The sequence below is a fragment of the Toxotes jaculatrix genome, chromosome 13 (genome assembly GCF_017976425.1).
Source record: "Toxotes jaculatrix isolate fToxJac2 chromosome 13, fToxJac2.pri, whole genome shotgun sequence".
NCBI classification, from domain to species: domain Eukaryota; kingdom Metazoa; phylum Chordata; class Actinopteri; family Toxotidae; genus Toxotes; species Toxotes jaculatrix.
Window position 1 is genome coordinate 24520419 of NC_054406.1, and position 135774 is coordinate 24656192.

Genomic DNA, 135774 nt, shown 5'->3' on the forward strand with positions numbered 1-135774 from the left:
TCATGGGTGTTTTCATCTGTAATGTCTTCTTCATACTCTCCTCTTCTCCGTTTGTTTGGTCTTTGGACGTCTGTTGCTTTCCTAGAAGAGACAGGGACTGCTTTAAAGTCCAATCTAGGACATACACAGGGGTAAAAAGACCTGGTCCTGGCTTTGCTCAACAAAGCATATAAGCTAATAATTAAGCATTTTCCAAATGGACTTCATGTGTCTTCATCTTGCTTTTATTAAACACCTGCAATGACTTATGGCAAGTACCTGCCCCAAGGACAACGTCCCATCATCTCAAACACTTGAAGAAGAGGTAAATTTGGATAAGCCTGATTCTCTACCCACTGAGGGACTGCTGCTACTCACAGCTTTTCTTCAAAGAAAATCAAAGTGTACCTGTCTCTGCAGTAGGAGCTTCTCTTTATCCTCCTGGTCCTGCATCTTCCCCTGTCCTTCTGTTTTGTCCAACACCAGCATGGTCTCCTCCTTCTTGGCCTGGCTGTGACTGAGAGGACTCTCCTCTTTCTTATCGTCCTCACTCTCTGCGGTCACTGCTCCTATGGCTGGGCTGTTTGAGGAGGAGTCTGCAGGGGCAGCTTCAGGTGGGTTACCTGATGCTGCAGGGGCAGGCACGGACAGGTGTTGGAGCTCTGGGGGTGGAGTCCAGGGTGGGCAGTGGTGTGATTTCTAAACATAAAGACAGATTTCAGGCCAAATTTATAATTTGAAACCAAAAAAAATAAAGAAAAATATCTAGGAAAGACTGTGTTTCCTTGTGTTGGTGGTAGAAGTGAAATCAGTGTGAGGCTGTACCAGTCTCAGGTGTTTGGCTGAGAGAGGACTCAGCCTGTGGAGCTGGTAAGGTGGATGCTGCAGCGGTGAGGACAGGACCGGGTGTTAAACCTCCTAGAAGCAGAAACCCAGAAAAGGACTGATGTAGTGTCCTGAGGGACAGATGTGGGAGCATCCTCCTCCTCCTCCCTGTCTGTGGTTTCCATGGGAACAATAGCAGGAGAACACGGAAGGTCGGTAACATCTCCTACTTCATCTAATGTCACAAAGTCACTCATGTTGAATGGGAAGTGGTCCTCGTCCTCCACCTGATTTCATGACAGGACAAAGAAACGGGGTTGTGGGTTAGGACACAACGGAGACATTTAAGTGTCCAGGTTTTGACCCAGCAGCACCTCCTCACCATTCTGTTCTCAGCCTGTGAGCTGTTACGCTGTGCGTCCGTCCAGGAGCTCTGCTTGTATCCCTCCGACCGGCAAGACCACCTGGATCCGGACAAACCTTCACCGTGTGCTCTCTTTCTCTCCCTCCTCTTTCCCTCCTCTGCCACTCCCTCCTTTCCTCCTCCCTCTTCTCCCTCTCTCTCCTGGCTCTTTCATCCCACTCCCTCTCCCTCTTAGCCCTCTCCTCCTTCCCTCCCATTTCTTGAGTGACCTGGTGAAACAGGGATGAAAAAGAGACATGAAAGCTCACAGGCTGAGCTACACAGAAGAACAACCCGACTCCAACAACAGGCTGACGAGCGCAGAGACACATTTCTGCTGTATGTTACCTTAGGTAGCTCTGGCATGGCCGTCTTCATGGAAGACAGATGCCTTTGTCTCTTGGGCACCTGCAGCCTTGTCCTTTTCTGCTTCAGATGGATTGACTCCTTTATTGTCTCCTGTCTCTGTGTGGCAGTTTTATCAGCAGATGCTTCCCTCATGTCTGTATCCATGACTGCTTCTGCTTTGGCGTCTTGTGCAGCTGAAGAGTGGGAAACAGCAGCGCTAGGCTCATGGCTTCTGATGCTGTCTTTGCTGGCGTTTTCACACAAAGCTTGGACTTCACCAGCCGTCTTCTCTGTGCTCTTCATCTTCTGTTCTGTCCCAGAAGCATCTTTTTCCACCTCCTCCAAAGGAGGTTCAGACTTCTCTATATGGACAGCCTCCTCTTCCTCTGCAGCTGCTGCTGTTTGGCTGCTTTTGCCGTTAGCAGGTGCATCCTATGACCAGACACAAGGAGCTATTGAGCAGTGTGACATCAAACACGTGCACATGGAGCTGACGCTGCAGGACATCATGCCAGTAGTAGATAAGAAATATGTCTAACTGAATAATGAGCAAGCACTGCCAATCAATTACCGACCTCAGACGACTCAAGGTATGTAGTGATGACTTTTGTCTGTGTGTTGGCCTTGGGGTCCGGCTTGCGGGAGAAGACCAGGGGGATGATGCACGGAAACGTCTGGAAGCGTTTGTAAACAGAGAATGCCATGGCTGCAGTCGCCATCTCACAAATGACCTAAGCAGGAAGAGGCACAACATCACATCAACAGCATGTTACATGTCTTTACAGATAAAGAGCAAGATGTGATTTGGAGAAAATGTGATTTGGATTTCCTGCCCAGGACAGAGCTGTGTGTGAGGACATGGATATTCAGGACAGGGGTGGCTGAGGATCTCATGGATTAGCATGTCTGCAGCTGCACAGACAAACAGCACTCACCATGTTGTTGAGCATGAGGGTCTTGATGACGGTACCAAAGCGTGGCACCAATTTTTGGAGCTCAGAGGGCATGCTGGGGACATTACTGATCACCAAGAGCCTGCTCCAGCCCACTGGAACAGAACTCTCCTGGAGGACACAAAAGGACATACAATCACTGATTATCCAGCGGATAATTAGTGGATCAAGGTTGACAGAAGACTAAAGCAGAAGATATACAGAAGACATATTCATTATCATCAGTAAATGAGGGTTTCTGCAAGATTACTATACCCATGAAAAATACTGTTTCCTTACTTTAATGTACTTTTTCTAAGAAAAACTAGTTGTAAAGTTACAGCAGACGTCACGTTTTACAGGACTGTCCCTGTTTATCTACATCTACAATGTAGGACAGAGACAACTGAACACTTACTGCTACAGTTTGACAGTAAGACCCTTCAGCCTGATTTAGGTTTATTACTTTAAAGAGCTTAGTGTAAATGTACATTTGGATCATCTACACTTGTCCCTGGTGTATTTACAGCAAAGTTTATTAACGTGCACTGTCCTTGTTACATCAAGCAATAAATAAGATGTGCATAGAAATATCTAATGGTAGAAATACTCACTAATGGCTCCACTGATCCCATCAGCAGATTGTAGAGAGCCACTTGTGTAAAGAGGTTTTTTAGTGTTAATCAGCAGTTACTGCTCAAGGTTCACAAACAACTAGAAATGCTGCACTAAGCACAAGATGAAAGAAGCAAGCACACAAAAGGAAGATATTTAATATAGAAGATCAGAGCAGAGGAGGAGAAAAAGGACAGATTGAGTGTGTAGACTGTCCACAAAGCAGTCCCACTGAGCCTGTGATAGTAGTTTAAGCTATGACAGAAGCAGCTTGCATGGCTACATGTATTACTGGTGTCCAGGTGTTTTCTCCTCTCCTCCTGGTGTGATCACACCAACCTTTCCCATTTGTTTTGCCAGGATGAGGTCCGAGGGCGTGTCAAAGGGCTGGATCAGCTTGATGATGTCACTCTCTGAGCAGCTGCTCTCAGGAAGTCCTGTGATCAACACCATGCCTTTCTGTAGGAGACATTACAGAACAAGTGAATTTAACAGACATTTAGCTGAACTCAGGTTTTCCTTTTTAATACATTTCCAAACATAAAATTCTGTTTTCAGACTGATGAGGGGGAAAATGACCTGAAAGGATTTTAGTATCAGGCTGAAACAAGAAAATGTGATGGAAGTGAAGGAAACTGTACCTCATCAGACGTCTTGTGTTCAGCCTCAGCTCCTGCAGTGGGGAGTAGGAGGGGAAGATGCTACACTCAGTATGTTTTCATACACATCACAACTACAAGCCAGCAAAAGCAAGACATCACAAACCAGACTACATGTGACTAAGCTACAGTTTATTCCATGTGATCAGGTATAGTTAACAGACTGTGATTTTAACTAGATATACTGAGTATTTCTTGACAGTGATAGATGTGGATATATTAGCACTGACTGCCTGCAGACTAGCAGTGGTGGTTTGTTGTTGTCCTACCTGAGTCTTCCCCGGCAGGACCCTTCTCCTGTCCTGAAGCAGGTCTGCTGTGAAGTCAGAAATAATCATATCTGAGTGCAGGTTTGAAATGGGCAGGTTGAGTGAACAACATACACTACTCACAATAAGTTAGGGAAATTGTTATTTACATGAGTGCTTTTCCTATTTGGTCTTAATTTTAACGAAATAAGTAAAAGTTCCCTTTGATATTACTAATAATGAATGAGAAGAAACACCCTTTTCATTAGTTTAATATTTATTAGCCCAAAAATTTCGACAATAACAAGGGTAGCCCCAAATAACAAAAATTGACAATGTCAGTAGCGGGTGTTTCCACCATTTGCCGCAATGACAGCTTGACAGCGACGTCTCATGCTCCTCACTAGCCTCATGATGTTGTTCTGAGGCAATGCGTTCCACTCTTCCACAAGTGCTACACGCAGTTCTGCCAGGTGACGTGGGGGTGGGGTACGATCATCCAGTCTCTGCTTCAGCTGGTCCCAGACGTGCTATATGGGGTTCAGGTCAGGGGACATTGCTGTCCATAACATATGAGGCACTCCGACTTCCTGAAGTGGAGCTGTGACAATTCTGGCGCGATGTGGTGGAGCATTATCATCCATGAACAGAAAGTTGGGGGTGTGCTGGCGGAATTGGGGGATGATGATTCTATGATGTCTCTGAGGTAAGAACGTGCAGTGACTGAGCCATCTACAAAAACTGAGCCATCTATCTGTTTTGCGCTGACTGGTGATGCCTGCCCAGACTGTTGCACCTCCTCCACCAAAGCGAACCTGTGTCTGTGTCTTGATGCAAGTCTGCTGATGACACACCAAGTTCACGAGCAACATCTGACTGCCTGCCACCGAACCGAAGGTGCGCTATGGCCAGGTGGCGCTGCTCGTCCGTGAGGTGTCAGCCTTTTATACACACAGAATGTTGAAATTGATGCCACATTGAAAAGGGTTGTCTTCTAGTATTACTTGGTATTGGCCCCAATATGTAAGGCACACTGTACACAGTGAGACCATTACGTGGAAAACACAAAATGAAGTGTGTCTATCACCCCAATACAATTGCCTCCCTATCCCAAAAATCTCTGAAGTGAAACAAACACCGTATGTATGACATCCACTGAGTCTCTCACAATATCCCTAACTTATTGTGAGTAGTGTGTATGTATATATATATACATTTTTTTCTCTCCTCCACAGGATCCTACTCTTCATCCCTCCATCACTATGTAAATTTGTATATTGCCAGGTATTTTGTCTTTAGATTGTAAATACTATGTTTTGCACGTTGTTTCCTAGACTTGAATCGCATACACACTACTGCACTTTATCCTTTTTCTTTTCTCCTGTTTTTGCTTGTGAGATGCCTAACAAATGAATTTCCCTGCTGCTGTGGGATCAATAAAGTGCTATCTATCTAGCTATCTATCTATCTAAGAAAATAAGCATCCTCTGTTTTCAAGAAATGGACTGATTACTGAAACATGTTCTTTCTTTTTGCCTGTAATATTCACAACATGAGCAAACTGCAACACTGACTACACTTTGTTTTTCTTCTTTTTTTTTTTTTTTTTTACTATCATCTGTTTGAAACTGCTCTGGAACATCAAATCTCAAAGAGAAATTTCTTGTAAAACACATGAACATGTAGATACTCTTAGACGTACCTTCTGTCCTTGGCTCTTCTCGCTCTCTTCTTCTGAGCATGGCATGAGGATCACGTTGTTGATCTTGCCAAAGGACCCGACCAAGTGCGTAACTTCCTGCTCCGAGGCGTGGTTTGGAATGCCTGTCAGATAAAGCAGACCATCTGAAACAGACGAGCCCAGAGAGGCTGGAGTGGCTGTTTTCTTCTTCTTCTTGGCTGGAGGAGGCCTGGCAGACAACAAAGCAACAGCATTAGTCTTTGGTTAGTTTTAGGCTGAAAGAAGTGTGTAGACATAGTTAGCTGTGGCTGAGCTTGGTCCAAAACAGTGGAATTCTGTGACAAGCTTTACACAACTAAAGAGAAAAACAGCCACTGTGTCAGCCGCCTTGTTACTTGCTGTCTCAGCCATCTTAGTTCCAGTCTTCATCCCGCTCTTGACAGTTGTGATGTTGGACTGTCCACGTTTGGAGCTGTGAGCCGCCTTAGAGGAGGGTGGATGTTTGCTGGTGTCAGTGGAGTCATGGTGTGGATGCTTCCCACCGATGCCAGAGGAACCCCCTGTGCAAAGGGAGGAGGGAAAGCAAAGAAAGCTCCACATCACTCTTGTGTAAGGCTCCAAAACTAGAAGTGATGTCAGAAATCTCAGGTAAACAACAGGTAAAGTGTGATTTTAGCTGAGCACAGACAAACTTTCTTCCCCGTTAGCAGATGACTTTAAAAGAGCTTTCAGAGTCAGACTCTGAACATACATCAGTCTGTAAAGAACAAAGCTACACACTGAGTAACCTGATGATTCCTTGTCCTTCCTCTCAGGCCGCTGCTCTCTGGAGGAGGAGGAGGTTGGGTGTGAGTGAGAGGGACTGTGTGAGCCGGAGTGGCGGCCCTCCAAGCGATGGCCATGTTCTTAGGATAGTGAATGGATGGATGAGGTTAGAAGTGAGTAAACTATCATACAGACATTTCCCCTGATCTGAGTCATTTATTGGTGAAAAGATAATTGTGTATTAAGAACCTGCAGCACCACTGAACAGTCCAGTAGCACTTTAGCAAATGAGCTCACTACATATTTGTATTATTTGTAAGTTTGCAGATGAATATTTAACAGAGTTGTACACTGTTCCACTTTGTAGATGCTGTGCCTGCTCTCTAGTCTGTGGTCTACCTGTGCAGTGGTGGAAGCGAGGGAGATGGTGAGGGGAGTAGAGCTTCCTGTGTGGCCTGTGGGGATGGGGGCCCACCCTGTGTTTGGCCTTAAATTTGTCAATTTTGATTTATCAGCTTTTAATACTTTTTCAAACCCTGCGGACACCCTGGATGAGTAAACTAGCAACTTAGATGGGAAAGTTGAGAACAATGTGTTTAAGTACGTGTTAAACTTTATTTGGTCATAGGAAATATTAGCACAAGAAATAAAGGTGTAAAGGTGAACAAATACTAGAAATGTCTGAGTAAGTGAAATTTGTGTTTTTTTTCCTTGAAGGAATTTGAGTTTCATTTGGGGTAACTATAGTTGCAACTGAACCAAAGCATATAAAGATGAAAAGGTCCTGCTCAGGAATAGACAATCAGTGTATGAAGTAATGTAAATGAATACTTGATGATGTAAATTATGTACAGTAACAGTCAGAAGTTTGGACACACCTTATGATTCAGTGGTTTTTCTTTATTTTTCTGACTTTGTACATTGTAGATTGATACTGAAGACGTGAAAACTATGAAGGAACAAAGATGGAATTATATAGTTAAGAAAAAGTGTGAAACCAAGCAGAATATGTTTTGTATTTTGGATTGTGGGAAGTAGCCACCTTTTGCTTTGATGACAGCTCTGCACACTGTTGGCATTGTGTCAATGAGTTTGATGAGGTAGTCACCTGGAATGGTTTTCCAACAGTCTTGAAGGAGTTCCCAGAGGTGCTGAGCACTTGTTGGCTGTTTTCCCTTCAGTCTGCGCTCCAAGTGATCCCAAAGCATCTGAATTGGGTGTAGGTGAGGTGACTGTGGAGGTCAGGTGGTCTGATGCAGCACTCAATCACTCTCCTTCTTGGTGAAATAGCCCTCACACAGCCTGGAGGTGTGTTTGGGGTCATTGTCCTGTTGAAAAACAAATGATGGTCCAACTAAGCACAAAGCAGATGGGATGGCACGTGGCTGCAGAATGCTGTGGTAGCTATGCTGGTTAAGTGTGCCTTGAATTTGGAATAAATGAGCAAGAGTGTGAGCAGCAAAGCACCCCCACACCATCACACCTCCTCACATAAAGAAAAAACAGTGAAGGAGAAGGTGTGTCCAAACTATTGACTGGTACTGTAAATAAAGCAGCAATGATTGAGGCTAAGTGGAAGAGACACAATACTGTGGTGCTGAATTGAATAATAGGGACTACAGACAAGTTCCAAAGCATGTGTTTAAAGTGTGCATTGTCATCTCCAAGGATGACAGGAAGCCCACGGAGGACTGCTGTTGGCTTTACAGTAACATGTGTACTGTGAAAAAAAAGGGAAATAAAGATGAGTCCAAAAAGGTGAAGGGGAGACAATTAACAGCTGTGTATACAGTTGCGCAAGTTTACTGTCCAAATAATTTAAATGTTTTTGTACTGTGTGTGTGAGAAAGCTACCTGAGGTGCGACTTGCTGCAGATGCTCCTGAAGTTTGTGGCCGGCATGTCCCCCTTTGGACTTGAAATGTCAAAGAAGCGAGGAGTGTATACCATCCTGACCAGCTGCATCACTGTGTGGTATGGCACCTGCACCGTGTCCTGTCAAAGGAAAACTACATCAGGTAGTGAGAGCAGCTGAGAGGATAGTGGGTGTCTCTCTCTCCCCTCCCTCCAGGACATCTAGCACACTTGCCTCACCTGCAAAGCCCTCTGCATTGCAGGCGATCCCACCCACCCGTCCAACAGCTTCTTCAGTCTGCTGCCATCCAGAGGGAGACTGAAGAGCCTCCAAGCCAGGACCAGCAGAATGAGAGACAGCTTGGTCCACCAAGCTCTGGTGTTGGTTTGGACATTGTTACATGCAAGAGATCATGTCTTAAGCCTGAAAGAGTTGACCAGCTTGTCTTCCTATTTCTCAACCTGAAAGAAAAGTTTGATGCTGAGGTTTAATTTTATGTCAGAACAAGTCTCTTCTACCTCTGAAACAGTTCATTTAATAGCACTAGGCCTATTACTTTACTTGAAAACTGAATACTGTATCTGAGTGGGTCTGTTACTGTACTTTATTTCTTTACACTTTATTGCATTACTTGAAAACTGATTACACCATCAGATATTTCTGAATGGTATTTGTTCATTTAATATATTACATTTTAATTTATTTTATTATAGTTTTTTTAATTGACCAGTAAGAAAACAGTAACAAAAAGACTTCATTGTTTCAATCTTTAAAATTGTTTAATAAAACAAAAGGAGAAAAGATAAGATAAATTTGCATTCTTGTGTGGATATATATAATTTTAAGAAGAAATTCTATATCGGGATACAATTTTTTTCCCATATCGCACAGCACTAGGATGCTGAACTCTCTCCCCGTCCTGCCGTCCCTCTCCCTGCTGACCCCCGCACACACCAACTCTGGACCCTGACCCACCCACCCCCTCTGACCCCCACCACCAGAACTATGGACTCACACACACCACCAGTCTGATCTGAACTCACACCTGCACTTTAACTCAACTGCTGCTATGTGCCCTGCTGCTGCTCAAATGACATATTGGAGCTAAAATCACACACAAATTCTGTGACACACCTATTTGTATTATTGGTATTATATACAAGATTATCTGTATTACCATATATACCAGTTCATCTGTATTATATAAAAGCCCTTTCTTTCTCTACTAAGTTCTCTTTCTCTATCTGATAGTGTTATGTTTATATAACACACAGTGGACAGCACAGTGCCGACCCTGCTAAAAGCCTGGGATGCAGCCTATAGGTCAGGAGATAGGCTGGCTTACAGCAGGGCCCGGAAAGGAGTGAAAAAGGGCATCCAGGTGGCAAAACACAGCTACAAGCAGCACATTGAGGAGCACTTGAATGATAACAACCCACGTCAGGTAACATGTGGAAAGGCATCAGGACCATCACGGATTACAAGAGCAGCGACCAGCAGGTCGGCTATGATCACATCTTAAATAGCTTCTTGGCACGCTTGGACTCTCCAAGCAGCAGAAGGACTGTACATCTTCCTCAGCCAGAGGTGCAGCATCAGCCTCTCGTCCTGCAGCTGCACCAAGTGACCTCCGCCATGAGGAGGTTCAACATCAACAAGGCTATAGGTCCAGACAAGGTGTCAGGTCGTACCCTGAAGTCATGCGCTGAGCATCTGGCAGGAGTTTTTCTGGACATTTTCAAGCTGTCCATGCAGCTTTCCACGGTCCCTGTATGCCTGAAGTCCTCCATCATTGTGCCTGTGTCCAAGAAAGCAACCATCACCTGCCTCAATGATTACCAACCTGTCGCTCTGACTCCAGTCATCATGAAGTGCTTGGAGAGGATCCTCCTAAAGTACATCAAGGACGCCATCCCTGCTGGCCTGGAGAGCATCCAGTTTGCCTACAGGGAAAAGCGTTCTACGGAGGATGCAGTCTGGTTAGCACTTGACACAGCCCTGACTCACCTGCAGCATCTTAACACCTATGTTACAGGGCCACAATCAAAACTTTTACAGGTCCACAATCAAAAGCGTCCTATGCCTCAGTGTGACAGTGTGCTATGGTAGCTGCACAGAACAGGGGATTGTCGGCCATCGGCTAGCAGATCTGGACTCAGTTTACGCTGCTCGAGTGCAGAAAAGGGCCAGACGCATTGCGCATTGCAACAGATCCCACCCACCCGGGCAACGCCAAATCACCAACAGACTCAGGGACTCCCCAGCACTGTAAAAGCAACTGCCCCACTGCAGTGAAAACACTCAAATCCCATCCCCATACAAGACCCTCAAACATGCCCCCAACCGCACCCCCACCCCTGCTGATGCTGACAACCACATAGAACACAAACACTCACAGCATTCCATACACTGGACTTGCACTAAGCAGCACTTTATTACTTATTTACTATACTTTGTGTTTATATTTTCACAAGTGTTCTTTTTTAAGGATTTGTGTTATTTATTTATATGTGTGCCTTAAAGCCAGGAGTCTCTGCAAAATTTTGTTATGTTCGCATAATAACAATAAAGACTCTTGAATATGTTATTTTTGTATAGCTATTTTTCTAATGTATCTAGTGTAACACTGTGGGCCTAGGGAGCACTGCAATTTCAAAACCTGTGTATGACCTGTACATATGGTTTTGACAATAAAACTGACTTATAACGTCGTTAGCGCTAGCTTACAAGTGCTCATTACACCAACGTGTGTAAGCTAGCGCTAGCCCTTCCCATAGATCTTGTAAAACTACTCCTTCATTCTAACTTTTAGGATAACTCAAAGAATTTCAGCAAACGTATTGTGCTTCTTAACAGTTGCTAAATCAAGTGCTACAGCCATTGATGCTGCAGTAAATCTTTAATGTTAAGTGGGACACTTAGAGAAAGCGCTAACGACGTTAGCGCTAGCTAACGCGCTATCTACACATGCTGTGGTGTCTGATGGGACCGACTCCCAGCAAAATAAATAAATAAATAAAAAGGCTGTGTCATTTCAGCTTGCTTAGGAGTATCTGAATTGGCAATCTGAAGACATACGGTTAACCTGAAACCTTTCGCCGACAGATGAGGCATAAGACCTAAAGAACTTACTAAATAAAAAGCCGATAAAATCTTCCAGTTTGCAGCAACTTATCTTAACATGACAGAGACAGAAGCTTTCTTCCCGCTTTCAACGTGCTTGCGTACATTACCGAGCACGTCTTCACGGGGAAATGCGCGTGTCACACAGCCAAGTGCTGCCACCTAGTGTCGGGCATAGGTGTCAGGTTGTGAGGACGGCTCTTCATCGCTCATACTTTCTCAGGCTGATGACTTTCTTCACTAAAAAGTTTTATTAACTAAGTTTAACATCGCAGAGTTAGCAAAGTAAGCACACATCAGTTAAGATCGCTTCTTATTTTAAGTTATATTAGCAATTCCATTTTACAGTGTTCATACCTACGCTCTTTGCTCAATATTCAAAACTCTAGTCTCAGTCTTTGCTCGAGCAACTTCATTAACCTCGTCATTCCAAAAGCCTGCACCTCCTTTGGTTGCTTCTCTTTTCAATTTTCTGCCGCAAACGACTGAAATCTCTTACAACAGACTCTAAAACTCAGCTCTTTAATACCATTCTCTTCTTTTAAGATTACATTACAAACCATAATCCAAGATCCTTGTACTTGTTTTTAGTAATTTGCCATGAACCTCACTGTATATATATGCACATATTACACTGTCATTTTGATTGATATGTAATGAATTTGTACTGTGATCCTTTGTCTTAGCTACTGGATTGTGTCTGTGGCCAGGTTGTCACTGCAAATGAGAATTTGTTCTCAATGGACTTACCTGGTTAAATGAAGCTGAAATAAAATCCTACTATATATGCTACTGTATATATGTATGTGTGTGTATTTTTAACACTTGTGGCCATTCATCAGTTTATTCCATTCTTTCATACACCTTTCTGCTGATATTGATGGTTAACACAATTCTTGAAATGAATCCACTTTTTAATGTGCAATAAAGGTATTTATGAAGCTCTTGCTCTGAGTTTGTTGCTGTTTCTTTTTCATACCTTATCTGGTTTGCACTCTATTGTAACCATCCAAGAACACACTGATAGAGGTTTTTCCCACAATTTGTAATTAATTACGAGTCCATTTCTGTATTATCTTTAATCAGCTACATAAATAATAGAAATGTTGATTTAATATTGCTGTCTATATTGGAATGTCTGCTTTCCTCATGTGTCTTTTGTACTTGTACCAATTTTAATGACGCTGAAAACATTAATTCACCAAAGCATCCTGTTAGATTCATTATGAGCTTTATGGTAAATCTGGAAAAACCTGACGAGTAGTTCATAGAAAATGAACTCAGTGCCATTACTGTTGGGGGTTACAGTAGGTTTATTTGAAATTCAATATAACTGTGACCACAAATGAATAAGGCACATTATGTCTTCATTTACAATAACTAGTTGGGAAAAATAAAACTGATATTGACAGTTGATACAATTGTTGAAATGGATACAGTTTTTAATGTGCAATAAAGGTATTTATGAAGCTCTTGCTCTGAGTTTGTTGATGGTTTTTTTCATAACTTATCTTCATTCTGTTGGCACAGATGGTTGAGTTTTCAGAGTCACATTTTGAATAAGACTCAAGGAAAAACATTTTAGCTGAGACATGATGGATCACTATGAATCACATGCAACATCTTGTCCGGACAGGTGCATGAATGTGAGCTTGAGCTGTGGATGATCATGTATGAACCTACAGTATTAAATGAAGTCATACATGACAAATGTTCAAATCAAAGTGTAGAGCTGCACTTGATCATTTTTATTCTTTACACTGCCTTTGGAATGCTTTTGAATTTTTCAACAATCTGACTGATGTATCAGAACACCCCTACACTTGCTGGGATTTTCACTCGCAACAGTTTGTAGAGTTTAACTGTGAATGTAGTCAAAAGCAAAAAGCATCCAGTGAGCAGCAGCTCAGAGGAGGTGTGGCTCGTGACGTCACCATCTCACCTGCCTTTGATCCCCAGGCAACGGCTCTGGCGTCACTACGGCGGCAGCCAGATGATATAAATGAGGAGCCTTCCTTCACTGACTCAACGTTTCTGAGGAGGTAGGGACAGCTCTGGTGGCGGTGCGTCGCCGGTGTCTCAGGCTACCAACGTCTTTGCTGGGGGCATTCAGTCGCTTTCGATCCGCTCATGCTGCGGATCCTTACTGATAACGGTTCATTTTGAGCGTCTGTGAGGTTAATATCCAGGAGAACTGAATACAGATGTGACCCGGGCCACCAGACTCTGTCCTTCTCTCTCGCTCCCTGAGAGAGAAACAGAGAGTTTTTGCTCTCTCTTTCTCTCTCAGGGAGCGAGAGAGAGAAACACAGAGAGAGATGCTTATTTAAATTTCCATGTATTGAAATGGAAATAATGTATATACATTATTAGAGTTTTTGCCTCTCTGTTTTCTCTCTGGGTTCCTCCTCTCTCTCAGGCAGAGAGAAAGGGAAGAGCAAGAGATCTCTCTCTTATCTCTCTCAGGCAGAGAGAGCGAGTTACACCAGAGAGCTTGCCCTCTCTCTCCTTGAGACAGATAGAGATCGAGATGTTTTTCCTCTCTCTTTCTGTCGATGGAGAGGGAGGGAGCGAGAAGGAGAGCGTTTTCCGTAACGCCAGTGGCGGTTTTTGGCACAAGCTACTACTCACTGGCCTTGCTGTCATCAGTATCAATCATTCAATAGAGAAGCAGATTTCGTATAATGACGTTATTGATGATTTTGCATCAAGGAAGGCCAGAAAGCTCAGGTTTTAGTTTTAGTTTTAGTTTTTTCTTTGCTGTTCTTAGTGCAATAGTGTTAGAATTAGATTTCCTGTAGTGTGATTTCATTTGTGTGATGAAGGATTTGTGCTATTCAGAATATTTCTTCTATATTTTATTTTTATATTATTCTTTTATTTTTTTAATTATTCTAAAATAATGAAATTAAATTGTTTTTTATCTTATATCATTATCTGCTGTTGTTATGTATGATTGTGTATATTTTTGCCACTTTTATGTATATAGAGTATATTTATTTAATTTCTGATAACTTTAATTTCGAGTAATTCAATGTAGAACCGCCACTGCGTAACGCTAACCCTGTTTCTCCACCGAAAGAGGGTTAGTTCTATTCTACAGCATTCTGTTCTGTGTTCTCTGCGTTCTCTGCTTCTTTCTTTCTCTGCTTCTCTCTATCTCAACTTCTCTGCTGTTGTCTTTCTCTTCCCTCCGCAGACAGTTCTTCTCTCCTTCTCTTTCGCCACGAAAGAGGAGAGAAGAACTTTCTCTTTCTCTGCTTGTCTTTCTCTGCTTCTCTGCTCTTCTCTCTTTCTTATCTTCTCTCTTTCTCTTCCCTCCACAGAGAGAAAAAACTCTCTACAGTGTTACTACAATATAAGGAATGCTGTAGAAGAGAACATAGAACAGAATATTGTAGAATAGAACGTAGAACGGAATGCTGTAGAAGAAAACGTAGAACAGAATATTGTAGAATAGAACGAAGAACAGACTGCTGTAGAAAAGAACATAGAACGGAATGCTGTAGAAGAGAGCGTAGAACGGAATGCTGTAGAAGAGAACACAGATCAGAATGCTATAGAATAGAACGCAGAATACTGTAAAATATAACTTAGAAGAGAATACTGTACAATAGAACATAGAATACTGTAGAAGAGAACGCAGAACAGAATGCTGTAGAATAGAACGCAGAACAGAATACTGTAGAATAGAATGTAGAACGGAATGCTGTAGAAGAGAACGCATAACGGAATGCTGTAGAAGAGAACGCAGAACAGAATGCTGTAGAATAGAACGCAAAACAGAATGCTGTAGAAGAGAACGCAGAACAGAATGCTGTAGAATAGAACGTAGAACGGAATGCGGTGGAAAATAACGTAAAACGGAATGCTGTAGAATAGAACGTAGAACAGAATACTGTAGAATAGAACGTAGAACGGAACACTGTAGAATATAACGCAGAACGGAATGCTGCAAAATAGAACGTAGAACAGAATACTGTAGAATAGAACACAGAACAGAATACTGTAGAACCGAACGTAGAACAGAAAACAATGCTGTAGAATAGAATGTAGAACGGAATGCTGTGGAATAGAACGTAAAACAGAATGCTGTAGAATAGAATGTAGAACAGAATACTGTAGAATAGAACGTAGAACGGAATTCTGTAGGAGAGAACGCAGAACAGAATGCTATAGAATAGAACGCAGAACAGAATACTGTGGAATAGAACGCAGAATGGAATGCTGTAGAAGAGAACGTAGAACGGAATGCTGTAGAAGAGAACACAGAACGGAATACTGCAGAAGAGAACGTAGAACAGAATACTGTAGAACAGAACGTAGAACGGAATACTGTAGAATAGAACGTAGAACGGGATGCTGTAGAATAGAACGTAGAACGGAATGCTGTAGAAGAGAAGGTAGAACGGAATACTGTAGAATAGAACGTAGAATGGAATACTGTAGAATAGAACGCAGAACGGAATACTGTAGAATAGAACGCAGAACGGAATTCGGTAGAATAGAACGTAGAACGGAATGCTGTAGAATAGAACGTAGAATGGAATGCTGTAGAAGAGAACGTAGAACGGAATGCTGTAGAAGAGAACACAGAACAGAATACTGCAGAAGAGAACGTAGAACAGAATACTGTACGTAGAACAGAAAACAGAATGCTGTAGAATAGAACGTAGAACGGAATGCTGTAGAACAAAACGTAGAACGGAATGCTGTAGAAGAGAACACAGAACAGAATGCTATAGAATAGAACGCAGAACAGAATTCTGTAGAATAGAACGTAGAACGGAATGCTGTAGAAGAGAACTTAGAACGGAATGCTATAGAATAGAACGTAGAACAGAATACTGTAGAATAGAACGCAGAACAGAATACTGTAGAATAGAACGTAGAACGGAATGCTGTAGAATAGAACGTAGAACGGAATGCTGTAGAAGAGAATGCAGAACAGAATGCTGTAGAATAGAACGCAGAACAGAATACTGTAGAATAGAACGTCGAACGGAATGCTGTAGAATAGAACGTAGAACTGAATGCTGTAGAAGAGAACATAGATTAGAATTCTGTAGAGTAGAACGTAGAACACTGTAAAATATAACTTAGAAGGGAATACTGTGTATTCCTTGCAGAGAAAGAGAGTTTGTTTTCTCTTTCTTTCTCTCAAAGTTCTTCTCTCTCTGAGAGAAAGAGAGAGTTTTCTCTCTCTTTCTCTGTAAGGCACTGTATAATTAATGAATAAATTGAATTGAACTGATGGCAATAAAATAAGAGTTAGAATGATATCCTCCATCATCTCTGCCCTTCATTTTCATACAGTAGATAAGATAAGATAAGATAAGATAAGATAAGATAAGATAAGATAAGATAAGATAAACCTTTAATAGTCCCACAATGGGGAAATTCCACTGTTACAGCAGCAAAGAGCAGATGCAATAGGGTACAAGCACTCAGAATATACAGAATATACAGATAATACAGATAGAATGTAAAGACTCCAAGAAAAAAAATGACTTATTAGAGGAAACAATAATAATAAATACTATAAACAGTATGACCAAAGTGACCATGTGCACTGTTTGAACAGTAAGAGAAATAAAAAGAAGAAAGGCTGCACATATAGCAGCAATTTTAAGTCCAGGAGTGAGTATGTATGTGTTTTGTGTGCATGTGGTTTGCTCAGCACAGTTGGTTGTAGTTCTTTAAGTGGAAGAAGAAAATATCTTCTTGAATCCACATCAGCAACTTGCCATTGAGGAAATATCCAAATTACAAGTAGGCACGTTACAGGCCATGAATGAGGCAAAGTGGTAAATGCAGTTCCAAAAGTCACAATTGGAAGAATCCAGATGGCTCAAATTACAAAGTGTGGAAACATTACAGATAGCTGTTACTGTAGTATGACTGAGGTGTACCATGTTGGAAATAAAGCTCTTTATACTGTATACAGACAGTATTAGATGACAGTATTAGTAACAATCAGTGTGGAATTCAGCCCAGCACAGAGTACCATTGTGCCTTCAAGGAAACTTTGCCGGAAAGTTTTCAGAAAGACGGAAAAAAGAAGCAAAGAAGGAAAAAAAGAAAAGAAAACATAAGCTCAACAAAATATATGTGTAGTTTTTTGCAGCCTGGTTTAAAAAAAAATCACATCAACACACACACATGCACACACACACATACAGTTGTGCTCATAAGTTTACATACCCTGGCAAAATTTGTGAAATATTGTCCATTTTTCAGAAAATATGTTTGATCATGCAAAAGCGTTTCTTTCATTCAGAGTTAGTGGTCAGGCAAAGTTATTTATTATCACATAATTATATTTGCTCTTTTTAAATCATAAAGACAAGTTGAAACACCCAAATGGCCCTGATCAAAAGTATACATACCCTTGAAGTTTTGGCCTGATACTATGCACACAAGTTGACACAAACAGCTTTAAATGGCTTTTAAGGGTCACTGTCCACACCTGTCACTTGTTTGGCTGTAATTAGTGTGTGTGTATAAAGAGTCAGTGAGTCTATGGGCTCCTGGCAGACGCCTGCACATTTCATCTAGTGCTGCACTGACTTTGCTGGATTCTGAGCCATGGGGAAAGCAAATGAACTATGAAAAGACCTACAAGAGAAGGTATTTGAACTTTAGAAAGCAGGAAAAGGATAGAAAAACATATCCAAACATTTGACAATGTCAATCAGTAGTGTTCAAACTCTGATGAAGAAGTGGAAAATATGGGCTTCTGTTGATACCAAGCTACGCTCAGGTAGAGCAAGAAAAACTTCAGCCACAAGTGCCAGGAAAATTGTTGGGGATGCAAAGAAAAAAGCCAGAAATAACTTGAGCTGACATATAGGCTTCTCTACAGAAAAGTGCTGTGGCTGTTTGAAGATGCACAGTGGAGGTAGAAAGCGGATGTTTGGGCAAGATAATGTCCCTTGCCACGCATCCAGGTCAAGTAGAACTTGGCTGCAGGAGCACAATATCCAGGAATTAGAGAGACCAGCTCAATCCCTGGACATGAGCCCCATTGAAAATCTTTGCTGGATTATCAAAAGGTCTGTTTTAAGCAAAAAATTTGGAAGAATTAAAAACAGTAATTGAAGAAGAATGGGAGAAGATTACCCCTCAACAGTGTGAAAGGCTCGTGGAGAACATGCCAGCCAGGATTAAAGCGCTACTGCGTCCTAATGGCAGTAACGCTAAATATGAATTTTGTTATGTGATGGTTTCTTCATATTTTGTTCAGTTTTGAAGACATTCTTTGCTATTTGTTAACTTTGATACCGACTATGTTGAAAACTGACATGTTGACACCATGAAGAATTTACTTTTGCTTTTTTTGTCTTGATAACAATAAAGAAATGATTTTTGTTTGTGTCTGTCTGATGCAGCCACACCTTGTGAAATCCCAAAAAAGATTTTGGGATGTCATACCTTGTTGTTGTTGGACAGTTATGAAGACTGGCCCGTCTAGATGCCACTGTCCCCAGCAGATATCTGTCTATCTATCTACTATATCTGTAAGAAAAGATCTTTGACTCACAGAAAAGCTAATCTAAGTGATGATATGAAGCCTTGTGAGGTATGAAAGGATTTGTAAGACTGTGTCAGAAACAGGTTGATGCTCTGAGCTTAGAACAGAGTGTACTGCCATCTTGTGCTGAAATAAATGTCCTGCTAATAAGCTGGGACTTGACAAGTGCCATACAAAGGATCCCTGGTTTGAGTGTTTACCCCACAGTCACTGAGGCGTGGACGTCACTGGCTGTAGTCATGCCAAGGTTGTCTAAGGCGTGTGGCCAGTGGCTCTCACTGCGGGAGGAGCTGCTGGAACTGGGCTGGCAATTTGATCCTCAGCTCCTCCTGTCCACGTGCAGAAGTGGCAAGCACTGCCATCAGTGTGTGAGTGTGTATTTGAATGGGTAAACAAGAGCCAAATATAAAACCCTTTGGATACAAGCACTATGTAAATGACAGGCAACATATAGAATAGCAAATAGTGTGAGTAGCAGACAGTCTAAAATAGTGTATTAGCAATTTACTGTACATGTCAATGAAAATAAGTGCAGGTGTAAAGATACAAGTTGATGCAGTGAGATTTTCATCTTTGCTTTAAGGTTATTGTGATAACAGTGTGTGGTTTTATGATGCTATAAATCATTGATAACAGACTTCTATCAAATATTATCAGACACTGAGATTGTGAATGAGCGACAAGCCACAATTTAGTAAATACATTTTATTGATATCGTATTTATTTAAATGGAGACATGAGACTAATCTATACCAGTGTGAGAATCTGGACCTTGAGTGAGAAATAAAGAGACGATACAAAAGGAGTGGAATGGCAAAACTGAGTCAAAAGCTTCACAGCCACATTCAGCTGGGGTCTGGTTTGTCCGTCACATTCACCGTCTTCTCAGTCTGTAGGTATTTCTACAAGAGGAGGAAAAAAGGAAAAACACTCTTTGTGAACACACGTGGACGTTTTATCACCTGTATGACAGTAAGTGTGAAAATGGAGCAGAATAAAAGAGGAAGAAACTGCAACAAATAACCATGAGCTGCCTACCTTTAGGTTCTCGTAGTGTTTGATGGTTTTGCAGTGGTTGATCTCAGCTTCTTTGGTTCCGCTGAAGAATGGATTACATACTGTACAGAAGAAAGCGGTCTTTGGGACTAAGAACTCCATACCTGAGGACACACACACACACACACACACGAGAGTGACTGTGGAAATGCACATGTAGAGAAATCAGTGATGAACAGTCACGGTGAATAAATAGTGTCATACCAACTGGATTGCTGGGGTCAAAAGGGGGGAGGGAGTAGTCCGTGCTCATGGGTGTTTTCATCTGTAATGTCTTCTTCATACTCTCCTCTTCTCCGTTTGTTTGGTCTTTGGACGTCTGTTGCTTTCCTAGAAGAGACAGGGACTGCTTTAAAGTCCAATCTAGGACATACACAGGGGTAAAAAGACCTGGTCCTGGCTTTGCTCAACAAAGCAGATAAGCTAATAATTAAGCATTTTCCAAATGGACTCCATGTGTCTTCATCTGGGTGCTGTTATTAAACACCTGCAATGACTTATGGCAAGTACCTGCCCCAAGGACAACGTCCCATCATCTCAAACACTTGAAGAAGAGGTCAATTTGGACAAGCCTGATTCTCTACCCACTGAGGAACTGCTGCTACTCACAGTTCTACTTCAAAGAAAATCAAAGCGTACCTGTCTCTGCAGTAGGAGCTCCTGTGTCTTTGTCCTCCTGGTCCTGCATCTTCTCCTGTCCTTCTGTTTTGTCCAACACCAGCATGGTCTCCTCCTCCTTGGCCTGGCTGTGACTGAGAGGATTCTCCTCTTTCTTATCGTCCTCACTCTCTGCGGTCACTGCTCCTATGGCTGGGCTGTTTGAGGAGGAGTCTGCAGGGGCAGCTTCAGGTGGGTTACCTGATGCTGCAGGGGCAGGCACGGACAGGTGTTGGACCTCTGGGGTGGAGTCCAGGATGGGCAGTGGTGTGATTTCTAAACATAAAGACAGATTTCAGGCCAAATTTATAATTTGAAACCAAAAAAAAAAAATAAAGAAAAATATCTAGGAAAGACTGTGTTTCCTTGTGTTGATGGTAGAAGTGAAATCAGTGCGAGGCTGTACCCATCTCAGGTGTTTGGCTGAGAGAGGACTCAGCCTGTGGAGCTGGTAAGGTGGATGCTGCAGCGGTGAGGACCGGACCGGGTGTTAAACCTGACGACCTGTCTGAGGAGTCAGCTGTTTGTGCTCTCACGGGTTCGGACTCCGATACTTGTTGATCAGACTTGAGCAGAGTCGCTGTGGCATCCGATACTGCTGTTTCTATGGCAACCTCCATGGGTGTGTCCTAGAAGCAGAAACCCAGAAAAGGACATTTAAGTCTGGGACACACCCCATCAAACATGTAGAGAAAAGCTTGATGGGATATACACAAGCTAAAATGTACCCCTGTAGTGTCCTGAGGGACAGATGTGAGAGAATCCTCCTCCTCCCTGTCTGTGGTTTCCATGGGAACAACAGCAGGAGAACACAGAAGGTCGCTAACATCTCCTACTTCATCTAATGTCACAAAGTCACTCATGTTGAATGGGAAGTGGTCCTCATCCTCCACTTGAATTCATGACAGGACAAAGAAACGGGGTTGTGGGTTAGGACACAACGGAGACATTTAAGTGTCCAGGTTTTGACCCAGCAGCCCCTCCTCACCATTCTGGTCTCAGCCTGTGAGCTGTTATGCTGTGCGTCCGTCCAGGAGCTTGCATCCCTCCGACCGGCAAGACCACCTGGATCCGGACAAACCTTCACCGTGTGCTCTCTTTCTCTCCCTCCTCCTTCCCTCCTCTGCCACTCCCTCCTTTCCTCCTCCCTCTCCCTTCTGGCTCTTTCATCCCACTCCCTCTCCCTCTTAGCCCTCTCCTCCTTCCCTCCCATTTCTTGAGTGACCTGGTGAAACAGGGATGAAAAAGAGACATGAAAGCTCACAGGCTGAGCTACACAGAAGAACAACCCGACTCCAACAACAGGCTGACGAGCGCAGAGACACATTTCTGTTGTATGTTACCTTAGGTAGCTCTGGCATGGCCATCTCCATGGAAGCTGCTCTGCCATTAGAGACAGATGCCTTTGTCTCTTGGGCACCTGCAGCCTTGTCCTTTCCTGCTTCAGATGGATTGACTCCTTTATTGTCTCCTACTGTCTCTGTGACAGTTTTATCAGCAGATGCTTCCCTCATGTCTGTATCCATGACTGCTTCTGCTTTGGCGTCTTGTGCAGCTGAAGAGTGAGAAACAGCAGCGCTAGGCTCATGGCTTCTGATGCTGTCTTTGCTGGCGTTTTCTCCCAAAGCTTGGACTTCACCAGCCGTCTTCTCTGTGCTCTTCATTTTCTGTTCTGTCCCAGAAGCATCTTTTTCCACCTCCTCCAAAGGAGGTTCAGACTTCTCTATATGGACAGCCTCCTCTTCCTCAGCAGCTGCTGCTGTTTGGCTGATTTTGCCATTAGCAGGTGCATCCTATGACCAGACACAAGGAGCTATTGAGCAGTGCGACTTCAAACACGTGCACATGGAGCTGACGCTGCAGGACATCATGCCAATAGTAGATAACAAATACAGTCAAGCCCGAAATTATTCATACCCCTGGCAAATTTTGACTTAAAGTTACTTTTATTCAAGCAGCAAGTGTTTTCTTGATTGGAAATGGCACAGGTGTCTCCCAGAAGATAATCAGACAATGTACAAGAGGCATCATTGTGGAAAAAAATATTTCTCACCTTTTATTTACATTTAAAAGTAACTAAGTCAAAATTTGCCAGGGGTATGAATAATTTCGGGCTTGACTGTATGTCTAACTGAATAATGAGCAAGCACTGCCAATCAATTACCGACCTCAGACGACTCAAGGTATGCAGTGATGACTTCTGTCTGTGTGTTGGCCTTGGGGTCCGGCTTGTGGGAGAACAACAGGGGGTTGTTCTGGATGATGCACGGAAACATCTGGAAGCGTTTGTAAACAGAGAATGCCATGGCTGCAGTCGCCATCTCACAAATGACCTAAGCAGGAAGAGGCACAACATCACATCAACAGCATGTTACATGTCTTTACAGATAAAGAGCAAGATGTGATTTGGAGAAAATGTGATTTGGATTTTCAGCCCAGGACAGAGCTGTGTGTGAGGACATGGATATTCAGGACAGGGGTGGTTGAGGATCTCATGGATTAGCATGTCTGCAGCTGCACAGACAAACAGCCCTCACCATGTTGTTGAGCACGAGGGTCTTGATGACAGTACCAAAGCGTGGCACCAGTTTTTGGAGCTCAGAGGAGCCAGAGGGCATGTTGAGGACATTACTGATCACCAAGAGCCTGCTCCAGCCCACTGGAACAGTACTCTCCTGGAGGACACAAAAGGACATACAGTCACTGATTAGCCAGCGGATAATTAGTGGATCAAGGTTCACAGAAGACTAAAGCAGAAGATATACAGAAGACATATTCATTATCATCAGTAAATGAGGGTTTCTGCAATATTACTATACCCATGAAAAATACTGTTTCCTTACTTTAATGTACTTTACAACAAAAACCAATTTTAAAGTTAAAGCAGACGTCACGTTTTACAGGACTGTCCCTGTTTATCTACATCTAAAATGTAGGACAGGGACAACTGAACACTTACTGCTGCAGTTTGACAGTAAGACCCTTCAGCCTGATTTAGGTTTATTACTTTAAAGAGCTTAGTGTAAATGTACATTTGGATCATCTACACTTGTCCCTGGTGTATTTACAGCAAAGTTTATTAACGTGCACTGTCCTTGTTACATCAAGCAATAAATAAGATGAAGTGCATAGAAATATCTAATGGTAGAAATACTCACTAATGGCTCCACTGATCCCATCAGCAGATTGTAGAGAGCCACCTGTGTAAAGAGGTTTTTTAGTGTGGACTGTCCACAAAGCAGTCCCACTGAGCTTGTGATAGTAGTTTAAGCTATGACAGAAGCAGCTTGCATGGCTACATGTATTACTGGTGTCCAGGTGTTTTCTCCTCTCCTCCTGGTGTGATCACACCAACCTTTCCCATTTGTTTTGCCAGGATGAGGTCCGAGGGCGTGTCAAAGGGCTGGATCAGCTTGATGATGTCACTCTCTGAGCAGCTGCTCTCAGGAAGTCCTGTGATCAACACCATGCCTTTCTGTAGGAGACATTACAGAACAAGTGAATTTAACAGACATTTAGCTGAACTTAGGTTTTCCTTTTTAATACATTTCCAAACATAAATTTCTGTTTTCAGACTGATGAGGGGGGAAATGACCTGAAAGGATTTTAGTATCAGGCTGAAACAAGAAAATGTGATGGAAGTGAAGGAAACTGTACCTCATCAGACGTCTTGTGTTCAGCCTCAGCTCCTGCAGTGGGGAGTAGGAGGGGAAGATGCTACACTCAGTATGTTTTCATACACATCACAACTACAAGCCAGCAAAAGCAAGACATCACAAACCAGACTACATGTGACTAAGCTACAGTTTATTCCATGTGATCAGGTATAGTTAACATACTGTGATTTTAACTAGATATACAGTGGGGATCTAAAGTTTGGGCACCCCAGGTAAAAACATGTATTAATGTGCATAAAGAAGCCAAGGAAAGTAATATAAAGTAATAATATGTCAAAAAAAGTAGATTTTATTTCCATCATTTACACTTTCAAAATAACAGAAAATGCAGAGTTACACAGCTTGTAAACACTTTTTGTAGCCAGTCTTTCAGTTCATGTTTGAGGTATCTTCGCCCATTCTTCCTTACAAAACTCTTCCAGTTCTTTGAGATTTCTGGGCTGTCTGTCACACACTGCTCTTTTAAGGTCTATCCATAGATTTTCAATTATGTTGAGGTCAGGAGATTGTGAAGGCCATGGCAAAACCTTCAGTTTCCGCCTCTTAATGTAATCCACCGTGGATTTTGAGGTGTGTTTAGGATCATTATCCATTTGTAGAAGCCATCCTCTCTTTAACTTCAGCTTTTTCACAGATGGCATCAAGTTAATTTTTGCTGAAATTTTATTGAATCCATTTTTCCTTCTACTGGTGAAATGTTCCCTGTGCCACTGGCTGCAATACAACCCCAAGGCATGATTGATCCACCCCCATGCTTAACAGTTGGGCAGAGGTTCTTTTCATTAAATTCTGTGCCCTTTCTTCTCCAAACTTACCTTTGTTCATTCCAGGCAAAAAGTTCTATTTTAACCTCATCGGTCCACAGAACTTGTTTCCAAAATGCATCAGGCTTGTCTATATGTTCATTTGCAAACTTCAAATTCTGGTTTTTGTGGTGAGGACGTAGAAGAGGTTTTCTTCTGATGACTCTTCCATGAAGACCATATTTGTACAAGTATCTCTTTATAGTGGAATAGTGTACCACAACTCCAGTGTCTGCCAGATCTTTCTGGAGGGATCGTGTAGTCAATCGTGGGTTTTGACTTGCTTTTCTCACAATCCTGTGAGCTGTTCTGTCTGATATTTTTCTTGGTCTTCCAAATCTTGCTTTAACTTCCACTGTTCCTCATGACTGCCATTTCTTAATTATATTCCGAACAGAGGATATTGGCATCTGAAAATGCTTTTCTATCTTCTTATAGCCTTCTCCTGCTTTGTGAGCGTCAACTATTTTCAGTTTTCTAGACAACTGCTTAGAAGAACCCATGGTGCTGATTGTTGGGGTCAGATGAGTCTGGGCATTTAAAACCTTTGAGATTGACATCACCTGGTCTTTCCAGACGATGATTGAGAACAATCCATGACACTGTCAGGTCTCAGATTTCCAAAGGGGGCGGTGCATGCTATAAACTCTGCAGGGTGCCCAAACTTTTGCAGAGGCCATTTTTTTTCTGTTATTTTGAAAGTGTAAATGATGGAAATAAAATCTAACTTTTTTTTTGTCATATTATAAGAATGTCTAATCTGTAATTTGATGCCTTTTGCAGATTTTTCCATCTTTCCTTGACTTCTTTATGCACATTAGTACAAATTTTTACATGGGGTGCCCAAACTTTGGATCCCCTGGGCCCAAACTTTGGATCCCCACTGTACTGAGTATTTCTTGACAGTGATAGATGTGGATATATTAGCACTGACTGCCTGCAGACTAGCAGTGGCGTTTTTTTGTTGTCCTACCTGAGTCTTCCCCGGCAGGGCCCTTCTCCTGTCCTGAAGCAGGTTTGCTGTGAAGTCAGAAATAATCATATCTGAGTGCAGGTTTGAAATGGGCAGGTTGAGTGAACAACATATGGGGTTAAAGGGGAGGAACGGTGATGATAACTGTGGCAGACCTGTTGTTGGCATCAGGAGACTGCACTCCTTCAGGTTTCTAAAGGAAATCAAACAGAAATGAGACTTCAAACATCAAAAAATAATTAAAAAAAAAAGGAACCGAAACTAATTTTGTGTATGAAATGGTTTCGGAATCAGCAACTGCATTTAGACAGAAAACAAACTCCACTCAGCATTTTTGTGGAAGCTTTATGTTTTCTATGATTGAAAGGGTTTAAAGTGAACATGCCTTCAGTGCCACGTGTGTGTGTGTTTTCCACATGGTACCTTGGCTGTTGAAGAAGTGATTTTCTGGTCTCTGATGGAGAGATTTGTGCCTGAGCGTCTTCAGCCTTCACCATGCATACAGATGCCTGCAGCAAGGGAGGGAGACAAAGTGATGACGTGGGACAGACAGAAACCACGATGACGTTGTGCAAAGTAGAAGCAGGAAACCTGCACAGGCTAAAACATCCACAGCCACTGTTTTGTTGACTGAAGAATGACAGATGAACAGGCCAATGCTATTCTTTCTTGTAAAACACACTTAGAGAAAATGTTAATTCTGCACATTTTAATACAACAAAACAGGAAATAAGCATCCTCTGTTTTCAAGAAATGGACTGATTACTGAAACATGTTCTTTCTTTTTGCCTGTAATATTCACAACATGAGCAAACTGCAACACTGACTACACTTTGTTTTTCTTCTGTTTTTTTTTCTACCATCTGTTTGAAACTGCTCTGGAACATCAAATCTCAAAGTGAAATTTCTTGTACAACACATGAACATGTAGATACTCTTAGACGTACCTTCTGTCATTGGCTCTTCTCGCTCTCTTCTTCTGAGCATGGCATGAGGATCACGTTGTTGATCTTGCCAAAGGACCCGACCAAGTGCGTAACTTCCTGCTCCGAGGCGTAGTTTGGAATGCCTGTCAGATAAAGCAGACCATCTGAAACAGACGAGCCCAGAGAGGCTGGAGTGGCTGTTTTCTTCTTCTTCTTGGCTGGAGGAGGCCTGGCAGACTACAAAGCAACAGCATTAGTCTTTGGTTAGTTTTAGGCTGAAAGAAGTGTGTAGACATAGTTAGCTGTGGCTGAGCTTGGTCCAAAACAGTGGAATTCTGTGACAAGCTTTACACAACTAAAGAGAAAAACAACCACTGTGTCAGCCGCCTTGTTACTTGCTGTCTCAGCCATCTTAGTTCCAGTCTTCATGACACTTGACAGTTGTGATGTTGGACTGTCCACGTTGGATGGTGGATGTTGGCTGGTGTCAGTGGAGTCATGGTGTGGACGCTTCCCACCGATGCCAGAGGAACCCCCTGTAGGCACAGCACGAAGCAAAGGGAGGAGGGAAAGCAAAGAAAGCTCCACATCACTCTTGTGTAAGGCTCCAAAACTAGAAGTGATGTCAGAAATCTCAGGTAAACAACAGGTAAAGTGTGATTTTAGCTGAGCACAGACAAACTCTCTTACCTGTTAGCAGATGACTTTAAAAGAGTTTACAGAGTCAGACTCTGAACATACATCAGTCTGTAAAGAACAAAGCTACACACTGACTAACCTGATGATTCCTTGTCCTTCCTCTCAGGCCGCTGCTCTCTGGAGGAGGAGGAGGTTGGGTGTGAGTGAGAGGGACTGTGTGAGCCGGAGTGGCGGCCCTCCAAGCGATGGCCGTGTTCTTAGGATAGTGAATGGATGGATGAGGTTAGAAGTGAGTAAACAGTATCATACAGACATTTCCCCTGATCTGAGTCATTTATTGATGAAAAGATAATTGTGTATTAAGAACCTGCAGCACCACTGAACAGTCCAGTAGCACTTTAACAAATGAGCTCACTATTTATATATATATTATTTATATATATTTATATAAATTTGTATTATTTGTAAGTTTGCAGATGAATATTTAACAGAGTTGTACACTGTCCCACTTTGTAGACGCTGTGCCTGCTCTCTAGCCTGTGGTCTACCTGTGCAGTGGTGGAAGCGAGGGAGATGGTGAGGGGAGTAGAGCTTCCCATGTGGCCTGTGGGGATGGGGGCCCACCCTGTGTTTGTTGTGAGGAGGACTTGGGGTGGGAGAACCTGAGAGGCTCCGAGACACGGAATGGGATGGAGAGCGATCCTTGGGATCCCACAGAGCTCGGCTGCCGTATGGTCTGCTCTGACTGGATAACACATTGAGTGACAGACATAACCAGTGAAATGACAGAGAAAAGTTGCGTCAAGTGGCAGCTTAAACAGCAGCATTTGAATGGATGTGCATTTTTCTTGTGTGGCCTCATTTGAAATGTTTTGGAGCAGCCTACTGACAGGAGTGATTCCTCCCCAGCTCATGCTCACAGCTAAAAACAGATTATTGGAAATAGAAGAACAAGAGTCCAGCTGACCTTGGTAGACTTGGTTTCCAGTCAGGGTACCTTCAGAGACACACAAACATCTGTTAGCATGTCATCAAACATCTGACTCCTAAACCTGTATTTAGAAGGAATTAGAAAATTCAACTGTACGTATCAATACAAAGCTGCACTTTTCAAAATGTGCAATAAACAGTGAGTTAAATAATATTCAATGCAATGTGAAATGATCACTTGTAGCATGAGGGCCACTCAGAATGAGCTCCTTACTCTGCAGCTCCACTCACATTTAGCCTTTTTCTACAGCCTGCACATCAGTGACATGTTTGACTCTCAGCAATTACACCAGTTTCCCTGGTCCAGATCTTTGCTCACTCACTGATTCCTCTGCCAACAAGCTAAATGTTCTGATGTACATTTATTAGCGTTTGACTGATTTTGTAATGGCAAAAGCCTTGGTTTAATGCATTTAAACATACTATTCTGCCCTCACAAGAATGCAGCTGACTTCATAACATGGAGAATCCCATTGACAGGTTAGTGCATTAGCATGGGTCGCACACATATGTAGCCTCCTCCCAAAAGTTGCTGCACTGACTGCAAATCCTGAGATTTAAGTCATCTCTGAGTCTTGGCTTAAGAAATCCAGCCCCAACTCTGCTGTTTCCATCCCTGGCTACAATATTTTTGGTCAGGACAGAAGTTCCAAGGGTGTGGGGGTCGCTGTCTATTGTAGGGATAACTTGCAGTGCGCTGTGATTTCCTCTAAATCTGTGGCCAAACAGTTGGAGATGATTGTTGTAAAAATCTCTCACTGTTGCTGGTTGTTACAGGCCGCCCTCTGCCTGCTCCAAGTGAGCTGATTGCCCCTCACACCTCCTCTGTATTTCTCCTGCTAGGGGACTTGAATTGGGATGTGCTTGACCCTCCATCTTCCGTGCAGTTACAGCTGGATGCACTAAACCTGTCCCAGACTGTGCAGGCCCCTACCAGATACAATACCAAGACTATGGAATGTGGCACATTAATTGATGTTATACTCACCAACAGGCCAGATAGGTATACATGTGGAGTTTTTTGCCAAAGCTTCAGTGACCATTATAATGGAGCTTGATTGTTTTCAAACGCCTCCAGAAAACCTTTAATGAAAAGACTTTTTTATATGACCTGACACAAGTTGAATGGCACAGAATTGGTCTTCTCCCTGATGTGGAAGTCGCCTGGACATACTTTAAAACTTTGTTGGGTGCCATCTTGAACAAACATGCTCCTCTCAAAAGAATGAGTATAAAAAAGCGTCTCAGTCCCTGGTTCAGTTCTGTTCTGTCTGAGCTTACTGACCATAAACAGCACTATGGCATAAAGCAAATTCTTCTAATGAAACATCAGGCTGGAAGACATACAGGGCAATAAGAAACAGATGTACTCAGTCAGTCAGACACGCAAAATCCAGCTTTTTCAAACAGCAACTCGTTTGTAATCGCTCTGACCCCCAAAATTTCTGGAACACTGTCAAATCAATAGAAAAGAAAAATATGTCTTCCCATTTGCCCACTGTTATTATACTCGGTAAAATTGAGTTAAGCATTGACATTACTAGTAAAATCTATGGAAAGTGATTGGCTGAAAATCTTGAAGTCAGCTGAACTAAAAGTGTTAAGTTGTTGTAAGTAAAAGAAACATTTTGAAGCCCCTGCCCCTGCCTGTGCTCGGCCTGCTCCAAGTGAGCTGATTGCCCCTCACACCTCCTCTGAATTTACCCTGCTAGGGGACTTGAATTGGGATGTGCTTGACCCTCCATCTTCTGTGCAGTTACAGCTGGATGCACTAAACCTGTCCCAGATTGTGCAGGCCCCTACCAGATACAATACTAAGACTATGGAATGTGGCACATTAATTGATGTTACACTCACCAACAGGCCAGATAGGTATACATGTGGAGTTTTTTTGTCAAAGCTTCAGTAACCATTGTAATGGAGCTTGTGTGCGCAAGGGCACCATCTCAAGAAGCCCTCCCTTGATTGTTTTCAAACGCCTCCAGAAAAACTTTAATGAAGAGACTTTTCTAAATAACCTGACACAAGTTGAATGGCACTGAATTGGTCTTATCCCTGATGTAGAAGTCGCCTGGACATACTTTAAAACTTTGTTGGGTGCCATCTTGAACAACCATGCTCCTCTCAAAAGAATGAGGATAAAAAAGCGTCTCAGTCCCTGGTTCAGTTCTGATCTGTCTGAGCTTATTGGCCATAAACAGCACCTTTGGCATAAAGCAAATTCTTCTAATGAAACATCAGGCTGGCAGACATACAGGGCAATAAGAAACTAGTGCTGCACGATTTGATGAAAACGTGTGATTGTGATTGTGATTGCGAATACGATATTATAAATGAATGGTGTCATGAGTCCACTTGCTTGAATATCAGGGACAACACAGAATAATGATAGTTTGTGTATTTCTCAACTCAAAACATACACATGACACACAAAAAAATACAAAACCTGAAGATTACACTGTTTGTTCCAAACGTAATATAAAAAAATAAATAAAAGTTTGAAAATAAAGATATTTTCAAAATGTATCCATGATTGTTCTTTGTGGTTCTTTCAGGCAGTTTTCAGTTTTATCTTTCGTTACTTGGTTGGGCTTTTATTTGCATGCACTCGTCGAATTTGTGTTGTCTCAAATGTTGATAGCGATTGGTCGTATTACCTCGGGACGTAGTGACTTTAGCTTTGCAGGTTTTACACAGCACGTCTTGCTGTTCAGGGTTGTCATACCTGAATCCAAAGTCTCGCCATACAACAGAAGTGGAATTTTTTTTCGCCACCAACTCTGCTTGTCCCTCATGTTCCTCCTCAGCGTCCATGTCGGTCACTGCTGTTTGCTGAAAGCCAGATAGTCACGTGACCATACCTGCGGCTGCCCACAGCGTGTGGATGTGCCGTCAATTACTCCACATTGGTTTACATTAAATCGCAATCGTCTTTTAAGCGGTTACGTAATCGCACAGCGTGACATCGCGATTGTGATTAGATTAATCGTGCAGCACTACCCTGAAGTCATGCGCTGAGCAACTGGCAGGAGTTTTTCTGGACATTTTCAAGCTGTCCACGCAGCTTTCCACAATCCCTGTATACCTGAAGTCCTCCATCATTGTGCCTGTGCCCAAGAAAGCAACCATCACCTGCCTCAATGATTACCGACCTGTAGCTCTGACTCCAGTCATCATGAAGTGCTTGGAGAGGATCCTCCTAAAGTACATCAAGGACGCCATCCCTGCTGGCCTGGACAGCCTCCAGTTTGCCTACAGGGAAAAGCGTTCTACGGAGGATGCAGTCTGGTTAGCACTTGAAACAGCCCTGACTCAACTGCAGCATCCTAACACCTATGTTACAGGGCCACAATCAAAACTTTTACAGGGCCACAGTCAAAAGCCTCCTGTGCCTCAGTGTGACAGTGTGCTATGGTAGCTGCACAGCACAGGGGATTGTCGGCCGTCGGCTAGCAGATCTGGACTCAGTTTACGCTGCTTGAGTGCAGAAAAGGGTCAGACACATTGCAACAGATCCCGCCCACCCGGGTAACGCACTGTTTGTACCGCTTCCATCAGGAACGTGGTACAGGAACATTAAAACAATCAACAACAGACTCAGCAACAGACTGTTGCTTTTACAGCTTCTTCCCCAGAGCTGTAAAAGCAACAGCCCCACCGCAGTGAAAACACTCAAATCCCATCCCCATACAGGACCCTCAAACATGCCCCCAACCGCACCCCCACCCCTGCTGATGCTGACAACCACACAGAACACAATCACTCACAGCATTCCATACACTGGACTTACACTAAGCTGCACTTTATTATTTACTTACTTTACTTTACTTACTATACTTTGTGTTTATATTTTCATAAGTGTTCTTTTTTAAGGATTTGTGTTATTTATTTTTATGTGTGCCTTAAAGCCCGGAGTCTCTGCAAAATTTCGTTATGTTCGCATAATGACAATAAAGACTTGAATCTTGAATATGTTTTTATTTTTGTATAGCTACTTATAACTTAATGTATCTAGTGTAACACTGTGGGCCTAGGGAGCACTGCAATTTCAAAACCTGTGTATGACCTGTACATATGGTTTTGACAATGAAGCTGACTTTGACTTTGAAGGGCTAACGTCGTTAGCGCTAGCTTACAAGTGCTCATTACATCAACGTGTGTAAGCTAGCGCTAGCGACGTTTGCCCTTCACATAGGCCTTGTAAAACTACTCCTTCATTCTAACTTTTAGGATAACTCAAAGAATTTCAGCACACGTATTGTGCTACTTAACAGTTGCTAAATCAAGTGCTACAGCCATCGATGCTGCAGTAAATCTTTAATGTTAAGTGGGACATTTAGAGAAAGCGCTAACGCGCTATCTACACATGCTAACCTCTGTGGTGTCTGTTGGGACAGACTCCCTACTAAATAAATAAATAAATAAAAAGGCAGTGTCATTTCAGCTTGCTAAGGAGTATTTGAATTGGCAATCTGAAGACATACAGTTAACCTGAAACCTTTCGCCGACAGATGAGGCATACGGTGTAAGACCTAAAGAACTTACTAAATGAAAACCGGATAAAATCTTCCAGTTTGCAGCAACTTACCTTAACATGACAGAGCCAGAAGCTTTCTTCCCGCTTTCAACGTGCTTGCGGCCATTACCGAGCACGTTTTCACGGGGAAATGCGCGTGTCACACAGCCAAGTGCTGCCACTAGTGTCGGGCATAGGTGTCAGGTTGTGAGGACGGCTCTTCATCGCTCATACTTTCTCAGGCTGATGACTTTAATTACTTTCTTCACTAAAAAGTTTTATTAACTAAGTTTAACATAGCAGAGCCAGCAAAGTAAGCACACATCAGTTAAGATCACTTCTTATTTTAAGCTATATTAGCAATTCCATTTTACAGTGTTCATACCTACGCTCTTTGCTCAATATTCAGAACTCTAGTCTCAGTCTTTGCTCCAGCAACTTCATTAACCTCGTCATTCCAAAAGCCTGCACCTCCTTTGGTTGCTTCTCTTTTCAATTTTCTGCCACAAACGACTGAAATCTCTTACAACAGACTGTAAAACTCAGCTCTTTAATACCATTCTCTTCTTTTAAGAATACATTACAAACCATAATCCACGATCGTGGTACTTGTTTTTAGTCATTAACCATGAACCTCACTGTATATATATCCACATATTACACTGTCATTTTCATTGATATGTATTGAATTTGTACTGTGATCTGTTGTCTTATCTACTGGATTGTGTCTGTGGCCAGGTGTCACTGCAAATGAGAATTGGACTTACCTGGTTAAATAAAGCTGAAATAAAATCCTACTATATATGCTACTGTATATATGTGTGTGTATTTTTTACACTTGTGACCATTCATCAGTTTATTCCATTCTTTGATACCTTTCTGGTGATATTGATGGTTAATACAATTCTTGAAATGAAAACACTTTTTAAGGTGCAATAAAGGTATTTATGAAGCTCTTGCTCTGAGTTTGTTGCTGTTTCTTTTTCATACCTTATCTGGTTTGCACTCTATTGTAACCATCCAAGAACACACTGATAGAGGTTTTTCCCACAATTTGTAATTAATTACAAGCCCATTTCTGTATTAGCTTTAATCAGCTACATAAATAATAGAAATGTTGATTGAATGTTGCTGTCTATATTGGAATGTCTGCTTTCCTCATGTGTCCTTTGTACTTGTACCAATTTTAATGACACTGAAAACATTAATTCACCAAAGCATCCTGTTAGATTCATTATGAGCTTTATGGTAAATCTGGAAAAACCTGATGAGTAGTTCATAGAAAATGAACTCAGTGCCATTACTGTAGGGGGTTACAGTAGGTTTATTTGAAATTCAATATAACTGTGACCACAAATGAATAAGGCACATTAAATATGCCTTCATTTGCAATAACTAGTTGGGAAAAATAAAACATTCAAATTCATCACTTCATTCCATTCTTTTATACACTTTTCTGCTGATATTGACAGTTGATACAATTGTTGAAATGAAAACAGATTTTAATGTGCAATAAAGGTATTTATGAAGTTCTTGCTCTGAGTTTGTTGATGGTTTTTTTCATAACTTATCTTCGTTCTGTTGGCACAGATGGTTGAGTTTTCAGAGTCACATTTTGAATAAGACTCAAGGAAAAACATTTTAGCTGAGACATGATGGATCACAATGAATCACATGTAGCATCTTGTCAGGACAGGTGCATGAATGTGAGCTTCAGCTGTGGATGATCGTGTATGAAGCTACAGTATTAAATGAAGTCATACATGACAAATGTTCAAATCAAAGTGTAGAGCTGCACTTGATCATTTTTATTCTTTACACTGCCTTTGGAATGCTTTTGAATTTTTCAACAATCTGACTGATGTATCAGAACACCCCTACACTTGCTGGGATTTTCACTCGCAACAATTTGTAGTTTAACTGTGAATGTAGTCAAAAGCAAAAAGCATCCAGTGAGCAGCAGCTCAGAGGAGGTGTGGCTCATGACGTCACCACCTCACCTGCCTTTGATACCCTGGCAACGGCTCTGGCGTCACTACGGCGGCAGCCAGATGATATAAATGAGGAGCCTTCCTTCACTGACTCAACGTTTCTGAGGAGGTAGGGACAGCTCTGGTGGCGGTGCGTCGCCGGTGTCTCAGGCTACCAACGTCTTTGCTGGGGGCATTCAGTCCCTTTCGATCCGCTTATGCTGCGGATCCTTACTGATAACGGTTCATTTTGAGCGTCTGTGAGGTTAATATCTCAGGGAGAGAGAGAGAGAAACACAGAGAGAGATGCTTATTTAAATGTAGATTATTTCCATTTCTATACATCATTTCTCCAGCAGGGAGAGTTTTTGCCTCTCTGTGTTTTCTCTCTGGGTTCCTCCTCTCTCTCAGGCAGAGAGAAAGGGAAGAGCAAGAGATCTCTCTCTTCTCTCTGTCAGGCAGAGAGCGAGTTACACAGAGAGCTTCCCCTCTCTCTCCTTGAGACAGATAGAGATCGAGACGCTTTTCCTCTCTCTTTCTGTCTCTATCGATGGAGAGGGAGGGAGCGAGAAGGAGAGCATGGCCTTCTTTCGAGAAAGAGAGCGTTTTCCGTAACGCTAACCCTCTTTCTCCACCGAAAGAGAAAGAGAGAGTTCTTGCTTCTCTCTATCTCAACTTCTCTCTGTCTCAACTTCTCTGCTGTTCTCTCTTTCTCTTCCCTCCGCACAGTTCTTCTCTCCTTCTCTTTCTCTGCTTCTCTCCTCTTCTCTCTTTCTCATCTCCTTTTTCTCTTCCCTCCTCAGAGTTTTTTCTCTCTCTTTCTCTCACGAGTTCTTGTCTCTGAGAGAAAGAGAGAGTTTTTTTCTCTTTTCCCTCAGTGAGAAAGAGTTTTTTTCTCTCTCTTTCTCTGTAAGGCGCTGTATAATTAATGAATAAATTGAATTGATTTCTCATCTTCTTTTTCTCTTCCCTCCTCAGAGTTTTTTATCTCTCTTTCTCTCAGAGTTCTTGTCTCTGAGAGAACGAGAGTTTTTTTTCTCTCGTTTCCCTCAGTGAGAAAGAGTTTTTTTTTCTCTCTTTCTCTCAGAGAGTTCTTCTCTCTCTGAGAGAAAGAGAGTTTTCTCTCTCTTTCTCTGTAAGGCGCTGTATAATTAATGAATAAATTGAATTGAATTGATGGCAATAAAATAAGAGTTAGAATGATATCCTCCATCATCTCTGCCCTTCATTTTCATACAGTAGATAAGATAAGATAAGATAAACCTTTAATAGTCCCACAATGGGGAAATTCCACTGTTACAGCAGCAAAGAGCAGATGCAATAGGGTACAGGCACTCAGAATATACAGATAATACAGATAGAATATAAAGACTCCAAGAAAAAAAAAGACTTATTAGAGGAAACAATAATAATAAATACTATAAACAGTATGACCAAAGTGACCATGTGCACTGTTTGAACAGTAAGAGAAATAAAAAGAAGAAAGGCTGCACATATAGCAGCAATTTTAAGTCCAGGAGTGAGTATGTGTGTTTTGTGTGCATGTGGTTTGCTCAGCACAGTTGGTTGTAGTTCTTTATGTTCTTTATGTCTTCTCAGTCTGCAGGTATTTCTACAAGAGGAGGACAAAAGGAAAAACACTCTTTGTGAACATACGTGGACGTTTTATCACCTGTATGACAGTACGTGTGAAAATGGAGCAGAATAAAAGAGGAAGAAACTGCAGCAAATAACCATGAGCTGCCTACCTTTAGGTTCTCATAGTGTTTGATGGTTTTGCAGTGGTTGATCTCAGCTTCTTTGGTTCCGCTGAAGAATGGATTACATACTGTACAGAAGAAAGCGGTCTTTGGGACTAAGAACTCCATACCTGAGGACACACACACACAAGAGTGACTGTGGAAATACACGTGTAAAGAAAACAGTGATGAACAGTCACGGTGAATAAATAGTGTCATACCAACTGGATTGCTGGGGTCAAAAGGGGGGAGGGAGTAGTCCGTGCTCATGGGTGTTTTCGTCTGTAATGTCTTCTTCATACTCTCCTCTTCTCCGTTTGTTTGGTCTTTGGACGTCCAGGTGGTCTTGCCGGTCAGAGGGATACAAGCAGAGCTCCCCTGGCAAATTTTGACTTAAAGTTACTTTTATTCAAGCATCAAGTGTTTACTTGATTGGAAATGACACAGGTGTCTCCCAGAAGATAATCAGACAATGTACAAGAGGCATCATTGTGGAAAAAAATATTTCTCACCTTTTATTTACATTTAAAAGTAACTTTAAGTCCAAATTTGCCAGGGGTATGAATAATTTCGGGCTTGACTGTATGTCTAACTGAATAATGAGCAAGCACTGCCAATCAATTACCGACCTCAGACGACTCAAGGTATGTAGTGATGACTTTTGTCTGTGTGTTGGCCTTGGGGTCCGGCTTGCGGGAGAAGAACAGAGGGTTGTTCTGGATGATGCACGGAAACATCTGGAAGCGTTTGTAAACAGAGAATGACATGGCTGCAGTCGCCATCTCACAAATGACCTAAGCAGGAAGAGGCACAACATCACATCAACAGCATGTTACATGTCTTTACAGATAAAGAGAAAGACATGATTTGGAGAAAATGTGATTTGGATTTTCAGCCCAGGACAGAGCTGTGTGTGAGGACATGGATATTCAGGACAGGGGTGGCTGAGGATCTCATGGATTACCATGTCTGCAGCTGCACAGACAAACAGCCCTCACCATGTTGTTGAGCACGAGGGTCTTGATGACGGTACCAAAGCGTGGCACCAGTTTTTGGAGCTCAGAGGAGCCAGAGGGCATGTTGGGGACATTACTGATCACCAAGAGCCTGCTCCAGCCCACTGGAACAGTACTCTCCTGGAGGACACAAAAGGACATACAATCACTGATTAGCCAGCAGATAACTACTGGATCAAGGTTCACAGAAGACTAAAGCAGAAGATATACAGAAGACATATTCATTACCATCAGTAAATGAGGGTTTCTGCAAATTACTATACCCATGAAAAATACTGTTTCCTTACTTTAATGTACTTTTTCTAAGTAAAACTAGTTGTAAAGTTACAGCAAACGTCACGTTTTACAGGACTGTCTCTGTTTATCTCTAAAATGTAGGACAGGGACAACTGAACACTTACTGCTGCAGTTTGACAGTAAGACCCTTCAGCCTGATTTAGGTTTATTACTTTAAAGAGCTTAGTGTAAATGTACATTTGGATCATCTACACTTGTCCCTGGTGTATTTACAGCAAAGTTTATTATCGTGCACTGTCCTTGTTACATCAAGCAATAAATAAGATGAAGTGCATAGAAATATCTAATGGTAGAAATACTCACTAATGGCTCCACTGATCCCATCAGCAGATTGTAGAGAGCCACCTGTGTAAAGAGGTTTTTTAGTGTGGACTGTCCACAAAGCAGTCCCACTGAGCCTGTGATAGTAGTTTAAGCTATGACAGAAGTAGCTTGCATGGCTACATGTATTACTGGTGTCCAGGTGTTTTCTCCTCTCCTCCTGGTGTGATCACACCAACCTTTCCCATTTGTTTTGCCAGGATGAGGTCCGAGGGCGTGTCAAAGGGCTGGATCAGCTTGATGATGTCACTCTCTGAGCAGCTGCTCTCAGGAAGTCCTGTGATCAACACCATGCCTTTCTGTAGGAGACATTACAGAACAAGTGAATTTAACAGACATTTAGCTGAACATTTCCAAACATAAAATTCTGTTTTCAGACTGATGAGGGGGGAAATGACCTGAAAGGATTTTAGTATCAGGCTGAAACACAAGAAAATGTGATGGAAGTGAAGGAAACTGTACCTCATCAGACGTCTTGTGTTCAGCCTCAGCTCCTGCAGTGGGGAGTAGGAGGGGAAGATGCTACACTCAGTATGTTTTCATACACATCACAACTACAAGCCAGCAAAAGCAAGACATCACAAACCAGGCTACATGTGACTAAGCTACAGTTTATTTCATGTGATCAAGTATAGTTAACATACTGTGATTTTTAACTAGATATACTGAGTATTTCTTGACAGTGATAGATGTGGATATATTAGCACTGACTGTCTCCAGACTAGCAGTGGCAGTTTTTTGTTGTCCTACCTGAGTCTTCCCCGGTTGAGTGAACAACATATGGGGTTAAAGGGGAAGAACAGTGATGATAACTGTGGCAGACCTGTTGTTGGCATCAGGTGACTGCACTCCTTCAGGTTTCTAAAGGAAATCAAACAGAAATGAGACTTCAAACATCAAAAAATAATAAAAAAAAAAAAAAGGAATTGCTCCACTCAGCATTTTTGTGGAAGCTTTATGTTTTCTATGATTGAAAGGGTTTAAAGTGAACATGCCTTCAGTGCCACGTGTGTGTGTTTTCCACATGGTACCTTGGCTGTTGAAGCAGTGATTTTCTGGTCTCTGATGGAGAGATTTGTGGAGTTAGCCAGTGCCTGAGCGTCTTCAACCTTCACCATGCATACAGATGCCTGCAGCAAGGGAGGGAGACAAAGTGATGACGTGGGACAGACAGAAACCATGACGACGTTGTGCAAAGTAGAAGCAGGAAACCTGCACAGGCTAAAATATACACAGCCACTGTTTTGTTGACTGAAGAGTGACAGATGAACAGGCCAATGCTATTCTTTCTTGTAAAACACACTTAGAGAAAATGTTAATTCTGCAAATTTTAATATAACAAAACAGAAAATAAGCATCCTCTGTTTTCAAGAAATGGACTGATTACTGAAACATGTTCTTTCTTTTTGCCTGTAATATTCACAACATGAGCAAACTGCAACACTGACAACACTTCGTTTTTCTTTTTTTACTATTATCTGTTTGAAACTGCTCTGGAATATCAAATCTCAAAGTGAAATTTCTTGTACAACACATGAACATGTAGATACTCTTAGACGTACCTCCTGTCCTTGGCTCTTCTCGCTCTCTTCTTCTGAGCATGGCATGAGGATCACGTTGTTGATCTTGCCAAAGGACCCGACCAAGTGCGTAACTTCCTGCTCCGAGGCGTAGTTTGGAATGCCTGTCAGATAAAGCAGACCATCTGAAACAGACGAGCCCAGAGAGGCTGGAGTGGCTGTTTTCTTCTTCTTCTTGGCTGGAGAAGAAGTGTGTAGACATAGTTAGCTGTGGCTGAGCTTGGTCCTAAACAGTGGAATTCTGTGACAAGCTTTACACAACTAAAGAGAAAAACAGCCACTGTGTCAGCCGCCTTGTTACTTGCTGTCTGAGCCATCTTAGTTCCAGTCTTCATCCCGCTCTTGACAGTTGTGATGTTGGACTGTCCACGTTTGGAGCTGTGAGCCGCCTTAGAGGAGGGTGGATGTTGGCTGGTGTCAGTGGAGTCATGGTGTGGACGCTTCCCACCGATGCCAGAGGAACCCCCTGTGGACACAGCACGAAGCAAAGGGAGGAGGGAAAGCAAAGAAAGCTCCACATCACTCTGTGATGATCTCAGGTAAACAACAGGTAAAGTGTGATTTTAGCTGAGCACAGACAAACTCTCTTCCCCATTAGCAGATGACTTTAAAAGAGTTTCCAGAGTCAGACTCTGAACATACATCAGTCTGTAAAGAACAAAGCTACACACTGACTAACCTGATGATTCCTTGTCCTTCCTCCCAGGCCGGTGCTCTCTGGAGGAGGAGGAGGAGGTTGGGTGTGAGCGAGAGGGACTGTGTGAGCCGGAGTTGTAACAGAGTTGTACACTGTCCCACTTTGTAGACGCTGTGCCTGCTCTTTAGCCTGTGGTCTACCTGTGTAGAGGTGGAAGCGAGGGAGATGGTGAGGGGAGTAGAGCTTCCTATGTGGCCTGTGGGGATGGGGGCCCACCCTGTGTTTGTTGTGAGGAGGACTTGGGGTGGGAGAACCTGAGAGGCTCCGAGACACGGAATGGGATGGAGAGCGATCCTTGGGATCCCACACAGCTCGGCTGCCATGGTCTGCTCTGACTGGATAACATATTGAGTGACAGACATAACCAGTGAAATGACAGAGTAAAGTTGTGTCAAGTGGCAGCTTAAACAGCAGCATTTGAATGGATGTGCATTTTTCTTGTGTGGCCTCATTTGAAATGTTTTGGAGCAGCCTACTGACAGGAGTGATTCCTCCCCAGCTCATGCTCACAGCTAAAAACAGATTATTGGAAACAGAAGAACAAGAGTCCAGCTGACCTTGGTAGACTTGGTTTCCAGTCAGGGTACCTTCAGAGACACACAAACATCTGTTAGCATGTCATCAAACATCTTACTCCTAAACCTGTATTAAGAAGGAATTATAAAATTCAACTGTACGTATCAATACAAAGCTGCACTTTTCAAAATGTGCAATAAACAGTGAGTTAAATAATATTCAATGCAATGTGAAATGGTCACTTGTAGCATGAGGGCCACTCAGAATGAGCTCCTTACTCTGCAGCTCCATTCACATTTAGCCTTTTTCTACAGCCTGCACATCAGTGACATGTTTGACTCTCAGCAATTACACCAGTTTCCCTGGTCCAGATCTTTGCTCACTCACTGATTCCTCTGCCAACAAAGCTAAATGTTCTGATGTACATTTATTAGCGTTTGACTGATTTTTTAATGGCAAAAGCCTTGGTTTAATGCATTTAAACATACTATTCTCACAAGAATGCAGCTGACTTCATAACATGGAGAATCCCATTGACAGGTTAGGGCATTAGCATGGGTCGCACACATATGTAGCCTCCTCCCAAAAGTTGCTGCACTGACTGCAAATCCTGACATTTTAGTCATCTCTGAGTCTTGGTTTAAGATATCCAGCCCCAACTCTGCTGTTTCCATCCCTGGCTACAATATTTTTGGTCAGGACAGAAGTTCCAAGGGTGTGGGGGTCGCTGTCTATTGTACGGATAACTTGCAGTGTGCTGTGATTTCCTCTAAATCTGTGGCCAAACAGTTGGAGATGATTGTTGTACAAATCTCTCACTGTTGCTGGTTGTTACAGGCCGCCCTCTGCCCCTGCCTGTGCTCTGCCTGCTCCAAGTGAGCTGATTGCCCCTCACACCTCCTCTGAATTTCTCCTGCTAGGGGACTTGAATTGGGATGTGCTTGACCCTCCATCTTCTGTGCAGTTACAGCTGGATGCACTAAACCTGTCCCAGATTGTGCGGGCCCCTACCAGATACAATACCAAGACTATGGAATGTGGCACATTCATTAATTGATGTTACACTCACCAACAGGCCAGATAGGTATACATGTGGAGTATTTTGTCAAAGCTTCAGTGACCATTATAATGTAGCTTGATTGTTTTCAAACGCCTCCAGAAAACCTTTAATGAAAAGACTTTTTTATATGACCTGACACAAGTTGAATGGCACAGAATTGGTCTTCTCCCTGATGTGGAAGTCGCCTGGACATACTTTATAACTTTGTTGGGTGCCATCTTGAACAAACACGCTCCTCTCAAAAGAATGAGGTTAAAAAAGCGTATCAGTCCCTGGTTCAGTTCTGATCTGTCTGAGCTTTTTGGCCATAAACAGCACCTATGGCATAAAGCAAATTCTTCTAATGAAACATCAGGCTGGCAGACATACAGGGCAATAAGAAACAGATGTACTTAGTCAGTCAGACATGCAAGATCCAGCTTTTTCAAACAGCAACTCATTTGTAATCGCTCTGACCCCCAAAATTTCAGGAACACTGTCAAATCAATAGAAAAGAAAAATATGTCTTCCCATTTGCCCACTGTTATTATACTCGGTAAAGTTAAGCATTGACATTACTAGTAAAATATATGGAAAGTGATTGGCTGAAAATCTTCAGTCAGCTGAACTAAAAGTGTTAAGTTGTTGTAAGAAAAAGAGACATTTTGAAGGGGACACAAAAACAGTTTATTTGTTCTCTAAGAAGAAGAAATTGTGTCCAATTCATTAACATGAACAGCAGATATGAATGTGCACAAGTCTAACTGTGTAATGTGCAAGTGTAATGCAGACATTTGAGACAGCAACAGCTAAAACCTGCTGAGAACATTGTGAGTGAATTCTTAGAGGATGAGTTTGTACTGTACTGGAGACTGAGTTCCAATGTAGTAAATTTGGAGGTAACTGGCTATAGAGCCTAATGCTGCTATATGGCCACAATGGTGTCAGCATGAAGAGAGAGGGAAGAAGAAGGGCTGAACGAAAAGCTGTTGACATTTCTCCTTGTGAACAGCAAAGTATTTAGCAGCCTGTTTGAGAAGAAAGAGCAATGAGGCTGGCTCCAGCAAAAAAAGGGCTGACCAAGGGGACACCTTTCCAGTACTGAGCAACCCTAACATGAGACATTCTATTGACATTGTGAAGACAATGAGTCAGTGCAAGAGAAGATTTTTGGGGGGTGTATTTTTGCTTTTAGGGTCCTGTGTCCAAGTGACAGAAGCATTCTTTGAATAAAGTCAAAGGTGTTGTTGCATTGTTGAGGGTATTCATAGTTGAGGGCGTAAATATGTGGAAAGAGAAAGCACACGGCATGTGTAAGATTTTTAAGGCCATCCATCAGCACTGTTCCCTCCAAAATGATTGCAGTACCTGAAGCCTGTAGGTGCAGTGAGTCAGGAGAGTCCAGACTGTGCTGAGGAATCTGTGTCAGGATCCCGATTGAGGTGTGGGACATGTGTGGGTCATCATAGTCCTAAGAAGAATAAGAGCAAGCATAATTACATGTTAGTTATCACCTTGCCTATCTATGGTTCTTTGTCACTGCAACATGTGGGCAGACTGATGACAGGGTATACAGAGCAATCCTTAAGTTCAATTTAATACCTTTTAATAGCTTTTTTACTACCTTTGGATTCTTTTAAAACCATCAGGACACTGAGTTGCAAGCGTTAATCAGCGACCTTATTAACATTGACTTAGATTTTGACATATATAAGACTATAGACAACAGAAAAGATTTAGAGACTGACTGATGTTGTTGACTGTAAGTTCTACATACTGTAGATACTGTATATCCTGCACTTTCTGCTTTAGCACTTGTGGTTAGATGCTAAACTGCATTTGGTTACCTTGTCCTTGTACATGTGTAATGACAATAAAGTTGAATGTAATGACATTTATTTGACTTCCCTACTACAGAGCTGAGCCAGCCCTTAAACGCTGGCTCTTCCACCCAGCTGTCAGAAAAGCTGCATTTTCCCATGACAGCAACGATGGTTGTCTAGATGTTGAAGATTTGCCTGAAGTAAACGTAAGCCAGCCAGTTGACTGTCCAGTTGAGCTGAGCGCGCAAAGTGTTTGAGATGTGGTACAAGCACTGAATATGACAAACTAAACTTATATAGTTAAGAAAAAAAGTGTTAAAGCAAGCAGAATATGTTTTGTATTTTGGATTGTGGGAAGTAGCCACCTGTTGCTTTGATGACAGCTTTGCACACTGTTGGCATTGTGTCAATGAGTTTGATGAAGTAGTCACCTGGAATGGTTTTCCAACAGTCTTGAAGGAGTTCCCAGAGGTGCTGAGCACTTGTTGGCTGTTTTCCCTTCAGTCTGTGCTCCAAGTGATCCCAAAGCATCTGAATTGTGTAGGTGAGGTGACTGTGGAGGCCAGGTGGTCTGATGCAGCACTCCATCACTCTCCTTCTTGGTGAAATAGCCCTCACACAGCCTGGAGGTGTGTTTGGGGTCATTGTCCTGTTGAAAAACAAATGATGGTCCAACTAAGCGCAAAGCAGATGGGATGGCACGTGGCTGCAGAATGCTGTGGTCGCTATGCTGGTTAAGTGTGCCTTGAATTTGTAATAAATGAGCAAGAGTGTGAGCAGCAAAGCACCCCCACACCATCACACCTCCTCACATAAAGAAAAAACAGTGAGGGAGAAGGTGTGTCCAAACTTTTGACTGGTACTGTAAATAAAGCAGCAATGATTGAGGCTAAGTGGAAGAGACACAATACTGTGGTGCTGAATTGAATAATAGGGACTACAGACAAGTTCCAAAGCATGTGTTTAAAGTGTGCATTGTCATCTCCAAGGATGACAGGAAGCCCACGGAGGACTGCTGTTGGCTTTACAGTAACATGTGTACTGTGAAAAAAAAAGGGAAATAAAGATGAGTCCAAAATAGTGAAGGGGAGACAATTAACAGCTGTGTATACACAATGCAGTTGCGCAAGTTTACCTCCCAAATAATGAAAATGTTTTTGTACTGTGTGTGTGAGAAAGCTACCTGAGGTGCGACTTGCTACAGATGCTCCTGAAGTTTGTGGCCGGCATGTCCCCCCTTGGACTTGAAAATGTCAAAGAAGCGAGGAGTATATTTGTGAAGTTCTTTGAGGAATTGTGTTTTGACAATATCCCTGGTGGAGTATTGTGAGACATTGCTGCGGAACTCACAGATGTCTTCACAAACAGTGGCGGTGGAGCGTGTGGACAGCATAAAGTTCCTGGTCATCCACATTTCCTCTGACCTCTCGTGGGCTGTGAACACTTCACACCTGGTGAAAAAGGCCCAAGAACGGCTCTTCTTTCTCAGGAAGTTGAAGCGGACTGGACTCTCCTCTCAGCTGCTGGCAAACTTTTACAGGGCCACAATCGAAAGCGTCCTGTGCCTCAGTGTGACAGTGTGGTATGGCAGCTGCACAGCACAGGACAGGAAGGACTTAACCCTTGTGGTGAAGACAGCACAGGGGATTGTCGGCCATCTGCTATCAGATCTGGACTCAGTTTACGTTGCGCGAGTGCAGAAAAGGGCCAGACGCATTGCAACAGATCCCACCCACCCGGGCAACGCACTGTTTGTACCGCTTCCATCAGGAGCGCGGTACAGGAACAGTAAAACTATCACCAACAGACTCAGGGACAGCTTCTTCCCCAGAGCTGTAAAAGCAACAGCCCCACCGCAGTGAAAACACTCAAATCCCATTCCCATACAGGACCCTCAAACATGACTCCAACACCACCCCCACTGACAAACACACAGAACACAAACACTCAGAACACAATCAAACACTCACTTGCATTAAGCTGCACTTTATTACTTACTTACTTTTCTTACTATACTTTGTTTTTATCTTTTCATAAGTGTTCTTTTTTAAGTATTTGTGTTATTTATTTATATGCCTTAAAGCCCGGGAGTCTGCAAACTTTCGTTGTGTTCGCATAAGGACAATAAAGACTCTTGAATCTTCAACGTGTGTAAGCTAGCGCTACCGACGTTAGCCCTTCACAGGCCTTGTAAAACTACTCATTCATTCTAACTTTTAGGATAACTCAAAGAATTTCAGCAAACGTATTGTGCTTCTTAACAGTTGCTAAATCAAGAGCTACAGCCATTGATGCTGCAGTAAATCTTTAATGTTAAGTGGTAGGGATGTCCCGATACAACTTTTCACTTCCGATACGATACCGATATTGCAGCCTTGAGTATTGGCCGATACCGATATCGATCCTCGAGTTCACAGCTCCAGTTTCACTGACTGTGCCCAAAACAATGTGATCATTGCTCTTCACTAAAAAAAATAGTGTAAACAAAATAAACATATCACTCTAATAATAACAGCAGAAAACAAATAATAATCAGTCAGTTAACTAAACTGCTGACTACCCTTACTACTCCTCCATCTCCACTTTCTGCAGCCCGAGCATGATGTGGAGATTTTTTTAAGAAGAGGCATGCTCTGCTGTCAGCCTGCTCCTGTGCTCCTGTGAAGCTAACAGCATTTGCTTTCTCCACATGTGCGACAATAGACTTTTGAACTTCTTTATGCATCTGGGGTATAGTTTTGTCGACAATGTAGTGGCGGCTAGGAATAATATAGCGAGGCTCGAGGTGCTCAATTAAGCGTTTAAACATTACTCACCACCGACAGGGGTGGTCATCAAGCACAATAAACTGGGCTGGGTTTTCTGTTATAGCCAGTGCCTTTTTGCCGTCCCGTGGGAGTTTGTCACGCTTTGCAAATGTTTCGGCCAGCGTTGGTTGTCTGAGGGAGCCAGAGGTTTGTTGTTTCTTCGCCTCGGTGATCTTGCGAAAATCCTCATGCTATTTTTTGTGATGCTACTTCAAATGCGCGATAAGGTTGGTCGTATTAAATTTTCCCGGTTCTGTGCTACCACGGGAAACTTGTGCATGGCAAGTGTTGCACTCAGCTGCAACGTCTTTGTCCGAGTTTACGGTAAAATCTTGCCACACGGCTGACATCCCACAGTAGCGCACACACGTTGTTGTTGTTGTGATCACGTGGGCTCTGCATGCTGGATCAGAGACGCTCTATTGGCTGGAGCCGGGTGCTCTTCTTCTTTGGCATTTCTGGCGGGTGGACCCAACGTTAAGGTGCATTACCGCCACCTACTGTGTTGGAGTGTGAACCAGAGTCGCCTATGGATAGAAGTGCTGGAGCAGAAAATGGACTGCTTATCGGAGCGCTTATATCGGAGATTTTAGATGGAGTCCGATAAAATCCGATAGTCGTGTTTTGGCTGTTATCGGACAGATATCCGATATTAATATCGGATCGGGACACCCCTATTAAGTGGGACATTTAGAGAAAGCGCTAACGACGTTAGCCCTAGCTAACGCGCTATCTACACATGCTAACCTCTGTGGTGTCTGTTGGGACCGACTCCCGGCAAAATAAATAAATTAATAAAAAGGCAGTGTCACTTCGAATTGCTTAGGAGTATTTGAATTGGCAATCTGAAGACATACGGTTAACCTGAAACCTTTCGCCGACAGATGAGGCATACGGTGTAAGACCTAGAGACCTTACTAAATAAAAAGCTGATAAAATCTTCCAGTTTGCAGCAACTTACCTTAACATGACAGCGCCAGAGGCTTTCTTCCCGCTTTCAACGTTCTTGCGGCCATTACCGAGCACGTCTTCACCGGGAAATGCGCGTGTCACACAGCCAAGTGCTGCCACCTAGTGTCGGGCATAGGTGTCAGGTTGTGAGGACGGCTCTTCATCACTCATACTTTCTCAGACTGATGTCTTTAATTACTTTATTCCCTAAAAGATTTTATTAACTAAGTTTAACATAGCAGAGTCAACAAAGTAAGCACACATCAGTTAAGATCACTTCTTATTTTAAGCTATATTAACAATTCCATTTTACAGTGTTCATACCTACGCTCTTTGCTCAATATTCAGAACTCTAGTCTCAGTCTTTGCTCCAGCAGCTTCATTAACCTCGTCATTCCAAAAGCCTGCACCTCCTTTGGTTGCTTCTCTTTTCAATTTTCTGCCACAAACGACTGAAATCTCTTACAACAGACTGTAAAACTCAGCTCTTTATTACCATTCTCTTCTTTTAAGAATATATTACAAACCATAATCCACGATCCTTGTACTTGTTTTTAGTCATTTACCATGAACCTCACTGTATATATATGCACATATTACACTGTCATTTTGATTGATATGTAATGAATTTGTACTGTGATCCTTTGTCTTATCTACTGGATTGTGTCTGTGGCCAGGTTGTCACTGCAAATGAGAATTGGTTCTCAAAGGACTTACCTGGTTAAATGAAGCTGAAATAAAATCCTACTATATATGCTACTGTATATATGTGTGTGTGTGTATTTTTAACACTTGTGGCAATTCATCAGTTTATTCCATTCTTTCATACACCTTTCTGCTGATATTGATGGTTAACACAATTTTTGAAATGAATCCACTTTTTAATGTGCAATAAAGGTATTTATGAAGCTCTTGCTCTGAGTTTGTTGCTGTTTCTTTTTCATACCTTATCTGGTTTGCACTCTATTGTAACCATCCAAGAACACACTGATAGAGGTTTTTCCCACAATTTGTAATTAATTACAAGTCCATTTCTGTATTAGCTTTAATCAGCTACATAAATAATCAAATGTTGATTTAATGTTGCTGACTAGTAGTTCATAGAAAATGAACTCAGTGCCATTTCTGTTGGGGGTTACAGTAGGTTTATTTGAAATTCAATATAACCGTGACCACAAATGAATAAGGCACATTAATTATGTGTTCATTTACAATAACTAGTTGGGAAAAACACAACTGATAATGACAGTTGATACAATTGTTGAAATGAATACAGTTTTTAATTTGCAATAAAGGTATTTATGAAGCTCTTGCTCTGAGTTTGTTGATGGTTTTTTTCATAACTTATCTTCATTCTGTTGGCACAGATGGTTGAGTTTTCAGAGTCACATTTTGAATAAGACTCAAGGAAAAACATTTTAGCTGAGACATGGTGGATCACTATGAATCACATGTAGCATCTTGTCAGGACAGGTGCATGAATGTGAGCTTGAGCTGTGGATGATCATGTATGAAGCTACAGTATTAAATGAAGTCATACATGACAAATGTTCAAATCAAAGTGTAGAGCTGCACTTGATCATTTTTATTCTTTACACTGCCTTTGGAATGCTTTTGAATTTTTCAACAATCTGACTGATGTATCAGAACACCCCTACACTTGCTGGGATTTTAACTCGCAACAGTTTGAGTTTAACTGTGAATGTAGTCAAAAGCAAAAAGCATCCAGTGAGCAGCAGCAGCTCAGAGGAGGTGTGGCTCATGACGTCACCATCTCACCTGCCTTTGATCCCCAGGCAACGGCTCTGGCGTCACTACGGCGGCAGCCAGATGATATAAATGAGGAGCCTTCCTTCACTGACTCAACGTTTCTGAGGAGGTAGGGACAGCTCTGGTGGCGGTGCGTCGCCGGTGTCTCAGGCTACCAACGTCTTTGCTGGGGGCATTCAGTCGCTTTCGATCCGCTCATGCTGCGGATCCTTACTGATAACGGTTCATTTTGAGCGTCTGTGAGGTTAATATCCAGGAGAACTGAATACAGATGTGACCCGGGCCACCAGACTCTGTCCTTCTCTCTCGCTCCCTGAGAGAGAAACAGGGAGTTTTTGCTCTCTCTTTCTCTCTCAGGGAGCGAGAGAGAGAAACACAGCGAGAGATGCTTATTTAAATGTAGATTATTTCCATTTCTATACATCATTTCTCCAGCAGGGAGAGTTTTTGCCTCTCTGTGTTTTCTCTCTGGGTTCCTCCTCTCTCTCAGGCAGAGAGAAAGGGAAGAGCAAGAGATCTCTCTCTTCTCTCTGTCAGGCAGAGAGCGAGTTACACAGAGAGCTTCCCCTCTCTCTCCTTGAGACAGATAGAGATCGAGACGCTTTTCCTCTCTCTTTCTGTCTCTATCGATGGAGAGGGAGGGAGCGAGAAGTAGAGCATGGCCTTCTTTCGCCCTCCTCAGCGAGAAAGAGAGCGTTTTCCGTAACGCTAACCCTCTTTCTCCACCGAAAGAGAAAGAGAGAGAAGAACTCTCTCTTTCTCTGCTTCTCTCTGTCTCAACTTCTCTGCTCTTCTCTCTTTCTCTTCCCTCCGCAGAGAGTTCTTCTCTCCTTCTCTTTCTCTGCTTCTCTGCTCTTCTCTCTTTCTCATCTTCTTTCTCTTCCCTCCTCAGTTTTTTCTCTCTCTTTCTCTCAGAGTTCTTGTCTCTGAGAGAAAGAGAGTTTTTTTCTCTCTTTTCCCTCAGTGAGAAAGAGAGAGTTTTTTTCTCTCTCTTTCTCTCAGAGAGTTCTTCTCTCAAGACTTGACAAGTGCAACACAAAGGATCCCTGGTTTGAGTGTTTACCCCACAGTCACTGAGGCGTGGACGTCACTGGCTGTAGTCATGCCAAGGTTGTCTAAGGCGTGTGGCCAGTGGCTCTCACTGCGGGAGGAGCTGCTGGAACTGGGCTGGCAGTTTGATCCTCAGCTCCTCCTGTCCACGTGCAGAAGTGGCAAGCACTACCATCAGTGTGTGTGTGTGAGTGTGTATTTGAATGGGTAAACAAGAGCCAAATATAAAGCCCTTTGGATATAAGCACTATGTAAATGACCGGCAACATATAGAATAGCAAATAGTGTGAGTAGCAGACAGTCTAAAATAGTGTATTAGCCATTTACTGTACATGTCAATGAAAATAAGTGCAGCTGTAAAGATACAAGTTGATGCAGTGAGATTTTCATCTTTGCTTTAAGGTTATTGTGATGACAGTGTGTGGTTTTATGATGCTATAAATCATTGATAACAGACTTCTATCAAATATTATCAGACACTGAGATTGTGAATGAGCGACAAGCCACAATTTAGTAAATACATTTTATTGACGTCATATTTAAATGGAGACATGAGACTAATCTATACCAGTGTGAGAATCTGGACCTTGAGTGAGAAATAAAGAGACGATACAAAAGGAGTGGAATGGCAAAACTGAGTCAAAAGCTTCACAGCCACATTCAGCTGGGGTCTGGTTTGTCCGTCACATTCACCGTCTTCTCAGTCTGTAGGTATTTCTACAAGAGGAGGACAAAAGGAAAAACACTCTTTGTGAACACACGTGGACGTTTTATCACCTGTATGACAGTAAGTGTGAAAATGGAGCAGAATAAAAGAGGGAGAAACTGCAACAAATAACCATGAGCTGCCTACCTTTAGGTTCTCGTAGTGTTTGATGGTTTTGCAGTGGTTGATCTCAGCTTCTTTGGTTCTGCTGAAGAATGGATTACATACTGTACAGAAGAAAGCGGTCTTTGGGACTAAGAACTCCATACCTGAGGACACACACACACACACACACACACACGAGAGTGACTGTGGAAATACACATGTAAAGAAAACAGTGATAAACAGTCACGGTGAATAAATAGTGTCATACCAACTGGATTGCTGGGGTCAAAAGGGGGGAGGAAGTAGTCCATGCTCATGGGTGTTTTCATCTGGAATGTCTTCTTCATACTCTCCTCTTCTCCGTTTGCTTGGTCTTTGGACGTCTGTTACTTTCCTAGAAGAGACAGGGACTGCTTTAAAGTCCAATCTAGGACATACACAGGGGTAAAAAGACCTGGTCCTGGCTTTGCTCAACAAAGCAGATAAGCTAATAATTAAGCATTTTCCAAATGGACTTCATGTGTCTTCATCTTGGTGCTGTTATTAAACACCTGCAATGACTTATGGCAAGTACCTGCCCCAAGGACAATGTCCCATCATCTCAAACACTTGAAGAAGAGGTCAATTTGGACAAGCCTGATTTTCTACCCACTGAGGAACTGCTGCCACTCACAGTTCTACTTCAAAGAAAATCAAAGCGTACCTGTCTCTGCAGTAGGAGCTCCCGTCTCTTTGTCCTCCTGGTCCTGCATCTTCTCCTGCCTTTTCTGTTTTGTCCAACACAACCGTCTCCTCCTCCTTGGCCTGTCTGTTACTGAGAGGACTCTCCTCTTTCTTATCGTCCTCACTCTCTGCGGTCACTGCTCCTATGGCTGGGCTGTTTGAGGAGGAGTCTGCAGGGGCAGGCACGGACCGGTGTTGGACCTCTGGGGTGGAGTCCAGGGTGGGCAGTGGTGTGATTTCTAAAAATAAAGAAATTTTCAGGCCAAATTTATAATTTGAAACCAAAAAAAAAAAATAAAGAAAAATATCTAGGAAAGACTGTGTTTCCTTGTGTTGATGGTAGAAGTGAAATCAGTGTGAGGCTGTACCAGTCTCAGGTGTTTGGCTGAGAGAGGACTCAGCCTGTGGAGCTGTGCGTCCGTCCAGGAGCTCTGCTTGTATCCCTCTGATCGGCAAGACCACCTGGATCCGGACAAACCTTCACCGTGTGCTCTCTTTCTCTCCCTCCTCTCTCTTTCCCTCCTCTGCCACTCCCTCCTTTCCTCCTCCCTCTTCTCCCTCTCCCTACTGGCTCTTTCATCCCACCCCCTCTCCCTCTTAGCCCTCTCCTCCTTCTCCCAGGCCTTCCTTTCCCTCTCCTTCCTCTCTCTCTCCCTCACCTCCTTTCTGGCTTCCCTCTCTTTCCTCTCCCTCTCCTGCTTCTTCACCTCCTCCTCTGTGTGGTTCTTGGCCGCCTCTTTTGTCCCCTCTGCTGACTTTTTGTCCTGCTCTGTCTCTGTTTGTGTTTCCCCCTTCACGCCACAGGTGGAAGCTGCTACGTTGTTAGGATGGCTGCCGGTTCTTGTTGGGCACTCCACAAGCAACGTGTTAACCATTTCTTGAGTGACCTGGTGAAACAGAGATGAAAAAGAGACATGAAAGCTAACAGGCTGAGCTACACAGAAGAACAACCCAACTCCAGCAACAGGCTGATGAGCGCAGAGCCACATTTCTACTGTATGTTACCTTAGGTAGCTCTGGCATGGCCGTCTCCATGGAAGACAGATGCCTTTGTCTCTTGGGCACCTGCAGCCTTGTCCTTTCCTGCTTCAGATGGATTGACTCCTTTATTGTCTCCTACTGTCTCTGTGACAGCAGATGTTTCCCTCATGTCTGTATCCATGACTGCTTCTGCTTTGGCGTCTTGTGCAGCTGAAGAGTGGGAAACAGCAGCGCTAGGCTCATGGCTTCTGATGCTGTCTTTGCTGGCGTTTTCTCCCAAAGCTTGGACTTCACCAGCCGTCTTGTCTGTGCTCTTCATCTTCTGGTCTGTCCCAGAAGCATCTTTTTCCACCTCCTCCAAAGGAGGTTCAGACTTCTCTATATGGACAGCCTCCTCTACCTCTGCAGCTGCTGCTGTTTGGCTGCTTTTGCCGTTAGCAGGTGCATCCTATGACCAGACACAAGGAGCTATTGAGCAGTGCGACTTCAAACACGTGCACATGGAGCTGACGCTGCAGGACATCATGCCAGTAGTAGATAAGAAATATGTCTAACTGAATAATGAGCAAGCACTGCCAATCAATTACCGACCTCAGACGACTCAAGGTATGCAGTGATGACTTCTGTCTGTGTGTTGGCCTTGGGGTCCGGCTTGCGGGAGAAGAACAGGGGGTTGTTCTGGATGATGCACGGAAACATCTGGAAGCGTTTGTAAACAGAGAATGCCATGGCTGCAGTCGCCATCTCACAAATGACCTAAGCAGGAAGAGGCACAACATCACATCAACAGCATGTTACATGTCTTTACAGATAAAGAGCAAGATGTGATTTGGAGAAAATGTGATTTGGATTTTCAGCCCAGGGCAGAGCTGTGTGTGAGGACACGGATATTCAGGACAGGGGTGGTTGAGGATCTCATGGATTAGCATGTCAAACAAACAGCCAAACAGACAAACAGCCCTCACCATGTTGTTGAGCACGAGGGTCTTGATGACGGTACCAAAGCGTGGCACCAGTTTTTGGAGCTCAGAGGAGCCAGAGGGCATGTTGGGGACATTACTGATCACCAAGAGCCTGCTCCAGCCCACTGGAACAGTACTCTCCTGGAGGACACAAAAGGACATACAGTCACTGATTAGCCAGCGGATAATTACTGGACCAAGGTACACAGAAGACTAAAGCAGAAGATATACAGAAGACATATTCATTACCATCAGTAAATGAGGGTTTCTGCAATATTACTATACAAGGATCAAGGAACTGTTATTGTCATTCCAGTACATTTACATGTTATGGTACGAAATTAGTACTCAGGTCCCAGTTGAAGCCATCAAGAGCAAGATGTAAGATGCAAGAGTGAAAAATATAAATATAAACATAAGGGCAAATATAAACATTTAAATAAAGATAAGATAAGGAAACCAAGATTAGCATGTGCTTAAATACACATGTGCAAGTAGGAGGTGGTGGTAGTACAAAGAAAAGTATTGCACTTAGTGATAGTGTTGTAAGTGGGTGAGGAGGCGTGTCTACAGGGCTAGAGTTCAGCAGCCTTACAGCTCTAGGGAAGAAGCTGTTCCTGAGCCTGGTGGTCCTGCTCCGGATGCTTCTCAACCGCCTGCCTGAGGGGAGGGGTTGGAAGAGACTGTGTGCAGGATGGGTGGAGTCCTTCATGATGCGGAGGGCCCTCCCTCTGCATCGTTCTGGACCCAGTTCCCCAGTGTGAGACCGAGGAGGGAGAGCTTCTGTACCAGGGTCTGTGGGATGATGGTATTGAAGGCTGATGAGAAGTCCAGGAAGAGCAGAGGGACGTACGAGTTCCTGCTCTCCAGGTGGTTGAGGGTTGTGTGGACCACTGATGAGATGGCGTCATCAGTGGAGCGGTTCTTCCTGTAGACGTACTGGTGGGGGTCCACAGTGACATCAATGGAGTCTTTGATGTGGCCCATGACCAGTCTCTCAAAGCACTTCATGACTACAAGGGTCAGAGCTATGGGTCGGTAGTCATTGAGGCCTGTCACTGTGGAGCACTTGGGGACGGGGACAATTGTGGCAGTCTTTAAGCAGGTGGGGACAGATGCCAGTGACAGTGAGGTGTTAAAAATGTCTGTCAGCACCTCAGACAACTCATGAGCACAGTCCCTCAGTACCCACCCAGGGATGTTGTTGGGGCCTGCAGCTTTAGGTTAATTCCTGTAAGGGTTCTCCTCACTTCAGCTGTGGTCACACTGAGGGGTGTGTCACCGGGTGGTGGTGTGAGTCTGGTGCAGGAGGGGGAGAGTCAGGATCCTCCAAGCGGGCATAGAATCTGTTGAGTGCATCTGGCAGGGAGGGGTCCAGTGGGCATTGTGCATCCCTGGTGTTGTAGCTTGTGATGCACTTGACGCCCTTCCACATGCTCCGGGGGTCGTTGGAGGTGAAGTGACCCTGAATTTTCTGAGCATATGTGGCTTTGGCCCTGGAGATGCCTGCTGTCAGTTCTTTCCTCGCCACTCTCAGCGCTGATGCCTCACCTGCCCTGAACGCAGCATCGCTAGCTTTCAGCAGAGCTCTGACTTCAGCATTCAGCCAGGGTTTCTGGTTTGGGGGGGGGCGGTAAGCTGGCGTAAGCAGGATGGAGATGTGGTCGAAGAGGCCAAGAGGAGGGCGAGGAAGAGCTCTGTATGCATCCTGAATGTTAGTGTACACACAATCCAGAATGTTGTCTCCACATGTGGGGATGGTGACATGCTGGTAAAATCTGGGCAAAGTGTCCGTCAGTTTCACGTGGTTAAAGTCTCCTGCAAACATGTAAAACCATAAGTTCGGTAGAGATGTACCTTACACGCAAATTTAGCACTAAACTAGTGCTAAAAGCGACCTCGAAGTTGGAAAAATAAGGCTTAATCCCGGGAGCTTGAGAAGCCGCTGCACCGCTGTGCACCGCCATCTTGTTATTTTACCCATGAAAAATACTGTTTCCTTACTTTAACGTACTTTCCAAAAAAAACTAGTTGTAAAGTTACAGCAGACGTCACATTTTACAGGACTGTCCCTGTTTATCTACATCTACAATGTAGGACAGGGACAACTGAACACTGACTGCTGCAGTTTGACAGTAAGACCCTTCAGCCTGATTTAGGTTTATTACTTTAAAGAGCTTAGTGTAAATGTACATTTGGATCATCTACACTTGTCCCTGATGTATTTACAGCAAAGTTTATTAACGTGCACTGTCCTTGTTACATCAAGCAATAAATAAGATGAAGTGCATAGAAATATCTAATGGTAGACATACTCACTAATGGCTCCACTGATCCCATCAGCAGATTGTAGAGAGCCACCTGTGTAAAGAGGTTTTTTAGTGTTAATCAGCAGTTACTGCTCAAGGTTCACTAACAACTAGAAATGCTGCACTAAGCACAAGATGAAAGAAGCAAGCACACAAAAGGAAGATATTTAATATAGAAGATTAGAGCAGAGGAGGAGAAAAAGATGATGAGTGTCCTGTAAAGGATGTGGGTGAATGATGAGAGGCCTTACCGGTGTGCTGAGGTCAATAGGCACTGTTTGACATGGATTATCTTCAGCTCACAGTCTTTAATCTTGGTGGGGATGAAGGAGTGGACTTTCACTATCTGTTGAGCAATCTCCGTGTCTGCCACTGACACAAGCACCTAACACACAATAAGGATGTTTTTAACACGGTGCTGTAGGAAGATGAACTTTGTAACAGGTCAACAATCCAGAAACTAGTATCTATGGACAGACTGAGTGTGTAGACTGTCCACAAAGCAGTCCCACTGAGCCTGTGATAGTAGTTTAAGCTATGACAGAAGCAGCTTGCATGGCTACATGTATTACTGGTGTCCAGGTGTTTTCTCCTCTCCTCCTGGTGTGATCACACCAACCTTTCCCATTTGTTTTGCCAGGATGAGGTCCGAGGGCGTGTCAAAGGGCTGGATCAGCTTGATGATGTCACTCTCTGAGCAGCTGCTCTCAGGAAGTCCTGTGATCAACATCATGCCTTTCTGTAGGAGACATTACAGAACAAGTGAATTTAACAGACATTTAGCTGAACTCAGGTTTTCCTTTTTAATACATTTCTAAACATAAAATTCTGTTTTCAGACTGATGAGGGGGAAAATGACCTGAAAGGATTTTAGTATCAGGCTGAAACAAGAAAATGTGATGGAAGTGAAGGAAACTGTACCTCATCAGACGTCTTGTGTTCAGCCTCAGCTCCTGCAGTGGGGAGTAGGAGGGGAAGATGCTACACTCAGAATGTTTTCATACACATCACAACTACAAGCCAGCAAAAGCAAGACATCACAAACCAGACTACATGTGACTAAGCTACAGTTTATTCCATGTGATCAGGTATAGTTAACAGACAGTGAATTTAACTAGATATACTGAGTATTTCTTGACAGTGATAGATGTGGATATATTAGCACTGACTGCCTGCAGACTAGCAGTGGCGGTTTTTTGTTGTCCTACCTGAGTCTTCCCCGGCAGGACCCTTCTCCTGTCCTGAAGCAGGTTTGCTGTGAAGTCAGAAATAATCATATCTGAGTGCAGGTTTGAAATGGGCAGGTTGAGTGAACAACATATGGGGTTAAAGGGGAAGAACAGTGATGATAACTGTTTCAGGTTTCTAAAGGAAATCAAACAGAAATGAGACTTCAAACATCAAAAAATAATTTTAAAAAATGGAACTGAAACTAATTTTGTGTATGAAATGGTTTCTGAATCAGCAATTGCATTTAGACAGAAAACTAATTCCACTCAGTATTTTTGTGGAAGCTTTATGTTTTCTATTTAATTCAATTCAATTTTATTTATATAGTGCCTTCCACAATCAAAAGTCTCAAAGCGCTTTACAGAGGCCCAGAAAAACTCCCTTTTAACAGGAAGAAACCTTGAGCAGAACCTGGCTCAGATGGGGGACCCTCCTGCCGATGGCCGGGCTGGGTGAAAGGAGGAAAAGGAGGAAGATAGGACAGCTAGGAATGGAGGAGAGGGGGAGAAGGACATGCAGCATAATACAGACAATGTGGGTCCGCATTTACATTACAGTTAGTGAACAGTTATTGGATAATGTGTGCTCAGCAGATTAAAGTTATGATAGAAAACAGAGCACAGAGGCAAAAAGCTGTCATGACTGGTAATTATTTACATTACAGTCTGCAGAGAATATTAATCTAATATTTATCTGTAGCAGAATGGAACATTAAACATGTTAGAAATAGATCATTGTAAACAATAAACAGCAGCAGGTGGGTGGAGCCAGGACCACAGGACATGCAGCTCCGGAGCCAGAGACACCTGCAGAAAGGTACAGAGAAAGAGAGACCAGAGAGAAACAAACACAGGACTACGGGACAGAGAGGACACAGAGTTAATGACATGTAATAAAGGCTAATAAATTTGAGAGTGGGTCTGAGGAGAGAAAGAGAAAGAGGAAGAAGTGCGCAGTAAATCATGGGATGTCCCTCACTAGGCAGGCGAGCGCGTGCATTTATGTAGCTTTGAAATGTGGACAGATAAGCAGTCTGTCCAAAAACAACTTTCAGTCTTTCTTTCACTGCAGTGTAGTCAGATTTTGTTGCATCAGATAGGCTATCCCAGTAACTAAAAGCAGCACCACCAAGGCGTGTAGGTCGTAGCTTAGCCAAGCTGTCTTCATCATAATTAGGAGTAGCCTCTACAGCCACTTTAAAACGTCTGCACCATCTTGAAAAATCCTCTTTTCCATCTCCCATGAAAACATGAGGAAAATCCTTTTTATAGTATCGTGGCATAGCATAACTTGAGGTGGGGGAGAATGGCAGTTCGTTCCAAACGTTATCTTGATTGGCCATATTTTATTTTATTTATTTATTTATTTTTCCTTACAGTGACCACCGGTTAAATTGGCTTAGTCACGGTTCTCAAAATGTAGTTAAAGTTCAGAATGAGCATGTGTAATTTCACGGTCTTAGCTTTGGTGAGCTAGGCTAGTACACTTTGTCGTCGCTGCATCCAGGCTAACATATAAACAACTTTACCGCACTGCAGGTCCGTGTAGAAAAGTTCACAAGCAGCACATCCCCATGAAGCCGCGTGAAAATCCACAAAAAAGAGCAGAGAAAAAGTTATGTCCACTATGCCAGTCTCTGTTACTCGCGTATAGCTCCCGTTGTTGTTATCATGACGACCTAATATCCCCCAAAAAATCCGTTTTAATCCACCTGTTGCCGTAACCGAGTCACTGCCATAGCGTTAGCTTGAAGCAGGAGCGGTCCATGGCAAGTAGTGCCGTCGTCGCACACAGTTCGGCTGTTAATCCCCGGCAAAACTCAAACTCCGTCAAAATTTAGCAGTCCACAAAACCCGCTGCCACCAGTGTAAGGGTTATCTTTGATACCCTTAGCTACACTCATGACCTGTGCTCTTAACCGGAGGCTTTTCTGTGGGTGTAGTCAATAAGCACGAGGACGAGAAGAACCAGAAGACCCCCTGTAGCAACATGGACAAAACTTAACCAAGTGATGTGGCACCTCACACATCTCCGGATCACTCCGCCAAATAGTCCAACATTAATATAAACTAACAATACCCATGAGAAAATTAAAAATAAAATAAATCTCATCTTACAGTAATCCTCCAGCTTCAGTCTGTACTGTCTCTTGTCTGATGTCTGATGGATCTACAAAGGTCATATTTTGCCTTTTTGTATTCCTCAGCAGTGCCTGAGACATAATCAGCAGAGCGAGCACGTAGCATGGACCACACTTCACAGTTTATCCAGGGTTTGTTATTGGGGTAGGTTTTAATCCATTTTGTGGGAATGATATTGTCCGTGCATGTGCTGATGTAACCAGTAACTGCTGCAGCATTCTCCTCTAAGTCCACAGTAGAGTCCTCTCTCATGGCAGCAGTTTTGAACACCTCCCAGTCTGTGTTGTTAAAGCAGTCCTGAAGCATCTATTCTGATTCTGCATTCCATACTTTAACAGTTCTGCAGCCAGGTAGTGCTTGAGGAGCTTATAAACAAAGAACCAGAGAACGGCATGAAATCAGGCCTCAGGTTGCAATAAAGATATTCAAACGGACTGCAAGTGTCAATGAAGGAAGTCAGTAGCAACACTATAGGTAAATGAACTCGGTCCTTGCTTTGTGGGGTTTTCTTTTTCTCTTTTTTCTTTTTTTTTGTGTGGGTTTTCTCCCATAGGGTTTCACACAGTCAGCTAGAGGTCCAATGTCAGTCCACTGCTGGTGAAGTCACAGACACAGACCAACAACAGGAGAACCTGGAGCTCCAGGAGTCATTAAGATCAGAGTGTAATAGTATCTGTGACTTTACTGTAAATATTCCAGTTCTGGACGTCACAGCACAAAGTGGAGAGTGCTGTGTGTTATTTTAGGAAGTTCCATCAATGTATTGTAGGTCAGGTCTGTGATGTATGATGATACTTGATGGAGGACTTCAAAGCAGCTTTAGGCAAGCGACGGCGGGGATCCACACAGTGTGTATCCAGAAGTAAAGCATGGTGTCCTTTAATCAGCTGCAAAAGCTCCGCGCTCTTCCCGACGAAGCTCCGTGTCCAGCGGTTCATTTCCAGAAGAGAAAGCGCTACAGATGAAGCCGTGCGGAGGAAGAAATCCCAGTCTGAACGCTGCTGATGAACACAAGAGCTGGAGACTGTGTCGCTGCTTCTTCTGCTGCTTTCACACGGATATTAGCGACCCCTACCAGAACTTTTATCCAGAGAGGAAGAGACTGTGTCTGTGTGAGTCCTCTGTCTGTGTGTGTGTGCTCAATATGTTGCTAAGCAGCGTGTCATGGTTCAGGACTGACAGCAGGACTAATCTGGACAAGTCCAACTCATTTCATTCAGCACCACAACCATGATTTGTCACATGGAGTGAAGTGAAGCCAGTGAAGAGGAGAGGAATGGGAGGAGGAAGCAACACAAAGTGTTTACTGGTCTCTGATGGGATCTTAGCCAGCAGTTTGTCTCTGTGTTATTCTGTCTCTGCACCGTTAAACATTCATACTCAGGTGGACAGTCACAGTGGACACTGTCTAATGTCCAGAGGAAAAAAAAGTTCTTTTATCACATATTAAAGCTGTGTGATGTTCACTGACACTGACCATGTGCAGTTTAAATACACGTGTGCAGGTTTATTTTCCTTAAGACAGAAGATGAGCTGATTAATGCAGGAAACAACATGAGTCAGACTCAAGTATCTGCCTTTATAATTCTAAAATCATGAGCTGAGGACAAAAGGTGAAGACGACAGCTCATATGGAAAATTGGCACATTAAGAAAAAATATATTATTTGTGTGAATAATATTAGTGCATATTTTCCACTTTTGATATATGATGGTATTATAAAAATATATATGTCTTTTCAGTCTAAAATCCTTCTAGTGTATCTACAGGAGCTCATTAGTCCCATATATACAGTGGTGTTCCAGTATATGTCAGAGTTCAAAGTGAAGACAGTCTTGTTGGTCTCATTGGATAAAGCCAGTTATCTGTGTGCAAACAAGCGTGACAGCAGATTTATTCCACTTAGTTCTGTCAGAGCCACTGAAGCTGTTTCTTTACTTTTTATTCTTCCCTCGAGCTGCAGTGAGAACATCTACAGAAGAAACATTATTATTATTTATTGTCCAACACAGTAAAGTGTAAATGATGGACATTTACTCAACACAACTTTTTATTTCCACTGTCACAGGATAGAAAAGAACAAAGAACTTCACTAAGATCCTTGTTTCATAATTCATTTCCAGCCCACAGTGTTTGTGTCCTCCAGCAAACCTTTGGACGTCAGTGTGTCAAGCTGATGTTGGTGAATCTGAGGCTGAGTTGACTGAGAGAAGAAGCTGTGAGATCTTTTAGACCCTGAGGACTCACTCTGGACTGATTTGATAGATGCTCCACAAATAAAAGTGCTTCTCCACTCAGCTAACTACTACTCCTCATAGGGACTGTCTGCAGGAACTGAAGCTGCTTTTGGTCAAAGAGATATTCATGTGTTCACTGTTCACTCAGGACCACTCAGCTGGGTTGGTGAATTCAGCACCAAGGACAGCAGCAGCTGAACTGTACACAACTACTAACAGATAGATGGAGTGTGTACAACATTCATGTAAATATATCTGCTGAAATCCTGTTGGAAGTAGCATAAAGTGGCCTCCAGGCTGATGGCAGTAACCTGCTGCAATTAGCCAATAATGAGCCCATTAGCCTCTATAATGAAGTTCACACATATTATTATTTGCAACACAGGATGAAGACAATTAGTTTAGAATCATTTGAAGGTTTATGAGAGTTGCTACTTTATTTTTAATCCTGTTGCTGTAGATTTTCCTCAACTCCAAACAATGTGGACTGTGAAGTGAAGCATTAACAACCTCTCAGTCAGCACCATGGAAAGAGGCAGAGACGACTGCTGTGGCCTTGGTGTTAGTCTGCAGATTTTAGATCTGATGTTGAAAACTACTGTTGAAAGATGAAAAACCTTTCACCAACACTGAACATTATTCACAACCTCACTGACAAGAAAAACACTATACACTGAAACACTGACATTGATTCAATTGACAGTTTTATTGCTTCATGATGCATCTGCTTCATTGATCTGATGTATTTCTCTGTGAGTCACATTGTACTATAATTTGTGCAGAAGTTCCAACTAACATTCAGTATCTTCATCCACAGAAACTCCTCCACTGGCTCACAGAAGACACAGAGACAAAAAGGTGAAGCTCCCATTTACCTGGACACTGAGACACTGATTCACTTCTTCTCCTCAAAGCTGCTGAACTGTATGCATGTCAGTGTTTAGTTCATTTAGTGAAATGTTTTGTTCAGATGATTTGTTTGTTAACTTGATGTGATATTTAAGCACACAAGAACACGATGTTCAGCCCAAAAGTGTTTGGGCACACACACAAAAAGTAGCTGTTTTAAATATTTCCATCTTACATCTTACTCAATGTTGGACAGGAATGGACCTATAAGTGATCAGACTCAGTAACAGCCTTTATCAGATGATGGATAGTCAGAGAATTCAGGTGGATAAGGTGATTTTTGATTGCTTCTTGTGCTTGGATTTGTAGAGAAATTGAGATGATTATTGTCCCTATTAAACATTGGATTTATTAGTGGTGTTTTAGCATGTATAAAGACACTTTTTATATGGGTTGGTGTTGCTTACGGCCATACCACCCTGGGCACGCCCGATCTCGCCTTATCTCGAAAGATAAGTAGAGTAGGGCCTGGTTAGAACTTGGATGGGACACCACCTGGGAATACTAGGTGCTGTAAGCCTTTTATCTCCATTTTTGATTCAAAATAAACAAAAAATATCATCCCTAAACTAGTGTGGTTCATCTCCATCTTGTGAGGTGGCTTTGTTGATTCAGAGTTATATGTCAACTTTTGCAGTCTGTCCACAAAGCGGCAGTGTTGCTCTGCAGAAGCTCTCTGAGGGTGAGGCTCAGCCATTGCACTCCGGCTGTGCTGACCCCTGCGAATTCCCCAAATGTGGGAATCTCGACTGCATAATTTCTGGTAGTGGGGGACTGCGTTCGCGCTCTCCCCTGATGCGTGCGTGTAGAAGAAAACACAATGTGTCAGGAATGCCCATGTGCTAACCTGTTGAAGACTCTCCATTTTGTGAAGTGGCTTTGTTGATTTGGAGTTATATGTCAGCTTTTGCAGTCTGTCCACAAAGCGGCAGTGTTGCTCTGCAGAAGCTCTCTGGCGGACGCTACAGAGTGGCGTGTTTAGTCATGACAATTACCCGTGTTCCCATTGGAATTGGGGAAGTGGGCGTGGCCTTTCCATGACAAAATGAAGTGTGAGCTCTCCTGTCTGTCTGTGCTGCTTGTTTGTGGAAGAAATGTGTGCTAGATGTTGTTCTAGTATGCTATATTTCTAGGCTTTGGTGTGGAACACCAATGAGTTGAAGCTATTTTTGGCCGGCTTTGCCGTATGGCTGAGCCTTTTGAGTTGGTGAAAAGTAAATTCGCTGGTATACTTTATTTTTAGGCTTTGGTGGGAATGCTGGCATCTTTGAGACAAGAAAAGTGTACCACATGGGCCTTTGCTTTCCTTCCCAAGAGACAACTTGACTAGTGGCTTTGTGGACAGACTGCAAAAGCTGACATATACAACTGCAGCTCATACTTACCTGGCTGTGTTGCTGTGCTGACCCCTGCGAATTTGAATGTGAATGCGAATGTGGCCTGTTAAAAGCTCCAGCTTCAGTAAATAGATTTTTAACCTCCAACACTTTGCTCTGAAGAGTCAGTGACAGGCAGCTGAGTGGAACCAAGCAGAGAGGAGAAGTCAGTCATTGTGACGTTCACTTCCACACTTCACACACTCCTCACACAACCACAAAGCAGGTGGAGAATGTGTAACAGTGTGTGTATATGTGTCCTTTCACAGACACAAATATTATCACTGTTATATTTGGAGGAACAAAGTGGTGACGAGTGATCTCACAGACACAGAGAGCAGCAGTGTGGACAGTCTGTAGGAGGGTGTGGATGTGTTTGCCTGAGAAACAACAAGAATTTTGGTGCTTGAGTGTGTTTCTGACTTTAGGAGCATGTAGAAAGTTTGTGATCTATCTTTGATGTGTTCGTCTTTGCTAACTGACCCATTTGCTTCTATAGTCTCTGTATGTGGATGATACTGACATGAAAAGTAAAGCTGAAGGTGAAATGAAGGAGATGCAGAGAGACAGTACAGGAAGGAGTGAGTCTACATAGAGACAGATGAAAGGAGGGAGAGAAACAGGTGGAGGAAGGAGAAGCTTGAAGTGGTGAGTTTTCAACAGTTTTCCCTCATACTTTATATTTTTAAATGCACATCAAAACATTTGAGATTTTTAAATCAGCTCATGAGTCATTTTAAAATTCATTCCCGATGTCAGGAGTACTAGCTTTTTCTGGGGCTTTTATTTTCCATGGTCCAGAATAAACTTTAAAGATTAAACTAAGATGCATGAATGAAACTTCACTCCATCTCTGTGTTTCTCTGTTAGTGTTGATGAAATCAGTACAGCAGGTGTCTCTGCCTGTTTCTAGTTCTGCTTCCTTCATTGGAGCAGAGCTGTTTTCATCCTTCATGTCTCCACCTGTCTGATCCTATTAGATCACAACACGTCTGCTGAGCTGATCAACTCTGTAGCCCAGCAGATGGTGAACTGAGAAAATGAACATTTATTCAGCTGATAATAGAAATGAGATTGGTTTTTACTTCTGCCAAGGGAATTTGTTTCTGTTTTGTTTGTGATCAAACTGATCACAAACAATTTATTTATTTTAAAATTCCAATAACTGGAAACAGCCTCTGAACAAATGAAGCTTATACTTTTCCTGTAGTCCTCAGTTTAAACGAAGGACACATCCTCACCTGATGTGAAGTCAGGGTTTGTTCTGTGGGACAGCCAGAGGGATGGTGTGTGTCCCGTCATTGTCCAGTAGCTGATCCACAGCTGGACAGCTGTCCTCCCTCCCAGCCTGTCTTCTGTCAGAGGGCTGGAGCTGCTCTCTTGTGTCCTGTCAGAGTTTGGACCTCAGTCTCTTCTCCACCAGTCTCCCCAGACAGAGCAGCCCCACAAACACTGCCCTCCGTCTTCTGTCCTTCAAACCAGGACAAAGCTCCATGTCTCCTTTAGTCTTCTCACTGTCATTGTCCTGCTGTCTGCTGTGACAGAGTAACAGAGCTTTAAATAAGATCTGTAATATTTTACTGAAACCGTTCTGAACCATCACTGTATTATTACATTTATTTCATGCATCCAGGTAAAGAGATATGTTTTCTTCATCTTGAGTCAAATCATGAATGATTTATTTTCATCTGGTTTACTTTACTTTTCAAAAACTGTGTGAGCATCTGGAACATGAAGATGAGGCTAGTTGCTTTTATCGCTGCCTTTCTTGATAAGAATAATTTCTTTGGCACTGACAGGCGTCTGTTGATGTTGCAGGTTCAGTAATTATTCATCTTTTCTCACCCTCCTCCGTTTCCTCCTCTCATCAGTTTTTCTTCTACCACCTGCTTCTTCTTTGCTCTTCTAACTGAACAGTGACAGACGTTATTCTCTCAGGTGTGAACCAGTGTGCAGCTGCTTGTGCAGTGAATAATGTAGTGATGAGTCTGATTATGCAGCAGGTAGTTGTTCATTCATCAGCCCAAAGGTTAAATTAGCTGAAACCAGACATTTACTGGTTTGAGTCACATGGACAGAGTTTTGCTTTGGGAAATTTCACAAGTCACAAGTTTGTAGTCGATAAAGATTCTCTCCATATTCTGGCACATCCACTGATTCATTTTATCTGTTTTTCAAAAACCTCTGAAAAGAAGAAAACAAAGGAAAATGTTCTTCACAGCTGATTTTAGTCTTCAAATATACAAACATTGTTTCTCCTCTTTCAAACAATAAAACAACAGAAACATTAAACTTCTCTTTTTTTGTATAAATCATGATGAATTATCATTGATGTTTATTCCTCAGTGCTTGTGCAGATGTTTGAGAAAATGATTTACATTCTGCATCTACATGCTGCATGACTGCGTTTGAACTGGTTTGAAGTCCAGACTTAACTGGCTGTGTCATAAACCACAGTGTTTGAAGACGGATGTGTGCAGAGCTACAAAGCTAAATGACTTAGATTTGTTGGGTATTTGGTTGATTGTCGACTGTTGGACATGACACAAACCTAACATTTCCTTCAGCATATGAAATGTATTCATTTTTTTCTGAAGCTTATGTTTTAGACTGTGTGATCAGTGCCTTCATTTCTATAAGTATAGTTGTTTTGAACACACTGCAGTGACTCAGTAACTCAAAGAACTTACTGCTTTTCTCAGATGAATAATCAAGTGATCCAAAAAAAAGTCACTTAGTCATTCATGATAAATGTAAAATGAAGAATCAGCTTTGTTTTCATGGTTTCTTTCACTGACTGAACACTCAGGACAACTATCAGGTAGTTTTCACAAACTATGATGAATCACTGTTGGACTTTAAAGTTTCTCTCCTCCATTGCTCTCTCTCAGCTCCTTCTTTTCTCTTTGTCCACCCACTTTCTCTTCCTCTCGTTCCTCTTTGTTATTCAGGGACACTTGTATTTTCTGTGTGAAGTTTTCAGCTCCTGTCTGTTAGAAGTGTCAGGTAATATTCTGCATTTTTTCACCTTGGAGTAGAACTGCAGTGGAAACAGTTTTCAGCAGCTGGACTGAAGTAGAACCATCATCTCTGTCTCTTCCTCCACATTCAATCGTGCTCTCACATGTTTGACTTTCTGTCTTTTTGTAATTGTTGCTGCTTTGCTCTGATTTTAACATGATGCAGTTCATGCCTGGTGTCTGATTGTTTGTTGTCTCGTGTTTTGCACCATCCTGAACCAACTCGTTGATCTTGAATTGCAGGTAGAACATGATGCTAATGAGCTGTGACAGTGTTTAACAGTGTGTGCAGCTCGGCAGTGTGTGAGCACATATCTGTCCATGTCCATTAATGCTGTCAGGTGGTCCTCTGTCTCTTATTGCTGTTATATTATTTAATCCAATTCACCATCACCGTCAGAACAACTTGTTATCACATTAAACAGCAACAACTTGACGTTATGTCCAGTTCTCACTGAGGCTCATGGTGTCACACAGGCTGTTTTTACAGTGAAAGCACTGAGGGACAATCATTTATGATGGTTGGATTATTGACAAGCAGAAAGTCTTACAGGATGTGGATGAGACAGACAGGATGGATCAGGGAAGATGATTCCACTGTCATCTGCTGCTGAGTGTGTCTGACTCCGTCCTGTTACACGACTGAATAATGAGATTCTATACTGATGGAGTAACTGCTGCTTGGAGGTAAATGTTCTGTTAGTCTCTGAGAGTCAGTCACATTAATTACAAGAAAAAAGTGAAGTAATTAGTTCATACAAGTGTGAGAACAATTAGTGTGTAAGCAGCATGGAACAAATCTGTGGCTGCTGCGTCTCCTTTAGTTGCTTCTCTGCTGCACTTCACACTGTAACAGCTGCTGCTGTCCTTGGTGCTGAATTCACCAACCCAGCTGAATGGTCCTGAGTGAACAGTGAACACATGAATATTTCTTTGACCAAAAGCAGCTTCAGTTCCTGCAGACAGTCCCTATGAGGAGTAGTAGTTAGCTGAGTGGAGAAGCACTTTTATTTGTGGAGCATCTATCAAATCAGTCCAGAGTGAGTCCTCAGGGTCTAAAAGATCTCACAGCTTCTTCTCTCAGTCAGCACAGCCTCAGATTCACCAACATCAGCTTGACACACTGACATCCAAAGGTTTGCTGGAGGACAGAAACACTGTGGGCTGGAAATGAATTATGAAGCAAGGCTCTTAGAGGTCAGGAGCTTTGAACTCAGCAGTAGACATGAGTGGACTGAACTCTGTAAAATGAATCTGAATTTTTCTCTCTAATGAGAAAAGGCAATGCGGAGGACATGTTCTGACAGAGGAGGTTTCTCAGGTTAAAGTCTGTTTCTAGGCTTTGAAGAAACCAAAAAATATAACGATAATTGTGTCACAACACACACACACACACACACACATCTGGTATCATGTGGACAGTAATAATGTATGAAAGCTTTCAGTGTGAGTGCAGAAATCATTTCCATTTCCTCCACCTGACCAGTTTGACCAACATGAAACAGACCTGACTTGTCTCTGAGAATCAGCTGTCTCACTTCTCTACAGAGCCCCTAGAGTGACATGGGGGGAAAAAATGAAATGTTTCTAGTGAGCATGAAATACTTTCTGGTGCACATGACAAAGTATCTTGTGCATACGAGAAACCTTAGGTTAAGCACAGGCGCTTGTGCTTCCTGTGCGTATGCCTCTTGGCTCATTAAGATCATTAACCTCAAAGAAATGCTGCAGAAGTGGACTTATACTCTTTGCTGAAAACGCGAAATATACCTGATAGTGTCATCAACCAACTAAAAGATGATAAGGTAAAGATAAATGTTAACTTTAGTGACATAAAGTAAGCAATACATGTCTAGCCTAATGATGCTGGCTTTCTCTACCTGCTATGTTAATGTAATTTTCCAAACATTTTTGACGTGTGCTTTGCTTATTACAGATCAATATCAACATCATAGGTGTTATGACAGATGAGGAGTTAGGACAGTACATCAAACGATATGGGGACAGACTTGCAGTCAGAGCATTTTGTCCTTAAAGAACTGTGACAAATGAAAAGTCAGGAGGAGTGGAGACAGTGAAGTCTGCTCTCATGCAGAGAGTTAGAGACAGGCTCGGGGAACAATGGAAAACTCCTGCCAAAAGAGACACACAAGGCTCTGGTATTGTTGGCAATAAACACGCAGTCAAAGCCACCCGGCAGGTTGAAATGGGATGGCTCCACTTTGATAACGGCACTTATCAGATCAAAAGAAGAAATGGAGTTGGAACACGGCACCTGTCAGTCCAGAAATCAGTAACTATGAGTGAACTGCTGAAGACGGGCAAGGGCTTGTTTTTTCTAAATGGATATTCATCCAAAGGGCCAGTGGAAGACATCGAGTTTAATATTCGTGATTACAGTCACAATGCAGTATCCCCTGAAGTCACAGTGAGCCAGCTGTACAAGCAGACTAAGCTACGAATGCTGCACATCTACACAACCTCCAAGGCTAAAGACGTAATCCTTCTCTCTGATGCATCATCAAACTTTGAGCCCACAGATGAGAGGCCACTGAAGACAACTTATCTTCTGCCACATTTCTGTTATATTACATACTGTACATACTGAATATGATTGATTAAGGATGAAGTCTGGGGGTGGGGCGGGGGGGGCGGGGGGTCAAGTGGGATCGGGACTACCATGTATTACAGATTTTAAAATAAAAATAAGTTAAACTCCCCTCAGGTCAAGTTCTTTTATAATTAATCGTACCTCTTCTTTCTTGACATGTAATCCATTATCCTTGCATTTTATGTACATCCACCTATACCCACAGAGTTGGCCAGATGTTTGTAACTTTTCATGAATGAAATTAACCACGTGGTCCAAAGTGATGTATCCCTTGCGCTGAAACAGACTACAAGACTTCAAATTTCGTTTTAAATAAATTTCAGACACAATATGACTGTGACGACTTGCAAATAAAGCAGCAATGTCCTTATAATGAAGTCCCAGGTTAAAATATAACAGAAATAACTCTTGTACTGTCATTTTCCACACAGAAACACAAACCAAAATGCAGTGGATGATCTCCCGGACACCATGCGTGCATGCCGTACTTTCTGGTGCAAACAAGATACTTTCCGGTGTGAAACATTTCATTTTCTTTTTTTTCCCATGTCCCTTTAGGGGCTCCGTACTTCTCTGAATCTGACACCAAACTATATTTCCCATCATTATGGAAACAGCAGGTGGACAAACGTGCACTTTTGTATCTGTGAAGTTCTTTGTTCTTTCTATCCTGTGACAGTGGAAATAAAAAGTTGTGTTGAGTAAATGTCCATCATTTACACTTTACTGTGTTGGACAGTAAATAATAATAATAATGTTTCTTCTGTAGATGTTCTCACTGCAGCTCGAGGGAAGAATAAAAAGTAAAGAAACAGCTTCAGTGGCTCTGACAGAACTAAGTGGCAGATACTTGAGTCTAACTCACGTTGTTTCCTGCATTAATCATCTCATCTTCTGTCTTAAGGAAAATAAACTTGTACGCATGTATTTAAACTACACATGGTCAGTGTCAGTGAACATCACACAGCTTTAATATGTGATAAGAGAACTTTTTTTTTTCTCTGGACATTAGACAGTGTCCACTGTGACTGTCCACCTGAGTATGGATGTTTAACGGTGCAGAGACAGAATAACAGAGACAAACTGCTGGCTAAGGGACAGAGGACTCACCCAGACACAGTCTCTTCCTCTCTGGATAAAAGTTCCGGTAGGGGTCGCTAATGTCCGTGTGAAAGCAGCAGAAGAAGCAGCGACAGAGTCTCCAGCTCTTGTGTTCATCAGCAGCGTTCAGACTGGGATTTCTTCCTCCGCTCGGCTTCATCTGCAGCGCTTTCTCTTCTGGAAATGAACTGCTGGAGACGGAGCTTCGTCGGGAAGAGCGCGGAGCTTTTGCACCTGATTAAAGGACACCATGCTTTACTTCTGGATACACACCGTGTGGATCCCCGCCGTCGCTTTCCTCTTTGGATTTCAAGGCAAGGGATCGTTTCATTTCATGTCCTGGCGTTTTCCACTAGGAAACACCGGAGCTGAGAGGGAAATTCCAGCTACCGTGGATGTTTATTGTGCGTGTGTCCGTCTGATGCTGACTCGAGTTGTGAAGGTCTGTGAAGTGACGTCCCTTCCTGAAAACACCTGACATGACAGAGAGGTCTGCGCTCCTCACGGCTAAGCCTCTGACTTTCTGCTGCTTCCTGTTACAGCAGAGCTCTGTTTGCTCTAAATGAAGTTAGTGATGAGTGGAGCTGAGCCGAGCTGACAGCAGTCTTCATGTACAGTAGCAGTGTGTGACACAGAGAGCAGAGCAGCCTCAGAGGCTGATGGTACAGCTGACAGCTTCAGTACAGTCTCCTCTCAGCACAGTAGTAGAGTAGTGCACAAACATGTGGAGCCTGTTGGACTGTCTCCACTGCTGGACTTATTTCTGAGAGCTGGTCTCTCTGATGAAATGTGTGTGTGTGTGACATTTGTATTAGGCCGTATGCAAGTTAGCTTGTGTGTATTGTTAAATAGCTGTAAATACCAAATCTAACCACAGAGTGAACTCTGGATACAAACCCCAGTCTCCCACCTCCACTGCTGTTAATAAACTTCATTACCTCATTCATTCAGAAAATCTGTTTCCTCTGAACATCATCCAGCCACATTATGTTTCACACATAATGGATTTGCTTTTCCACAGTTTACTACAGTTTAGTGTATTTAGTGTATGTGGTTGTAGTGAGCGAGGGAGTGAGAGAATGAATACAGGAAGACAGATGGATCAACACGGTGAACAAAACAAACAGGTGTACGATGACAGTGTTGTGGTAAAGCTGAGTTACAATCCAATATCATAATACACACAGGGAATATATACTTCATTAAAATGAGCAGTGAAAGAGCACAGACGAGTCACATCAATTCACTGAACTCCTCCTGTCACAGTCACAGAATAATGATCACATTACTATAGAAACTTCTGGATAAATGATGGAACATGGATGGAATGATGGTTTGTCATTTTCTCCGACCACCAAGAAAATGTGTTTTTCTTCGAATCATGAAAATCTTTAAAACGAGTTTTGTGAGGAAAAAAAGGCAAAAATGACAGAAGAAATTTTCTGCTCTCTCTTCAAAAACTTTCAAGAGTCATCATGAAGAAATAAAGTACATCATTGTGTGGTGAATGGTGAACTGGAAACACAGAGCCTGTAAATGACAGAGTCAAACTGGCTCTTGTGGTGTAATTGTGGTTATAATAATAAAATTATAAATCTTCATTGTTTTACCTGATGCTGCTCTGACATAACAAACTGTAACTACTTGCAGAACAAAGTGTGTGTGCATCTTAAAATAAGGGTTAGTAGACACATTAAGGTCTCATCTATCTGCACAAACAAATCTCTTTTGTGTTCTATTCATCCAGTCAGCTAATAATATTCACAGTTTCATAGAAAACAAACAGAAACATAATGTCTCACACAAGCTGCTCCACATAGACCTAGCATAGCATTTGGAGCAGGCACACAATTAAATTCCTCAAAGGCCAAATGGATTTTCTGATTGTGTCATTCTTCAGAATGGCTGTGGGCTCTGTTACATCTAAACAAGATGTGTGTGTGTCTCACTTTACTCCAACACACCAATCAAATACTTGATTAGTGCTTCAGGACTGTGCAATTTGTTAGAGTTAAATTTAGGATCCATTTTTCATGAGAACTTCTCAGGACCTTTTCAGTCTATGAACCTTTGAGTTGATTAGATAATTTTGTGTAAATAGACTGAAAAAGAAATGAAATAAATATTAATGGTTAAAGTGACAAATACCAAAACTTCATCTAAATTAGACAGGAAGGGTAACAGACATCTATCCATGGTAGCAAATTCAAACAGGGCCTAAAAATTCTGGTTAGACATGAACCAAGTTTATGTATCAAGTTCATTTATCTAGTGTCGCTACTGACTTCCTTCACTGACACTTGCAGCCAGTTTGAATATCTTTATTGAAACCTGAGGCCTGATTTCTTGCTGTTCTCTGGTTCTTTGTTTGTAAGCTCCTCAAGCACTACCTGTCTGCAGAACTGTTAAAGTATGGAATGCAGAATCAGAGCAGATGCTTCAGGACTGCTTTAACAACACAGACTGGGAGGTGTTCAAAACTGCTGCCTTTAGAGAGGAGTCTACTGTGGACTTAGAGGAGAATGCTGCAGCAGTTACTGGTTACATCAGCATCACAGACTACAGAGAGAAAAACCTGATCTCCACCCACACCAAACTCCCTGATGAGCTCAACAACGCTCAAAGAGAAGAGCTGTGGCCACAGAAGGGACACAGGACACACTGCTCTCTGTGACATCAGTGGAGGTGCGGGCTGCTCTGCGGAAAACACACTCACGGAAAGCAGCAGGTCCAGACCAAAGATTTACCAATGACCCTATGTACTTACACAAAAGTTTCCAAATAAGTTACGATGATTGGTAATAACTTCCAATTGTCAATTTATATATCACCATGAACGCAAAACTTTCATTTTGGTTTCAGAAGGGAAAATATTGTTTAGGATGTAGAGAACTTGACTGGGGCCACAAGAGACAAGGAGGCGTGGCTTCCAAAACCACAGTGCAAGCTTTCCAAACAAATATACCAGCTTCCTTATACTAAACTGGGAAGGTGAGTGGCCTGGAAATATGACATCTAAAATCAGTATACTCCTCATTCTAACAAATAGTGTTTTCCATTGTGGAGGTGTACTCACATTAAGCCATGCTGTGAACAGCCACTGTCACTAAAGCTGTGCTGGAACGCTGCAAGTGTTTCTTCCACTTTATTGCACAGCAAACAGATTTGTTCATCTGAACCAGTGGCGGTTGTACATTGAATTACCCCCCCCCCCCCCCCGCCCGCCTTGTCCATTCCATTTGGCAGAAACCCAGAGGTGAACTGCCCTCCTCACACAGCTTCTGAGCATGGCACCTTCTGAGCAGGCAAGGGCGCCTGCAGCTGCAGGGGGCGCCAATTTGCTCATTCCCCACAAAGTAATATGATAGATAATAGAAAACCGCTTAGCAGTGCAGATTTTTTTTTTTTTCACGTGGTTGTGCCGCCCCCCCATGTGATGCCGCCCTGGGTGGCTGCCCAGTTCGTCCATGCCAAAAACCGCCACTGATCTGAACCACTAATAAAGTGATACTAACTCACTGATAAACACATTTTATTTTCTAACAACCTACGTAGTTTAAAAGAAACAGCAAAAAGTTTGCTTTGCATTAGTAGTAACATAGCAGCTGTGATGTGGCTGAAAATGATCAGTAAACAGTGAAATAAGGCTGATATCTGAAAGTCCAAACTGGAACAGAGGAGTGAAAGTAAACCCCAGATCACAGAGGTTCAGGTAGAAGCTGCAAAAGTCTTGAGAGCTGAAAACAGAGAGAATTAAGAATAGAGCTTTCTCTCTAGTCTACAGCATAGACACACAGGAGTGTAGTGACTGCAGACACAGCTAAAGGGAGGAGAATGTTGTAGATTGGCAATGGTCAGCCCTGCTACCAAGCAGGACCAACACAGTGCAATTTGGCACAGCTACCCTGCTAACTCCTGTGAGGCTGGAAATGCATGCCATCACAGCTTATGTGCTAATGGAAAAACCCCATAATATGCTACTTTTCAGGGCACCTCTGTAACAACCTTAAGCTTCTGAACACCTTTTAGTGTCTTTTAGTGCAGAGTTTCCTCTCTGTGTTGCCATCTGTCCACCACAGCTTTGCAAGGAAACATTAGGTGTAGAAACACAAAGAGGGGAATTTTGGACTAAAAATACCTGGAAGATAGAAACTTGATCTACTCAGACTGTTGAAGCCTCATGTTTGCTTCTTTTCAACTCTGGAAGTCAACTTTTCCACAGGACAGGGACTGTGGATTTTATGCTCCATCATTTCCATTAGAATTTCTTTAGAAAGGATCTTGTTGCAGACAGTACAGACTTCCTAGAAATCCTTTCCTTTAACACAAACTACAGAGCATCACACCAAAAAAAAGTTAAGAAGATGAGCAACCATGAGAATATCTCACAATCATAATCAGCATTAAAAAAAAACTCAATATTGTCCATGAATGATAAGCACACAATCAAACCACTGGGCTTATGGGTATGATTACTTGTCGTCCCAATTTCACAAACATATCATTTGGACAAAACATTTGAAAACATTAACTTCTAAACTAGATACTGACATGAACTACTAACATGTACTGACTTACTGAAAACCTTGGAGCTGATATGGACTTTCCTGTAGTTTCCTCTTGTCCTTGTAACAGCAGTAGCTCCTCCCTTCCTTGTCAATAATTGTGCAGAAATATCTGAGTGCTTCTTTCTTCCTAAATCATGAGCAAGTCCTGTCCAGTCCAACTGTTTCTGCTCCTGTTTGACTTCTGAACTTGTCTCTGGCTGTGTGTCCACTTACTGCAGCCTGTGACATCAGGCTGTAGAATGATGATACATCAAAGGCATCAAAGGACAAACACACACACACACACACACACACACACACACACACACACACACACACACACACACACACACACACACACACACATACTGGTACTTATGTATTTGTGAGGACACTTGCTGACATAATGCATTCCTTACCCTAACCCTAACCAAAACCCAATTCTAACCCTGAAACCAAGTCTTAACCCTCAAACAGCAACATGAACACAGATGGAAACACTGCACAGCTGCTTTGGATGGTTTAACAGGTAGAGATCATCAAATAATGGAATGACCTGATACCTTCATCTGTATCCATAAACACATGGAGGAAATCTCCCAAACACAAACTTAACCACAATGTGATTCACAGTTAACAAACATACTTGCATGGAAACTCTCACACCAGCATAAAAATAAGTCATAGTTTTAGGATCTGAAGAAGAAGATCCAGGATGAAGGAGATCAGGAGACAGGGGCCCCACAACAGAAGAGAGAGAAATAAAAGAAATACAATTAAAACACAAACTTACAAACAGATGAAGAATCACCTTAAAGTCATTGTAGTAAACAAAGAAAGTTTTGTTTCTGGACCCAGACTGAGAAAATACCAGTAACTGAAAACAATGATGAAAAAATGTTGGAGAGAAAAAAATGCTTCCTCCTTCCATCCAGCCTGGTTATTTTACAGCTTCTACTCCCAGAACGTGATGATATAGTGTCAGCTTTAACTTTCACCATCAGCTTCCTACTTGATTCAGGTGACAGGTGTAACTGTTATCTCAGTGTGATGCAGAGAAGAGAGCAACATACAGCAGGACTCTGTGGATTTAAGGTCTAACAGCACAAGATGAGTTGAACGAGATCTAAAAGAAACATGAGTCAAAATGATTGAAGGAGGACTTACTATGGACTGACAGGAGACAGAAAGACACTTTACAGTCATTTGTACCAGCAGTCAGCAGACAAACACTCATGAGAGCACCTTTACACCTCACTCTGGGCCTTGCCTACAGCAATATCAAAGAGGCATTCAGAGCAGTACCCCACCCCCACCTCGGCTCTTCCAACCACCTCTCCGTCAGGCTTATTACAGCATACACACCACTGCTAATTAGAGAGAAACCGTCTGTGAAGCAGGTGAGGATCTGGTCTGAGGGAGTCATGGAAGCTCTACAGGACTGCTTTGAAAGCACAGACTGGGACATGTTCAGAGCAGCAGCAACACACGACCAGCACATCAACGTGGAGGAGTATGCAATAACTGTAACAGGATACATACAGAAGTGCATGGAGGACATCAGTATCATCAAGAACATCACAACCCAGGCCAACCACAAACCCTGGATGACCACAGAGGTGCATGTGCATGTTGAGAGCACAGAACGATGCTTTCAAATCTGGAGACTCGACGGCTCTCAGAACAGCCAGAGCCAACCTCAACCGAGCCATCAGGGCAGCAAAGCGCGCACACGGACGGAAAATCCTGGAATGTTTCCACAACTCCACCAACACCAGGAACATGTGGAAGGGTATCCGGGCCATCACAAACTACAGAGCAGCCCAGGTGCCCTGTAAGGATGACACTGACTTTCTCAATGAACTGAACAAACACTTCAGCAGGTATGAGGCACTGAACACGACACCAGCACAGAAGGCAGTGCCCCACCCAGATGAACAGGCACTGAAGCTTGAAGCGGTGGCAGTCCGCAGGTCCTTAAAGAACATCAACACCCAGAAGGCAGCAGGAACAGACAATATACCTGGTCGGCTGCTCAAGGAGTGTGCAGACCAGCTGGCCCCGGTTCTGACAGACATCTTCAACAACTCCTTGAACCAGGGAACTGTGCCATCATGCTTCAAGACAGCCACAATCATGCCAGTACCGAAAATACCTGCAGTTTCCTGTTTAAATGATTATCGCCCCGTTGCACTCACCCCCATCATGATGAAGTGCTTCGAGAGGCTCATCAGGCAGCACATGGTCACCAAACTCCCTCCCAACTTCGACCCCTGTCAGTTTGCTTACCGCCCTAACTGCTCAACAGAGGACGCCATCTCCTCTGTTCTCCACCTGAGCTCTCAACATCTGGAGGAGAAAAACACCCATGTGAGAATGCTGTTTGTGGACTTCAGTTCAGCATTCAACACACTCATCCCCCAGAACATGGTGAGCAAACTGACAACACTTGGATTCAACACCACCCTGTGCAACTGGCTGCTTGACTTCCTCACCAACCGCCCCCAGTCTGTCCGGGTGGGGAAGAACACCTCCTCGGTCATCAGGCTGAACACTGGCTCCCCTCAGGGCTGCGTCCTTAGCCCTTTGCTCCTCCAGATCCTCTACCAACCACATCATCAAGTATGAGGATGATACAACAGTAGTGGGCCTCATCCAAAACGATGATGACAGAGCGTACAGACAGGAGGTGGAGCAGCTGGTGGACTGGTGCAGAAGTAACAGTCTTATCCTTAACTTTGATAAAACGAAGGAGATGATTGTGGACTTCCGGAAGAACCAACCATGCCACTCCCCACTGCAAATTGACAACACAGCTGTGGAGGTGGTGGGGAGCACCAAGTTCCTGGGGGTGCACCTAACAAATAAACTAACCTGGTCTGACAACACCATGTCTCTGGTGAAACGAGCACAGCAGCGTTTACACTTCCTCCGCAGGATGAGTAGATCACATCTCCCCCCTCTCATCCTCACCACCTTCTACAGAAGTACCATAGAGAGCATACTCACAAACTGTATCTCTGTGTGGTGCGGCAGCTGCACAGCCACAGACTGGAAAAGCCTCCAGAGGGTGGTGAGGACAGCATAGAAAATTATCAGGACCTCTCTGCCTTTGGTCCAGGACACTGGACACAAACGCTGCCTGTCTCGGGCTCACAACATCATTAGAGACTACTCACACCCACATCACAGACTGTTCTCGCTTCTGGCCTCTGGAAAGAGGTACCGCAGCATCAGAAGCAGAACAACCAGGTTCCACAACTCCTTCATTCCACAGGCTATCAGACTCCTGAATGCTCTGTAGTCTTCCAACAGGACACTGACCCACACGTTTAACTTTTTCATATTGAAACACTTTTTTTCTGGTACAGCTGCTGCATTACATGTGCAATAGTTTGCTCAGGGACCATATTTCCTATGTATATTTATTTATCTCACCCTGGACATGTGCAATTACCATAATAAGCACTATTATTATGTGTGTGTGTATATATATATATATATATATATATATATATATATATACTCTGTACTTTCTGTATATACTGTTTACTATGTATACCATAACCATTTTTACACTTACATACTAAAACATCCTCAACCTCCACTATGCACAGTCTTGCTGAAAATACTTACTTTGTTACTTTGTAAATACTTTTTTATGTTATTTTTATCCTTATTTTTATGGTAATTTATTTTTCTGTACCTATTGTGGTTTTTCCTTCTCTACCTCTACTGTGATCCTCTGAGCTGGTGCAACGTAATCTCGTTCTTAATACATACCTGAATGTAGAGGGAATGACAATAAAGTTCTCTGAATCTGAATCTGAATGAGTTTGTTGGAGAATGTGCTGTTTTGCTACATATACCAAAAGATCTGAGCTTCATCAGAAGATAAAGTCTACTCATCCCATTCTTGTACACAACATCGGTGTGGGTCCTCCAGTCCAGTCTGCTGCTTAAGTGGACACCGAAGTACTTGTCAACAATCTCGACCTCCTTCTCCATGATAATTACGGGCTTGGTCTCAGTTCTCCTCCTCCCAATGTCGACGACCATCTCCTTGGTCTTCTTCACATTCAGAAGCAAATGATTCCTGCTCCACAAACTCATCCACCAGGTGTCTGTACTCCGACTCCTGTCCATCCCTAATACATCCTACCACTACAGAGTCATCCTAAAACTTCTGCAGGTGGCATGACTGACTATTGTACTGAAAATCAGAGGTGTACAGAGTGAACAGGAATGGAGACAGGACAGTCCCCTGTGACGCTCCTGTGTTGCTCACTACCACATCAGACAGGGAGTCAGTCTCACAAACTGAGGCCTGTCTGACAGATAGTTGGAGATCCAGGAGACCGTAGATGTGCTGACACCCATCCTTAGCAGATTCCCACTCTGAAGAAGTGGTTGGATGTTATTAAAGGGGCTGGAGAAATCAATGAACATTATCCTCACAGTGCCTTCATTACCACTGAGGTGGGAGTGAATTCACTGCAACATTTTTCAATTCAATTCAATTCAATTTTATTTATATAGCGCCTTCCACAATCAAAATTGTCTCAAAGCGCTTTACAGAGACCCAGAGCCTGACCCCAGAGCAAGCACTTAAGGCGACAGTGGCAAGGAAAACTCCCTTTTAACAGGAAGAAACCTTGAGCAGAACCTGGCTCAGATGGGGGACCCTCCTGCCGATGGCCGGGCTGGGTGAAAGGAGGAAAAGGAGGAAGATAGGACAGCTAGGAATGGAGGAGAGGGGGAGAAAGACATGCAGCATAATACAGACAATGTGGGTCAGTATTTACATTACAGTTAGTGAACAGTTATTGGATAATGTGTTCTCAGCAGATTAGAATTATGAAACAGAGCACGGAGGCAAAAAGCTGTCATGACTGGTAATTATTTACATTACAGTTTGCAAAGAATATTAATCAAATATTTATCTGTAGCAGAACGGAACATTAAACATGTTAGAAATAGATCATTGTAAACAATAAACAGCAGCAGGTGGGTGGAGCCAGGACCATAGGACAAGCAGCTCCGGAGCCAGAGGTACCTGCAGAAAGGTACAGAGAAAGAGAGACCAGAGAGAAACAAGCACAGGACTACGGGACAGAGAGGACACAGAGTTAATGACATGTAATAAAGGCTAATAAATTTGAGAGTGGGTCTGAGGAGAGAAAGAGAAAGAAGAAGAAGTGCGCAGTAAATCATGGGATGTCCCCCAGCAGCCTAGGCCTATAGCAGCATAACTAGGGGATGATTCAGTTGCCTGAGCCAGCCCTAATAAGGGCTATATCCTTAACTGTAACAGTGTCTATAGAGATAATCGTGACTAACTATAAGTTTAATAAATAACTAGGACTGTAACTACAACTAATTATAAGCTTTATCAAACAAGAAGGTTTTAAGCTTCGTTTTAAAATTAGAGGGGGTGTCTGCTTCCCGAACCCAAACTGGCAGTTGGTTCCATAGGAGAGGGGCCTGATAGCTAAAGGCTCGGCCTCCCATTCTACTTTTAGAGATTTTGGGAACCATAAGCAAACCTGCATTCTGGGAACGAAGCAATCTGTTAGGATGATATGGTACTATCAGCTCTTTGAGATATGAAGGAGCCTGGCCATTGAGGGCCTTATATGTAAGGAGAAGGATTTTAAAATCAATTCTGGATTTTACAGGAAGCCAATGAAGAGAAGTTAATACAGGAGTAATGTGATCTCTCTTGCTAATTCCAGTCAGTACTCTCGCTGCAGCATTTTGGATCAGCTGGATGCTTTTTAGAGAGTTAACTGGACATCCTGATAATAGGGAATTACAGTAGTCCAGCCTAGAAGTAACAAAAGCATGGACTAATTTTTCAGCATCACTCTGAGACAGAATGTTCCTAATCTTACTGATATTGCGCAGGTGAAAGAAGGCGGTCCTAGAGACTTGTTTTATATGTGAGTTAAAGGACAGATCCTGATCAAAAATAACTCCAAGGTTCCTCACAGTCGTACTGGAGGCTAACTTAATGCCATCCAGAGTAACTATATGATTAGATAAACTGTTTCTGAGGTGTTTGGGACCAAACAAAATAACCTCAGTTTTGTCTGAATTCAGAAGAAGAAAGTTACAGGTCATCCAGGCCTTTATGTCTTTAAGACATGCCTGAAGTATGGTTAACTGATCTGTTTCGTCTGGTTTCATAGATAAATATAGCTGGGTATCATCCGCATAGCAATGTAAATTTATTCCATGCTTCCTGATAATATTGCCTAGGGGAAGCATGTATAAGGTGAACAGTATCGGTCCAAGCACAGAACCCTGTGGAACTCCATGACTTACTCTGATATATATGGAGGGATCATCATTAACATGAACAAACTGGTATCTATCTGATAGATATGATTTAAACCAGCCTAGTGCTGTTCCTTTAATCCCAATAACATGTTCCAATCTTTCCAATAGGATATTATGATCAATGGTGTCAAATGCAGCACTAAGATCTAACAGGACAAGTATAGAGACGAGTCCATCCAGGTGTCAGCATCATCTACATCCACCTGAGGCTGGAAGGCAAACTGAAGAGGGTCCAGACTGGGTTTCACCTGTGGTCCTAGATATGCCAAACATGTGGCCAACAGGTCTAAAGTCATTGGGGTCAGATGGGTTGGCTTTCTTTGACACTGGTACTAAACAAGATAGAGGAGGAGAAGGAGGAGGAGGAGGAGGAGGAAGAGGAGGAAGGACCTTTTGTTGTTGGATCATGTGCTGCTGGCTGTATAGGAGGAGCTGGGTGATTGGGAGCTTCCTGACACAAGGAGCAAAACAGCAGATACACCAAAGACCATGATTAACATTTATAGGAGTAATTTGTCAACATGATTCCACTAAACTAGAGCAAAGTATACAGGGTTAACATTAACGGTGATCTCAAGTTTCTGTCACCTGTCCCACAGACAGATCCAAATCCGCTGGATCAGCTCGGATCTTCTCTCCTATAATAATGATAATAAACATCATTTATATAGTTTATTTTACAGCAAGTCTATAAAATCACTAAGTTAAATCTGATTTAGTTAAAAGCACATTAATCATCACAGAAATTACAACAATGTGAAACACGTTCTAAACCTGTAAACAACACACACACACACACACACACACACAGACAGACCATGTGACTTCCTGTAAATGCAGAGGGGAGGAGCAGGTGAAACTGAAAGTGTTCAGTCAGTTCAGATGCCATTTGAAGTAAACAGAGCAGGAGGAGGAAAACTGAAGGCTGAGGCAGGGTGAGTGTTAATACAACATTATTATTATTTTACTGTCAAAGAAAACTGACCAGGTGGAGAGCTGCCTGTTTTTACTTCACTCTGTACTCAGTCTGTGTGTGTGTACCTGTTCTCTCAGCCTTGCATGTAACTCTTGATCAGACTTGTGTGTCCTGATTCTTTGTGTGTCTGAGCTCACAGTCTGTTTTACTGGTTTCCTTCTTAGACTGTGACTGAAGTCCAGAAGATGAGTGTTTGTGTGGAGGAAGAAGAGGACAGAGCAGAATGTCCAGGATCCAGCTGTCTGTCTATGAAGAGAAAAATGTCCAGACTGTTGGATCCTGCAGACTTCAGTAATGAACCTGGCCCCTTAGACACAAAGTAAGAGAACTGCTACAAACCTGTGAACCTCCAAACTTTGGGCTATAACAGTTTAGTGTGTTGAGGTCCTGCAGTTGTCGTCTTTGCCTGTAACAGCTGCCGTAGTGTCAACAGAAAATCAGTTCTTCCTGGTTCTTCTGGCTCATCAGTGTATTAATACTGGCTGCTGAGGCTGCTTGTTTCTTTTGAAATGATCTGACTAAAGAACATTTTTACTTTCACTGGTTTTCCATATTTTTCTTATTACCAATAAATCCCATGTGCAGAGTCAAACCCACACAGAATGTGTATCACAGCCTGATAGATCTGATTCCTCTGAGACAGAAAATATTAAAACACATCAGTGAACCACACTGTTACACTGGGTGACATGATCCTTCATGTTCATGAACACACACACACTGCAGTTTATTCTGACTCAGTCCCACACACACCATCCTGCTGCCTTTAATATTCACTACAGCACCAAATGTGGATCAATCCACTGATCAAAATGATGCACTGACCAACAAATGCAGTGATTCCTCCTGTTTGCTTGATGAAAACTACAGAGCAGCTGTTTTAGGAAATCAGTGAACCTTTTTGAAGAATAAATTGTATAATTGTGAGGGCTTTTTTTTTTTATTTTGAACAAATTGGCTAAGCTCCAACGACATTTGTTCACAGTCTGGAGGATTCAACAATCGTAAGGTCAGACAGAGGAGGGAAGTCAGACAGTGCTGAGAGATGAACTAACACTATTGGTTTTGGTCTTTTCATGAGTTTGTAGTAAAGAACCACAATGTAGAATAATACCAGAATGATCCTTTAATTACACACAAGATTATCTTCACCATCACTGATATTTGTGCAGATGTAACTCTGGAAACTGTATTTGTCCACTGTCTTTGTCAGTAAAGTTGAGTCATGGCCACATGAAGCCTGCAGCAGGATGTGGTATTTTTCACCTGTCCCACAGACAGATCCAGATTCACTGGATCAGCTGGGATCTTCTCTCCCATAATCATGATAATAAACATTATTTATATAGTTTATTTTATAATAAGTCAGTAAAAATACAAAATTTAATCTGATTTAGTTAAAAACACATTAATCATGATTTTAATAAACAAAACACAACTAATTAAAAAAGTTCTAAACTTGTAAACAACACACAAAAACACACACACAGACACACACACATACACACACACACACAGAGACTCAGACTGTGTGACTTCCTGTAAATGCAGAGGGGAGGAGCAGCTAAAACTGAAAGTGTTCAGTCAGTTAGTTCAGAGTCCATTTGAATTAAACAGAGCAGGAGGAGGAAAACTGAAGGCTGAGTGTTAATACAACATTATTACTATTGTATTTACACTGGTCCGATGAAATGATGGCACTGATGCCACAGTCTGCCTTAAACCAAACTTTGGTCATGTGACCTGGTTACAATTTTCCAAAATAAAACAGCACACGTGGATCACATACGCTTTTTTTTATTTTTATTTTTTATTTATTTAACCTTTATTTAACCGGGTAAGTCGGTTGAGAACCAGTTCTCATTTTCAACAGCAACCTGGCCAAGAGGCAGCAGCAAGAGGCATGTTACACAATAAATAATAATCGCAATCTTGAACACCCATAAACAAATAAAAACATGAAGTCCTTCTCACGAATGTATACATACAACAATATACAATACATACAACAAGGATATCACAAGCAAATTAGAAGCAGGTGCACTGATCGGATCGTAATGAGTTATTGAAAGTAGATAATGGGATGAAGGTACGGAGTTTAAGTGTTTTTTTTTTAACTCATTCCAGTCACTAGGGGCACCAAAATGGAGTGAGGAACGACTGAAGGAAGTTTGGACTTTTGGAGTGATCAAGGCGATGAAGTTACTCGAGCGTAGATTGTGGGTGTTGATTAGTAATTGAAGGTATGGAGGGGTTTTGCCGATGATAGTTTTGTAGATGAACTGATACCATTGCAACAACCTGCGGGAGCGGAGCGATGGCCAGTTAATGAGAGAGTACAGATCACAATGGTGGGTGTTAAAAGGGGCACCGGTGACAAGGCGGATTGCAGAATGATAGATGACATCCAGTTTATTGAGAATTCTGACCGGGGTGTGCTTTGCTGAGTGAGTGAAGGATGATTTATTACAGTAAAGAAAGCGAATTCTTCATTTGACATTAGAGAGCAATGAGGGACAGAACAATACAGTCAATATGCAAGAAGCAATTTATCGATCCACGTTCAATTTATCCAGATCAGTAATCAATCAGTCTCTGGCCTCAGTGCTCGTCATCCCCTGCAGATGCATGAAGTAGCTTCGACATCTCCTCAAGCTTGACAGACAGTCCCTTCACTGTTCTCAACAGGTGTTCGGACTGTCTTCCGATGTTATCAATCTGTCTCCGTTCCTCCTCAGATCGGGCTGAGATGTCACTGGTCAGTCCTTCGATCCGAGCTATCTTCTGGTGGAATTCCGTCTGCTGAGTGCTCATGAACCCGTGGTGCTGTTTTATCTCCGCGCTTAGCGGTAGTGCTGATCTGCCAGCAGCGGTTTTTCCAATTCTCCGATAGATCAGGGCAATACCCAGGCCAATTGATAGTATCCCTGCTATCAATGTCCAATAAATAAATAGATCCTCCATGTCTTCCAGGGACAGCGCTTCCAGGCATACCAGACGCCAGAGTTGCTTGTAGAGTTGCTTGGAGAGGGGGGATCATGGTTTGGTGTCACATTATTAAGGTTGACAGCAGAAGTGGGCTTAACCTTATACATTTTAAATATATTTTGTACTCTAATATCTTTTTAACATATTATTTATTAGCCTTTTTTAATCAACCTTTTAAGCCGCATGAAATTAAATATTAATGAACTTCTGACATGACAATATTTATTAAACATTTCTCTTTGACAGTTACAATTACTTTACTGTCAAAGTCTCTGGGTCAGTTTTGTCTCTGTAGACTGTAGGGAAGAAGAGTCAGGATGAAGAGACAGAAAAGCAGGAAAGAATTTCAAATGTGGTTCTTCATGTTCTCTCAGTAAGAGTGAACAGTTTGACACAAAGTTGGGATGATCTGAATGATGCACATTAAAGACAACTAACCCAAGAAAACAAGCACAGAGTTAAAGAGAACTGATCAGGTGGAGAGCTGCCTGCTGTGTACTCTGTTAGACTGTGTGTGCTATTCCTGTTCTTGCATGTGACTCTTGATCAGACTTGTCTGTCCTGATTTTTCATGTGTCTGAGCTCACACTCTGTTTTACTGGTTTCCCTCTCAGACCACCTAAAGTCCAGAAAGTGTTTGTGTGGAGGAAAAGGAGGACAGAGCAGAGTCTCCAGGATCCAGCTGTCTGTCTATGAAGAGTGACTGGTCCAAACAGAGAGATCCTCCAAACTTCAGTAATGAACCTGGACCGTCAGACACAAAGTAAGAGAACTGCTACAAACCTGTGAACCTCCAAACTTAATTTAACAAGGTTTACTGTGTTGAGGTCCTGCAGTTGTCGTCAATATCTGTAACTGTTGTGTGACCCTGCTGTGTAGCCACAAACATGAGGAAGAGGACCTAAATGCAGAAACCCCAGGATGGAAAAATGAGTGAATTAAAAGTTCTTTTATTTCACTCAAACTCTCTGGAAAAAGTCTAGGGGCAGGAAACAAAATTTCAACAACTAAAAATCATCCAAAATGGAGAAAAACCTTCAGAAGCAGAAACTCTAATCCAAAAGTCAAAAGTCCTCACTGGTGACAGAACAAAATAACAGAGGAAAGTGGAAACAGGAGGCAAATCCAGGACAGTGCACAGGCAGGGAAACAGATAGAACAACTAAGAGAAGGCTCCAGGACGAGAACAGAGACTCCAGGAGGTGAACCACAGGTGCAAACATGAGCTGAGACACAGACTAACTGACAAAGGAACAGGGGGAGCAACAAGACTTAAATACACAGGAGGTCATTTACAACAGGTGACACAAATCAGGGTGGGCAGCCAATCAACAACTGAGAGAAAGCAAATAAAGACAGGAAGTAAATTATGAACAGGGACCAGGGTTTCAAAATAAAACAGGAAAGTACTACCAACACTTAAGAAACTGAAAAAACTCATTAAGAGTTCAAGGGGTTATAAAGAGTTTAACCAAAAGTCCAAAAGAGTTCAAGGCCTGTTAAGGCCATCCAAAACAGTCCCCTTAGAAGCTGATAGTCGAAGTAACTGCTGTAGATTCTGTCACGGCCGAACGAGGACAGAACCCAAAAGCACAACTCCAATACGTATAATCAAAAAGAAGTATTTATTCAACAAAGTAGCAAATGATAATCGCCCTATCGGGGAAACAAACGCTATGAAACAAAATGTCAAAAGGAACAAAAAATCACTCTATCGAGGAAACACAAAATCACTCTAGCGAGGAGAACACAAAATCACTCTTTACGAGGAAAACAATAAACTGAAACAAAAGGCAAGGCAACAAGGCAAACAAACGAGATCAAAGTACAAAAGAACAACACTAAACCTGACATGAGACTGGACGATAAAGAGACGCTGGTTCACTTGGAAAGGACAAGACGAACTGGCACGGAACAAGGGGCGACGCAGACTATATATACACAACAGGTAGGGGAAACAGGTGGAAACAATTAGGGCGGGGAAAACAATCACAACGGCGGGAAACCAGACAAAGGCAGGAAGTAAAATGAGACAAGACACACAAGGGCAATAATTTCAAAATAAAACAGGAAACCACAAGACAACACAGACACGAGACAAAACATAACAAGTCATAATTTACGGACCATGACAGATTCGGCAGAAAGTAAGTTCTTCCTGGTTCTGTTGGCACATCATATAGCACTAAATGTAGATCAATCTGCCGATCAAAATAGTCCCTAAGAAATGTGAATTTTCCTCCTGTTTATCTGTTAAAAACTACAGACAACAGGTGTCTGAGCAAATTACTGAGCCTTTTTAAAAATTTGTATTTATATAGATTTTCAAATTCAGTATGAACATTTAATGATTAACTGAACCAACAGTGTTGTTTATGGATGCTAGTGTGTTGCCTCCATCCTTCTGTATAGTGTGCAGTGCTAGATTCAATTCAATTCAATTTTATTTATATAGCGCCTTCCACTGTCAAAATTGTCTCAAAGCGCTTTACAGAGACCCAGAGCCTGACCCCAGAGCAAGTACTTAAGGCGACAGTGGCAAGAAAAAACTTCCTTTTATCAGGAAGAAACCTTGAGCAGAACCTGGCTCAGATGGGGGACCCTCCTGCTGATGGCTGGGCTGGGTGAAAGGAGGAAAAGGAGGAAGATAGGACAGCTGGGAATGGAGGAGAGGAGGAGAAGGACATGCAGCATATAAAACATGATACAAACAGGGTTGGCAATGGAAAAAGACAGAGAGCCAGCATTCAGATTACAGAACAGTTAGTGGATAATGTGTGCTCAGCAGATTACTGTTATGATAGGAGACAGAGCACAGAGGCAAAAAGCTGTCATGCCTGGTAATTATTTATATTACAGTCTGCAGAGAATATTAATCCAAAATGTATCTGTAGCAGAGTAGAACATTAAACATAGTAATGTGGTAGAAATGGATCATTGTAGACAATAAACAGCAGCAGGTGGGTGGAGCCAGGACCACAGACAGAGAACATGCAGCTCCGGAGCCAGAGATACCTGCAGAAAAAGGTACAGAGAAAGAGAGACCAGAGAGAATCAAGCACAGGACTACGGGACAGAGAGGACACAGAGTTAATGACATGTAATAAAGGTTAATAAATGTAAGAGTAGGGAAAGAGGGAAGAGGAGAAGTGTGCAGAGGATCATGGGAAGTCCCCCAGCAGCCTCGACCTATAGCAGCATAACTAAGGGATAGTTCAGTTACCTGAGCCAGCCCTACTATGGGCTTAATCCTTGTGTTGTGTTCCAGTCAAATTTGGCCGATTCAAGAGTTTTATCACTGAAAAATGTAGTTAATTTGATCAGACTAACGTAAGACTCCTCGACTTTGTCCACAAAGAGGATTTCAACACACAATATAAATTGTATTCATTTGCATACAATATTGTGTGTTTTATTCAACTTTTGTAAACTCTTGGTGTTTCCAGTTACAAGTGACTGGTCATTAGAAATGAATGGGGGAGACTACAAATAGTGTAAAAAATAGAGCTCAGGTACATCCTCATTTGTCAGATGGACACATGCATGCACACACACACACACTTACACACACACACTCTCTCTCTCTCTCTCTCTCTCTCACACACACACACACACACACACCTTGAGTTCCTTGGCAACCACTATGGGAACCTTTACCCAAAAGAGTCAGAACTTTTGGTATACTTTGGTATATAATGCTTTTTTGAGGCCTTGCTCACAGTTCATTGTGTGGCAGTACCATGTGAGCTGGATATACAGTTAGTGAGGCTCTTGACTATATATTTGATCACCACACTGGTGAGGAGGAGAGAGGCCAGGAAACTGACAGTGGGGATGGATTAGAACTCACTTTGACACAAAGTATGTGATAAATAGTATACTATGTTTCATCAGATTATTTCTTACATTCAAAATAATCCAGAAAGGGGCGGTGCGGTGGTGCAGTGGTTGGCACTGTTGCTTCGTGGCAAGATGGTTCTGGGTTCCAGCCTCAGTATAGGTGCTCCTGTGTGGAGTTTGTATGTTATCCCTGTGTAGAGGGTTGCGTCAGGAAGGGCATCCAGCAAAATAACATACCAAATTTGAAAATTGCGAATCATCACTTTTGCAGGTTTTCTGTGTCGGAAGATTTCTGGAAGGCCACAGAGAAAGGTCACTTTCAGATAATTTCATCAATCAATCATCAATCAGTCAGAAAGTGGAACAACAATATTCAAAATAAATAAATAAATTTGTGTTTTTTAGAACTCAAATTCAAGATGTATAAGCTTAGATCAGTGAGGTATACAGGCCATAAAAAAATAGAAGTTCAAGACTTGTAATGTTCACAAGAATTTAAATTGATTTAAAAAATCGAACAGAACAAATAGTGATAATATGTGTATTTTTATAGTTTATGAAGAATCTTAATGGAACGGTCATTTGTGACCGGGAACACAAAAATGTTTAACAAGAAATTAACACAACCTGAGGGTTAACTGTAACAGTGTCTATAGTAATAATTGTGACTAACTATTGGTTTAGTCATAATAACTAAAACTGTAACTACAAGGTTAAGGTTTTAAGCTTAAATTTAAAATTACAGAGGGTGTCTGCTTCCTGAACCCAAACTGGCAGTTGGTTCCACAGGAGAGGGGCCTGATAGCTAAGCTAGCTCGGCCTCCCATTCTACTTTTAGAGATTCTGGGAACCATAAGCAAACCTGCATTCAGGGAACAAAGCAATCTGTTGGGATAATATGGTACTATCAGCTCTTTAAGATATGAAGGAGCCTGGCCATTGAGGGCCTTATATGTAAGGAGAAGGATTTTAAATTCAATTCTGGATTTTACAGGAAGCCAATGAAGAGAAGTTAGTACAGGAGTAATATGATCTCTCTTGCTAATTCCAGTCAGTACTCTGGCTGCAGCATTTTGGATCAGCTGGAGGCTTTTTAGAGAGTTAACTGGACATCCTGATAATAGGGAATTACAGTAGTCCAGTCTAGAAGTAACAAAAGCATGGACTAATTTTTCAGCATCACTCTGAGACAGAATGTTCCTAATCTTAACGATATTGCACAGATGAAAGAAGGCGGTCCTAGAGACTTGTTTTATATGTGAGTTAAAGAACATGTCTTGATCAAAAATAACTCCAAGGTTCCTCACAGTCGTACTGGAGGCTAAATTAATGCCATCCAGAGTAACTATATGATTAGATAAACTGTTTCTGAGGTGTTTGGGACCAAATACAATAACCTCAGTTTTGGCTGAATTCAACAAGAAGTCTGGGGCAACTCAGAAAGATCTATGGGAGAGAAGCAGTCTACAGAGAAATCAGGACCTGCAGACATTTCAATTAGTGGATAGCCACTTCTTTTTCAGCTTTTCGTGATATCTGCTTTAAAGTATGTATTTGCAAATCATACCATCCTCTGATTAATGACCTTCATTTTCAGAGGGGCGATAGAGTCAGGAGTCGTACGTAGTGAAGTGGCAGTACTATCAACTAGAAAATCTATATCTGCTGGGGTAAAGTATGTAAAGTCTGTAAAACTGGCACATGGCATCAGAGTTAATAATGATGGATAACTTCCTTGTATTTAGTAACAGCAGCATTAGACAGATATATACAGAAGTTAATTTTCCCCAGATACTGTGCAGTTCATTATTGTAAATTCAAATGTTATTAAAGAATGATGGGATAAAACAGGGTTCTGAGGGAATACTATCAAATATTCAGCTTCTATGCCATATGTCAGTACAAGATCAAAGGTGTGATTAAAACAGTGAGTTGCTTTGTTAACATTTTTGAATGAAGCCAATTGAGTCTAATACTGAATAGAAATCAGTCTTAAGTCTGTCATTGTGGGTATTTACATGAACATTAAAGTCACCCACTATAATTGCTTTATCCGTACTAAGCACTAAATCAGATAAAAATTCAGTGAATTCAGACAAAAACTCTGAGTAAGCAGCAGGTGGATGATACACCACAGCAAACAGTACTGTTTTTTCTGTCTTCCAATTTGGATGTGAGAGGCTGAGGATAAGGCTTTCAAATGTGCTATAACTAGGCTTAGGTCTGGGATTAATTAATAAACTTGAGTGGTAGATTGCTGCCACTCCTCCTCCTCGGCCTGAGCCTCGAGGAATGTCATAATTAATATGACTAGCAGGGGTTGACTCATTTAGACTGACATACTCTTCCTCCTGCAGCCAGGTCTCAGTCAGACAGAATAAATCAATCTGCTGATCCATTATCAAATCATTCACTAACAGAGATTTAGACAAGAGAGATCTAATGTTTAATAGCCCACATCTAATTGTAGTGTTTTTAGATTGAGACAACTTATTTGTATTAATTTGTTTGAGGTTTTTATGAATAACAGCTCTTGTCTTTTTTTGGTTTATACAGTTTTCTTTGTTTTGTGAGCAAACAGTCTATAGGATAAGGGGAATAGGAATAGTAGGAATCATGGGAGGGTGACAGCTCTAGAAAAACTCTAGAAATGTGTAGGACTGCAACTCTGCCTTCTGGTCTCAACTCTGGCTTGTAATGTCTTTGGTGGTCTAATAAAATTTGCTTCTAATAAAATCTGCTTCTAGAAATGAGAGCTGAACTACCAAAGTGGGATGGATGCTATCTCTTCTAATCAGACCAGGTTTTCCACAAAAAGTTTTGCGACTGTTTATGAAGACCACGTCGTTTGTTGGAGATGTTAAATCTCCAACGAGCCGTGCAGAACAGATGCTTGACTAAAGTGAACATAAGTTAATTAGTATTATAATTAGGAAATTAACCACAGTGCACCAAAAAAATTGTGTTCATTGATGAGCTAGGAAAACTTACACTACACTACAGTACACCACAGTGCCGAAGCAAGAAACAGGAAGTGACACATTACGTTACCGCTAAAGTCTAGTTGATGATGTTGCTGCAGGACGTCAGCTGAGAGTTCCCAGAATGGCTTTGTCCTCAGAGAATTTATCAGTGTTTGATTTAATAGGAATAAAAATGTGTTTGTGTTTTCAGAGGTCAGGACCACAGACTGAGAGCAGAGTGTCCAGGATCCAGCTGTCTGTCTATGAAGAATGACAGGTCCAAACAGTTTAATCCTCTAGACTTGAGTCATGAACCTGGACCCTCAGACACAAAGTAAGAGAGTGTTTCTAGGACCTGAGGATGATTCAGTTCTCAGACATATTTGAAGGAAACAGGGAGACACCAGGGGCCAGATCCATACAACTGTGTCCACACAAAGACAGAAATATGCACACACACTCTTTTCAGCAGATTTATAAAACAGAGCTTTCTCATGTTCCTGTTTTATCAGTCTCAGTCATTGTGAGAGTTGGTGTATGAACATGAGCCTGATTGCCACTTCCAGAGTCTGTAGACCTGTCAATGAAGAGAAGGACAAAGAAGAAACACAGTGTCTCCATGTTGGACGTTCCACTTTAATGATTTACATGTCTGAGCATTTAACAGCTTCTAGACATTGTGAACCAATTGTGTAAACGAAACATTTAGTCTCAGCTCAGGTCTTGCTGCTAAAATCCTTTGTTGTCAGGTTTCTGTGATTTAATGACTGTTGGAAAGGAGCAGAATGTCCTCACACTGGATTGTAGCTCCCAAAAAAGTTTGATCAGACTGAAAAAGGAAACACTTTGACCCTACAGGGTCTTCATGAGTTAAATGGTCAACATGACAACGAGCTGATAGGACTCAATACATCATCAAGATAAAATACATGATCAGAGCCTGAAAGAATCCCAACAATCTCACAGTAATCCACCCAAAACATCCAAGAGTATCTCAGTAAGTTCAAATATTTGGAAAATGTATAAGATATAAAATCTGAGAGAAAGATCCAGAACAAGAGCTTGACTGCAGACAGTCAGTCAGAGCAGCACTGTACAAAGTAAGACTGTACATCTGTCTGCTCATGTCATCATCTCTGAAAACAGGAGCTGTGCTTTTAACAGAGTCATTTGTTCTATCATACAGCTTTGGCATTTAAGATGATTAGAAATAGCACAAAATGAAAAAGCTTTTCTTTGCTTGTCTTCAGTTTTTATGCAGCTGATGAAAGAAATGAGCAGATTCTCAGATTCTCTTTCTTTAGTCTGACATTGTTTCTTCTGTGTCAGCAGATTTTCAGCAGATATTGGTCTGCAGGAGGTTTTAGATGAACATAAGATCAGTCTGAGGAGGAGATGTGAACGTGTGACTGAAGGAACTGATGGAACAGGAAGTGAAACCCTCCTCAACACGATCTACACTGAGCTCTACATCACAGAGGGACAGAGTGAAGAGGTTAATACCCAACATGAGGTGAGGCAGCTGGAGACAGCTTCCAAGATGGAGACCCTCCATGACACTCCAATCAAGTGCCACGAAATCTTTAAAGCCTTACCTGACCAACAGAGACGCATCAGAGTCGTTCTGACGAACGGCGTTGCTGGCGTTGGAAAAACCTTCTCAGTGCAGAAGTTCACTCTGGACTGGGCAGAGGGCTCTGAAAACCAAGACGTCAGTCTGCTGGTTCTGCTTTCGTTCAGGGAGCTGAACCTGATCAAAGATGAGCAGTACAGTCTTCTCATGCTGCTCCATGTTTTCCATCCAACATTAAAGAAGGTCACAGCAGAGAAGCTCAATGTCTGTCAAGTGTTGTTCATCTTTGATGGTCTGGATGAAAGCAGACTTTCACTGGATTTCAGCAACAGGAAGGTTGTGTCTGATGTCTCACAGAAGTCATCTGTCAACGTACTGCTGACAAACCTCATCAAGGGGAATCTGCTTCCCTCGGCTCTGGTCTGGATAACTTCCCGACCTGCGGCAGCCAATCAGATCCCTCCTGCATGTGTTGACAGGGTAACAGAAGTACGAGGCTTCACTGACGCTCAGAAGGAGGAGTATTTCAGGAGATCAAGTGATGAAGAGCTGTCCAGAAGAATCATCTCACACATCAAGACATCCAGGAGCCTCCACATCATGTGTCAGATCCCAGTCTTCTGCTGGATCTCTGCTACAGTTCTGGAGCACATGTTGACCACAGAGCAGAGAGGAGAGCTGCCCAAGACCCTGACTGACCTGTACTCACACTTCCTACTGGTTCAGACAAAGAGGAAGAAGCACAAGTATGATGAGGGACATGAGACGAGTTCACATGTGCTGATGAAGGCTGACAGGGAAGTTCTTCTGAAGCTGGGGAGGCTGGCGTTTGAACAGCTGGAGAAAGGAAACATCATGTTCTACCAAGAAGACCTGGAGCAGTGTGGTCTTGATGTCACAGAGGCCTTGGTTTACTCAGGAGTTTGTACAGAGATCTTTAAAAGAGAGAGTGTGATCTTCCAGAAAACAGTCTACTGCTTTGTTCATCTGAGCATTCAGGAGTTCCTGGCTGCAGTCTACATGTTCCACTGTTACACAGAGAGGAAGACAAGAGTGCTGAGAACTTTCCTGGGACAAGATGACAGACACTGGGACTCAAAGCCAGAGTCTTTTATCAGGAAGACTTTTAAGCATTTTGGAAATAACAATAGCAGCTACCCATCACTTGATGTCCTCCTCAGTGATGCCATGGAGAAATCCCTCCAAAGTAAAAATGGCCACCTGGACCTGTTTGTTTGCTTCCTTCATGGCCTGTCTCTGGAGTCCAACCAGAGACTCTTAGGAGGCCTTCTGGGTCAGACAGAGAACAGACCACAAATCATCCAGACAGCCATCAACAACCTGAAGGAGATGAACAGAGATGATATCTCTCCTGACAGAAGCATCAACATCTTCCACTGTCTGATGGAGATGAACGACCGCTCAGTACATCAGGAGATCCAAGAGTTCCTGAAGTCAGAGAACAGATCAGAGAAGAGACTCTCTGAGCTCCACTGTTCAGCTCTGGCCTACGTTCTGCAGATGTCAGAGGAAGTTCTGGATGAGTTGGACGTGAAGAAGTACAACACATCAGAGGAGGGACGACGGAGACTGATCCCAGCTGTGTGGAACTGCAGAAAGGCTGTGTAAGTCCAGACATGATCTTTAACATTATCAGTCAGTGTAGATTAGTAGTTTAGTTTTTCAAATATACACAGGATGAGATTATTCTCATTATTATTAGTTTTATAATCTTTAGGTCAGCTGTGTGTTTTTCTGGAGATGTTTTAAATGTTTTTTTCAAACGTAGATTTTTCAGTTGGTTGTGATTATTGCTGTTAAGTTTTTCTTTATTTATTATTAACTGCTTTTTTTCTGATTCTACATTATTTTGTTAACCTGTTCATGCTATTTTGAGTCTTTTTGTTTTCATGTAAACTTGATAAATCAAATATATGATTCAGGTGATTAAACTCTACTGAAAACAGAATAATGAGACCACTTGACACACACAGAGTCAGTGTGGACCACAGAAAGGATGACTGACACCAAAGACTCTTGAAATAAGTCCTTCTCAAATAGTGGAGTGTGCCCCCCTGGGAGGGAGGGAGCGATGCCGGGGGCGTGTGTGACCCCGGAATCGCACCAGAGACGGAGATAATGAAACACACGAAAGTTACCCGAAAGCTAAGACGAGGAACTATAACGAAGCCTACACAGCGCTTGGCGCAAAATGTTTTCTTCTTCCTGAAGAAAACATTTCGTAACAGAAAATAATTGAGAAGCACTGCTTTAAATCAATGTGTGACATCTGACTGTCGGTTGAAGTCAAGAAATTGTCCTTTAATGTTGTTTAATTACACAAAGTTCAGTAAGACGAAGGTCATGTAAAAACTTCAATGATGAAGAGAAGAGTCCAACATGTCTTATTCTTTATTCAGATTGAGTTCCTGCAGTTTGTCAGAGATCAGCTGTGCTTCTCTGGCCTCAGCTCTGAAGTCCAACCCCTCCCATCTGAGACACCTGGACCTGAGCTACAACGAGCTGCAGGATTCAGGAGTGAAGCTGCTGTGTGGTTTTCTGGAGAGTCCACACTGTAGACTGGAGACTCTGAGGTCAGTTCACTGTCTGTTACTGTTGTAGATCTTAGATCCTAGATGTCAAAGTCAAGGCTCGCGGTCCACATCCGGCCCGCAAAAGAATTTTCTATGGCCCCTGGGATGATATTTGATTAGTATTAGAACCGGCCCGCTGGCCGTAGCCGCCCGCTGCCGTTTTGCACGCGCCAATACCACATTACCCACAATGCAACGGTAGCGAACATACTCATTGCAGTGCTAGCCTGGTTGTCATGACTACCAAAACTCTTTGCGCAGTGCAGCAAGCGGGCATCGTTTTAATTATCCGTCAGCAGCATAGACTGTATAAGACATGGACGTAGCACCCGTGACATCACCCATTGGTTTCGGGGAGTCGTTTTTGTGACCACACCATGGGCATTTGAGCTGCGCCATCTTGAATTTTAGTGGGAGTGTACTTTCCATATTTGGCGAAGAGGTGGTTACTCTACGGGTCAGCCGGGGTCAGCTGGCCGAGAACCCGGCCACTTAGCTCGAAGCAACCGAGCTAGCCTAAGGCTAATCAGCTAATCAGCTAGGCTAACAAGCTAAGCGGCAGCTACACGCAGCTACATCCATCACACGACAGTCCCCGAGTCCGACTAGCTCGACCCTGTGTAACCGCGACACACGGCATACAACAGAGATCATAATGTTGCTGCTGTGTTTTAAACATGACTGTTTCAGATAGAGAGGTTTTAGGTGGAGCTGCAGGGTTTGGTGGAGTTGTGGGGGAAAATTTATTTCTAGCCTGTTATTTAACTGTGAAACAATCATTATTATTTCATATTGATAAAATATATTAAAAAGTTAAAACATTATTATTGTTATTGTTGTCATTATTATTAATGATATATAATAAGTGAACGATAAAAAAAAAATAATGATAACAATAATATATTAAAATGTTTAATATTTACCGGCTTTCGCCGCTGCCTCCATCCACTATCCACTTACAGCAGCACACAAACAACAGCAGCCGCTTACTGACAGAGCTGCTGTCGGACTTTTTAAACAGAAAAATTAGACGAAATAAAGTTGTAGCCTCATATTGCCGCAATAAACGGACTCTGAGAGCACGGAACACACCGCAGCAGCGTTCCTAACATTATCCACTCCGATCCTCTATCTGTATCAGCAGCGACCATAATTAAGTCATAAGTCATAAGCCAGCGGCTAAATATGCCAGTACATGCTAATTAGTGCAAACATCCAGGTAAAATAGTGAGAAATTTACTTACTGAAAAAACTGCAACACAGACTCCTTCGACGGTCGGTTAGTTCAGTCCACACTACAACAAGCCATACTGCCACAAAAACCGAACATTGGCAAACAAACACCGTCAACCGCTGGAGGTAGCCGGAGGCCTCTGGATGTAGCCGCCTAGCCCAGCCGATGCTTTAGCAACGAGCTAACGGTCAGTGCCTGTCTACGGACTGTCACTCAATGTAACCACGCCCCAATTTATTAAGCCTAAATAACACTAAAATGGTTGTGGTACAAAAAAATTCACCCCCCTCACAGTGTTCACGGAGGTGGAAACTATCAATAGAGACCAAAAACAAAAAATGTACCAGGCTGTAAATATGTTTTTTTAGGCTGTAAAGTTGGCTATTTTAACATGGGGGTCAACGGAGAATTGCTCACTTCTGGAGCCAGCCCCCAGCGGCAGCCGAGGAACTGTAGCTTTTTGAACGCGGAAGTGATCCTCACTGCTGAAACCTACAACTGCCCCCTTGGTCAGCAGTCAGAGCAGATGTCGACTTTCAGCTACCCCCCTCCCTAAAAAATGGCTAAACAGAAGGTGGACGCCGAGAACAGGGGGTTTCAAGCCAGGTGGGAGGCAAAGTACATGTTCACGGAGGTAAAAGGCAAACCTGTGTGTCTTCTGTGTGGAGAAAGGCTGTACTGAAAGAATATAATCTATGAAGGCACCTCTTCTTGATATTTATGAACATATTTTGTTTACTTTTTTGCTGTTTGCCTGTTGAAAATGTTTCCCTTGAAATTAATAACAGAGCCATAAGACAATATTGCTTTATTCATTTAATGTACAGGACATGTGATTTCTCTTTAAAGGAAGTTTGTTTTTGTGTGTAATCATTTCAATGTTTTAATAAACATTGAATCAGCCCGGCCCTTGGCTTGTAGCAAATTTGTTTTTTTGGCCCTCTGTGTATTTGACTTTGACATCCCTGTCTTAGATCATTAATCCACAACCTGGTTTATCTTCAGTTCTTTTTACTCTCACATCTGTCACTTCTCACACACAGTTCTACATCAAACTGTAGACAAATTTGTGCTTTTTCACACAATGTAACTACTTAAGCAATTGGACTAAGAAATAGTTTGCAGGTAAGCTCTACTTACCTTAGGTAGAGTGTAATGAAACAAACACACGCTTTTTTTTTCTTTCCATTTTAAATGTTAAGAATATTATAATACAAAAACATTCTTCTTTCCCAAGTTTCCAAACCAAATCATCTCAGTTACTATCATTTTTTAACCATTTTCATCATTGCTTCAGCAGTTACTTTCAGGTTTCAGATTCCAGTTTCCTTCAGTTTTCAGCATTCACACTCATTATCATCAGGAACTGCATTTTCTAATTCTTCTAATTCTTCTATACAAATTCTGGCACATTACTCGTCCCACAGCTTTGAGAAAACCCAGGCAAAGTATACATCAGAACATGCAGTTTGACATAAGTTTCAAAAAACGGAAAAGTTTCCCTTTGAAAATCAATAGGAAGTTTAGAGAAAATGATCAAACCCACTCATATTTGGAGCCATAAAACTGAGAATCATAAGACTGGCTCTAAATGGATTAATTAAGTCTTAGTCTTATGAGCTGTTACTAATGATATTAACAAGGTGTTGATACCTGTAGTGACAATGGTCAGGGTGAGGATAAGTCTCCAGGACATGAATGAAAGTCCATATAATGTCCTCTTTAATGGTTCAAATATGACTCAGTGTGTGTGTGAAAATGTGTAATACAGTTAAAGACATCAGTGATTGTACTGGTTATATTATCACCAATATCACTGTATAACTTGTTAGTAGGATTATCAGTGCCACAAATAAAATCACACAAAGTCCTTCAGCTGCTCCTGAATGACTGCTCCCTCACATCCACGTGTATAAATACCCAGCATCTCACAGCTGATTATCCTGAATATGCACCACGCCGAAGGCACATTCACAGTTTCTGCAGAAATGTTCTACTTATTATTGTTACTACAAGAAGTATTAGTGGTACCAGTTTGGTATGCAAACATGTTATGAATCTGTGTTGACATGAATAGTTGTATGAATGTTGTGGTGACATTTGGATGATGTGTGTAGAAGGCTGACATGATGATGATCCACAATAAGAGAAGGACAAAGTCCCTCTACTCATGTTAGTGAAAGCTCATTGATTAGGACATATCTGATTGGATTAGAAATGATTTTTATCCTCATGATTTATTCTTTATTCAGATTGAGGTGCTGCAGTTTGTCAGAGATCAGCTGTGCTTCTCTGGCCTCAGCTCTGAAGTCCAACCCCTCCCATCTGAGACACCTGGACCTGAGTGAGAACAAACTGCAGGATTCAGGAGTGAAGCTGCTGTGTGGTTTTCTGGAGAGTCCACTCTGTAGACTGGAGACTCTGAGGTCAGTTCACTGTCTGTTACTGTTGTAGGTCTTATATCAAATCAAATCAAATCAGGCTTTATTGTCACTTTGCCGTAGATACAACTGCAGTGCAGACAAAATGAGACAGCGTTTCCTGGGGTCAGGAGAGTGAAGGTCAACATAGAGAAATAAAGTAATAATAAAATAGTAATAATAAATACTAAATAAGTACTATATATTTATATCTTTAATCCACAACTGAACCTGGTTTATCTTCATAAAGAACTTGAATCTATTCATCTTGAATGAATGAATAAAAGAATGAGTGTGTGTGTGTGTGTGTGTGTGTGTGTGTTTTGATCTTTAACACAAGTGTGTAAATTGTGGTCTTTTCTCATTGAGTTGAATTGACTTGTTAAACGTGTTAAGGAGCAAAGACTTAAAGGACCACACTGTTGGTTTGACATGTTTCAGTCCATTAACTGCAAATCTTGTTGTATTGTAAAGTGTCACTGGCTGTTTGGAAAGACACCAACAAATAAACTGCATGATTCTTATTATTTCCAGTAGTACCAGTATTAAATTATGTGTATGTGACTTTGCTTCTGAGCATTTTCCAAAGTTTTCCATTAAATCCATCTGTAATTTGGGATCAAATAGTTGTTGTTCAGTTGAATATGTGTTTAGTTGTGGATTTCCTGAGCTGATCTGCAGGATAGAGACCAGGACCAAGCAAGACATTTTTCCTGGATCAGGACTGAACATTTGAAGTTTGATCCATTTCAGTGGTGAATCAAAGTCAGTTTTTAGTCCAACATGTCTGATTTGATCTTTATCTTCTAATTGTGTGTGTAGAAGGCTGACATTATGATGATCCACAATAAGAGAAGGACAAAGTCCCTCTACTCATGTTAGTGAAAGCTCATTGATTAGGACATATCTGATTGGATTAGAAATGATTTTTATCTACATGATTTATTCTTTATTCAGATTGAGGTGCTGCAGTTTGTCAGAGATCAGCTGTGCTTCTCTGGACTCAGCTCTGAAGTCCAACTCCTCCCATCTGAGACACCTGGACCTGAGCTACAACAAGCTGCAGGATTCAGGAGTGAAGCTGCTGTGTGGTTTTCTGGAGAGTCCACACTGTAGACTGGAGACTCTGAGGTCAGTTCACTGTCTGTTACTGTTGTAGATCTTATATCTTTAATCCACAACTGAACCTGGTTTATCTTCAGCTCTTTTTATTCCCACATCTGTCACTTCTCACACACAGTTCTACATCAAATTGTAGACAAATTTGTGCTTTTTCACACAATGTAACTACTTCAGCAGTTGGACTAAGAAATAGATAAATGGAGTTAATCTGACATTATAATACAAAAACTTTCTTCTTTCCCAAGTTTCCAAACCAAATCATCTGTTACTATCATTTTTTAACCATTTTCATCATTGCTTCAGCAGTTACTTTCAGGTTTCAATTTCCAGTTTCCTTCAGTTTTCAGCATTCACACTCATTATCATCAGGAACTGCATTTTCTAATTCTTCTAATTCTTCTGTACAAATTCTGGCACATTACTCGTCCCACAGCTTTGAGAAAACCCAGGCAAAGTATACATCAGAACATGCAGTTTGACATAAGTCTCAAAAAACTAAAAAGTTTCCCTTTGAAAATCAATAGGAAGTTTAGAGAAAATGATCAAACCCACTCATATTTGGAGCCATAAAACTTTGTCACACTATCACATAGAAACATGGTTGAAAAGTTGTTCAGTGGTTCATCAGACTTGAGACTGTCTCAGGTTAAATCAGAATTTTGATTTCTAGTCTGATTTCTACAAAATCCCAGTTGATCTTTCTTTGACTGTCTCAGATTTTATAATGGGTGTGTGTTGTGTGGAATGTTCAGAGCTGGAGCGTGTGACATCACCCACACTGTCTGCCATCACTGAAAAATCTCCCAGAAATCTTTTTCAACCTCATTTCATTTTCACAGTTACCAACCTTCAGGGGTAATTTATACATCAAAAAATAGAGAAATGTGTCCTCTCTCACCCAGTGTTACTCTCAGTGTGACATGACCCACAGTTTTAAGTCAGTCTGCTTTAAGTGCAGAGAGTACTGACCACAACTCCCATAGACTGCCTTGTTACACTGAGCTCTTCAGTCCTTGTCATGAACAGAGATGATGGGAGTATTTAAACTGTGACAACTTAATACCATAAACAGTAGCGACATATAAAATACATCAGTGTCTTCACTGAAGCCTTGTGATGCTCATGGTGAAAAGGTTTTGTTGACAGGACTTTTAATTTCCGAGCTATCAGGGCATTTCTGATGACAAGTTTTGTCCTATACCCTGTTGTCTGCTAGGCATACACACTGGTTTCTCTGTGTATTTACTTTCTGGTCCAGGGGTCTAGTCACCATAGCAACCAATGATTCAACAGTAATTAACTCTTAGTCTCGTGGGGACCATTTTTATTGTCGGCCATCTTGTCCTCTCCTATCAACACACCTGTTACTAATGATATTAACAAGGTCTTGATACCTGTAGTGACAATGGTCAGGGTGAGGATACGTCTCCAGGACATGAATGAAAGTCCATATAATGTCCTCTTTAATGGTTTAAACATGACTCAGTGTGTGTGCGAACCTGTGAGATACAGTTAAAGACATCAGTGATTGTACTGGTTATATTATCACCAATATCACTGCATAACATAGTAGGACTAACAGTGCCACAAATAACATCACACAAGGTCCTTCAGCTGCTCCTGAATAACTGCTCCCTCACATCCACTTGTTTCTGCAGACATGTTCTAGTTATTATTGTTACTACTAGAAGTATTAGTAGTACCAGTATGGTATGCAAGCATGTCATGAATTTTGTGGTGACATTTGGATGATGTGTGTAGAAGGCTGACATTATGAAGATCCACAATAAGAGAAGGACAAAGTCCCTCTACTCATGTTAGTGAAAGCTCATTGATTAGGACATATCTGATTGGATTAGAAATGATTTTTATCCACATGATTTATTCTTTATTCAGATTGAGTTTCTGCAGTTTGTCAGAGATCAGCTGTGCTTCTCTGGCCTCAGCTCTGAAGTCCAACTCCTCCCATCTGAGACACCTGGATTTCAGATTTCAGATCTGAGAGTCCACACTGTAGACTGGAGACTCTGAGGTCAGTTCACTGTCTGTTACTGTTGTAGATCTTATATCTTTAATCCACAACTGAACCTGGTTTATCTTCATAAAGAACTTGAATCCATTCATCTTGAATGAATGAATGAGGTTTGAAATAGTTGTTGTTCCATATTGTGACTTTTTCTTATCTCAGACTAAGAATTATTCCTTCAGTTTCACTTCATTTCAGTCAGTTGTCATGAATAATGTCTGTTGACTTCAATGAAACCTTCATAACTCACACACTTGTATTTGTCACAGTCAGCAGACTACTAAATTGTATGTACTCACAATGCTCATTGATTAGGACATATCAGATTGGATTAGAAATGATTTTTATCCACATGATTTATTCTTTATTCAGATTGAGTTCCTGCAGTTTGTCAGAGATCAGCTGTGCTTCTCTGGCCTCAGCTCTGAAGTCCAACCCCTCCCATCTGAGAGATCTGTACCTGAGTGAAAACAAGCTGCAGGATTCAGGAGTGAAGGATCTGTCTGATCTTGTGAAGAGACCAGACTATAGACTGGAGACTCTGAGGTCAGTAGAGGGTTGGAGTCAGTCCATGCTGCTTTCATCAGTATTGTCCTAAACACAGTTCATATCAAAGCAAAGATCCAGTGTCTCCTGTAAACCTCCAACCTTCTCAGTGGCTGCTTTCCTCATTGAAGCTGTGAGAGGAGAATGGTGACAGGCTTCAGGATTGGACAGAAAAACAGAGAGACAGACAGCAGTCAGCCAATCAGATCAGCCACAAGCCTGGTTGTGATTGTGTGTTTGAGTTGATGTGAAGACGACTGTTGTTGTTGTGTTCATGTCTACAGGAAGTAGAGCTGGTTTACAGCTGACAGTCTCACAAGATGTGTAGAGACAGTGGTCCTCATTCATCCAAGTGTCGTAGCATCAAATCTGATCTGAGACTGTTTGTTGTCTCATTTCAACAGTAAAGAATTGATGAGTTTGATCTTTGTCACAGCTCTGAGATCAGTCTGACTGCAACCTGCAAATCACTGGCTCTGATTTCAGAGAAGCATCATGACATTTTGTCAGCATGTGGTCTGATACAGAGCAGAACCTCTGCTGAAGTCCAGTGATCACATATGTATATCTGTCCATCTGTCAGATACTTTCAGTCACAGCCTCCATGTTTATTTGTCAGCTGATATTTCAGAAGCAGATCAGATGTTCATCAACACACAGAGACTCTTTCTTTAAATGGAACATGAGTTGACATGTAACAGCAGTGAATCCATCACTAAACTGTGCAGTAATGAAGCTTCATGACTCAGCAGTTTATTTCCACTGTGGACTTGAGTGAAATGTTCAGAATAAACAGACTTGATGCTAAAAGTCTCTGCAGGTGTGTGAGCTTCCAGCTCAGTGTCTTCACTCCAATACATTAACATGAGAGCTGAGAGGAAGCTGCTACACTACACAGCTGCTCCACTTCTGCTCTGAACAGGACTGAAGTCCCTGCTGCTCTTTATACTGGATGTGCTGCATCAATGACTGACAGCTGATGAAGTGAGTCTCTGTAAACACTGATTTATCACCTCTGTTGTCTGTCTTCTTCTCTCAACAGCTGGAGGGAGCGAGCTTTCCAAATGTGAGAGTGAAGAGGACGGTGTGTGTGTTGAGAGAGGACGAGCTGTGTCCTGATGATCCAGAGAGGCTGAAGCAGCAGCAGCTTGTGTGTAGAGAGGCTCTGATTGGTCCATGTTACTGGGAGGTAGAGTGGAGAGGAGAGCTTCATCCAGCAGTGACTGACAGAGGAACCAGAAGAAGTGGAGAAGACTCTCAGTGCTGCAGTCTGAACTGCTCTGAGAACAGCTCCACTGCCAAGTCCACCATCATCCCTGTGTGTTCCTCTGGATCTGAAAGAGAATCATCAGTGTATCTGGACTGCTCTGCTGCTGCTCTGTCCTTCTACACAGTCTCTGCAGACACACTGAGACTCCTCCACCTCCTCCACCCTCCACCTGGACTTTGTCTTTTTTTATTCATTCACAGATGCTGAACCCAAAGTGATGAATCATATTAATCAGCTCCATCATGTGGTGTGATGGAGAATTGCAGCTAATTTCTACATTATTTTTTCTGTCTTGCAGATCTTGGAGGTTCATAGTTATGCAGTAAGTTGAGGCATCATTATGTGTCTGCTGTACAAAGTACACATAACATATATTATAATTCACCATACTTCTTCTTCTTTTGTCCTAATGAACGATCTGTATGTGTTTCAGAAGATGTCCACATTAGTTAACACAGAGCTGTGTGTGTCAGCCAGTGCTCTAGAGTTCCCCCTATTGAACACACTCTGGTACTGCAGGTAACATTTAATTCAAAGGATGAAGAGGCAATCCAGTTTTCTGATTGGCTGAGGCTGGTGAATTTTGTGATTGGCCATTTCATTCATGTGAGAACATGACTGGAGCTTGTATAGGAAAACATTCACTACAATCACTACAAACTACTGTAATTCCTATTAATCCTATCATTTCTGAGAAATGTAAGTATTATACTAGAAGCAGTTAAAGAGTACTATTAACATCTACTTTTAAATTGCCTCATTAATAAAAATGTTCTAAATCTATTACACCCATTCTCAGTACTACATGAAGCACTACAAGTACCACTCCTGAAATACTGTGACTGTGTATTTGGGGTTTCACCTTTGCATTCAGGAGCTGAACAGAAGATTTTCTCTTCTCATTAAGGCTGTAGTCAGGATTTTAGAAATACTGAGATCATGAGGTCAAGCTTCCTTTAGACAATGTTTTTTTCCTGTAACTTCCATTTTCTGTTTATCTGGATTTTTTAAAACCATATAACTCATTTATCTAACAGGTCTGAACTCTCTGATTTGTTATTTAAATGCAGCAGTGTGTCCCAGAATTTTAATGAACCTCTGAATTTCTCTTATGACAGTTACTTAATGTAGTTCATCACTGACTACATAAATAAATGTATTGATGATGTGACAGTGGTCAAAACCATCAAGAGGCGAGCCAACCACAGACCGTGGATAACTGGAGAAATTTGCTCTCTGCTGAGATTTATACACAGAGCGAACTCCGTGTATAAATCTGGTGATGCTGCAGCATATAGTCTGGCAAGGCCCCTCTTCCGTTCCTGAAGGAGATCTACCAGCAGTGCTGCATTCGCAGAACAATCTCCATCATCAGTGATCATCATCATCATCAACCACCCCTCTCATGGCCTATTCTCCCCCCTTCTTGTCTGGCAAGAGGTTCAGGAGCATCAGATGCAGATCCAGTAGGATGCTGAACAGCTTCATTGCACAAGCGGTGAGACTGATGAACGGACTGTGCCCCCTCCCCATCTATCCACACACCCACGCACCCACACTGCTGTGAGACAGAGAATGTCACAGTCACTTTAGTCACTTTAAGTTACTATGTGTTTAGTTTTTAAATACTTAAGAGTTTCTTAGTTTCTAGTTTAACAATTTTCTTTCTCTACCCACTATTTATTTTAATGTCAAAAGCTGGTGAATTCTAAATTTTAAAAACTCAAAGTAGAAAAAAAGTATGGTATTTTTGTACAGTGATAAAAATTTGAAAACACACTTTGTGCATTCAAGGACCTGCCATTTGTGTGATCAGCTCTTTACCCACATTAAGTTTGATCTTTTAGTCGACATGAGGACATATCACAGCATGCACAGTGAACAAGAGGTAAAGTTTAATTACTGTTGGTTTCTGACAAAATAACAGTCACTTCCACTGAATCACAAGATATAATTAAAATTCTCCTGTGGGTGATAAGAATAAACCTCTGATAAGAATAAACCACCCAAAAATAACTTTTCAACATTTCTGAAAGCATCTGAAAGCATCTTAAATAAAACAACCAAAAAAAATGTTACTCAGTATTCAGTATATTAGGTGTCTGGAGGTTCCTCAACAGGTCGCCTAGCTTCCTTGTCACCTGCAGTATGAACAGTATAGCTCAGTATAAACGATCATCACCTGGACCTGTATTGTAATGATTATCTTTGACCTGTCGCAGAGGGAAAGGCACAGGTGAACAGCTTTAATGATTTAATGATTGCTATACCAAATGATCCAATAAGTCACATCATATAGGTTTATGTTCTTGTTATGGCCTCTGCCTCCTCAGTGTGAATGAAGTTTGTGTGATGTGGATCAGTTGTGTGTGTGTGTGTGTGTGTGTGTGTTTGTCCTTTGATGCCTTTGATGTATCAACATTCTACAGCCTGATGTCACAGGCTGCAGTAAGTGGACACACAGCCAGAGACAAGTTCAGAAGTCAAACAGGAGCAGAAACAGTTGGACTGGACAGGACTTGCTCATGATTTAGGAAGAAAGAAGCACTCAGATATTTCTGCACAATGATTGACAAGGAAGGGAGGAGCTACTGCTGTTACAAGGACAAGAGGAAACTACAGGAAAGTCCAGATCAGCTCCAAGGTTTTCAGTAAGTCAGTACATGTTAGTAGTTCATGTCAGTGTCTAGTTTAGAAGTTAATTTTTTGAAATGTTTTGTCCAAATGATATGTTTGTGAAACTGTGACGACAAGTAATCATACCCATAAGCCCAGTGGTTTGATTGTGTGCTTATCATTCATGGACAATATTGTTTTTTTAAAAATGCTGATCATGACTGTGAGATATTCTCATGGTTGTTTAACTTCTTAACTTTGTTTTGGTGTGATGCACTGTAGTTTGTGTTAAAGCAAAGGATTTCTAGGAAGTCTGTACTGTCTGCAACAAGATCCTTTCTAAAGAAATTCTAATGGAAATGATTGAGTTGGATGTCATAGCACAAAGTAGAGAGTGCTGTGTGTTATTTTAGGAAGTTACGTCAATGTACTGTAGGTCAGGTCTGTGATGTATTATGATACTTGATGGAGGACTTCACTTTAAGTGCTGTGAACAGGAAACAGTTTGATGTGTTGGTAAAATCTTCTTATTTCCAATGTGTGAATCACTTTCATCATCTCTCAAGATTTGGCCCAAAAACAAAGAAGCACAGTTTAAGACTCAGGAGAAATAATCTCCCAGTCCAATGCAAACTAACCAGCACACACTGTTTCCACTTCTACAATCATCTACTTATTATTGTGCTTTAAAGTTTCAGCCTTCTTACATTTACCTATCACTGAGTCCACTTGTGTCTTATACTGAACACTAGGTTCAAATCTCCTTTTGGCTTTGAGCCTTGATTTTTAGTTCATTTCCAGTGCAATACAATTATGTCCTGTAGTAAATCTGCAGAATGAGTCGTAGGACTTAAAGCTGGATCAGCTGTTGCATGAAGCGTTTCAGGCTGTGTTCATGTTTACCCTCTTTGTTTAAGGGACAGTAAAACAATCAGTGATTTCCTCACTGTGGAGGAAATTTAGGCTGCTGAGAATTCTTCCTGCCTTGAAAACCTTAGTCCTGAAACTGGAATCTAAAATATGTTGATGTGTTTGAGGTGGCATGTGATGCATTTGGATGAGTGTTCATTTGCAGTGTTTTGAGTGCAGGAGGAAAACTGTTGATGACTGTGAGGGCAGAATAAGTTTGGAAGTTTAACTCTGCCACTTTAGACTCTCAGCTCTGATTCTTGTTTTCTGCTCCATGCAGCTCATCTACAGGACTGTATTAAGTCCTAGTTGTTGTGAAGGATCTTAATTATTAAGCAGTGAAACTATTTCATATGAGGAAATGGTACATTCATTCTTTGAAATGTTTCCTTTCTTCTGTTTCCTTGTCTTTTGATGATGGTCACTAAGCTCCAAATCTTGTAGCTGTTCAGAATTCAGCCTCAGTCAGTGTGAGAGAGCTGATATGTTTAAAGGTTCATAGACTGAAAAGGTTCTGGGAAGTTCTCTTGAAAAATGGATCCTAAATTTAACTCTAACAAATTGCACAGTCCTGAAGCAGTAATGAAATATTTGATTGGTGTGTTGGAGTAAAGTGAGACACACACACACATCTTGTTTAGATGTAACAGAGCCCACAGCCATTCTGAAGAATGACACAATCAGAAAATCCATTTGGCCTTTGAGGAATTTGTGTGCCTGCTCCAAATGCTATGCTAGGTCTATGTGGAGCAGCTTGTGTGATACATTGTGTTTCTGATTGTTTTCTATGAAACTGTGAATATTATTAGCTGACTGGATGAATAGAACACAAGAGAGATTTGTTTGTGCAGATAGATGAGACCTTAATGTGTCGACTAACCCTTATTTTAAGATGCACACACACACTTTGTTCTGCAAGTGGTTATAGTTTATGTCAGAGCAGCATCAGGTAAAACAATGAAGAATGATCAATACAGATCCTGATTTGCTGTAAGTCCTACATTCTCCATGATGGTGTGTGTGTGTGTGTGTGTGTGTGTGTGTGTGTGTGTGTGTTGTGTGTGTTGTGGCACAGTTATCTTTATATTTTTAGGTTTCTTCAAAGTTTAGAAACAGACTTTAACCTGAGAAACGTCCTCTGTCAGAACATGTCCTCCACATTGTATTTTCTCATTAGAGAGAAAAATTCTGATTCATTTTACAGAGTTCAGTCCACTCATGTCTACTGCTGAGTTCAAAGCTCCTGATCTCTAAGAGCCTTGTTTCATAATTCATTTCTAGCCCACAGTGTTTCTGTCCTCCAGCAAACCTTTGGATGTCAGTGTGTCAAGCTAATGTTGGTGAATCTGAGGCTGTGTTGACTGAGAGAAGAAGCTGTGAGATCTTTTAGACCCTGAGGACTCACTCTGGACTGATTTGATAGATGCTCCACAAATAAAAGTGCTTCTCCACTCAATTAACTACTACTCCTCATAGGGACTGTCTGCAGGAACTGAAGCTGCTTTTGGACAAAGAGATATTCATGTGTTCACTGTTCACTCAGGACCATTCAGCTGGGTTGGTGAATTCAGCACCAAGAACAGCAGCAGCTGAACTGTACACAACTACTAACAGATAGATGGAGTGTGTACAACATTCATGTTAATGTATCTGCTGAAATCCTGTTGGAAGTAGTGATGTGGCTCGTTCAGGCTGGATGTATGAACCTCGTCAAGGGCCAGTTGAAGCTGGGTTCAGGTCCGGCTGAGTCCCCACACCTTAATCTTATCTCTCTTAGGTTTTCGTCTTCTCGAAAATTCTAAGTGTTCAAATCTTCTTCAGAGATAAATGCACAGAGTCAATCAGGTGCCGGAGATTAGAGAGGTTGTGCCCAAAAAGCTTTATTCTACAAACACATAGACTACAAGCATGAGGAGTCCTGCAGGAGCTTCTGAATTTCCCCAAGTGTACATCAGCTTTTATACGGCAGGCTGCACCTGTTTTGAAGGGCATGGCTGAGCGTATTTTGACGTTTGGGCATGTCCAATTCCATTTTCATTGATCATGGTCAGCCAGTTTTTATTGGAGTCAGGAGTTACCACATCTACTTTTGCCTCTTCAAATATCCTCCAGGGCGGATTTTAACAGGTGTCCTCTCCACTCCACACTGAAGCCACCTGCTAACCCGGCCCTGACCCTGAGTCGTTATCTAATGGTGTCAGGGAGTTTCCTTGTTCATTTTTTAAAAATTGTCTCATCTCAGTTTTACTCCTGCAACTTTTAATAATAGTCCCTTCAAGGTTCAGTAGTGCTCGACAAAGAGTGATACACAAAACAGCAGGTGTCGGACCTGGCAGGGAGAGATACACAGACAGCTGGTGTCTGACCTGGTAAACATCCTGCAGAAATCCCCGTATATCCCCATATTGCAGTGCACACACAGTGAAACAAAGTATAGATAGGTAAAGCATAGACAAGTTTGCAACAAACAACTTAAGACCCTGTCACCACAGTAGCATAAAGTGTCCTCCAGGCTGATGGCAGTAACCTGCTGCAATTAGCCAATAATGAGCCCATTAGCCTCTATAATGAAGTTCACACATATTATTATTTGCAACACAGGATGAAGACAATTAGTTTAAAAAAATAATCATTTGAAGGTTTATGAGAGTTGCTACTTTATTTTTAATCCTGTTGCTGTAGATTTTCATCAACTCCAAACAATGTGGACTGTGAAGTGAAGCATTAACAACCTCTCAGTCAGCACCATGGAAAGAGGCAGAGACGACTGCTGTTCTGTCTACAGTACAAAACAATTATCACTGTTTACACTTTTTATTTTTCTCATTTGGTTATATATATATATATATATATATATATATATATATATATATATATATATATATATATATATATATATATATATACATAGCATACAGGTTAAAAAAAATGATACATGCAGTGGTATCCTCATTTTAGATGTCAAAAGGGTTTTGTGGCTCCAGGTGTTTTCTCTTCCAAATGGCTCTTTGAGTATTTAAGGTTGTCGACCCCTGATCTGGCAGGAAGACTGAGGGTTGCACCTTGTTGAGTCTTATAAGTATGAAACTAGTGTAAAGGCAGTGTAGTGGGGCTGTATCCCCCAAAGTATTAATACACATTTTTAATAGTTGTTGTCGCCTCTTTCAGACCCAGATCCAGACTGCTGCTTTGCCTGAGCGGTTCTTTTATTGGCTGACTTTATTTACTTTACATGTTGTTTTTACAGGGACTGATGTAATAATTCTGCTGCACTGACATTAGTTCCTGTGAACTCATTATTGAGTTTTTAATTATCTGTCCATATAAGTCCTTTCTTGTTCATTTTATCTGAACCAAATGATTTTGTTTTTAATTTTAGGTAGAGGTCCAGCCTGTGGGGAGCAGTTTGCAGAGTACACACTCTGCATGCTGTGTGGTGATATAAATGGTGGCAGTCACATGGTCGTGTCTTGAATTTTGCAGTGCAGTACAGTGTTTGTAGACTTGCAGTGTTTGAAGTGTCTTCTAGTGGGACCAGCACCAGGTGAGCACATGGTGTGAGTATAAGCAGGTTGTGATAGAATCTCCCCACAGTGAGTACTCTACCCTTGTTTTAAACTTTTATTGTTGTATTCAGTTGGAGCTATCTAGGTTATTTCAATACTGTAGAATAAAGGCTATCATTTGTACTTACCTGAGTGCTTTTGTTCTTTCAGGCCTGTTAGTTCTCAACACTTCCTGTCTTAATTATCTAGGTTTAAATGAACTTATTTGTTTGAATGCATGTCTGCCACACTTTTTAGTTATTTGTGTCACCACTCAGTATCAGTAAGTTATATTACTTTGAGGTTTATAATTTTAACTCCTCAGACCTCTCTACACTCTCACATCAGTCAGGATCTCAGTGTTGTGGAAGTCCAGAGGAAGTCGACACTCATCCAGACCGTCAAAGATGAACAGAACCTGGACCTCTTCAAACCTGCAGAGTCCTGCTTCTTTGGTTTCAGTAAAGAATTGATGAACAAGTTCCACCAAGCTGAACTTTTTCTCTTTCAGCACATTCAGCTCTCTGAACGTGAATGGAAATGCCCAGTCCAGAGTCAACTTCTGTGTTAAGACTGTTTTCCCAATACCAGCCACTCCCTTTGTCATCACTGTTCTGATTGGTCCGTCTCTTCCAGGTGAGGCTTTAAAGATGTCTTCTTGTCTGATGCTTGTTTCTGGTCTGGCTGGTTTCCTGGATGCTGTTTCAATCTGTCTGACCTCATGTTCATCATTGACCTCTCCAGTCCCTCCCTGTGTGATGTAGAGCTCTGTGTAGATCTGATTCAGAAGGGTTGGGTTTCCTGCTTTAGAGATCCCCTCAAACACACACTGGAACTTCTTCTTCTTCAGAGCAGATTTAAGTTTATGTTGACAAACTGCAGCATCATGTCCTGAATGAACAAACAACAAACAACATCAGTGACTGATCCAACTGAAAACTATATGAATGACACAATCAAAGTAAAACCATGGAGCCAAACATCAGATCCATGTTGGACACACTGACAATCCACTGGTCTAAAAAGTGCAGCATGGAGATTATTGTCAACACAACAGATGTCACAGTAGTTGTTGTCCATGTACAGACCATAAATATGGAGTCCAGGTGTGTTTGATGCTGCTGGGCAGACTGAGCACTGGGAACCTCTGAGCTCTCCTGGTCCACTCTGTGGAGGAATCATGAAGAATTAGCTCACATTATGTTTACAGCATCTGTGAGAGTTTTATGCTTTGTACACAAACAACAGCTGCTTTTATGTTCTGTGGTGACTGTCCTGATTAAAGCAAACACTACTGTGCTGTGACATTCTCAATGAGAGGAAGCAAGCAATCAGTTCTGTACCTCATGACCTAGAGTCATCACAAGTCCACCTTTTAAATGATGAGTTTTAAGGACTCACACTGGGTTTGACAGAAGTCTCACCTCTGCTACAGGACACTAACACAAACACTGGAACTGGATAGGTGCTGAGTTACAGGGAGTTTTACTTCTGATCTGAATGACACATATAAGAACATAAGAAGTGCTTTTCTTGAAAAGAGAAACATCAACTTTGCCACTAAAGCCTGTGTTTCAGCCTGATCATGTTCATATACTGTGTCATTCATGAAGCCTGGAGACAAAACACAATCACTTCATCTTTCATAGAAGAGCAGTTATACAGGACAGCTGTCTGATACATTTTAAACTCAGCTGCAGCTCACTTCTTTGCAGCAGAGGGAGGCTGTCCTTTGAAATTCATGGGGCGATCCATTGACCTGTCACTCTTCATGGACACACAGCTGGGCTCAGGTCCATGTTCAGGTCCAGGTCCAGCAGAGTCTGGTGTGTGCTGCTGCTCTGGCCTTCAACACAACACACACAGAGCTTTGAGTGTGAATAATGATGGTGCAGTGATGTGAGTGCTGAGCTCTGACATGGAGAAGAGTCATGGACAGTTAGAGATCCTCATCTCACCTCTGAGCTTTGGTCTGGATCTCATGGTCCCCACACAGACTGCTTTTAGGGGGAGGGGCTCCCTCCTCTCTGTCCTCACACTGATTCATGATGCTGAATTCACATCCACATCAGCTCACACACACTTTCTACCTTCATCTGGAGAGAAAACACAAATCATTCATCTGCACATCAACTGAAATCATCCTCAGGTTCAGGTTCATGTTACTTTATTTGTACCTGTAGGTAGATTTGTTTTGCAGTCAGATGATCAGATGATGACATCCTTTTGACACATATACACAAAACACAAACAGATGTAACACAAAACCAACACAGCTGACTATAAACATGATGATGAAAGTAAAAGTGCTCATGGCTCCACCAATCAGGACATCAAAGAGAGAGAAGGGTCAATAAAGAATAACTCTGGTAAAAGGTAAAATAATAAAAACTGTTAGTTTAAAAGAAGTTGAAAAAGAGAAAGAAGTTAAAACCCAATAAAAATATTTAAACCCACATAAATATGAAATAAATCCATAAATACGGTAAGTAAGTATGTGCAATGTATCACTGCAGTTTGTTCAACTCTGTGACAGCAGCAGGAACAAAGCTGTTTTTATATCACTGGGTTTTACATTTTGGGACGATAAACCTCCGCCCGGAGGGAAGAAGAAGAAAGTGGCAGTGCAAAGGGTGGAGTCATCATTTAAAAGTGATTGTACAGGGACGCTGGATTTGGCTGGGACTCACCAAGCAGACGACTAGACCACTTAGCTATTTGGTCTGAGGACTTCCTCTGTTTTAAAGTTGTCTGACTGAACCATGACACTAAAGAAAATGATAAAATGGATTCTATAAAAGAGAGAGAACAGGCTCATTATGGTTCAGTCAATGTGAAAATGTACAAGTTTCCTTAAACAGTGTAAACGTTTCTGAGCCTTTTTACAAACCACTTCACAATTTTCTTCAAAAGTCAATTTGCTGTCAATGATAGTCCCAAGATATTTGTAAGACTGCACATACTCAATGGTCTGACCTTTAATTACAGTGACTTGGTGCCTGTGGGGTTTCCTCCTAAAATCAATGAGCATATCTTTGGTTGTTGTAGCATTTAGCTGCAGGTAGGATTCCTCACACCACTGAACTAAATCATCAATGACTGGTCCATGGCTGCTCTCACCGTCCTGGAGGAGACTAACTGAGTCATCAGCACTTTATGATGCTTCTGCTGTCATGTCTGCTCTGACACGTTTGTGTATAAAATGAACAATAGTGGTGACAACACACACCCTTGAGGAGAAACAGTGGAAGAACACCTTTGGTCAGACAATGTACTGTTGACCCTCACTCTCTGTGTCCTGTTGGTTAAAACATCCAGAATCCAACCCACCAGATTATTATTTAAATCAAACTGTTGTAGGAGCCTTTCAATTCAAATGTGAGGTTGGATTGTATTAAAAGCAGAAGAGAAGTCCACAAATAAAAGCCTGGCGCGTGTCCCATTAAAATCCAGATGTTTAAAAAGCATGTTGAGCAGAGTCACTGTAGCATCCTCCTCTCCTCTGTGAGGCCTGTATGCAAACTGCAGAGGATCCAGTGCATGTTCAGTTTCAGGATCTCAGATCTGACCAGTTTCTCAAAAGTTTTCATTCAAATTGAAGTCAGGGCGACTGCTCTAAAATCATTCAGTGTTTTGGGACAGCTGGATTTTGGAACCGGGACAACCACAGCGTCTTTCCAGAGCTTAGGGACATGTTGTGTCTGTAAAGACTTATTAAAAATATATTGAAACACAGGACTCAGCTCATGTGCACAGGACGTCACTAAACATCCACATATAATATCGGGGCCATGACTTTTGTTCACTTTTACCACACAGAACGCCTTTTTGACATCACACAGCTCAATGTTAAATTGCATAGTGTCTTTAAGTTTATGTTTCAGTTGCTGAGTTTCTGTGCTAAAATCAAAACAACAATAAAAACAATTCAGAGCATTATCCAGCTCTGTGTCTGAGTTCCAACCATCTAAAAAGACACGAGTACTGCGCTCTGTGCTCTGAAGGCCTGCAGTAGTTTTCATGCTTGCCCAGACTGAACCAAGTTTGTTTGCTGCCATTTTGTTTTCCAGCTCTGATTTGTAATCCTGCTTTGACTGATTTGGTAAATCATGGTTTGTTGTTGGGAAATATTTGAACACGCTTACAGGGAATGATCATATCTCTGCAAAAGACCATGTATGAGCATGTTATGTCCACCAATGAGTCCAAATCATCCCACAGGACTGTGTGAAAGCATCCCAGTCCGTGTAGTTAAAACATTTCTGGAGGCAAAGCACCGACTCATCTGTCCAGACCTTTATGTTCCGGTTCTTTTCTCCATCATTTGTCCTGTAGAAATATCAGCTGCTCCTCCACTGATTGGCTCTTCTTTCCTCTTTCATATCTTTCACGCATGGTTCAGAGACGACCATTTCCATTCACTGACACACAGATGGACTGAGATCCACTGATTTTATCTGACAATCTGTTTGTCTGCAGTGTTTCTGTAGAAAATGACTTGATGAAACAAGCTGCAGGTGATTATTCCACACAAAACAACTGAGATTCAGTTCATTTCTTCTTAATATTATTCCAGGGGCCTGTTTAGTTGGGGCCCCTGGCACTTTCCTGCCTTTTCTAATAGTAAAGTCTGAACTATATGAAGCAGCAACAACAAACCAAAACCAAACCAAACAGCAGAGACACAGATAGACATCGATAAAAACAGCAAATATGTCCTGACAGACAGTTTTTCTGTTTGTACTGTGACCAGCCACAGAGATATAATCACCTATCAGAGCCGCTGAGATGCTTTATTGTGAGAGTATTTATGGATTTGGGTCTTTATCATCTAATTCATCAGGTAGAGTTTGTCCTGATAGGACCAGGAGGCCTCTGACTCTGTGGATGGAGTGTTAACTGTCTCTCTGAAAATCACATAGAGCCTGAAAAACCCTGTCAGCCCCTCTGAGCTCAGTCCCGTAGAGTTCATCTAATGACAGAGAAAGTCAGAGCTGTTCTCCAGCCGCTGTCCGGCCGAGCTCAGACCGCATTTAGCGGCTCAGACTGCGGGAGAGCAGCGGCTCAGGTCCGCCTCCTCCACAGGCTGATTCAGGCAGGAAAAGCTGCCTTCAGTCAGCAGTAAGTGGAGCCACAGACTAACAAAGGTTCCGTGTTCAGCTACTGACCATCAGCTCACTCTGCTTCTACTCTGACTCCACCGCTTCTACTGCAAACATCCACACAACATGGCGGATAATAACGGTCCTCCTCCTGCGTCATCCCGACTTTACAGTGACAACTCAGAGTCTATACAACACGATAACGCAATATAAAAAACACAATAAAACACAACAACATCCAAAAAACTCGAACATCAGATAATTCAGGTAACTACAGGAAGTGTTGACGAGTAAAACATTAAAAGTGACATTTACCTTCAGACAGAGAAAATCATCTGCGCCACAAACTTCGGTCAAAGTGAAAGTAAATTTTCAGGATACAGGGATACAGTGTTGGGAATTCCGCAGGGGCGTAGCAAGCTTTTCCACAGAGTGGGGGATGTGTCCTGCTGTGGCAGTAGCAAATCTCAGTGAACCCTGAAAAGTAATACTATAATATAAATGTAAACAATATCTAATTGAAATAGGCAACTGTTTAATGTCAACATTTTTCACCTTTAAGTTTTTAACTTCACAGGATTTTTTTTTTTTAAAAAGGTGTCCATCTTCTGTCTTTCTTTTCTACATTTTATGATTCTGCGTGACAGAAAGACAGAGGTAAGCTTGATAATGACATCGGGGTTGGCAGTGAACAATGTTAGAGAGCCAGCATTCAGATTGCAGAACAGTTAGTGGATACTGTGTGCTCAGCAGATTACAGTTATGATAGGAAACAGAGCACAGAAGCAAGAAGCTGTAATTATTTACATTACAGTCTGCATAGTATATTAATCCAAAATATATCTGTAGCAGAGTGGAACATTAAACATAGTAATGTGTTAGAAATGGATAATTGTAGACAATAAACAGCAGCAGTTGGGTGGAGCCAGGACCACAGACACAGAACATGCAGCTCTGGAGCCAGAGATACCTGCAGAAAGGTACAGAGAAAGAGAGACCAGAGAGAAACAAGCACAGGACTAGGGGACAGAGAGGACACAGAGTTAATGACATGGAATAAAGGCTAATAAATGTGAGAGTGGGTCTGAAGAGAGAAAGAGTGTGCAGAGGATCATGGGAAGTCCCCCAGCAGCCTAGGCCAATAGCAGCATAAGGGATGGTTCAGTTGCCTGAGCCAGCCCTACTATGGGCTTTATCCTTAACTGTAACAGTGTCTATAGAGATAATTGTGACTAACTAAAGGTTTAGTCATAATAACTAAAACTGTAACTACAACTAATTATAAGCTTTGCCACAAAAAGGTTTTAAGTCTCATTTTAAAATTACAGAGGGTGTCTGCTTCCTTAAACCTTGTCTTCATATTTACTGCTTGTTAATTGTTTAGTTTGCTCAGCTGTTCATTTATTTATAACTGAGTAGTGTGGCCACAATATAAACAGTACAGGCATTGTAATGTTGTAGTTTCATCCATTGCTGTGCTACAAATATATTTATGCATATATTAGTAATATATTGACCCAATGTAAACACTTTGTATTGACATATTCTTTATAAGCAAGACTATGAAATCATTTTTGTTCAGTTTTTCATTCAGCTTTGATAACGTTGCTGGAGCAGAACCTGACACATGAATGTGGTTAATATTATTAAAGTCAGTCAACAAATGAATTGTCATCTGTCACCGAGTTGAAAGGAGAGAGGACGTGTGAAAATGCCAATATAAATAGCATGAAAACTTTGCCATGTTTCTAATTAAATATGTTTCAGTCTCTTTACCTTGCTCTGACTGACAGGCATCATGTTGGACCTGTGTCAAAATGTGCAAAATGTTCTTTAACTATCAAAGTAAAAGTAGCAATGTGAAGGCAGCATTTAAATATTTTATTCAGCTGCACAGAACTATTTTTACTCATTTTATAAATTGATCTGTGTTTTGTATAAATACTAATTGTTTGTATAAACACTCATTTACTTGTAAAATACATATCAAAAGTCCTTGCAACTCAAACGTCTTCACAACAACAGTTAGCTGTTGAAAATGTCTTCATGTGTGCACAAATGTGTTATATTAAAAATATCTTCATTTATTTATGGATTTTATTCTGAACACTGGGACATTATGTTGTTGAAACTAACAGAGAGAAGTCACATCTGTCCCAGAATGATTTTAGATCCCAGTGCTTCCACTTTGACTTCCTGATATCATGTTGTTGAACACGACAGACATCACTCACCTGTACTGATATGATATGATATGATATGATATGATATGATATGATATGATATGATATGATATGATATGCATCAGTGTTGGAAAGAAAGAGCTACAGGTTAATGTGATAGAAACACATGTTTTTCTGTATGGTCCAGTCATTATTTGCATCTGTCATTGTAGCTTTTTTAGACCCATGGTGATAACTGACTTTTGTGTGAATAAATCCTAAATAATCAGCTTATGTTTTTATTGTCCTTGTTTCAGATCAGTGAGGCACTAAAGAGTGACTTCCAGGTGCTGGCTTTTAACTCTGAGGATGCAAAAATGAAGGTTTACAAGAAAAGATGAGAGAGAACGAATGAAACAGCAAAACAGAGTGGGTATTAACTGCAAGTCTCTGAAACTAATAGAACTATTTTCAATCATTTAAACCCACTGAGATTTAAAATCCCTTCTTTTCTTTTTTCTTTTTTTTTTTAGCAAGCAGAGCAATAAAGTGAACAATACAGGAAGCTATAGATGGGCTGGATGTTTATAACAAAACTAAACATACAATGTATATATGGGATATTGAATAGATTTAGGAGATCAGCTTGTGTAAAAAAATAAAAACGTGAGCTACAAGCAGTGAAATGTTGACTACACTTGATCAAACTATTGTATAAACTATTAGTAAACAAGTCAAATGAGAGACAGCAACAACAGGAAAAATACACATACAGCAAAATCACCAGAGTTAAAATTCAAGTGTTAAGCCTGTTCAGTGTAAAGTGTTGAGGTTCTGGTGTTAATTCTGATGTAATTAACTCTATGCTGGTGTGAAAACATTGGCTTATGTTTTATCCTTAATGCACTGACCGAACTACAGTTCAGTAAAACTGTACAGGTAAGGCTGCAGATTGCAGTTTGGGTTAGTGTAAGCAAGAGCATTACCTGAATCACAGAATTAAAAGTAAAAAGTGGTATGATAAAGTAATGTAGGGATGGCAGAGCTTTTTTTTGTGACAATGAAAAATTTTGTTATGAAAATCATTACCTGTAGTTTCACATCTTGCAATTTCAGTCAAAATGCAAACGCATGCAGTGCATAATGAGTTTTACCATATTTTGCAGCATGTTGTTCTTAATCAGCACTCAGTTACACTGTACCATTTACTGTGTATCAAGGATGCTTCATAAGAAGTGTGAAGAGCAGTAGATAACATTCCAGACCTGCCAGGCAGATGAAGGACATCTGCATACTGAATAGCTTCAGTTACCAAAAGTATATTTCTGTATATCAGAGAGCATTTGAGTGTAGTGAAAGTTTTTTGGATGTTGTATAGTAGGCCTATAGGCAAGTAAAAGACAAATTATGACTCGAAGGAATATCTAAAGAATATTCTGTCATCCCTCTTTCATTACAAACATGTTGTAGATGAGATGATTATTAAGGTGCAGTATCAAAACCGCAAGAAATACATCAAATTACAAGATGCCAATTTGGAAGAGTTCATTTCTGAAGGTAAATATTTCCAATGTTATATGACCAACTAGTAGTTAAGAGTGACTGGCCTTTAAGTATTATGATTTAAGCAATTAACCTTGTGTTATTTAACTCATCATTTAGTGACTGAGGAGTTTTCCATTCCTGTGGACACGATTTCAGTGGAAGATGATTCCGGCACTGAGGTGGATGAAGCAGTGTTTGCAGACTTAACCACCATGGAAGGGATATGCTTTGCCATTAAGGACTGTCAAGGTAAAATTAAAATATGCTGTTTGAATTGCATTTCTCGAAGGACTAATTCCAACATTGGATTCACAATAATGCTCCAAATTAAATAAGTATTTATTTCTTGTTAATAGATTCAAGTGCATCTTTGTCACCTCCCTCGCCATCACTATCCTCACTCAGTGGAAGTAGCCTGTGTCCATAAATAGTACTGACAGTGAAACACCAAGACCACCCAAGCAAATGAGAGGTGATGAAGAGGCATTTCAGAGTTCTTCAGCCAGAGATGTAAGTTTATTATCAGATGTCTAATTTAGGTCATAGTTGTTTGCTGTCCTAGCCTTGAATTAAAATGTTTTGTTTTAATTGAATTATCTGTTTAGCTGATAAAGCAGAGTATGAACAGACTGGGACTTTACGTGACAGTAGAAGAAGGCAGATGGTGAACATTCTTGCAGGACACATGGTTGAGACAGAAGGGTAAGTTTACAATAGCAGGTTTAGGTAGTTAACAGCTATTAAACTATTTTTTCTTCATAAATTCACATAATGAATGATAACTAAAAGTTAGGTAGGTTGGGGCCAAATTACTAGTTTTTCACTGGTGCTGATGAATTGTGTTTTTTTTTTTTCTTTTCTTGAAATAGAGTTTCATGTACAGGTTTTATATTTTTTTTTATTTGCAGGAGAATCCCTCAGTGAATCACTAAAGAGAAATATGCACTGGGAATTGTTACCTTATTCCCTGCATTAAAAGGAAAGGATATGTAAGTTGCATCTATATCTGGTTATAAAGCTTTTTTTGAAAATGATTTTGCGATAAAATGATTAAGAGTAGGTGATACTGACACTGTACAGTGCTCTTACATTGAGGGTTATCTGCTTGGTCTGCCATCACTGATTCAAATAGTATGGGCCAAATGTGAGGTGCATCTCCCAGTACGATACCACCACCACAAACTACAGGTTCTCAAATGACAATGAAGTGTGTTAAAATGCTTTAAATCATTTCAAACAAGTACAAACTAATGTCTGCCCTTGGCTAGAAACATTTTTATGACAGTCAAAGCAGCTCTGGATTTCTGGCATGGCGGTTGAAGACCATACAGAGAAAGACGAAGCTTGGGTCCAATGAACCAAAAATGGCAACAGGAGGAGGTGGTCCGGGGCAAGACAGGGAGCTGCCACAGATTGGTGGTCAGCTGGATGAAGAACGTTGAGAGGTCATATCCTTGATGAACCACACACAGTGACAGAGAAACAATTCTGCAGAAGATGAAGGAGACCTCTGAATATAGACAACGCCTGATCTACAATCCTGACCAATCGGACAACATATTCTCAGTGTTTCCAAGGCTGTTGGACACTAAAGGACTGGTAAGTATTGTTATCTGCAATTCTTAGCTAGAGTCATAAATGTAAATTTAAGCAACTATGTTCATTTTTCTGTTGCTGTAGATACTAGAGCACAATGGAATCAAAGTGGCACTTTCTGAACAACCTGTCTATGACACCATTGCACAAGTAACAGGTAACAATTTAGGTCTGAACTGAATTCTGGGTTACGTGGAATCATTCAGTGCCAGCCGTTACTGCAGAATGTGTCTCATTGATAAAGCATCTGCTCAAACAGTGTTTCGTGAAAGTGATCTATGTGTGGTTTTGTGGACCAGATCAACAAATGAGGATCATTACAGACATCTTACTGAGCATCCAAGGGAAAATCCTTGTTTTGGGATCAAATGCAACAGTACACTTAATTCCTTGTCATACTTCAATGTATTGGATATAATACATGATATCTTAGAAGGTGTAGCACAGTATGAGATTAAATTATTGTTTAAATATCTGAATCAGAACATTATTTCTAGTGAAGACAAACATAAACATGTTTTGTACTGGCAGTGGCACTGGGCTTAATGCCAGTCAAACATTATGTCTTATTTAGAACCTCCCACTTTTCTTTGGAGATGTCCCAGAAGGTGACGTTCACTGGCATTTGTTGTTACTTCTGTTGCATATTGTAAACATAATATTTTCCCCTTGTATAACAGAAGGAATGGCAGTATTTTTAAAGCATTTTATTGAAGAGCACCACAGGTTATTCACAATTTTGTATCCTGAAAATAACTTGATCCCAAAACATCACTTTATGATCCATTATCCTGAATGTATACACCAAATTGGTCCTTTAGTTCATGTTTGGACTATGAGGTATGAAGCCAAACACAGATTTTTTTTAGTCCAGCATAGAAAACTTCAAAAACATTACTAAGTCTCTTGCAAAGAAACACCAAATTGTGGATGACTATCATTGGAAATCGCTGTCTGCAAAAAGTATTGAGTCTGAGCCTGTAACATTGAAATTACTGTCTGATGTAGAAAATGGTCATTTTGTCTCAGAGCATTTTCAGATTGATATGTCAAGTGAAATAAGTGCCACATCTTGGGTTAAATATAATGGTATTGAATATCACACTGTTCTTGTTGTTTGCACAGACTTTGTTGAGGTTCCAGTGTTTAATAAGATGATTTGTATCCTTATTAGAAATGAAATTTGGTTTTTGGTATCTGAAATGGAGACTGCATTTGTAGAGAGTTTTCATGCATTTCATGTTGTTGACAATGTGCACAGTGTTGCAGTTGTTACACCTCACGACTTGAGTGGTAGATTGCTGCCACTCCTCCTCCTCGGCCTGTGCCTCACTCATTTAGACTGACATATTCTTCCTCCTGCAGCCAGGTCTCAGTCAGACAGAATAAATCAATCTGCTGATCCATTATCAAATCATTTACTAACAGAGATTTAGACGAGAGGTCTAATGTTTAATAGCCCACATCTAATTGTGGTGTTTTTAGGTTCAGACACTTCTATAGTATAAATTTTTTTGAGGTTTTTATGAATAACACCTCTTGCATTTTTTGGTTTATACACTTTTTGTTGACGGGGAGCAGACACAGTCTCTATAGGATAAAGGGAATTGTTGGAATGGTAGGAATCATGGGATCCCTCACTCAGTGGAGTGTAAAATTTAGTTAATTTTGATATAAACTCTTCTCCAGTGTCGACACCTCACACTCAAAATGTGTTTTATTTACATGTGTTAGAGTTAAAATTTATTCATTATTATATTATTTAGTTTTATGGGAAAATGACCACCAAACACCATCCTGTTGATTTTTTTGCTGTTATTTGTGCAAACACATTTAAAAATTCAATACATGACACTTTGAATTAATTGCTGTCTTAAAACTGTAAAATTTAACAGCACACAGGCAGCAAATAATGCCAATGAAAACATTTGTGAAGTTGTACAAAACACTGTTTCTCTGTGGTGCATTGTGTAACTTGAGGTAGACTACTACTCACTTTACAGTTCAAGTAGGGGTGTGCGATATGACGATATTAGATCGTGAAGGATTAGAAAATGTTGACGATCTGCCAGAGGACAGAGATCGTATTACCGTCTATAGGACACATTCTATTAATTGCAGCTCTATGCTTGCGCACAGACGCACGAGAAGTTTATTTTTTTCCTTGGGCAACTAACAGCCCGCTTCACGTAAACATGACCAACCAATCATGGCAAAGTACGAGCAGTGCTGATTTTTTTTTTACTAGCCTCGCTGTTTCAGTCAAGGTGTAGCGGGTAGCCATGGCCGACAACGAAAGTGAACTCTCGGAGTTGGTCCCCAAAAAGAACTCCAGTCGTATGGACAGTGTTGGGGAGAAACGGAGTTCATGTAACGGCGTTACGTATTCAGAATACGTAACGCTCCTGCTGCTCCTCGTCCGACTCCATTCTGACCGACTGATCAGTCAAATAGCTCGTTTATTTCCATTTGTTTTCGTGGAGCTGGGGCTTCTGGGAAACGCATCGGGTTGCCTTTGTTCATTTTAGAGAATAAATATAAACTCGTGAAACAGAGAAGTATCGTCACGTAATCCATTGATTTCAACAATGTAACTGTATTCTGAATACTATCTATTTAAACTGTAACTGTAATGGAATACAGTTACTCATAATGTGTATTCTGAATACGTAACGTCGTTACATGTATTCCGTTACTCCCCAACACTGTGTATGGAACTGGTTTGGGTTTTCTCCAAACGACAAAGCACAAACACAACAAACCTCTTTAACCACCTGAAGAGGCAGCATCCGAAACAATTAGCTGAGAGCCAAGCAGCGAGGCCAACCACACATCAGCCAGTGGTAACGGCTAAAGACATTACACAGAAACAACCAACTATAACACAAGCCTTTGATAAAAGCACGCTGTGTGAGAGAAGTAGCAAACGGTGGAAAGAGGTGACTCTTTTATCTTTAGGGCTAAGTTTTTACATAGAGAATAGTTTGGTTCTAAATTAACTTCACTGTAAAAATGAACTGATAAAATCGTGATCGTGATTTTACCATTAAAAAATCGTGATGTGATATTTTTGCCATATCGCCCACCCCTATCGTAACTCATTTGGAAACTTTTCTGTACTTACATAGAGTCACTGGTAAATCTTTGGTCTAAAGTAGAAGGAGTCCATTTTAGAAAACTCTTTAGAAAGCTCTTCACAGTATTAATCGAGCTCATTAAGTTGTATCCTACAGTGGAATGTTCACAGATAACATTCAAGCACTAAAGTGTCTCCCACCCTCTAACATCAGCACTGTTTATGATGTTTAGCTCCAGATGCTCAGTGTCTACAACTGAATATATAAACCCAGAGGTCACTTGTTGGTTTTAATTGTTGTGTGGTGAAGTCGGACTTGCTGCTCTGTTCTCTTCTTGACTGGTTTGTTGAGGAGAAAACAAGGATATTTGTGCAGCTTCGCTGATTCATCTAATATCTGTGAGAGCAGCAGTTCTGAAAATAATAACTTAAACTGGTTTGGTGTTTCTACCTGGCTTGATATTACCTGTCTCAAAACAAAACAAAACATTTCCATTACCTATAACTCTGCTTACCACAAGTAGTGAGGGTCACATATTCTGTCAGGTCTGAACGATCAGCCAGGTTCATAGATGCTTCAGTAGATGGGAGGTCTGAAATGCAGACAACACATACAGCTTAATATGAACTGATTAAATACTGTACTTTGGAATTCTTATCATCCACTTCTCACAATCACATATTTTTGTCTGTCACCATACAAAACTTATAAGTAGTGCCAGCTCCAGAGCTGTGTGTTCATTTCTTACATGGCAGTCATGGCACGTAAATTCAGTGCTCTGCAAGCTCTGGAAGAGGTGATGTGGCCTAGCAAGGAGGGGAGCGAGGATACCTCATCCTCATACTCTTCCTCCCCAGAAGATTCTTCTGACAGTGAGTGGGAGATCCCCATGCAATCTGGTTCTCCCAACAGCTCAGAGGTCGATGAAGAGATGAAGAGATAATCAAGCTCATTTTGAAGATGACTAATCTGCAGGGGAGACGCATTGTCCAAGCCTGGAAAGACATGGACAGAATGGAGCTGGAGGCATTCCTCGGCCTGCTCATTTTGCCCGGGGTTTACCGCTTACGGGATGAATGCACCCGCAGTTTGTGGAGTGAGCAGTCAAGACGAGCCATCATGCCCTGCTACAAATTTGAGATGCTAGCCTCCAAGCTGCGGTTTGATGACCCTCTGACACGGCCCCAGCGTCAGAGGAGAGGCAACAAGCTTGCAGCTATTTCAGAGCTGTGAGAGAAGTGTGAACACCAGCTCTCTCTTCTCTTCAACCCTGCCAGAAATATCTGCATAGATGAGCATCTGGTTCCATTCCGGCGTTGCAACAGATTCAAGCAGTATATTCCCAGGAAGCCAGCCAAATATGGGATCAAAGTGTAGGTGGCCTGTGACGTCCACACTTCATATGCATTTAGAATGCAAGTCTACACAGGAAAGCAAAGCGGGAGTCCTGCAGAGGTTAGTTAGGGAAGGAGAGTGGTTCTAGAGCTGACAGAAGGACTGGCAGGGCGTATGGTGACGTGATAATTTTTTCACATCATATGGACTTGGGGAAGAGCTGCTAAAACGGAAGATGGGCCTGGTTGGGACAGAACGAACAAGCCAGAGCTTCCTCCGATCCTGCTCCAGACCAAGCAGAGAACCATCCTGTCCTCCACCTTCTGCTTCACAAAGACCCACACAGCTGTCTCCTACATCCCAAAGCGTGGCAAGAACATGCTGCTGCTCAGCACTGTACACCAGGAGCCAGCCATTAGCAACGAGGCCCACTAGAAGCCCAAAATAATTCAGCTGCAAAGGCGGTGTGGACAATCTGGATAAGGTAAGAGCAATTACTGGAATTTATGTGCTTGTCTGAGATACATTTAGTGTATTTATTATTGTGTATTTCTTTCAGAAGAATAGCCTATTTAATTTATTTTTCTTTTTTTTCTCCAGTGTGTAGGTACCTACAGCTCACCGTGGCCCCTGACGTTGTTTTACAACATCCTGGATGTCTCTGCTTTCAACTCCTTTGTGCTGTGGATGGCTGTGGATCCGGCCTGGAACCAGAGCAAACTGTACAAGCGCCGGATTTTCCTGGAGGAGCTGGGAATGGCTTTGGTCACTCCACAACTCCAACAATGACAGCGGCTCCCCCGCGCACCAAGCTCTGCTGCCATGGTGGCAGAAGCAAGAGGGCCACAGAAAGGAGAGGACGGTTCCAGTGTCAGTGGGCACACAGGGACCTCCAAATCCCATAAAAGGTGACTGTGCATGCAGTGCACTCGTCAGCGGAGGAAGGCCACCAACACCTGCTGCAAGTGTGGAAAGTCCATTTGCAAAGTTCACACATCCCTGTACTGCACTTCCTGTGCAGATGAGAGAACTGAACTCACACATATGTTTGTGCATACACACAGAAAGGCGAGCAGAGTTGAATTTCGCTGATTTCATATTCTGATATTCTGTTCTCTGGGTGTCATGCCATAGGTGTACATTACTGTTCCAAATTGTTAATTTGTTCCAAATTGTTTAGTCTTCCTGTGTTGAAAATAAACTTTTTCTTATGTTTCATTTGTGTTTTATTTCTAGAACAATCTAAGTTGTTGCTTCAAAGAGTAAAAGGAGACTGCACTATCAATTGGCATTGTGATGCCATCACAAACACTGGCATATAAAGGGTTAAAAATCTGAAAATAATTAAATATTTGGTATTTATGATCAGGACTGAAGTTGATTAAAATATTTATGTAAAAAAAATTAGAAAAATATATTAATATATATGATTTTTATGACATTTTTTGAAGAGGACACTTTTGTCCCTTATCAGGACCAATGTAACAATTTAGGTTACAAAGTGTAAAAATAGAGTAATATGGGATTTGTGTTTGAAATATAAAAAATTCTTAAAAAATACACACCTTTGGCATATATCATAGAAAAAAGCATAACCACTGCAAAGTTATCAAAAACATAAAATTTGCAAAGGACACTTGTCTTGATTGGTACACGAGTACTTTCTGATAAAAATCATGCTCTTACCAGCCTTGTGACGACGTTCCTTGTGCTGCTCATGCCGCGATAAAATGCGTCGTGAACTCCAGGGACAGAGTTAAAACCAGATCCTGAACACCAGGGAATAAACTCCAAAATTCAACTCGGCCTGGGTGTACACCTTAACACAAACTGTAGTCAGAGTTATAAAATAAACTCCAGAAATGTAACTCTTTCACACTTTTTTGCCTGACTCCAGATTTTAGTACTTTCTGAATTTGCTGTGTGTTAGTACATGTAGTTGTGTACAGTTCAGCTGCTGCTGTCCTTGGTGCTGAATTCACCAACCCAGCTGGCAACATGCGTCCTCACAACTATAGTGAGACAAGAATGAGCGTTTGTGTGTGTGTGTGTGTGCGTGTGTGTGTGTGTGTGTGAGAGAGAGAGAGAGAGAGAGGGAGAGAGAGAGAGGGAGAGAGAGAGAGAGAGAGAGAGAGAGAGAGTGTGTGTGTGTGTGTTTGTCCTTTGATGCCTTTGATGTATCAACATTCTTCAGCCTGATGTCACAGGCTACAGTAAGTGGACACACAGCCAGAGACAAGTTCAGAAGTCAAACAGGAGCAGAAACAGTTGGACTGGACAGGACTTGCTCATGATTTAGGAAGAAAGAAGCACTCAGATATTTCTGCACAATTATTGACAAGGAAGGGAGGAGCTACTGCTGTTACAAGGACAAGAGGAAACTACAGGAAAGTCCACATCACCTCCAAGGTTTTCAGTAAGTCAGTACATGTTAGTAGTTCATGTCAGTGTCTAGTTTAGAAGTTAATGTTTTGAAATGTTTTGTCCAAATGATATATTTGTGAAACGACAAGTAATCATACCCATAAGCCCAGCGGTTTGATTGTGTGCTTATCATTCATGGACAATATTGAGTTTTTTGTAATGCTAATGATGATTGTGAGATATTCTCACCATTGCTCACCTTTTTAACTTTTTTTTGGTGTGATGCACTGTAGTTTGTGTTAAAGGAAAGGAATTCTAGGAAGTCTGTACTGTCTGCAACAAGATCCTTTCTAAAGAAATGTGGAAAAGTTGACTTCCAGAGTTGAAAAGAAGCAAACATGAGGCTTCAACAGTCTGAGTAGATCAAGTTTCTATCTTCCAGGTATTTTTAGTCCAAAATTCCCCTCTTCTACCTGAACCTCTGTGATCTGGGGTTTACTTTCACTCCTCTGTTCCAGTTTGGACTTTCAGATATCAGCCTTATTTCACTGTTTACTGATCATTTTCAGCCACATCACAGCTGTTATGTTACTACTAATGCAAAGCAAACTTTTTGCTGTTTCTTTTAAACTATGAAAAGGTTGTAAGAAAATGAAATGTGTTTCTCAGTGAGTTAGCATCACTTTATTAGTGGTTCAGATGAACAAATCAGTTTGCTGTGCAGTAAAGTGGAAGAAACACTTGCAGCGTTCCAGCACAGCTTTAGTGATAGTGGCTGTTCACAGCATGGCTTAATGTGAGTACACCTCCACAATGGAAAACATTATTTGTTAGAACGAGGAGTATATTGATTTTAGATGTCACATTTCCAGGCCACTCACCTTCCCAGTTTAGTATAAGGAAGCTGGCATATTTGTTTGGAAAGCTTGCACTGTGGTTTTGGAAGCCACGCCTCCTTGTCTCTTGTGGCCCCAGTCAAGTTCTCTACATCCTTGAATCCTTGCCACATGCGCCGTGGGTCTGAGGTGTTGTAGTAATCCTCCAGCTTCAGTCTGTACTGTCTCTTGTCTGATGTCTGATGGATCTATGAAGGTCATATTTTGCCTTTTTGTATTCCTCAGTATTGCCTGAGACATAAGCAGCAGAGTGAGCACGTAGCATGGACCCAGGGTTTGTTATTGGGGTAGATTTTAATCCGTTTTGTGGGAATGATATTGTCCGTGTCCGTTTTCTTTTTCTTTTTTTTGTGGGTTTTCTCACATAGGGTTTCACACAATCAGTTAGAGGTTCAGTGTCAGTCCACTGTTGGTGGAGTCACAGACACAGACCAACAACAGGAGAACCTGGAGCTCCAGGAGTCATTAAGATCAGAGTGTAATAGTATCTGTGACTTTACTGTAAATATTCCAGTTCTGGACGTCACAGCACAAAGTGGAGAGTGCTGTGTGTTATTTTAGGAAGTTCCATCAATGTACTGTAGGTCAGGTCTGTGATGTATGATGATACTTGATGGAGGACTTCAAAGCAGCTCTTTGGATTTCAGCCTCATTGTTCAGCTGTCAGACTCAGGCCTGTTAAGAAGACACTGATCTTGGGAACAGTTTTGTTTTCATAATAAGTCACATATAATCCATATTCAATACAGAGTCCAAACCTGCACTGCATCACTAAACAATGACCTAAAGACAAACTTTTGTCCATGTGAAGGTGAGACTGTGAGCTCATTACCTGAGTTTGAATTAAAGATGGAGAGAGGAGAAGCATCACCTCAGTGAAAAAGTCAAGAGTAGAATCCAGATAAGACACAGAGAGATGCAGCTCTTCTCCACCAGCTTCAACAGGGAGTGAAATTTATACACAGCACAAACACATCTCACTTCATTTCCACAGACAATCAGCAGTGGGTGAAATGTTTCTACATTTAGCTCCATATAGAAAACACAATATTCATTGCTCCTCACAGACAAAGTGTTTTAAATGCTGTGAAAAGGAAACCGTTTGATGTGTTGGTAAAATCTTCTTCTTATTTCCAATGTGTGAATCACTTTCATCATCTCTCAAGATTTGGCCCAAAAACAAAGAAGCACAGTTTAAGACTCAGGAGAAATAATCTCCCAGTCCAATGCAAACTAACCAGCACACACTGTTTCCACTTCTACAATCATCTACTTATTATTGTGCTTTAAAGTTTCAGCCTTCTTACATTTACCTATCACTGAGTCCACTTGTGTCTTATACTGAGCACTGGGTTCAAATCTCCTTTTGGCTTTGAGCCTTGATTTTTAGTTCATTTCCAGTGCAATACAATTATGTCCTGTAGTAAATCTCCAGAATGAGTCGTAGGACTTAAAGCTAGATCAGCTGTTGCATGAAGCGTTTCAGGCTGTGTTCATGTTTACCCTCTTTGGTTAAGGGACAGTAAAACAATCAGTGATTTCCTCCCTGTGCAGTAAATTTAGGCTGCTGAGAATTCTTCCTGCCTTGAAAACCTTCGTCCTGAAACTGGAATCTAAAATATGTTGATGTGTTTGAGGTGGCATGTGATGCATTTGGATGAGTGTTCATTTGCAGTGTTTTGAGTGTAGGAGGAAAACTGTTGATGACTGTGAGGACAGAATAAGTTTGGAAGTTTAACTCTGCCACTTTAGACTCTCAGCTCTGATTCTTGTTTTCTGCTCCATGCAGCTCATCTACAGGACTGTATTAAGTCCTAGTTGTTGAAGGATCTTAATCATTAAGCAGTGAAACTATTTCATATGAGGAAATGGTACATTCATTTTTTAAATGTTTTCTTTCTTCTGTTTCCTTGTCTTTTGATGATGGTCACTAAGCGCCAAATCTTGTAGCTGTTCAGAAAAAGAAGGATGAAGGAAAAGTTCTCACTGCAGCAGCTGTAGAATTTTATTATTATGACCACAATTACACCACAAGAGCCAGTTTGACTCTGTCATTTACAGGCTCTGTGTTTCCAGTTCACCATTCACCACACAATGATGTACTTTATTTCTTCATGATGACTCTTAAAGTTTTTGAAGAGAGAGGAGAAAATTTCTTCTGTCATTTTTGCCTTTTTTTTTCTCACAAAACTTGTTTTAAAGATTTTCATGATTCAAAGAAAAACACATTTTCTTGTTGGTCAGAGAAAATGAGGAACTGTTCCATCATTTATCCAGAAGTTTCTATAGTAATGTGATCATTATTCTGTGACTGTGACAGGAGGAGTTCAGTGAATTGATGTGACTCGTCTGTGCTCTTTCACTGCTCATTTTAATGAAGTATATATTCCCTCTCTGTATTATGATATTGGATTGTAACTCAGCTTTACCACAACACTGTCATTGTACACCTGTATGTTTTGTTCACCGTGTTGATCCATCTGTCTTCCTGTATTCATTCTCTCACTCCCTCGCTCACTACAACCACATACACTAAATACACTAAACTGTAGTAAACTGTGGAAAAGCAAATCCATTATGTGTGAAACATAATGTGGCTGGATGATGTTCAGAGGAAATGAATGAATGAATGAGGTAATGAAGTTTATTAACAGCAGTGGAGGTGGGAGACTGGGGTTTGTATCCAGAGTCCACTCTGTGGTTAGGTTTGGTATTTACAGCTATTTAACAATACACACAAGCTAACTTGCATACGGCCTAATACAAATGTCACACACACACATTTCATCAGAGAGACCAGCTCTCAGAAATAAGTCCAGCAGTGGAGACAGTCCAACAGGCTCCACATGTTTCTGCACTACTCTACTACTGTGCTGAGAGGAGACTGTACTGAAGCTGTCAGCTGTACCATCAGCCTCTGAGGCTGCTCTGCTCTCTGTGTCACACACTGCTACTGTACATGAAGACTGCTGTCAGCTCGGCTCAGCTCCACTCATCACTAACTTCATTTAGAGCAAACAGAGCTCTGCTGTAACAGGAAGCAGCAGAAAGTCAGAGGCTTCGCCGTGAGGAGCGCAGACCTCTCTGTCATGTCAGGTGTTTTCAGGAAGGGACGTCACTTCACAGACCTTCACAACTCGAGTCAGCATCAGACGGACACACGCACAATAAACATCCACGGTAGCTGGAATTTCCCTCTCAGCTCCGGTGTTTCCTAGTGGAAAACGCCAGGACATGAAAATGAAAAGAGTGAAACGATCCTTTGCCTTGAAATCCAAAGAGGAAAGCGACGGCGGGGATCCACACGGTGTGTATCCAGAAGTAAAGCATGGTGTCCTTTAATCAGCTGCAAAAGCTCCGCGCTCTTCCCGACGAAGCTCCGTGTCCAGCGGTTCATTTCCAGAAGAGAAAGCGCTGCAGATGAAGCCGAGCGGAGGAAGAAATCCCAGTGTGAACGCTGCTGATGAACACAAGAGCTGGAGACTCTGTCTCTGCTTCTTCTGCTGCTTTCACACGGACATTAGCGACCCCTACCGGAACTGTTATCCAGAGAGGAAGAGTCTGTGTCTGTGTGTGAGTCCTCTGTCTCTGTCTCTGTGTGTGTGCTCAGTATGTTGCTACTAAAGCAGCGTTTCATGGTTCAGGACTGACAGCAGGACTAATGTGGACAAGTCCAACTCATTTCATTCAGCACCACAACCATGATTTGTCACATGGAGAGAAGTGAAGCCAGTGAAGAGGAGGGGAATGGGAGGAGGAAGCAACACAAAGTGTTTGCTGGTCTCTGATGGGATCTTAGCCAGCAGTTTGTCTCTGTGTTATTCTGTCTCTGCACCGTTAAACATTCATACTCAGGTGGACAGTCACAGTGGACACTGTTTAATGTCCAGAGAGAAAAAAAAGTTCTTTTATCACATATTAAAGCTGTGTGATGTTCACTGACACTGACCATGTGTAGTTTAAGTACATGCGTGTTAAGTTTATTTTCCTTAAGACTGATTAAGAGCTGATTAAGTAAAGGCACATTATCACGGTCCATCTGCCTGGTGTGTCTGTGTTTGTGTCCTTCCCTCGTGTTCTTGGCTTCAGCCGTTACAACAGTCATAAGAAACTTTCTTTTTGTCCCTTCAGCACAAACAATGTGTCTCAAGCTCTTATGACAAACAAAAAAGAAACTTCATTTCAAATAGTTTGAAATGACTAAGTGCACTGAAAACTAACTACTGAAGCTGAACTGTATAAATCTGTGTCTAATTTTTGTGTATTCACCTGTGAACCTGTGACTCACTGACCCAAAACACCTGGGGATACAGGGAAGGAAAAAGAGTTTAGAGTTAAACTGAATAGAAGTGAGCAGGTGACTCACAGTGTGAACACACAAACTTAGATGACGTCTACATATAGTGACACTTTATGGTCTTCACTGACATTTCTGGTCACGTGTCTCGTGATCTGCTCGTCAACTGACTGCAACGTTCCAGACACATGGCTCTTATTGTAGAAAAGACTTTTGTCAACACTGTAAAACTTTTAGAGTTAATAAATTCAATGCATGTGTCTTTTGTATAAGATGTACTGTGGTTATTACTGCTCATTGTATTTGTAATATATGATTTCTACATTTTCTGTATTGCTGGAAGACGTGACAAGTTCAGTCGTGCAGAAAAAAAAAAACAACTCATACTAATGAATAACATTGTCTTCTTTTGTTCAAAGGTGCTGTTTGAAACATCCATCTATAATGGAGCTCTGCAGATCTGCTGGCAGATACAGATCTACAAGACTCAGATAAGACCCTGGCACTTTAACAGGGGTGTGAAGATTTTTGATATCCAGTGCACATAAAATATCTGATGAGTTAAATATGGATTCAGTTTCCATTTGAAGTGACAGAGAACTCAGAGTTTGACCTAAAAATCCATTTCCATCATCCAACATTTCCATTAAAACTGAGAACTTTTTACATTTAGGATCATTTGAATTTGTCATTTCTGTG

The 135774-nt window shown here is 41.8% G+C and overlaps 1 protein-coding gene, 4 long non-coding RNA genes, 1 other non-coding gene and 1 pseudogene across 6 annotated transcripts; 5 read left to right on the forward strand and 2 right to left on the reverse strand.

The window, feature by feature from the left end:
- Positions 1-644: 644 nt before the first annotated feature.
- On the reverse strand, positions 645-21216 carry LOC121191876. Its single transcript, XR_005895158.1, has 3 exons — positions 21176-21216; positions 805-894; positions 645-678 (listed from the first exon to the last, which is right to left on the reverse strand). It is a non-coding gene; the product is annotated as an uncharacterized LOC121191876 (long non-coding RNA).
- Positions 21217-63483: 42267 nt separating this feature from the next.
- Positions 63484-63602, forward strand: LOC121192513 (annotated as a pseudogene).
- A 118-nt stretch (positions 63603-63720) lies between these two features.
- LOC121192519 lies at positions 63721-63877 on the forward strand. Its single transcript, XR_005895198.1, has one exon. It is a non-coding gene; the product is annotated as a U1 spliceosomal RNA (small nuclear RNA).
- Positions 63878-82210: 18333 nt separating this feature from the next.
- LOC121191868 lies at positions 82211-83185 on the reverse strand. Its single transcript, XR_005895151.1, has 3 exons — positions 83121-83185; positions 82668-82717; positions 82211-82530 (listed from the first exon to the last, which is right to left on the reverse strand). It is a non-coding gene; the product is annotated as an uncharacterized LOC121191868 (long non-coding RNA).
- LOC121191866 lies at positions 82982-86715 on the forward strand. Its single transcript, XR_005895149.1, has 3 exons — positions 82982-83014; positions 83220-83374; positions 86658-86715. It is a non-coding gene; the product is annotated as an uncharacterized LOC121191866 (long non-coding RNA).
- Positions 86716-86749: 34 nt separating this feature from the next.
- LOC121191867 lies at positions 86750-94237 on the forward strand. The gene is made up of 3 exons (XR_005895150.1): positions 86750-86806; positions 93058-93180; positions 94179-94237. It is a non-coding gene; the product is annotated as an uncharacterized LOC121191867 (long non-coding RNA).
- Positions 94238-94359: 122 nt separating this feature from the next.
- Positions 94360-95163, forward strand: LOC121191857 (protein NLRC3-like; the record flags this gene model as incomplete). Its single annotated transcript, XM_041053311.1, has 1 exon — positions 94360-95163. A coding segment is annotated over one exon (804 nt), but the record flags the coding sequence as incomplete, so codon positions are not given.
- Between the last annotated feature and the right edge of the window lie 40611 nt (positions 95164-135774).